The sequence below is a fragment of the Diadema antillarum genome, unplaced genomic scaffold (assembly GCF_040938485.1).
Source record: "Diadema antillarum isolate AM-2024a unplaced genomic scaffold, OU_Dant_1.0 seq00000807_RagTag, whole genome shotgun sequence".
Taxonomy (NCBI): Eukaryota; Metazoa; Echinodermata; class Echinoidea; order Diadematoida; family Diadematidae; genus Diadema; species Diadema antillarum.
The window spans coordinates 1-110,000 of record NW_027271688.1 but is presented as its reverse complement, the minus strand read 5'-3'; the positions used below and the strand labels follow the sequence as shown (position 1 = coordinate 110,000).

The following is a 110,000-nucleotide window of genomic DNA, read 5'->3' as shown; positions in this document are numbered from 1 at the left end:
AAGCGGAGAGGACATGAGTTTACCTATAAGCCTTTGCAATCCTGGCTCTCATGAATAAGGCATTTTTTTTTCGGACTGGCAACTGGTGTATCGAGCATGGGCTGCTTTCAATTTGTTAACATCGTCAAGGCCTAAGATAATACATGCAGACTGATTTTCAAGTGTATTCTTTCTTTGAAGCAGCCCGTTTAGGCCTCCCAAGGTGTGAGGGGGATTACTGGGCAGCAGAAGAGGCTGAGGACAGTGCTCTGCTAATCTCATTTTCTCTTCGAGAGTGTGCCCTCTCAGAAAACCGCCACCTTTTTTCCCCCTTTACACTACGTCATTACAGGACACATTGTGGACTCATAATCTGCTAAGGCAAAATATCATTATACACCTATAATCGGAAGCACCAGAAATTACATGGGATGCCGATTTCTTCAAAAGAGATACTGAGGAACAACATTTATGAGCCTTTTCGCAATTGCTTATGTGCACATTTTGGAAAATGACATTTCTTTTTTTTTTCTCAGTTGATTAAGACACTTCACTCGTTGTCAAGGTGATACATCATCGTGCTTGACGCAACACTTTAGGGCATTCGAATGCTTAAAAAAAAAGAAGAAAAAAATAAAACTATATGTAGACCAGGTTACTATAGAGAGACTTGTCAATTAAAATTTTGGGAAGCATCTACACGTGTATTTCACTGCTTTGCATGAAATGCATTAACAGACCTTTCTATTAGTACTGCCAAATACCAGGATGACCAGGCCGTGATAAACACTTTAATATGTCAGGTGGATGTGCTGACAGGCACCAACAGAACGTGTCTGTAGTCAATTTATTGATGCTTCTTTTCCTTCAACCTAGTATTAAACGAAGCATTCATTCACCTGTTCCCTTCCATTAGGCTCCATAGCAGGAATTCAATTTGTTGTTGCTATGTTGGGCAAGCCGCCTGCAGGCTTTGCAGTTGTTAAGGGCAACTTTTGTGAAGAGATCATGTATAAAGTCTGGATACATTACAAGACGGCACTATCATAAGTATCACGTGAATAATCTTAAATCACATATGCGTATCTCAGTGATTTCAAGAACGTACATATCTGGTATCGCAAATGACCCTTTTCTTCTCATGTGGATTTACGAAGTGGTCTAATTTCTTGATCATTCTTTGTACTGAGTCATGATGTCGAGTAATCCAATAATGAACATAAACACTTGGAAGGTTGTACAGCAAGAAAATAGTTGCTGACAAGACTTAATCCATTCATCTTATGATGTTTGAAGCCGTGTAGACACTATGATGATGGAGATGCACATGACATATGTATATAATATCATAATATGAATACATAGATACACACTTGTGTACATACACCCTTACATACATACATTCATACACACAGACAGACAGACAGACAAACAATACATTCGTCAGGCAAGAGCCATTTAAATCAATGGCAAAATAAAACAATCTCTCATGTTGAACATTCGGAAATTGCGTACACGGACATGCATAAACACCTTTGGTTGGATTCGAACCAACACTCTCCCGATTACTATAGACAGCAGTCGTATCTACTGAACCGCTGAACTTCCCTCCGACAGACAATGGTTTTAATCTTTGTAGCATGCAACGGGTACTGCGTAGTTATTCAAATTAATGAATTCTTGAGTCGACATGTTTTTATAAAGCAACTGATTATAGATGGTATATTCTACTAGTAGTGGCTACAAATAAAATTTGAATCGTTATGATTCAAAAATTGATTAATGTAGTAAAAAAAGGGTATAAGATGGCGTCCACAGCCCGCTCATGCACTAGCTATCAATAAAATCATCCAGCGAAAAAGCGTTTAACAAGCCATCGAAGGAAAAAGCCGCGGCATTTATGCTATCATTGTTCCACATCGTAATATGTGCATACACACACACACACACACACACACACACACACACATATTATTGATATTATTATATTAATAAAGAGAAAGGGAACGTAGGTTATCCTATATATGTATTCAATGAACCAAGTTTCGTCATGCAAAAGGATAAAGTTGAAAGAGGGGTATAGAGTAAGAACGAAGAAGTTCAATTTGTACAGAAGCGTGCATTTAAATCGAATTTGACATCGTATTATGCTTTTCAAAAAACAAAAACAAATCCTCTCTAGTACACTAAATTGCTGCAAATAGGGATATGTATGTGGGCACCAAACTCGGGCCCTTTAAAAGTCAAATGGATTTAAAAATGAGCGATAGAAAACATGAAAAACGTCTTAAGGCCTTTGTTTCTCCCTTTTCCCTTTATTGGCCCTTATCCTTTCCGTCAAAACGATAAATTTAAGAAATGTTGGCCTGGGCTATGAGCTCAGATGGAGATTGTTATAAATGGGAGAAATACATTTGTACTTCAGTCATCAATTTCAAATGTATGCCCATCATAAACTCTATTGGATTATTCTTCTTTCCCCGCTGTCCTTGAGCGGAAGGTATGAACATCATATCGGCGATACAGTTCCACAACAGCCTGCGAGTTTTGCAATGTAGTCAGTCCCTCTAACACGTCTACATAGGCCTCTGCTATAGCAGTATATGTTCACAATCTTTTTTCATATCTACTAATTTTTCTACAGTTGTGTAACTCGCTCCTGCTCCCTCCCCCTAAAACAAACAAACAAACAAAATAAAAACCATGCAAAACCCCACATAAATCAATATTTCTATTATGATTGCTATTATCATTAGTTATTCACGAGGAATGAAACGCCCCCAGGGCTTATCGGTGTCACGTGATCACTACGGACACCAAGACGTCTGATGGTTATCGCAGCGAGTGGCGGGTGTAAACTGCAGCCCCTTTAAAATCCCATCTACGCCTATCAATGCAATTCATCACAGCGCACGGATCGCTCGAGACAGGTTATCTGTTGCGTCGATCGAGCGTGTGAATAATGATCGATGGAGAGAGACCGTGAGAGAAGGTGGAGAAAGAATGAAATACGCATGCGCGCTCTCGTACCCCCCCCCCCCCCCCCCTCACCACCACCACCATCCTTCCGCTTTGCTAGCTGCTCCGCTTGGACCAGCCAGCTTTCTTTGATGTACTACAATGATTAGCGATATGAAATTAGAATTTCAAGATAGATGAATGATAAAGTTTTTTGTGAGACGAGAACTTCAGAAGTTGATATTGAAAATTCTTTTTGTTTTCACTTTATCCATTTCATTTCCATTAACACAAAATATTTACATAATTATATACAATAACAGTATAACATTATAACAGAGTAAAATACAGTGAACCTACAAGTAGCCTACAAAAAAATTATGACTTTTATGATTATACCGAATCAAAATTGTTGATAATGGAGGGGACTGCTAAAAAGCAAGGCTCGTAATCTGCAGTTTCTTCATGAATGATAATTAATTACTGATGCAAATTTCCTTCTACGCACTTCTAGGTGGCATTATTGTCTTGTTGAGACCATGTCACATATTACAAGAATGACAGCGCATTTCAGCATTATGTCTTGACTACTTAACATAACAATAACAGGTTAAGAAAGAAGTGTTACCGTGTTATCACTGCGAAGTCTAGTATTTCAAATATCTCGAAAAGGTAGTTTATCCATGTCTAACTCTCCCCCCCTAGCTCTTTGATAATGTCTTTTCTTGTCTATTCATTACAGGAGAATGAAACTCGTGATATACAATGAATTGATGCAATGCAGCAACATTTAGTAGAATACACCAGAGAGGTTTGAGGAAAATTGGACTATCTGTTGAAAAGTTATGAATTTGTTCAGTTTTGGTGTAGCTATGGCTGGATAAAAAGACCAGAATACTTTGTGAAGTTATGTTTATGGACGATGCAATATGAAGAAAACATATTCTAAAAAAGTTTCACTTTTCTAGCATAATGAAAGAGCACTTTACTTAACTCGTTCAGAAAGTAGGGGGGAATGATATATTACCCGAAACAGAAGTATTTCAGAAACATGTTGGGGGAATGAGCACTTTTCATGAAATATAAAATCTTGTGGAATTCTCTTTATAATTTCTCAATATCACTGTACATGATTTTACGAACTCTAGAAGTGGTCTTCTCATCCAGTGATAGCTGCATCGATATTTTAAAAATTCATAGCTTTTCAACGGATTGTCCGATTTTCTACAAAGTCAGCTGAACAAATAATGATGATGTCACGCATGTGCAGTCCACATGTATATTTGGGTCTAATTTGGAGTTTCATTCCTCTTTAACGTGTTCAAGTTGTACTTTGTATGTGTCAAGTGTGTGTGTTCAAAACTGTGTTGACTTACCCGTATGTTATATATCTTCTCACCTTATTGCTCTTGTACATACGGGTACAGTATGCCTTTTTTGAACGAAATGTCAAAAACTCTATTTAAAAAAAAAAATGGGTGAGATGCAGTCGAGTATATAGCTATAATTAACAAGCGGTGTACACAGGCCTATGACGTCCAAAGCTCACTACCAGTGACAAAAATTCTCGCATACTGTTAGTTCCGATCAATAAGCGCATCAATCTGCATTATGTTCAGTGATTAACATGGGCAAGTTTGACTTTGTGAAAGCCATTTTCCGCCAATTACAATCTGTTTAATGAAAATAATTTGCTTAGTCTCGGGCGTGAAATGTCGTTAAGACATAATTTCAATTTCTGCATGAAACCTTCCCCTTTCGAACTCCGAAAGAGGGTTAATATCTTCTTCGTTTGCGTCATTAGCGAGCTTTAGATCTGCAACGCGAACGCTATAGACGACGCTAATAAGGCAAAAAATGGTTTTCTGCACATGCGCGAGACGGTCGTTTCCGTTGTCCAACCCGAGAGGCTGCGTCCTCTTAGCGTTCGCGTCGCAGATCTAAAGCTCGCTTTTACCGCATCGGGGGTCGCTAACACGCCACCAAAAGGTCGAGCACACTTTCAAGTATTTCATGAAGGAAAATGCCACTGCCCCTTGTTCCAGATCCGCTCATGCCTTCGATTTTACATACATCTAAGTTTTTCACCATATTCTGTTTGGGTCAATAATATCGTATTCCTCCTCTATTTTGTTTTTCTCGGTGATATAGGTTGATAAGCAAGGATTGTGGCGTTTCTTGAACAAGATGTTACAAGCATTAAGGGCGTCGGGATTATTGAATAGTCCTCGTAAGTATTCATCTCGTAAGTCCACTTATTCTGCTCTTCTTCGGTGGCAGAATTAGAAGTATTCCATATCATGTGCATTTCTGTCGTGTCTGTGTGTCTGATCGTGTGTAACTGAAACTGTGCGTGTATGTGTCGTTAGACAATGGGTGAGTGCTTAGTTGTATGTACACGTACTTCTTTGGAAGAAATGTGAATTGTGTGACGTAACAAGAAACTTTCTCCGATTATCATTTCACCTTTGACCCTTACGTGTTTTCTTCATTTTCATGCCAATACAATAGCATCCTCAAGTGGCTCCACCATCTATTGCACATCATTCACGTATACGACCAGACATCCGTTCCGTTCTTTTTCTTCTCTTCTGATTCCTTTTACTTCCTTCATCTCCTGTCAGAGTTACTTCTAAAACGCTGTTCCCTTTCAAAATCCCGTCCCCATTGGAGAGAGAGGGGTGGGGGTGTGGGCGAGAAGGAGAAAAAGACTCGAAACCATCGATTCGATCTTCAAACCACTTCTCTCAAATCTTGCTTCGTATCTTACCCTCCTTGGAGTTCTTATTAGTATAGACACTATACCTATATATATATATACATGTATATACATATATTTATGTACTCGATATATTTTTATATTATTTCACAATATATTGTATTATATTATATCATATTACATATATATATATACACTGTATATATATATATATATATATATATATATATATATATATATATATGTATATATATATATATATATATATATATATATATATATAGGGTACATATCAGCCTAAGGTACGTCTCTTCCAAAACTGTGGACAGGGATGGTATTTTGAACGGGGAATTTTGAAGCTTCAGTCGCTGCTTCCTTCTGTTAAAAATAGATGCCATAGTGCCACGTAATTATTTCAGACTACCGAAGGAAAAAAAAAGACTCACGAGGTTTATTTTTCATCTTCAGCTGCATATTATCGAAAGAAATAAGTACGCTCTGCATCATGTCTTAAAAACAATTCTGAAAACATTTTACATGAGGAATGTGAGATCATGATTAAAAACCTTTAGAATGGCACATAAAAATGGCGTTCTTATTATACAGACACAAAGAACTGCATAACATTTTTGCAACTCACCGACAAATTGCACTACATCGACGTACATGAGCACTGAGTTAATCAGTGGCTTAGTTACTTTTCTACACTTAATTTGGAATGACTATACTACTAAAAGGCTTACCAATCCAGTGCTTATTTACGCTGATGTTTTCTGATAATAAACGATCATAGTTAATAATTTTAGAGTGAATTGATTTTGCTACACTGTATATATCGTACATTGTGAGAAAATCAGGACTCCGTTGAGGAGAATCATATTTCGATTTCAATATCATAACCAATCAATAACGTTTTCTCATCGATTTTGAGGTTTGCATTGAATTCATTATTAATGAAATAACTTCAAATTTGAGTAAACTTATGAGTTATTGAAGTTATTGAAGAATGAGCTCACAGGCTGGCAATACACTATTGCGCAATATACCATTTATCTTTTTTGAAGTACAAATTGTACATATCGATGAAAACATTTTGAAATCACATTGCTTTAGTCATTGATTAAATTATTTTCCACATCTAAATTCAAACGATTCACTCCAACCATATTCATCTGAAAGATCCAGAGCTTCTTGCCAAAATATATACATGTAACACTGCTTGTTGAGAAATTACATGTAAATCAACCAACTAAATGGAACTGTTAATATCTTATTTCATATAGCGATGCCAATGAAATTGCCAATTTTTATCTTACGTAATGTTTCATGTTGTATTTAATCATATGATAAGCGCATTTTACCAAGTGATTGCAGTTCAACTCATTTTACTACAACCTTAGGAAAACTGCTTTTACCTTTATACATACTAAAATATCCATAACTTCCAACTCTTCCATGAGCGGTTTTCAATCAACTGACAAGAACGATATAGAGAAATACTTTTTTTTTTTTAAATAAGAAAATGGATTTCATTTACCATACAGGCATGCTATCATTATGATTACGGTACACCATGTATTTGCATTGTTTGTACAGTATGAATTATGTTGAATTATACTGTAATGGTGCTCCTATAAGAACAAAAAAAAAATGGCATGCAAGGGTGATAGAATAAGCTGCCCACTATTGTGAACGTGTAGAAGAATATTGCAGCAAAATGACATATTATATGCAAATTAAATTTTTCTGTATGATAGAGCTCTGCCGCAGAGACATCCGCGGTGTGGCAAAGAGGATGGCTATAAGCGTGGTTTCTAAATCACTCATTATTATTCAACGGCAAGAATAAAATGTTTCTGGCAGAAGAAGGGCCTGGTATTTCAAGTAAGGATTTAAATAGAATGGGTTCAATGTTCGCGAGTAACAAAGCATCTTGTTTCTCGCATAGCATAGACACACTCACGTCTTTTACGGCTGTTACATTAAACACACTCCGTTCTCATGTGATCACTTTTCATAGTTCTCTATAACACAAATTGGTTTTAACGGCGCCGTAAGAAGAGAAGCGGGTGGTAAAACCAATTATAGGCGTATACGATACGTAAGTCTTCCGTTACCTTTGTAAAGGGTTTCCATACTATTATAGCTTCTATGAATTTTACAAGACAATGTCATTATGCTTGCGAAACTAGGGGCGCTGCAGTGCAGTGGAAACGAACCTACAGTCTTCCATAGCAGCTTATTGATTCGAATCCTGCCCGGCGTGTATCATTAAGGGCAGATGGGTACTCTAATGTATCATAACCATGATAACCATGATTACTGTTAGTCGCCAATAACTAATCTACATACTTATGTGATTATGTTCCGCGAGGCAGACCACTTGAAATCAAGATACATGCCAATTTTGAATCAAAAGAGCTATCACCATAGGCGATAAGCAAAGACAGATTTTACTCAAGTTTACATGCATACATTTCGTCATAAAACGGCTGCGCCCTGAGGCAAAGACGGCGCACGTCTTCCGTGACGTCATCTTCGTCAGTATCTCGGGCCTTCGGTGGAACGAACTGAGTACTTCGAAGGGCTCTTCGGTAAAAATGCTCGTTGTAACGCAAAAGATCATCCCCGGCCGCTTTCCACGTGTATGCCACTTCAGGAGAAGCGTCCCACTTCAATAGCGACTGGCTGTACGGCAAACCAATCACTCGGCAAAACTTCTGCAGCACTGCGTCTGGTTTTGATAACAAGTCGTCTGAGTCAATCACAGGAACACAAGAACGCTTCCTCCTTGGCTCATCAGGAGAGTTTGATTGAACTGTTCTGTTTGCAGAATCACACGCCTCTAAAACGTGCTTCCATGATTCATATAATTGCTGGTGAAAGAGGCCAGCATCAAATAGGAAGTTGTCTTTCTCGATGTCGAAAGTGCGTTCGTCCCGAGATTCTTCCGACAAGTATCCAGAAGCGATAAACGACTCTATCGTCGCCTTTCTGTATGATGCAATGACTGGCGCGGGACGACGAATCAAGAAAGCGTGGCGATACCCATTCGGAAGGTATCGGCGATACTTCGGTTCCGCCATTGCCAGTGTCATGTCTTTGACGAACACGTATTTGATATTGCTCTTTTCCAACCTCGATTTAACTCCTTCGAACCTGTACAACCGAGACAAATTATATACATGTCTATTAAAAGATTAAAACAATGATTGAGAGCAACTCATCGTTCCAAGTTGAATAAATTCATGATGGAGATTAATGATTCAAATGATATTTATTCCAATTACAATTCATCGACCCAAAGAAGTGTCGACAACTTTCCTGTCTCCTTTATTTCAGCGTATATACATGTATTACATTAAGCATACAAGATAACAGCTCTCACGTTATAAAGCATCGTGGAAGCCTCTAAAGATGATAGCCAGGCGGTAGAATTCATCACACATTTCCTTAGAGTGATTGTAGACCAAGAAGTTCATTGGCTTATGTTTTTTAAAGGGACAGTATACAGTATAGTATTAGTTGAGGTGAGGATTTAGCTTTGAATTTTATGCAATATACGTGGAAACCTTTTTTTCGGATGAAATGTTAAAGAGCATACAATTCCAAGAGGATTCAAAATTTACATGATGAAAGTCGGTTTTGAAATGTCTGAGATATCTAAAAACAAAGGAAAACAAAGGCATCCTAATGACAGGTGGGACCCACATTTTATTAGGATCGCTTTATTTTGGATATCTCAGCCATTTTCCAAACCATTTTTTTAACCAAATAAACTTTGAATTCCTCATAGCATTTTATATGCCCTTCCATATTTCATAATGTTTCCCATTATCTAAAAAAAAAACCGTCATCGAAAACGTTGAAAACTTGAACCCCCATCTCAACTGAAATTTAGTGTACCATCCCTGTAACAAGTAAAATAAACAATGCTTTCCCCAAGCAGTTGAATATCACATGTACATGTATTAAATACGATGGGTCACGAACTCCGTACAGTTTAAAGCGAGAGACCGTTCATTTTAAAATCCAAGTACAAGTCTTTACTCCGAACATTGTCAATTACATTTTCATGATACGTAAGAGAGCTAACAGAACACTACAAGGTGATTCTTGAAGTACCGGTACATTCGGAATCATGAAAGCGTAGGTTCATTAATGAATGTATGCATGCATGCATGCATACATGTACATTCATTCATTCATTCATTCATCATTCATTCATCCATTCATTCATTCATGGGGCGATCTTAAAAGAATACTAGTACAGGATTTAAGATTTTTAGACAATCTTGCTGAAAACGTACGCCAGTCTCTTTGGGTCGATAATGCCTTCGGGAGTTACAGCCATTTTCGAGATAAGCTGTGCAGCCTTGGCGAACGCTTCCTCGTGCCCTTCGTAGGCAGTGGGCAGCTCACTTCCATAAACGCGGCGATACTCCATGGCAGCCATGATGCAGAAGCAGTAGGGCTCGAACCAGATTTCGATGCCCTCGATGTGGCTTAGACACTTCGTTAACGCCGTCGAGATCGTGCGCGGGCATGTCCACATGATCACTCGGACCCGATCATCCTCGGATGCCATGATATTGACTGAATTCCCACTCACAATCGATGCAGATTTGACGATCATGTACTGCCTACAGGAAGGATACTTGAGGGTCTACGTACAGGTAGTTCTTTAAGGCCCGCGCGGCGTACAGACTGAACTTTGATCTTTAAACTGTCAGTGTGTGTACGTCCACAGCAACGTACGTTGCGTAGATGAAGTACGAGTCCAAGTACTTGAATTGGTTAGCCCTCTGCGTCACTTCAGTGCAGAACCTTAAATGGATGATATACAATGCATAGTTTTGGTTGAGACCTGGCATCAGCTTTCTAATTTTTTGGGGTGAGATAATGAGAAACCTCTTATGAAAAATGAAACAGCTTGAGGATTGTAATTCCAAGAGGAATTCAACGTTTATTTGATGAAAATCGGCTTTGAATGGCTGATCGAGACATTCAAAACAAAGCGATAGTAATAAAAGGCGTGACGCATCTTTTATTAGGATCGCTTTGTTTTACTTTGTTTTCTGATATCAGCCATTTGGAAACGGAATTTCATCATATAAACTTTGAATTCCTCTTAGAATGGTATGCTCTGTAACATTTCATAAGTGGTTTCTTAGTAACTCGCAAAAAGTTATTAAAAGCTCAGTCCTCATCTCCACCATACAATATCGCATCCCTTTAAGTCAACACCAAGATGAATGAGCCACTTATTATACCCATCATAAAATCTTGATTTTTGGCGCTCAGTTCTAAATTAGAACTATTTTCTATCGACTTGCACAATTATGGAACGGGTGGAACTATTCAGGATTTTGTTTTGTTTGTCTTGTTTGTTTGTTTGTTTGTTTTCCATATGAGAAGATGGCTGGATAGCCCATATTCAGATGCACGTGAGTCGGTTACCCCACTACAATGAGAGAACTGCATATTATTATGTTAAGAATCCGGGAACGAATTGATTTCAAGATTCTTTTGTTAACTTTCAAATGTTTGCGAAATATTGCACCGGTTTATCTTTAACAGTTGATAACTGAGTACCTACCCTCCCGGAACTTGCGGTCAAACAACAAATCGCTTTTAATACCTACTCCTGTCAATACACAATCTTATGGTTCACGAGCTTTTCAGTCAGCATCGTCTCAACTCTGAAACAGTTTACCTGAATGCTGTGACTCGGTAGAGAAATTTAAATCCACGTTAAAAACTTATTTGTTTATTGAGTAGTTCTATTACTATGACTCGTATCTTACCGTCTCTGAAACTGTATCTTCTTCTTCTTTCTTTCTTTCTTCCTTTCTGTCTTCTTCCTTTTTATTTTTTTCCATAGCGCTTAGAGACATTTGAGTATATGAATATAAGAACGACCCAAGTCCATGGAAGACCATTTCGAGTAAACTAAAAAAAACTTCATATCTTTTTTATATGTCCAATAATATTCTATCTAACTGTGATGGGAAGGCAACATTGTATAAACAACCTTAAGCATACATTATTATGACAATTAACATTCACATTAATTGTGGAGAGGCCATTTTGTGTGGTGGACTTGGGTCGTTCTTTGATTCATATACATGATATTCTGCTATAGAGATGAGCGAAGGATGAGAGAGGGCGCTATAATATGAATGTAAGAATGACCCAAGTCCTTCATTCATACATCAATAAAAGATTTAACTCATTCATTTCAGACACTTCCGGGGGTAATTAGGATTTATCATTTATACACAAGATAAGTCCATGCATAAGCTACAATTTCCCATGTCAAACTGAATTTGGCCAAAAATTGGACTTGGGTCGTTCTTATATTCAGGTCTTCATTTCATGTGATAATGCGCTATAAAAATTTTGTGAATTATTATCATACTTGTCTTCGATGTGGTCCAGTTGGATGTAAGGCGGGACCATGCACTTTACCGGTTTACTGGCACACCCTGCTCTTTGCAATGAATACGAAGCGAGATCTTTTTCGTGCATGGGTTGTTATGACTCTCTCACACACGGGATCTCCATTTTATATCCTATCTGAGGGACACACAGTGCTTTTCCTCTTACTGGAGGGGACAATGATTCTGGTTACAAACAACACTAGTGCTCAGTGAGACTAGTACTCGGAATCTATCCCGGGACCTTTGGAATAGGAGACAGACAATACCGACTATAGGCCAACTCACCGCCCATTTAATTTTCCACTACATTTACCCAACTTTTTGTTTGTTTTTAAATGTGTTGATTATTAATGATGTTACATTGCAAGGATGCGAGCTTGTAGGCTTTCAAGAGCTTAAAATATTTTTTTTTAAATTGGATCTTAACGAACACAAGTTACAGCCAGATTTGCTATTTTTGTAAAAGACACGTGATGATATTAACGTCGTGGAGAATTGTCAGGCTAGTATTAGTAACTGCCAAAAAATAAGGCATTTAACTCTGAGGAGCTTGCACTCACAACTATCTAAATAATACGGGTACAATGGTCAAAGGGCACTTTACAGCTAAAAGATATATTTTGTAGGTGTGTGGCCCTGGCATATAAATCTACACGAGAAATTCTGTTGTGAGTGTATTATGGGCAACCGATTATATCAAACCGTAGGTGTTATAACAACAATAATATAAAATCACCAATCTTCACATTTAAAGAAGACTAGAATAAAGATTGTGATTATTACGATGCTGTTTTGATTGTAGGAGGAGCTAATCAAACGCACTGTCAAATAGTTGGAACATGAAGAGAAAAGCATGGCGAAAAAAGTACATGTAGGCCTACTAATACATGTACTATATAGTATATACAGTTGAACCTCTCTTATCCGGCCTCCCTTTATCCGGATCTCTCTATTATACCGACGCAATCTCGCCGTGATTTTTTTTAATAATAATTACGGGAGGAAAGGGGGATTCCCAACTCCTTGAGAACTCCTACACAAACACACATGAATTACATGTACTTGATACATTTCTTAATAATTATTTAGGTAAATCATCCCAAGAATTTATAAAAGAAAATGATTCATTCTTGCAAACACGAACCTGTATTTTGGGGTCTGTTACTGAGTGGAACAATGAAAAGGTTGCAGTATACACATTACTACATGTGGTACTACAATGGGCTACATCAGTACATGTGTATGTATATGTACATGTATAAAGCATTGAGTCTCCTGTATCCGGCCAAATCCCTTATCCGGATGAGCCCTGGTCCCGACTTGTCCGGATACGAGAGTTTCAACTGTACTTGAAAAAGTTTGTATGAAAGAGCGCCCCCTGCATGTTTCGAAAGCTATGCTCGGCGAGCGTCTACACTCCTCTATTGTTTGGGCCGCTGACTTCAGTTTCGCCACACAGGGGTGGAATATGTTTGAACGACACTTGCAAATTGCAAATTGCAATTGCAAACTGATGAAAGATCAGCAAAACAGAGAGAAATCTAACGAAAACTGATAAATTATCAAATGTCAACCTTTTCGTTGTAGAGTCAGAGGAGATTATCAGAAATGAGAACATTAGATTGTTTCCTGTCCATTGATCCTTTGAAAAATGAGTCAGCAGTTAAAACATAAAAAGTAAAACATGTAATTGTTTCGCTAACTGCTTTGTTGACTGCTGTCATCAGTTTACATAAATGACTTCCGTGTTGTGCACAATAGAAATTTCAAGGTGAAACGTAATTTCTCAGAAGATGGAACTACGAGAAACTACAGACAATGGAATCGTACGTGGGGTATGCATAGAGATTTCTTTCTCGCAGGTCGATCTGTTGATCGATGCTCTGATGGTCGGTCATACCATGATGGAGCTATACAAGCTCCACGGTCATACTTTGGCGATAGTGTCTTATTGACTGCAAGAATATGGGCCAGAAACATCCCTGGGGAATGCGTGGAACGTACACATCCCTGTTGGCCGCAGCTATATAGCATTTATGATTAAAAGAACCAACGTGATTTCGAGCGGTTTAAGCCCAGACATGAATGATTATCAAAACAATTGTTTTTTTAAAAACCCTCGGCGGCATCATAATATTCTATCTTTTGCTGAAACGATGTGTTGGCTGCTTGACTTTCTGATGCTTCCAGAAAACACAATTCCCGGATGATCTGTCAATACTGAGCATTCACACTTGTCGTATAACATGGAACATTTTTTAGGTTTTGGTTGAAAATTAAAACTGAAAATGAAAAGAAAGTGAAAAAGAAAAGAAAGAATCATTGATTTTATGACTGAACATCAGAATGAATTTTAAATGTGTAATCGGTATTCTTTGCGGTGTGTGTAATACTAATAGGTGACTCAGAGACAAAACTGTTCATAAAGTGAAAGGCAAAATGTTGAAAATCAAAGGTTACAAGTTTTCACGTTTCAATAAAGTATTCGCTTTAAACAAATTAGTCGACAGCATAATGTACGAATAATTATTTATAGATTACTTAATTTTACTTTACTGAACATCATATTTTTCAAGCTATTATCACAGGCGAAACTCAGGCGAAACTATTCTTTTGATTGTGTTGTTAGTTTGTTTTAGCATCTATATCCTGTTCTGAAATTCAGATGCATGGAAGATTTATACACCCACACACCCAATACACTTTTGTCATAGAATCAGTTGAGTATTATTGTTTGGTTGTCCATTTGTTCGTGTTTCATCAAAGTCTTAGTTAAAATGGACACCGGCTTCTTCCTTAGACGAGCAAAGATGGTCATAGCAAAGACACTGGCAACTGACATGACCTGGTCAAAACCACTTCCCTGAAATGTCCACAGCGGACATCGGCGAGAAAATTAAATCATGATCAATTATCAAATTGATCTTGATCTCCTGCTGTTTCTTTTATGACTCCAGTGATAATAGTAATTATGATGACAATGGTGATAATGATGGTGGCAATTTGAAAGAGATAACAATCGGCGTCATATACTATGAGTATATTGTTATCACTACACTGTAAAAACATCGGTGTTAGATTTAACACCACGGGTGTTAAATCTAACACCGATCAAACTTCAATAAAGGACCACACCCACAGGTGTTAAAAATGCACTGTGATGGTGTTGAAAAGTGTTCACCTGACACTTCGTGGTGTTAATTTGACACTGTACCTGGTGTTATTTTGACACTGTACTGGTGTTAATTCAAAAATGACACCACATGGTGTTGATTTGATATTTGCTGGTGTTAATATCAATGGTTTAACACCCGTCCAGCTTCAATAAGGGACCACACCAGCTGGTGTTACTTTGGTGTAAATTTATTTTCACATTTTTTCAAAAATCTACTATTTTAATGTAAAATTCTTTATCGTCTTGTTTAAATTGAAAATCAACAAGAAGTGCAGTTACAAAGAAACTCTTCAAAAAACAGTATAAAATTAGGAAATGACACCCGTAGGTGTGAATTTAACACCATAAATGAGCACCGAAAATTTAACACCAGCTCAGTGTTCACTATTTAACACCGGACTTTTTGCAGTGTAATAATGTTATTTTTTCGTGTTAATGATGATTATAATAACAATAAAGAAAATATTGATGATTAAAAAGAATAAGAAAAAAATGTCCACGAAGATTCGATCATTAATTTTAAAGGGGCAATCATTTCATGATTTCACATCATGTAGTACATAAATCAACAGCTCCATGTATAGATCCATGGAATTTATTGTGGTCCTTGAGCAGAGAAACCAATAAATTGAAAATCTTAAACAAATTACACTGAACAGTGATGATGACATCAGAGCCTCACATATTTCAGAAATGTCGCAGTGTAATTCAATTACAATACCGCTTGCTCAACAAGTTCACCTGTGAAAAATCCATGCATACATTCTTCTTCTGTTCTGCTTCCTTGAGCCCCAACTCATGCATTCTTATGGTGAGGCTGTCATGTCATCATCCTTGTTCATTGCAATTCATAATAAATTTTTTGCAATTCATAATAAATTTTGAAAACATTCTCATTACTTATCCCAATCACTATAAATTCTGAAACTCTGTACTCAGTTTGACTAATTTACAGTTGTTCAAATGTAAACGTCTGAAAATCATCCGGAGGTCCCCTTTAATCATCATTGACAATAGTATATACAGAAGGTTTTTGTTGTTGTTATCACTTGGGATGGTACAGCGCAAAAAGGCTGTTTGCATTACCGTTGTAGTCAGGAGCGATCATCCACGCATCTCCAACACTGCGTAGGTCACCTGCTATTGTTCGACGTCACATTCTGTTTAGTGAACCGTGACGTGGTAACAGCCCCAAAGAAGAACTAGCGGAAGGAAACAACATTCTGGTATCCGTATTGATTTCTGTCGTCAGGTCGGCCCCGACGAAGTCATGATGTCATGTGTTCATTAGAATCGGTTTCACGACCATCCTGAGCGAGAAGACCTTTAACACTTGCGGTCCGTCCTCGGACTGAGAGTGAACAGAAATAAATAGGTGCGATCAATGTTGGTAAAAACCAAGGGCAGATTGAGTCTAGTGACCGTCAAGAAAGATTCCAATGGAACAGTTACATCAATAACAACACAATACCTTCATAATATCATAATTATATTAACCAACCGCCTTTTCTGTATGGACTCAAAGCGCTTCAACAATGGAAGACAAATAAACAATATCTACTGAACAAAACAAAACAAAACAAACAAACAGACAAACAAACAAACAAACAAACAAAATTGAAAGACAATAAACTTGTCAGATCATTAACCTGGAACTGTACATTGGCACTGTACTATTAAGAGATCCTACTATTGGAACTTGTATGTACAACACACAGTTATTACTCGTAGTTACTCGTTTGGTCATTATCCACTGTTCAGTATCTGAGATTTTCGTCAGTCAGCGGCTTCTTTGTTTTGTCCTGACCGATTCATGTGTAATTGAAAGCATAGATAAAAGTTGTAGATACATTAAGAGACAAACAAAGAGGTAGATTGACCTAATCATTATTACCATCGTGTTCACCACAGAAGTGTGTCTCATAAACTGAATCTTGATATGTGTGTTCTAACCTATATACAACAAAGTGGCGTTTTCTTAAGTTGTGAATGTGTGAAAGAGTGTGTACAAAAACCCAGTTCGATCAGCCCTGTTCGGACATCGTCGCTGCGTCTTGTCTCCCTCTGTGATGGGAGTGTTGATCGGAGGTGGTGGGCCCGTATAGCGACCTGCCAGACCCTTGTTCCCGAATGTCTCACCCCGTCGCTACCCTAAACAAGCGTTTGTCCTTATTCAATTATGCCACGATCAAACATTATAGGCCAAGCACCGCGCGATTGAATACGAATAGAGCAGCGAGAAAGACAGAATAGAGAAGTCGAATCGCTCAAGCAGGGTGAAATCCTTTTGTCCCGTCACCCTCCGTGTCCGCAGGGGGAAGGCGCATTTAAATATGAATACCATCCCGTTGCTAGTGACAACAAACACCCAGGATACGACGTGCTTTGCTTACTGTGTGTATGACAGTCGCGTGTGTGCCCCCTAACGTAGCTACACTGACTTTGGGGCGAATCACAGTGCACTCTTGTCAACACGAAGTATCAACATCGGTAGATATTGAACGGCTTACAGTATTTTCATGACATATTGGACCCTATTTATCGGTAAGTCGGATCATTTTGTGTCGTCTTAACGAATAAAATCCGTTTTCAAGAGAAAACGTTATTCTACGAGTCGATCTGGACTAAAGTAGGATAAGATGCAGGCAGTTATTTCCCGGCCTGCGTCCCAGCCCGGTATGCCGAAGCTACCGGAGATCCAACATCCGCTCTCTCGCCTCGGGAACCCTGACAAACTGAATATCAGAGGACTGTCGAGTCGAGCCGGTGGACGACCAGCGACCGGTCTAGGAGTGGGACCGCGAATGCCGGACGAACTGCCCTTCAGCAACCTGACCCCACGAGTCTCCAAGACCGCCTCAGGAGCCCGTCCGCAGAGTCAAAGCCTGCAACTGCAGCGGGGCGAATTCGGACCAACCCACACCACCAGATCACTGCCAAGGATCCCACAGCTCTACTCCAGCATTCCCGAAGGGGTCGAAGTTTGCCACTCAGATGACCCATCAAAGACAAGGTTACCAATATTTGGTAAGTTGAGAAACATTCAGTCAAAACTGAACATTATTTAGCGCCTAAACCGATAAAAGCCAATCATCAGACACATATTCCATTTATTGTGGCAACCGCAATAACACAAAATGGACCGCAACAGTAAGACAGACAGGAGAAAAAATAAAGACAGGCACAATACAAATATCAATAAAATACGAACAATCATATTGTTATCATGACGTACGAAAAAAAGTAAAAAGTGATTGAATATTGAAATTACCAATAGAACACAGTTCGTACAAATAGGATATGGGAGCATTTCACATCCCAAGAAAACAATGTACATTGTATGTCTTATCACCATGCCAGTGCAGTGAGTAATCTTTTTTTCACTCTCGAATCGCCATTCTTGTAAGGTATAGAAATCTTGCAAATGGTACGCTGCACTATGTAAGAGTGGCTATACATTGTACATTGGAGTCATGATTGTACATGACTGTAAAAGAGTTAGAACAGGCATAATAAAGATGTGCATAAAACTGACACTGCGAGAGACGATTTGCTATAAGTTCTGTAGCTTCAATGCCCGACGAATATACATACTTATTCAATGGTAAGATAGACAAATACAATAATGTAATTATGTTCTTTTGATGATTATTGTGTAGCTCAAGGTAACCAGTTAGTATAGGAAAACCACTTGGACTACATTGGTGTTAAGTTGTTTGCTTCTCAATTGGAGCAATGTAAAATTCGGTAACATGTTATGTGACAATCTCAAATTCGTTTGAAAAGAGTCGATTTCATAATGTATACGTCTGTCTGCTTATTGTAAAAAAGTCCTCCTGTATACGTATATCATTATCACCTAGGAACCTAACAGACTGAAATCAACTGATTACATGGACGTTGACTAAGTAGAATTTGTAGATTCAAAATAATTACCCATTGGTAAATGTGCGTGCCATAATTATATGTCTTGAGCAAACGTGCCGCTTTTCGGCGTCTTGTTACAATGTACAATGCAGTGGCATATTGTTCTTGTTGCTATCGCGTTTCTGAATGTTCGCAGCACACAATGTGCCATGTTCGGGGATACAATAACCACAGTATGTGCTTAGACTTTGATCCTCGTATTAACGTGATTGCTGACTGCCGAAACAGGACTGAAAAAAAAATGTTACATTTTTATATAATCCCTTTAGAGCCTCCGAACTGAATACATTAAATATTCAGATCATATTCACTTCTTCCTTTTAAGATCAATTCTTACATTGTGTTTCTTCTTCTAGTTCCCCTCTTATACATATATTGCACACACACACACACACACACACACACACACACGCACACACACACACACACACACACATAGAAATAGACAATATTTTATAATTACAAAGTATAATGCACATCACAGATATGGTTCATACAATATACACGCAGTGAACAGCAGCAGTTGCTCCAGTTGCCAAGAAAATTCTCGCAAGAATCATTCATATCCCTTTTTTTTAACACAAGCTATAGCCTTAACTCTGCTCACAATATGATCTAGGTCTACAGACATGTACAGCAGAATGTGCCATAATACCTTTATATGATACAAAATGTATGTCAATCTTTTGATACCGTATGTATGAGACGGCGATGTAATGACAACGCGCCGCAGCCCGGCAAACGTTGCTCGGAGAACGCTATCGTCTGATAGTCCTCATGGCAACCCACATATCCTGCGCGATACCCCCTTTGGCATGGCAGCGTAGAGACAGTTTAAACTTGATCTCTGTCCTGTCGCTGCGTATTTGACCTTTGCAGCATGACCCCGCCAAGGGAGCAACTCTTTCGTCTCCATGGAGACGGCACTGATAAGTCGAGAACCTTCCACTTCTGATCATGTCGATGCTTGGAGTGGGAATTCGGTGTATTTTATCCCAAAGACAATTATGGATTGTTTTTAGTCTAAGACGGTCGCATAAGCAGAAAAATAAGAATGCTTGACTTGACAAAAAGAAGTTGATCTCTCCCTCTCGCTCTCTCCTGGCATTCTTTGTGTTATGTACACATATCCAATATCAACCAAAATTGTAACGCCAGTGTTTGTCGTAACTTCTCCTTTTAGTATTGACAAAAATATGACAGGTTGTTCCCAAAATAATCATGACAGTCCGCATTCTTACGGCAAATGGAATATATAGATTCGTCAAGCTACAATTTTGTGATAAGTCAGTCGAGTTTAATCACAAATTCTATGGCTATTTGTGCAAAGAATACACCTTCACAACTCGTTTGACACCGCACCCTTCTTGGCTGTATGCGCAAGTCATCATTATCCCGTTACACAGTCGATACACAACAGTAGATTTACACCAACTTGTGTTATTTAACCACTTGTGAGGCCCGCAGGCTAAGTCCAATATTTATAGGACTGACTGAATACACTCGGAATCTCTGACACGGTGTGCAGAAAAGTATATACAGACTGTATACTTACTCACAGACTTAATAACCAAGTGCAAAAAGGTTGACCTAGGGTTTGATCAAATAAAAGAGAGCCATAAGTCAAACAAAGCCGACACCTTGCAAGACTGAAGAGATTGTTGAGTTTAGACCTAGAGTTTGATGAGTGACACGAGATGAGTTTATTGCTCTGTCATGAGAAGAGAGGAAAAAAAAATCATGACCGACAGTGCTTGCGCGTACAAATCGAGTGTTAACCCACTCACGACTATCATCCCAACCAGCCTTTAATTGCTATTGTGTCGAAACAGCATGCCAAATGGTACGGCAAGGGTTAACGCTGACTCTTGTAACATCCGCCAAAAGTTTGCAGTTAACACGCACAAAGCTGTGGCGTTACATGATAGTATTATATTCAACATATCCAGAACCCTCAAAGACTTAAACAAAGAAACCAACAAACAAATAATGAAAAACGGGATATTTCATTTTGTTCAAATGCTCCCAGAATACCTTCTTTCCTAAATTATAAACATATTTCGTAGCGTGGTAACCAGAAGCAACATTAGAATACAACTACTGAATGTAAAGTTCACTTTGTAAATCTGGCAATGAAATTAAAAGGAGCAACATATGGATAAACAACGTTAACAGTATACATCGAGTGAACACCGATTGCAAAAACTTATTCAAAATGGATACAACGATCGGACTAGTAAGCAGAGATCCGCTTGTTTTTGCACTCCAACAGTTTATTACTCATAAATGTGTTCATTTTCAAGAGAAGAACTGTTCGTTTCCGATGTGATTACTGAACAAAACAAAACGGCGGCGCGACAACAGCATGCTTTATTCCTTTTGCTCAGTTTGCTCAGAGTAAATATCGACTCTGTTCGCTGAACAGACACGGACACGATCTGCGACATGACGAACACTTCTAAGGACGAAGGTGTTATTTGAACAAAGTACGGTTGTATTGATTGCCCTATTTAGAGATAGCGATCTTCTTGAAGTGGGATGGAAAGCTGGTCCGTCATGTATACGGCAAATATGATTTCGCTTTTGACGGCACCCAACCCGACTTTTATGTACACTCGCGATATGTCCTCATTTTTTGCGTACTTCGTGTCAACGCCCCCTCGTTTCTCATTTCCCTTCCCTCTTCCCCTTCTTTTCCTCTAAAGTATCTCTCTCCCAAACTTGACTGTGGGGTTATTCCTCTCAGCTCACTTTGGAGGTGACAGAATCTAGGCTCCATTTTCTCCCTCAGCCGTCTATACATCCCATCATCCCTCGTCTTCACTCTATCCCATCCCTCCTCCCCGCATACTAGTAAGTCAACTCCCTACGAAATAAAAACGAGTTAAGCGCCATAAAAATCTCACATTAAGTCCATCATTAGGTAGAGCAAAAAAAAAAACAAAAAAACTTTCCAATGAAACCTCACTTGCTGCATAAAAAGGAATGTCATTAGATTAGTTAAGATTGAACAAATCATATTCTACTATCATTTTCTTTGTTTTGTTTTTGTTTTTGTTTTTTTTTAAGGAGATTTAGTCACAAATATCTCAAATTGACAAGAATGGAGTTAATTCGTTGTGCGGTCGAAATCTGATGAAGAAGTGCCAAGGGCAAATGGTGGTAGAACCTATATGCCATGACACAATGCATGTTGATAGCATGATTTGTCATTTTATGTTATTTATAGAAATGATTGCATTAGGAATGAGATCATATTATGATCATATGACGTGACTTGAATTCTTGTTGTTACTAAAAAATAGATATAAATTGTAGTTGTTGTTAATGTGTCTGATAAAGATGGTAATGTGGTTGATAATGCTGTAATATTCTTATCACTGTTTTTCCCCATCTTTCAGGAGCACGGGCCGAGCTCGCGAGCAGAGCCGAAAGTCGAGGCCAGGTAGCATCTCGGTCCTCGAACAGACCCGGAACTCAGTCTAGGATAGAAATTGATGAGGTAAGGCACAGCCCCTTATATTTCAATCTTTTCACACATGTCCTCCCCTCAGACGGTCTACTTTCGTTAGCAGTGCTATCTCCTTTTTAACTTAAAGAGGAAGAAGCTATCCTGCCTAAATTAGCACGTGGCGTCAAAAGGTACAAAAAAATGGTGTGGTCGCATCGGTCATGCAGTGGTGAGGCAAACGTCTGCTTGCTTCGTCGGTTTTTTTCTCCCTCAAACACTGCTCCCATATTGTCAAGACAAACAGGAGATTACAGTGTTATTGTTACCAAGCTCTTTTGAAAGAGATTCTGCCCTCCGTGGCAGCACTTTGTGCAATCAATCGACTGAGTTCCCCTCCCCATGACCTCAATTTAAGTCGCATCTCGTGTATATTTTAAGATTGTCTCTTCCCTGTGTGTATACACCTTCTGCAGATAAGAAGCTAACGGTATCTCCGTGGCCCTGTGTCTGGCTTAATGGAAATTTGATAGTCGATAAAACAGCAGATAAGACCCAAATTTTCCATATCCGCATCCGCATCGGTTTTAGTCCTGTGCTTGATTCGCTGCCATTGATCGAGATGATTTGAGTTGATTTCCATGTCACCTTGAACTCCCCGTGAGAGCATAATGCATCTGAAAATCGAAAGTGACACACAAAATATCGATACTGATATGAAAATCTGCTGTAAAGTATATCATAGCCAAAATGAATGAGGTGAATTCACAATGATGATTAAAAAGCTGCCGAGTAGAACACACACACACACACACACACACACACACACACAAACACACTTGAGGTTATATCAGGATGCTTTTTTCAAAAGATTCAGCCGATGATAAGCTCGGGCTAACTGATTTCACATTCGACTCTTGGGGGCGTTGCTGATGGCGAAGACTGCTGCGGTGGCGGCAGTTAGTCGGGTGTCGGTCATAGGAGAAATGGGGATAAAATTGGTGGTCGTCACGAAAAGCGAATGGCAGATCGAGGTTGCTATAACCATGGACCCTGGTCCGTTCTACACTTAGGTCATTTGATGCTATTTGTGGACAGATTTCCATCCAGCGAGATTTTATTGACACAGTAAAATTACAAAAGCCTTGGACATGTAACACTTCATACAAAGCCGACATTTTATGAAGATGACTTTGCTGTAGTTCTTTTTTTTTATTTGTCAGTGAAACATAACAACTTGAATTCTCAAAAGTTGATCAAATCAAATCCAAGGGTTGAACTAAGGTCATGAACTAAGATAAACGGGAGATAGGCATGTACGTATTTCACAATGTGCGTGTCAGCGAGAGTTCGCTATCGGATGTCTATTGGCGTCATGCGTCTTTACGCAATCAAAGTTTACATAATAAATGGACTTGATTTAAGCCATCTCCTTTATTTGATTGTTTGTTTGTCCATTCGAGTGTCTATTCTCTTGTTTGACTGTTTTCAAAAGAGTATATTCTGATAAGAAAATATATAGTGGTCATGCTGGTGTTATCCCCCTTTTCACTTATCTTCTTAGATCGAATTGCTCCTACGTGAGAAGATAAAACGTGGTTATTATGAGCTGAAGAAGCTGTTCGTCTCCAACGACCCCGATGGGCGGGGCATCGTCAGCAGAGAGGCTCTGGCCCGCATTCTCATCACCTTCCTGGGTCGGTTCATCAGTCTCAAACAGTTCAACCTTCTCATGCAGAGGTATGTTGATAATGAAATCACCAGTAACGATCAAAGCAAGAGATGAGTAAGATATCCTCGAAATATCATCTAAGTTCATCTAAATCATTGCTTGCACTCAATTCATCTAAGGAGTGTAACTTGCTTATACAGTAGGCCTATACGAAATCATACATATCATTATGCGGGCAAACTCATGACGACGTGATGTAATGGCACTGCGAAATATGATAAGGGCTTGTCAAAACCGTGTCTTTGTGATACCGAGATTCGCTATCTTGTTTTCTATTCTAAGACATTGACTTTTATTATTTGGTAATCTGTAGCATAATGGTGTCGCTGCAGATGCTTTTGTAAATTACTTCCAATGTTTTGTTGTGAGCTAAGTCACATAAGTCACAGTGTTCCTGATACTTTCATTACATACTAAAAATGATTGCACTGCGGTACTTTTTCTTTTTTCTTCTTTCTTTTTTTCTTTTCTAATACACTTTAATCTGAGGGGGTAGCCTTCCACATCGATGAAATGAAAGAACTGGCCAGAGACATTGTTTTTTTAAACCACACAGCTATAGGGCTGTCAGAAAACAAATTGATGATATTACAAAGTCGATATCACATACAATAAGCAGCAAATTTCACATGTACTTAACTTGGCGGCATCCAGTTTGATAAATGCATTGTGCAGAGTAGTCTTCGTCCTCTGACGAAAATCTTCACTGTGACTCGAAAAAAAGGAAGGACTTGATTTTCACAACGCAGAAATGAGCTTTTACGCGTTCATTAATGCATGATTATGTCCTGAAATCGTGTATGATGTATCTATTGTTATTATTATCATATATTATTATTATTATTGTTATTATTATTATTATTATTATTATTATTATTATTATTATTATTATCAAATCAAAGGATGAGACTGGAAGATAGACAAGCAATCAGACTGGAGGAGTTCTACGCCTTCTTCCGTCACGTGACCAGCAAAGAGATGCCTGCGTGGATGGACCCCATCAACCGGAACCAGCCGGACAAGCTCCAGATGTCGGCTGCCCAGGTGCACGCCCAGCTAAAGGAGCGAGCCAAGCAGAGGTAAGAATAGATGCCCCGCCCTTTACGGCATTGTGGTACCCTAGGCAACGCCAAACATTATCTTTCCTCTGCAGTTAATGCAAAGACGAATATTGGGTGGAATAAGGGAAAAAGGATCAAATAATCATTAATATCATACCCTGTTTTTATGATCATGTAGAGCTCATGAGGAGGTTTACGTGCATCACTAAATGTTTTTTTTTTCTTGCATTTTATTCAGACCAGAAATTTAAAATGCACACAATAACAGATACACGAATTGTAGGCATAGGATTGTTAGATACTTTTCCCATACATATGTATGAGTTTAAATCGATTAAAGAGAACAAGGACACAAAGCATTTATTAATTTCTCTTTTGCCGCACCCGATACAGGTTCCTAGATGTAGCAGACATGATTCCACAGCTCAACCCCGGCGGGACGGGTCGAATCCTGAAGCCAGAATTCAGGAACGCCCTCAACAAAATGCTCTTCTTCTTAGATGATGACGAATTCGAGAAGCTTTGGCTCAGGTACGCTCATCATCTATAGTCATGCAGTAACTATATGGTACATTTCGTACATATGGATATTATTTGTATCTCTATTTTTATGCATGTATATTTGCAAAGAGTAAATGAATTCTAGTTAATCAATAGCACAATTTTTTTCTACCTATTCATGGTAATCAAATACCAAATATCATTCAATACAAGGTAATGATATCATAAATGCATTTGAAGTTATCGTAATCAGAGAAAAAGGAGGGCATGAAAATTCTTTTTATTTTATTAAAAATCGCATTGTTAAAAGCAGACGTCCAACTGCTAGAATATTAATTTCCCCCGTCTTTCTCTCCGTATTTACAAAAGGTACGACGTTGATAACATTGGTGTCATCAACGGTTCCAAACTCCTCAACAAATTGGGTATCAACCTCCGCGCTAGCACAGCCATGGGCGAGGATGTCTACACACCCGATGATACAGGCGCAAAGCGCATGTCACGTAAGTATATGCGATATACTAAGTATGACAATCATAGGAGTATCCTTATATTTTCATCACGCTATTTTGGTCTTTGTAATTGAAAATCAACGATGTGGTAGTTATCGGATTTACCTTAGGAGAATGATAGTCATAAAATGCGTATAATACTGAGGATATTCAATGTTAGTAGAAGACGAAGGTTGTATCTAAACATAGTTGCGAACTTTGTGTATGGAAACAAGAACCGTATTCTGATCTGAAATGAGACATCACTATCTTCATCATCTTTCGAGGACAATCATTATCATGGGCAAGTAGATCACAGAATATAAAGTAATCATCGGGGTAACGGAAAACAATTAGCTGATCTCAATATGACGAATAAGATGGATATTAAATGGGCTAAAATCATTAAGTAAAATAGCATGTGTAACTGAAAAACACCGCTGTTGCAGCAACGACTGAAGTCTGTTTTCTTTGCTTCCTTTAGCGAGGAAAAAGAAGAAGGCGGAAGTCGACAGAATGAGGTCGATCCACGTGGAGAGATGGCTGAAGGACAAGTTCAGGACGGGATGCACGAGGATGAGGAAAGAGTTTGAGGAGTTCGACAAGGACCACAAAGGAGAGGTGAGATAATAATAATTATGACGTAAGCTGACCAAACATAAGACTTCCTCGTGCTTCAGTGCCATTCCGATGCCGAGGTCTTGGGTTATTTAACTGAGCGATATTTTCTCTGCAACTTCCAGAGGATTAAAACATGAGGGTTTCACAACCATGGAGATAAATGGTACCAAAGATAAATGGCTTTAGGGAAGTTTTGACAATCATAGCCTTGAGTGGACTGAACAAAATGTAAGAGTGCATTCATACATACTACTGAAGTACACTTGTGCAGTCTTGTCTAGTGCTGTGCTCTTTCGAGAGACACAGGACCTATCACACAGTTGTTATTTTCAGCATCAAACACTGTTTCGAGTATAATTTCTTGTTCGGCAAGCGTATTTTCCATAGCTATTGTAAAACACATGCTCTTCTATAACACATAAAGAGATAAATATACATTTCTGTTACACTTTGGAGGTGCACAAAATCCGCTCCACAACACACCTATAACACAATATCTTGTGTTCCTTGCAGGTGGACAAGGCCACGTTCACTAAGGTGTTGACGAAGTTCGGTCTGAGTCTGGAGAGTTCATTCCTAGACGACTTCTTGGCGCGCTGCAACCTGTCGCCCAGCCGGACCGGTATGATCTGCTACCGAGACTTCCTTCGCCGATTCCAAGACCGCAGCGAGGGAGGAGTGACGCACAGCATCCTGAACGACCCGAAGCACAGGTGAGTTGTCTGCATCCAAGAAACGACTCGCATCCACAGCAGGTTTTAATCCGATGCTGATGGGCCTCCTTGGAGATGAGAGGCACAAAACATACTAAGAAGCGATATGGGGTGCAAGTCTTACCCCCTTTGTGTGATCTTGGAGCACTGTGGTAAAGAGGATAAAGGTTATGGACTCTTGGACATCCGTAGGCAAGAGGTTTACCCTTAACTTTCCTTTCAAATTCATTCCTTCTCCTCCTCTTTTCCCTCATTTATACATCCTGCTCTTCATTGTTTTCACCACCTTCTTCATGTTAATGTCGTCATGACCATTATATTTGTCTTTATCATCAACTTGCCTGCTTACTTTTTAATGTTTATATTCTCGACAGATATCACAAAGTAGACCTGACACAGAGTCCAAACGAGGGCCAGTCACTGACGGCAATGGAGGCCAGACTTATGGAGCTCTTCCAGGGAGACTTCATCTCACTCTTGGGAACTTTTCAGTGAGTTTCTAGTTCATCCCTCAAAGTTGTTTTTTGAACGTTCGGAATCTAGTGAATTATATCGGTAAATCTAGTCAACTGGACTTACTTGTGTTCTTGGAGTTGCGACCTTTCATCAGGTTATAGTTCCTGATCTACTTTACCTGCCTGGACGACTGAGAATATTCACAGGCATGTTCGGAATCTTAGTTTTTTATCATGGTAGCATTCAAAACTTTTTCGAGTGATGGTGACGACGAAAAGATTCACTACAACCGATTCCAAATGAGAGACATTTTCTGTAGTGAACCGATCCCGTCCTGTAAAGTTAAGTGTCAAAAGATATTAAAATATCATGCATAGTTTATCGATATTATTACAAAATAGATTCATTCGAATACAAGACGTTGTATATTCTACACATCTCGTATCACTCTCTTTATAGTGTTATCGTTAGCTAAGATCTTTTCCCGCATTTTCCCTTGCAAAACAGGAAGGTTGACAAGCTCCGACTGCACGTAGTCAGCCAGCAGGAGTTCCGAGCAGCCATCGAGAGCCGGTTCAACCTTGGCCTCTCCGATAGGGAGTTCGAGGCCTTCCTCGACCGGGTTCCCCTCGACGACGAGGGCAACGTCAAGTACCTCGACTTCATGGGCCAGTTCGACACTAAGTAAGCATCCAAACACTTTTCTTCGAGTGACCTTTACAGCCAATATGCCTAATCTCCCCCGCAATTTCCTGTGCTGACGTCATCTCATTAAGAATATCACGTCTTAAAAAAAGTCAGTGCAAACATATCTTTCCGTTTATTCTGCAATCGATATCACTTTCACATTCGAGGCGGTTTGGTATTAACCGCTACCAGACAATGTTCATGTGCTGAATGCTGTGACGCGTTTAATGTGTCTTTATGTCGACTTTAGAAAACTTTTTTTCTTATGGAGCGAAGACAAAAGACACAACAAAAATCAGGGCATCGTCTATAATCATGTTCCAAATGTACCCATGTACGAGGTAATGATTCATGACGAATGTGTGCATGCAGCAACAGTTGCGAAGCATCTGATATTCAGCCATCAAACCATTGTTATCTGTTTTCAGCAGATGACTCGTTTTGACTTTGTTTGAAATCAAAATGGCGATTTGCACTTTGGCATTGCGATTAACAATTTTCTTCTCCCCTCTATATAGATATGGCCCTGCTCCGAGCCTCTTCGACGCCAAAACGGTCGGGGCTGCCCCGGAGGAGATGGATCTGGGTGCTGTGGAGGAAGAGGAGGAACCGTCGGATCAACCTCTCAGTTTCGAAGAGTTTAATAAGAGTGGCCGGTCCATCAAACAGGTCAGTAACAATCTTGCTTGTCTCTCCTCTTCCTTTTGTGTGGCATAGGTTTAAAGACTGAAACGATTACAACAAAAACTATGTTAAATGTATTGCTATGGCGCTACTTTGAGTCAAATTGAAGCCAATCTTTTTTTTTTATTCCAATTTCTCAATGTTTGAATAATCTTTGGATTGCTTCATACTTCGTTCTTTTCCCCTAGATCCTAAATACCTTGACTAGATACATGAGCGGCTGCCTAGTAAAACGCGATACATTATGAACATATTCGCATTCCCCCAGGCCCTATCACAAGGCGCTTAGAAGAATTGTAGAACAAAGCCGCAAGTGTCTACCTTTTGGTGTTTTAATTTGTCCCTTTCCATCCTGTCCTCTTCCCGTTCGCATTTTCTCATCTTCCTCTTTCTTTCTTTACCTCCTTCTTCTTTTTCTTCTTCTTTATCTTCTTCTCTTTTTTCTTTGTCTTTTTCCGCTTCTCCTCTTATTCGTTCACTGCTTCTTCAAATGCTGAGAAAGTTCTTAAATCCTAACAGGGTTGAAAGCTCCCATGAAATACCTCGATAAAAAGCTGTGTCATCGCCTGTGACATGAAAACGATCCTACCTCACGCAGCCGTTGTGAATTAAGCCCACAAAATACCCGGTCATTTTTATAATCTAATCACTGCGTATGGAAAATACCTCCTACACGCTAATAGAAATAATCGTTGCATGTTTATTCAAGTAAAGTAATGACGGTAAAATTTTGTTATTCATTTTTTCTTACAGCTCTCGAAACTCATCAAGCAGCTGGTGACAAATCGCATGGCGGAGATTGACACGGTTTTCTCCGACATCGACACTACTAATACAAGACGGCTGACTCAGGAGATGATGTATGAAATGTTCAAAAGGTGAGATGAAACGGGTTCACTTCCATTAATTATTAACCCATTCGGCCTTCAAGCGAGGTGCACACTTAAGATTGTATGTCTCATCCTCGTCTGGTAGAACAAAGTCGCAAGTCCATCGTTGATCAAATGAAAATGACTAACATTGGCATTTTTTTTCTCCAAAAAATAGTATTAAGATCCACAAACATGATGTCGATAAAGGAATGAAACCTAACAAATCCCAGTATATTTTCCATCTCGACTTTGATGTTTAGTCTAATCTAATCTAATCTAATCTAATCTAATCTAATCTTACCTTACCTTCGTCTGTACAGACTAAACATCCGACCAGAAGTAACCAGAGGCGAGATCCGCCGTCTGTGGGATACTTTCATCACCACGCAGAATCGCACGCTAAACTTCAACGAATTCGTCCGCCACTTCGGTTATTCACCGAAAGAGGCCTCGTTCCCGAATGCCAAACTAGCCCCGCCGAAGCGAGGAGACTCCGACTTCCTCGTCAGGTCGAGGAAACTCAACTGCGCTGCAGACATGCTGGAAGACAACCTAAGGTCAAAGGTGAGCGAGAAAACTATTCGCGAGCCATAGACAACCTCTGATGTAATCACTTCAGTCATTGTAGTAGTTATGTGTGTCGTTACAGCAGTTGCAGTGCACTTCCGTTGTAATTAACATGGTTATTAAGAAATTCCCTTAAAAACTACGCAAGATTTCATGTCTCGAAGTACAGTATATCTTTAAACACTTTATCTCTTCGGTTATAACGAAATACGAGAAAACTGCCGGTCCTGAGGACTTCGTCGTAAAGGGAGTCGCTGTATTACTTATTGCAACGTAACGTATTAACTTTCCAGAGGGTACCCAGGGTGACACTAAGCACGTATTGTGAAGAAGCCATGGAATCCCTCACATGATTGCTTTCATTCGCTTTCAAAACTTGGGTAAAAGTTTAACTCATCAAATATAATAGCCAATCAATTATACTAGAATACTAACATGCATTTTGATTCGTCCGTCAGGTCGACTACATGTGGGATGACCTCCGAAAAGAATTCCTGCGCCTCGACCCCTACGGAACAGGGTTCGTCAGCGGGGAGGAGTTCCGTGATGTCCTACAGGAGCTCTGCGTTCATCTCAACATGTACGAACTCGACATGCTGAGCAGGAAATTCGACGTGAACAAGGATGGAAGGTGAGTACAAGTAACATGAGAACTCACTGTAGATTTCTAGTGTGGTATCAGGGGCTTCTAGCTTTTTGTCAAGGAGGGGGGGGGGGGGAGGGTTGACCCAATGACAATTCTCTCGCCAAATCGGCTGACAAGAAAAACGAAAAATCCAATTTTCTGCTGCCACTTCTCTCCCTAACTCGACTGACAAGCGAAAAAAAGGTCAGTCCTAGTGGGACTGGGGGGGGGGGGTAAACCCCCTCAACACCCAAATTCTAAGTAGATAATATGTGGTAACGGAGATGAATCATATGAGGGATCCAGAAGCAGAAGTTGAAAAAGAAAATGTTCCTTGTAAGAGGTAATGTATACTGAAAACCATCATGCAAATAATTATTCTCACAGGCAAAAACACACATAGACTCAGGAACAATATTGCATACGGTAATTATTGCACATCTGGCCCTGAAAACTTTTATGGTTGAAAAACACAAACATCATAGCATTCATAACATTAGAATACATTCTGTAAGTGGATGTACTGAATATGTGTTACCGTACTTGTACTCCTGCATTGTATGTAGGCCTATTAAACTGAATTATTGATAATGATAAATTCATACATTAGAACAAGATTGAATAAATAGATACTCACTTCTGTCAGTCATTGGGGGCACTGGCACAATTCAACCGGAAATTATTTTAAAGTTCAACATTTCCGATATCATTCTACCTCGGCAGAGTGAACTACATCGAGTTCCTGCGGCCGTTCGCCCTGCGGAAGGCTACTCACCGGTACGGTAACAACATGACGGGCCTCATGACACACCCCCAGGCCGAGATCCCCATCAACCCTATAGTAGAGGAACCAAATAAGGGTCCGAACGGAATAACAGCGAGGCTACGCCAAATGGTAAGAATCAGATTATCTATCTATTGTCCTTACTGTGATGATAGTTGTCGCTTTCAGGGGAAATTATAGTAAATCCTTCCTAAATATAGTTAAATCTTACAGATATAAGAAGACTTTTGTCTGGATATTTCAGTTTGTTTTTATATCGCTTGACAAACGTGTGCCTGAATTTATTCCATTGTTAATTGTTCTCTTTTAGTTTCGTTTGTTTATACAATTGTAGTTGTGCCGTCGAATTGTTTATCCGTTTCGGGGTTAGTATTTTTCCATTTATTTTTCAGAACCTTTAAGCTTTTTTCCGCGATTACAATTTTTGTGACAAACAGTCGGTCCTTATTCTGACGGCCAAAGACAATGATACCGTTGTAAATAACACATCAGCGAAGACTGAAATATTAATGAATCGTTCTCTTTTCTGTTGCTCCGTGCTTATCTCCAGCTGGTCGGTGACTGGCGGAACCTGAGGCGGGCGTTCAAGAAGATCGACACGGGCCGCACGGGCTACCTCTCCCTGCCCGAGTTCCGCAACGTGCTGAAGCTGTGCAACGCCGTGCTGGACGAGGAAGAAGTGTACCAAGTGATGTCGCTGTTTGACGAGAACCTAGAAGGAAAGATCAACTACAACAAGTTCCTGTCAGAAACGTTCAACGCCGATCCCACCAAGCCGTGAGGGAATTAACAATCGTTCTCGACGGAGCTAAAGAATACTGCTGGACTGAGCGTCACGAAGAACATTTAGCCTTCATTCAAGTGTGAATTGAGGAGCCGTGCATTCCGTCCAAGTTTAGCTGTGTGCTTTATTTTTGGTGTTCATGCTCACGATGCTTTGATGAAACAAAGGTTCATCTGTAAGGGCTCCCAGCTAAACACCAACGTTGTAATAATTCAAAAGAAATCAGGTTTTATTTCAAGGCGTGTAACGAGTTTGATAGTCGTGAATGTCACGCTGTACAAAAAGAAGATAAAATACTTTATTTGTCCAAGTACATATTGCTCTTTATGTAACGAGAGATGCGCGCGCAATCTGATACCTCAAAACAGCTAGCAAGGAACAGGTATTGCATTCTCTTCGTTCCAAAGTATTCCTCTACAAATGTAACTCGTCAAGAACGTTTAAGCTTTTATCTCCCTGTGAGGCATCATTTTTTAAACACATACACATGCACACACACAAACCTACTCCACCATAGGTATTATGTCTTCACACTTACCACACACAAACACACACATTTGTTTTTGCTATTTGTTCCACACAAGCCCTAATCAGGACCTAAGTAACTGCACTCACTATAGTGGTCAGTGTTAATGTGTCAGTATGTAAAGTATCAGTATTAGCTGGACATGAAGGACAATTCATTGTAAATAGAGAATGCTAAATATATATCTATCAAGAGACATATATCTCAGTAGAGCGCTTAGCGATGTAGCAGGCTGGGTAGGTAGTGACGATGCTGTTAGTATTTATGTGGTGCTGATCTTTGTTGCGTAGCTGTTAAGATGTCCATTGATATACTGTATGGGCTTTGGTGGATGTATTCTCTCGATATTAGTGTACCTGAATTTCTACATTACTACCAGGTGTAGAACTGTGTACGATCATGAAATTTCTTATTAATGAAATGCATTTCATCTCATCGTCACAAGACAGGCCATTCAGTCATATCTTTATGTACCTGAAGAACAATCATTACACTTGATAAAAGAACGAACAAACCCATCACACAATCGAGAGCCGTTTGCCGGTTTTTAATACCTTTCATAGGAATTTTATTTTCTTTAAAAAAAAATATGTATACATCAAGTGCCTTCTAAAATGTCGGTCCATTTAAAATTCAGCTTTTCAGCAAGCCCATACATCCCTCTACATACATGAACAATGCTGTATGTGTATTTGGAGAGTTATGTGTGCCTTTTAAACATTTTGTTCTACTGAGCACCAATCCATTCTGATCAATTCATTCTGATCCATAAATTGCCATTGGAGTCTTGTATTTATTTTTGCATCACCCAGACATGTGATGGAACTTTCGCTGAATGTTTAGGATATATTTCACCAATATTCAATCGTGACAGACAAAATGTTCTGCTTTACTGTGTACTCTATCTACATTTCATAATTTGTCCCTGTATTATGTGCTTGCAATGTATGTAACAGACAAACTGACAGGGCTGAAAATGTTTATCATGCTTACCTTGTATATAGCTTGGTCATTGTCAAATGTGTATAGAAAAACACTGTACATTGCATTGAAAATTTAACTCATCTTTCTTGTTTGCATTCTTATTCAACTCACACTCTTGAAAACTGACTGATGTTTTGTTTGAATCACATTTACTTTGTTATTTTTTTTCTTTTCACGCTTTTTGCCGTGCAATCATGCCATGATACACATTATGCGGTGCCATCTTACACAATAACCGATTTGGGAGTTGTAAAATGGAGGTGTTTCCTCTGCAAAAGACATGCTTTGTGCAGAGCTTTTGAGAACAGGCTGAGATACGGAAAAGAGATTATGACTATTCACCTGAAAATACACATTCTTCTACCATTCAACAATAACTAGGCCATACTCATGATTTCTATGTCAGCATCTGTTTGAAATTCAATTTGTCTCGCTCATGAATATGTTACCAGCAAACGACTGTGCACACATGTGTCTGTGTCCGTTGTGGTTGTTGTTTGTGAGATGCAAAATGTGATTTTCCTCAAATAAAATTTGCATGGCAAACTGTAAAACAAAAACCTATCTCCTCTGCATTCATCATTACCATATAAACACATCTGACTTTGCATCAAAGGAACAAAAAAACTTGGTACACTGGTAGATTAAAGAATATGTGATGCACATATTGTCCATAACACAGTTGTAAGCAACATTAGTAGAATCCTTTTCCTGGGAGTAGATTTCAATACGATTTTTCAATCAGATGAAAGATGAAGAAGTATTGACTGGTACATTGCAACTGATATATCACAACAATTTAGGCCATGTGAATGTCATCTGGCAGTTGTAACTCAACGCAACATGTGAGCTGTACAAAATAAACAAAACAAACAACTCAAAACCCTTGGAATCAGTGATTTATAAGACTTTGCAATACATGGCTAGCCGATATATCGGAGTTGAGGAATAGTCATTCTGCTGCCAATGCCACAGGTATCACTTATTTCAAGCCCTGCTTGTCGCAGTGCCTGATCTTAATTGTCTCTAGAATTCAAGGCAATGAATATTAAGCGTAGTACCTGTCAACTATCTTGAATAAGAAATCACACACACAGTGATGGGTACAAGGTACAAATTCAGAATATTATGATTAAGGCTTTCCCTAAACACTTGGTCTTCTGGGATGGTCACTTAAGGTCAATGTTTGGGAATTACAGAAAAGAGTATGCCCAGTTAATGGTGAGGAAGGTTCCTTCTGCATTCAGAGTAAAAAAAAGAAGGAAAAATGAATAGAACCCTTTCACTCACCATTGTTGCAAAAAGGCATACAGCAATTAATTGCCAGCTCATGTCACATTCAAGGGGTATCTATAAATTACAGCAAAACCAGAAACGGATGTAAATTGGAACCGACGGCCTTTTAGCTGCATGAAACTTTCGTGAATCACCACTGACATTCAATGCATTGTGTAGATGAACACTTTCGCATTCATTTTACCTTTGCAAATCTTGACTTCTTGCAAAATTGAAAAAGTCTCATGCACGACAAAATTTCTGGTTTTACAGTAAATCTAATTTCAGGGGTTGCAAAATGTGGCTGCAGTAGCTGGTAACCATATCCAGTATGATATTTTGTTTTGCTGCGATGTCCATCTCTGGAGATGGCATCAAAACCCACCCCTCTGTCCAAACCCACCCCTATGACCCCCTCTACCCCTACCACCAAAGCCACCCCTGCCCCCACCTCCCCCTCTATCTCCCCCGCCCCTCCCACCAAAGCCACCTCGGTCTCCCCCGCCCCTCCCGCCAAAGGCCCCCCTCCCCATGCCGCCGCCCCTGCCTCCTCGTCCTCCACGCCCGCCCCGCCCACCGGGTCCCCCTGGTCCTCCAGGCACCTTGTTCTTTTGGACAGGGGACTTTGGCCGTAACCTCTCGATCTCCTCGGAGCAACCTGTCAGGTAGTCCTCGGACGACTTGTTGAAGTACGACTTGAACGTGTCCTTGTTGAAGTTGCTGTTTGTCAGTTGGGGCCCTATCGTCAGCCAGCCTGAGGGTGGGTGCAAAAAGATACGGCGGACAGTCAGCACTCATTTCTTACACTTACTGCTCACAGTCATGATTTAAATTGGCATTGGTGAGCAATCCAGATGATGATATTCTTCTTGAAGATTATTGGAAAGGAGCATAGACAGGTGATGTGGTTTAATACCATGGTATAGGCACAGCTCGACACTAACGGTAGCCCGGTGGCCCGGGGCCACCAAAAATGAAAGTCAGGCCACCAAATTTCAAAAAAGTTCAAATTTGGTGGCCCGCCTCGGGCCCTCAAAATTTTTTGAAAAGTAGGGGCCTATGTCAATAAATTCGTAACTTTTTGTGCCGGAAGTGCATAAATGCATGCAGTGAGTGTGTGACTCATTAAAAAAAAAAACAGGACTTTTAATGTTTTTTAGTGTTGTTTTTTTTCGGGCCACCAAATTTTTCTCTCGGGCCACCCAAAATTTGAAATTGATAATTTTGGTGGCCCCATTGGGCCACGCAAAAAAAAAAGTTAGTGTGGAGCCCTGGTATAGGGCAATTCATAAGGAAATTCTCAATGACCCATTGAACACAACACTATATATCACTAATTCTGCTATCAGAAGAGGACTTTTATTTTTTTCATAATCATAGTCACAATCATTCCCATTGACAAATGCTGGCGGCTGCCAAGTTTACCCTTCCTAGCATTGGACATGATTTAAAAGACACTGGTTTTTCAGTAAATTTCAGGTATGTCTGATAGTACCATATTGTGTCCAAAGCTTTCCCTGGACAAGAGATGATTCTTTTAAGAAAACAAGTATGAAGGGAAAGAGGTGACAAACTTCACCAATATCACATAACCCACAAATATATACCAAGACAGGATGAGCAGTAATTCTACTGTACTTATTCAGTAGATACATATAAAAGTGAAACAGAAACAGTCACCTCAAGGCTCCTATACACTGATATGGCTACATTAATTACCATTCACACCATATGGTATATATACATGACACAGCATGACAGCATACGAGTATGATAAGACCAGTGAGGTTTTCATTGAACACAGACATGCTTGCATGAAAGCGCCACTGGTGAACAGAGTGGTACAATCACATCAAATGAAATAACAAATTCTTGCAGCGAACAACACCAGAATACAAAACAGGTTCAGTCAGTATCAAAATACAAGATTCTAGAAATGCCACGAAGCAAGAATTTTTAGACAAAAATGTAAAAGAAAAGGGAGAAATATAAAATGAAGAGTGGATTGTTGGCCTTACCTGGTCTGATGGTCTGGTCGTTGCCAAAGATATTGAGTCTCCTGCGACCGAGGCAGAAGTGCTCGATGATGTGGAAAATTTCCTCGGGTTTCTCCAGGCTGCCCGGCTCAGGTTCCTCCGTGATGATGACGTCGAGGTCAATGTTGGCGTGGATGAAGTCGCCATCTGTTGACCTGCGCACGGTGCCCTTTATACCCATAAGGCAGTGCTCCTGGTAGTCAAATTGTGATTATGACACACCTGGTAATCATTGTCATAATGTGTTAGGCACATGTACGTTTCACACATTGATCATAAATACAACCTATCTGCCCCGGAAAGCTTGAATGAAATGGTGGGAACATACAGTGCAAAGAAAAGGGCAAACCTTAGAATTTACAACAGTGACTTCATCCTGCTTATAATGCTTGTGTAAGAAAAAAAATCAAAATCAAAAGCATTTACCATATTTACAATCATATATAAATAAAATGCTGTTGAATTCAGTTACAAATGCTCATTTAAGTGTATTATGTGGTGACCTATGGACAAAACGATAAGTATTACGCTATAACATACTCTGATAATAATAGTTATATTACAACAACGTGCAACATGTATAGCCAAATCACACTTATTTCATGGTACCCTAAAGACAAATGAGGCTGGGCAATATCTCAAGACACAGCACAAACTTTTCCTGTGCATCATCATTTGAAAATGAAAACAAAAATTGAAGTACAAAAATGCACATCTTTGGAGCTGATTTTTTTCCCCCTTTTTTTTTTTGCCACTTACTTTGGTTCTCTGGAGGACAGCACCAGGCTCTAGACTGATGTTTCCAGGAGTTTTGACATTTGTTTTGATCCAGCAGATGTCCTCTGATCTTCTGAATCCCCACTCCTTCAAGCACTGCAAGCAAGATATTCAATCATCCTCCACACAATATATTACTTGTGAAAAGCTTTAGGTAAACAATACTTTAGACACATCATTTTTTTTAATTATTGCACAATTACATAATCAAATTTATCTGACCCAAATCCATTGTGACTCAGGTAAGTAAAAGAGTACATTGACTCTGTGCAGTTAGAATTGGTCAGAGTTTATATTTCAATTGGGTTACTGATACTGATTTTGATCAGGGTTGCATAACATCAGCTTCCTAGTATTCAGAAGCAAGTTGAGTAATCACAAATCCGTGTAACGAAGCCTGTGAGTATAAGTTAAGAATTGTGTACAACTTTATATGGGGCACACATGCAGAATCCCTACTGGAATTCAGTTTTACTGATGAGTGTATGTTTTGGTGCATATATTCGCTGATGGACAATTCCATTCTGGCAGGCCTGCCTTAGACGTGATTTTCAAAGGCACCTCGGTGGGCAGTGGTTGCAGATCGATTCAAATTGGGCCAGCCTTGCCTCCCCAAGTTTCCTGGTTTGAAGTATAAATGCATCCCCCCCCCCACATCTTAGCGAAATATAGCAACAGTCAAGGGGAACAAAACCAAAAGAATCTTACCTCTCTCCCTCTCTCCAGTCCATCCGATGAACCAACCCATAGAAAGATGAAGGAGCGATATGAGGATATGGATGGAACATCTAACCTGAGAATCTGTCAGAATCATAATGACCACACCAAAAATCAAGATGACGATTACTGCATGGGGAGACTTCAGTGAATGGACTCAAGACTACTCTTGCTTCATATAGGTTGTGTTTAACCATAAATTCAGTTGAAGTTACTATCAAAATCTAGGCAAGAAAAGATAGACAGGAGATTTTACATCGTCAAATAGTGGTAAAGTAATGGTAGAATATTGAGTAAATAGGGTGTGATGATATTATATAATTATATCACATTATGACATATAATGTGCAACTATGCGTAGCTGAATTCAGCAACCATAGTCATGTGCATTTTTTTCGAGGTGCAGCCTTTATTCAACATGTTTGCTGTTGTTGCAACATTTGGGTACCATATCCATCGAGGTACCACATCCTTCCATGTCCAAATAAAGTGCATGCATACAAGCTTTCATCATGAATATCAGTTAATTAGTGCATTAGATTCCATTTACTAGGTCGCCTTCAAAAACTCCCAATTGTTCACTGCCAAACCACTTTGTTGAATACAAAAATTGGCTCTTGTATGCTTTCATTCATTCACAATGGAGACACAATCTTCAGTTTCTTGCATCATCACCATCGTATTCATCACTATCATTTCTATCGTTAACATCATTACAATCTTCATCATCTGTACAAATGTTATCTCAGCTCTAACACTTTTGACTGGTCAGGATTGCTAAATGCATTTAAACCACTTTCTTGAATAATATCTCTTGCATACTCTCATGTGTGAAAAATGACAACACAATCTTCAGTATCTTCCTATTAATCTAATTCCTCCTCCTCCTCCTCCTCCTCTGAGTCATCATCATCATCATCATCATCGTCATCATTGTCATCATCGTCATCATTGTCATCATCGTCATCATCATCATCATCTCAGATCTGTACATACGTCATCCCAGCTCCAAAACTTCTGATTGGTCAGGACTCCAGGTCGATGCCTGTACTCCTCCAAGGGTGGGCAAACGTGGATGACATCAAAGACGTTGTCCAGCTCTGAGAGCTCAAAAGTCTCGAGGTCACACTGCAAATACCTACAGGGACAGACCAACAAGAAATTCGCCATTGGAATGGTAACCTTTTGCATGCTTTGAGTGTATTGATGGCAGAAAAAAACAAACAACCGACAGCATCACACACACTGCCAAAGTCCCGGCATAGAAAAGGTTAAGATAAGTGCAACACAGTTTACAGTTCTAATGAAGTTTTTAAAAAAAAATCAAATATATCATATCAATGCTAATAAAAAGATAGTGTCAAGTTATAGCATATTGTGAGTGAAATTATTAAGTATGGAAACCATAACAAAACAAAAGCAAAATACCAAGTCACAAAGAACAGGAAGAATTATGTAGCTTTGGCAAAGAATTTGCATGCACATATGATTATGACAACTCATTTGCACTTACATTGGGGGGATACTGGTTGTGGCAATGAGTTCATCTTTTAGTCTGATTAGTTCCTTCAGTTTGGGATATTCCTCAAACCTGTCAGCAAGACCTACAGGCATAGAGAAAATAGATATCACATACAAAATGGCGAAAAAACACCAAAAAACAAACAAATAAGAAGGCAAATTCACGATTAACAGTGGCACCAGAGGTGTCTAATTATCCATTGCATTATTGTTACTTGCGTGACGCCTGTACAATGAAAATATTTAAATGATCTTTAATGTTAGTAGATGTTGGTAAGAGCAATTTCTGACTAGTTGTACCGTTGGATGGAATAGAAATGGACTGCCTTCAGTTTGCTGCCATAGACAAGCAGGAGGATGTACCAATGGAACAAAACTAAACACCAACAACTACTATACCAGTGTCTAACATAAAGTAATAAAATCATATAAACTAAAACAAAACACTACCACTAATATCTATTGTTACTACTTATGAAAATAATTATTCTTGAATTCATCATTATCATAATAGGAATACTGATTATCATTGTTATTATAAGATATCATGGTCTTATTTTTACCCCAGTGTTGCCAGGTTTCCAATTTTGCACCTGGTTAGAACTTGGTACCTCTGTTTCAAAGTTGAGAGTCTTATCTGCTATACAAGAGAGCCTCCTGGTTACCACTTTTAATACCCATATAATTTTCATCATTATTACAACCGGCTTTGCATTTACATCACAATCATCACTCCAAATATTCTCTTTGGTAAGATCTTCCTAATCCTTTTATCCTGCTTGAAGGACTGAGCGTGCCACCACCTACCTACATCCCTTATGAAGTTCTGTGGTCGCTGACCCGTGTCCACGAAATGCTGGCAGTAGTCATTGTGAGGATTAGCACTCTGTGTACCCTGTAGAAATAGATAGTGCAGAAGGGGTGTCATCAATGTCATCTACTTCCATTCGTCTCTTCCACTCAGTGGCTGTTTCTCCATGGATGGATCAGGGAGAGCCAGGATCACGAGTGCATCATTCTTACTCTTATCAAAAACAGGGTTTTAGGCCCGTTCCCTCTCCATCATCAAGAATTTGGTAGCACATTTATTAAACCTTAGAGGGCAAGTTCCTCTTGACATTAGTTTTTGTGAATAGAAGCAGAAATATTAGAGGAATGGGACAGTGGAAATTTGAGCAAATTCTGATCTTAACTAAGAAAGTTATGATTTTTTGAAGCTGATATCGATCAAACACAAACGCTCACCATGATTGTATTATGGGTACATGTATGATTGGATATCTACTTGATGGTAAAATGAACATTACATTACAGAGGAAGGGGGTGAACTCCTGTGTGACATCATGGAATTGCCAATTTGTGTTTGATTGGTTACAACTTCAAAAAAATCATACCTTTCTCAGTTTTGATTGGAATCTGAACTTCTACTGTCCAATTTGTCTTATTTTTCTGCTTCAAGTCACAGAAACTACATTTAATGTAATTTCTAGAGTGGAATTTCTCTTTAATGATAATAATCAATATGATTTATATTGTGCCAAATCCATTTTGTGGAGTACTGTAGGCACTCTATGTGCAAATAGAATAAAGACAAGAAAGTTATAAGTATACAAAGTACAGATAGACAAAAAACTTTAGATAACATGCCACATTTACCAGGGTATATTTACTGGCAGATGATAGATGGCCATGTTCATGTTTTCCAGCAATTGACATCTTTTATTACACATAGTGTCTATGCCAACTGATCCTGGATTGTATTGGATGCCTGACTGAATCCACTGTTTAGGTAATTGCCCAGCATCCCAATTTCCCTTGTTTGCCTGTATTTAAGAAATCTTTTACTGGAGTTTACGTCTGTCTCCATAAGTAAATCTGGCAGTGGAGGAACAGCATTTTGGCATTGGCTAACTTGCTCAATAATGGTTAATAGAACAAAATTTCCCAAACAATTGGCTCTTATTACAGAAAGAAGTATTCAATGATTGAATAAATGCACATTCATAAATCGAAAGTATTATGAAATGTAGCACACATTCAGCTGACTGAAATAAATATTCAGTGTGAAAGATGCACACACAAGTTGTCTTTCTTTCTCACCTTCAAAAACGTTGAGGAATCTTTGTAGACCTCATCTCGAAGACCTTTATCTGCAGCATCGTCACCTTCCTGTGTAAGGCATGAATAAGCATCAATAAGGATTAGCTGGTATATGAAATTTGTTTCAGGTTGCCATGTTGTCACTCTATGGACAAACACATCCATTGAATGTAACCATTTGTTTGCCTATCTTCCCCCCCCCCTTCCCCCCGTCACAGTCATATCAAAGGCTGTATACAGTTGAATGTTGGGTAAGAGCAAAATTTGCTATGATCCCTCAACTAGATACATGAATATAACTTAATACAGTGAACTTTGGTCTAATCTATTCATATATTTAATACTCAGTTATTACTACTATGTTCCTACTGCATAAATGTGTTGTTCCTTAGACCAGGCGTCCACTAGGGCGCGGACAAGACGCGGACAAGACCCGGAATGCAAATTTGGTATTCCGCACTCCTTCGGGAACCTGTCCGCACGTTCCTGAACGTGTCCGCTCACTGTCCTAAACATGTCCGGGCGTTTCCGCACCTTCGGGAGAGAGAAAAATTTCCGCGTCCAAATTTTGATCGAGACCAAAATTTGGACGCGGAAATGAACTTCCTGACACCTTCAGCGACTTGTCCTGACGATGTCCTGAGGATGTCCCGCTTGTCCGGAACCCTTCCGCTCCTTCCGCACACGCTCCGGAAAGAATCTCGCGGTGTGGGGAAGCTTCCCGAATGAAAGCGGAAGACACCAGGAATGTTTTAGGACAGCGCGGAGCCGATGCGGATCTATATATGCAAGTGTCCGGAACCGATGCGGAAATTTTGTGATCCAGACACGAAAATGTCGACACTTTCCGCGAGCGTCATGCCAATGAAACGCAAAATGAGCAAGAAGGGAGGCGAGGCCCCCATGCAAATATCCCCATCACAGGCACACCTTTCGTCTAGTGATGAAGAACAGGTAAATCTAAGGAATTTCCGGTCCCAGAAGGCAAAGAATAAGGTAGTAGAGACTGTGCCAAACGTGAAGTGCAATCAGCCCCCTAACTTCCTAGTAAGTTTGTTTTGATTTGATCTTTTCAGAAATTATTTTTCATCTGAGTGACTTTCCTGGTTCCTATTACTTACTATAGTACATTTTCCTTTATGTTGTTTTCGTATTTTATTTGCAAACAAACTAGGTTGTCCCATGTGACAGCCCAGCTGAAAAATCACAAAAGTAAGTGGAAGTACACTCAGAAAAAAAAAGCATAGAATTTTTGGCTAAATGTTAATGTATTATAATAAACATGAACAAGTTGTTATTCATACGTAAATGCTTTCTAATGATACAACATATTAGAACAAAAGACAAATTCATCACACTAAAAAGCATGAATTCAATTGCAAAGATATACCTGTGGTCTCATTACAATGTAATATCTTTGAAGCCCAAAATAACAATGAAAGCTAAAGATGATGGAGGAAAATGAAAAATTTTCTGTCACTTCAAAATTCGAGTGAAATGAGAGAAAAAGCAGATTAATCATGAACTCGAACAAGTGTTAAATTTCTGTCTTTCTTTCTTTTTTTTTTTTTTTTTTTTTTTGCTGAGTGTATATATTAAAGTACACATTAAGCATCACAAATCATTTCAGAAATATTCTTTACCTGAATGATTTTCGTAGTTGTTATTACCTAATAATTTTTTCTTCTCTTTTTGTTTTAATTGCAAATAAACTCGATTGTCCAATTTGACAGCCAAGCTGAACCCCCCCCCCCCAAAAAAAAAAGTAAATTAAAGTAGATTAAAAATATTTCCCCATTTTTACACTTCATTGACAATAGGCTGGTAAGCTCTAAGCATGAAAAAAAAATTCTCGGACTTGAAAATGTTCAAAAGTGATCAAAGTAAGAGAGGGTTAGAGATGCACAAGGGTAAAAATGAGAGAAAGAAAAACAAATTTAATGATTAGGATCATTTTGGCATGCTCTACAGAAGTTTCAGACAAAACATGTATATACTTCACGATGGATAAAGCACAGGTCTAAAAAAAGGGAATAAAGAATATATATGTATATATATATATATATATATATATATATATATATATATATATAAGTAACAAAACTGCAACAAAGTTCATGCTGTATTCACCAACGGTTTATTTCTTGTGAAGAAATAAACCGTTGGTGAATACAGCATGAACTTTACAAAGTTCATGCTGTATTCACCAACGGTTTATTTCTTGTGAAGAAATAAATCGTTGGTGAATACAGCATGAACTTTGTTGCAGTTTTGTTACTTATCTTTTTATCTTGCCCGCACGTGGACTACCTTATCCACATGATTATATATAAATATATATATATATGTATATACATTTACATTTTTATGTATATTGTGTATATATATATGGTTCAAAAAGTTTGCGAATATCATCCATGTGACTGTAGGTAGAGAAAAAATTGTTCTCCCAGATGAGACAAAAAAAAAAAAAAATGAGTCGTCAGCCGACATGCAGACAATCCTATTCTTCGACTGTTGGTGGTCACATTTATCAAATAATATTGACCAATCATATTAATATAATATCAGCCGCTACTGCGGAAGCACAACAAGGAGCATCAATGACGGTTAGCAGTCAAATGAGGAAAAGTCAAAGTCAGCGCCAAATTTATACCTTTCCATTTTCCTGGTATTGTCCGCAGTTTGTCCGCATGCTTATCTTGTGTTGTCCGGAAGGCATCCTGATTGTCCGCGTTCATTCCGGGTGTAATCCTAGATGTTTCCGCGCTGCCCGGCTACGATTAACATATTCCGAGGTATTTCGCGCTCTTCCGGAGTGATTCCTAGGGATGTCCGCAGTCAGTCCGCGGACAGTCCGCGGACAGTCCGCGGACAGTCCTAGGAATGTCCCAGGACAAGCCGATTCACAAAGTTATTCGGCGTCTGTCGCGGACAGGATGCCGAAATAACAAAATTTGCTTCCGCAACCCTTCCGGGGCTTGTCCGCGCCCAAGTGGACGTCCGCCCTACGCCAGGCTTATAAAAGGCCTGGAAAGAATGGCAGAATAGACTGACATGCTTGCAGAATGTTGCATCGTTTACATGAGAGCTTCATTCAACTTACATCAGTTGATTTCCTCCTGTCTAGGATTGAGCCAGAGCCCTCCCTTGCTCTTCTCTTGGCAGGGGGAGCCGAACCACCCTGATAATGGGAACCCCTGAGAAGAGAATCAGTGACAGAAAGGATGAGTCATAAGGAAAGCTCAAGATCTCATTTCAAAGGGAAACATTTGAAAACTAGAATGCTTATGATCAAAACATAATGGCAGTCACTAAGAGTAAAGTATTAGACTGCAACATGGCTTCATGAGTCTTTGTATCAGCTGTCTTTGTATATCAAATGGTGGTAATGTAACATATTAATCCTTCGCTAGCTGTCATATCATCAATAACCAACCACTCGTGTTGATGCATATCGTATCACTTCACACTGCACAGGAAGATGTAAGAAAGATTGATTAAGATAGAGAAATAGATACATAGAGGCAAAGAGAGACATAGAGAGGAGGGAGGAAGATATTAGACACATGCATGCATAGATACAAATGCAGATCTACAGATAGATAGATAGATAGCAGATAGATAGATAGACAGAATGATAGATAGACATAGATCTACAAACAATGATTAGGTATGCAATTTGGATAACTACATTGTAATACCATACACACACAAATTACTAAGCCCTTTGACATTTAGCTGGATTTTGAAATAGCTGTTGTATAATGCAATATGCAATGTTTTGACTCACAGACACAGTGCACTAGTGAAAAGATTGCCAATTTGATAATCACTGGTCATGCTTCCACTGCTTGGTGTAACTTTTGGACTTACAGTGAACTTCCTGCTCTGCTGTATGCAGGATCTTCCTCTATCTCCCGAATGTTGTTCAGCACTGATGCGATGTTTTCTGTATCGGGGGCTCCAAGCTGAGTAACCACAAATCACACAAATTCACAGATTGAGATGATCCATGAGCGTTACAATACTAAATGACTTATAAACACACACACTGACATACGGACACATGCACAGTATGTGTTGTGCGTATAGGATAGAAAGGACAGAACTATTAACCAGTGTATGACATGAGATTGGGTTTATGACTACAATCTACTTGTCATGAAATGACCTTTATATATATATACTTTGTTTTGTTTTGTTTTGCTGTTACAAATGAAACGGCTGGTGCAGAGACTAACCAGCAAAAGAATGTGTTCGGGAAGTTTGGCAGTTCGCCAAGAGTGAACCCAGATTTCTTCTTCTTTTTGACCTTTTACAGCTATGAAGGTATGTTGAGATTTGTACCATCTAAGCTTTGTTAGATATAGAACATGTAAGATGACTGGCATTGCATAAATGTGGGTAGTATTCAAGACATTCTTTCCTAAACTGGTATTCACCTACAAGTTTGTACACTGTATCGTTACAGTTTGTGTCACACAGTTTGTGTACGTGAAAATGATTGAGAGTGGTTTGTTTTCACATGGTTTTGTGATCTGTATCGACATTATAACTCATTGTATTCCTTGTTTAACCAAAAAAAGGGGGAAAAGGAATTGTGTAGAAATGTTGAGGAAAGTAATGATATAGTTAGAATGGTTGTTATAGTTCTGAAAGTGACTGAATTATCGATGATTTAACGAACTTGTTTTTTAGTAGTAGCGTATGAATATTGCGTGGAAAGGTTGGGGCCACACATGGGTGCATGTAAAACTTACAGGCGGATGGATATTTTAGTTTGAGTAGTGTGATGGGGCTCTGTTTGTATGTTCGAACACTTTCTCATTACTCCTCTGTAGGGCTTTGTATGGTTGCTCATTATTGTAGGCAGGCTGTTACGTAAGACAAGACTACACACAGTTGTGGTCTGTTGATATATTATGTATGTATAATGTAATGAGAGTTGAAGTGTAAACTAGTGGGAATAGTATAGAGAAATTTCTGCACAGCTTACAGTTAATGCAACAAAGGAGTAAGACATTTGTTTTTGTTATTTGAGGAAAAATTGCAAAACAAAATACAACAAACAAGCTGATCTGTATTATTGTTAGGGATCATTACTCACCTGCATACATGTATTGCATTATAGGGAGTACTATTGCTCTAATTGTTGTTGAGGAAGGAAACAGATCACACATTGTTGTTATAAATGAAAAGTAAGGTTTAGGAAGGATTTTCCGAGAGTTGCGAATTACAACTGAGTTTTTTAATGAAACATTCATTGAAGTTGTGTTTGCTATATCATATTTGTAGAGACACATAACTTCTAGTTCAAGTTTATGGATGATTATTTTCATCCAAGTAAATGTATACATAACAAAATACAAAGTATACACATTGTGTTATTTGATCAGAAAGTATGTGAACTTAATACTGATCATTGTGCTTTATTTTGTTTCAATCGCATACAGAAATCTCAACACTGTTGTTGAATCTACTCATGACTGGCACATCACTGTTATAGTAACCACAGAATAAACAGGAAACAATCAAAGTTTAAATACGCTTCCTTCTCCTGTGTTTCAACGGTGCGTTCGGTCTATTGCAGCAACGTGGAAATTAGTTACACTCCCGATCACACAACATCTTCAACAACAATCTGGCTGACCTGCAGAATTTACCATGGCTGAGAATCCAAAAGGCCTGAGGTTGTCACGACGAAATCTGAAGGGACAGCTCACCAGAACGCTGACAATTTTAGATAGCCTCATAAAGGATGACAGACATGATGTCAGCATGCTGCAGAAGTATATCAGCAAAGCAGAGGAACAGTTTGAAGGCATTGAAAAGAAACATGAAGAGCTGATGCAAGTTATTGAGGATGATGCAGAGTTTGAGACAGAGGAAAAATGGATGAGTGACTGTGAATCCAGATTCATTCAGACATTGGTAGAAGCAAGACGGACTGTTGACTGCTGTTCTCAGTCTTCTGCGTCAGATACACATGGAGCGTCTATGCCCTCAACACCAATGACCCCACGGCAACACACCGCCACAACTGCATCTGATCCTCAGCAAAGTCCGCCTTCAAATGCCTCTCCTGCAACACCACTCCTCACGTCGCGTCCTTCTACTTCCGGAGCCGGGAGTATGCCAAAAATGGCGAGGATGAAATACCCAACTTTCAATGGAAACATCAGAGATTACGAGAGATTCAAAGCTCTGTTCAATCACTGCGCTGCGGGGCTCAATGAAATTGAATGCTTCTACCAGCTGACCGAAGCCATGGTGAACTCAAAGGAACGGAATATGATCAGAGGCTGCATTAACGTCGAGCGGGCATGGGAGATCCTCGACGAGTACTTTGGGGACAGAGACCGTATAGTTGACAGCCTGATGAAGGACCTGGAGAACCTCAAGACGTATGAAAGGAGAGGCAAAATCGACATTCCTGCTATGGGCCGATTTATCCAAACACTGCAGAATTTCGAAACCAAGCTGAATCAGTCGGACTGTCAGGCGAAATGAACAGCAAGATGATGCTTTGTTCCATAAAGCGTAAATTACCAGAGGAACATCGCGTTGGGTTCTACAAGAGCGTCAGAGATGACGAAACTGCTGATTCACTGTCTGGACTCAACAGATGGCTTTTTAGAGAACACATCGTCATTCAGAAAGCTACGCCGGCGGACACCGAAAATACTGGGTCATCGCAGAGGATGACCAAATCATCAAACGCGGCCGTGGACAGTGGGCAGCACCACACAGACAGAAAAGTGCCGACTCTCAAGTGCCCTCTTCATGCCAAGACGACGTCACATTTCCTCAAGAACTGCAACAAGTTCCGGACCTTGACACTGGAAGAGAAACATGAGATCTTGAAGGGGAATGGATTCTGTTCTCGATGTGGCCATAATAACTGTGTTGCTGGCAAGTCCCCATATGATCACAGCCGTTGCAAGTACATCGCTCCATGCCGTATACCGACTTGCGGCAGTGACCAGCATTTTGCCTCGATTTGCCCTGTGGTTTACGGAAGTAATGCAAAGAGCCAGCAAGGGAACCCACAGAGTCGCCCGACCAACAGCACAGCAAAGGTGTCGACAGTGACCTCCACCGAGCACCTTCAGAGTACCCTGCCAACGGTCATGGGTTACCTGCGTTACGGTAACCAGAAACGTCTGGTGCGCATACTACTGGATGGGGGAAGTCAGGCCACACTTCTGAGGGAAGGTGTTTTTCCCAAGTCAGCTAATGACTCATTTCAAGACCATGATTTGATCCTTGTTGGCGGCAGCAAAATCAGCAAGAAGCTAAGAGTCCTAGACTGCCATATCGAGGACCTAGAGGGTAATTGGTCTTGCCCGATTACCACCACAGAGATTGATAAACCTTGCGGTGATGCCCCCATCATACAACCAGACCAGTTACAGCAATATGACTATCTGAGAGATGTCAACGTTGATATTGCCCATTCAGAGATGATCGATGTCCTCCTTGGCGTCGACAATACTCACCTCATGATCTGGGAGGAGTACATCCGTGGTGAGAGATCAGACGAACCGGTAGCTGTCAAATGCCCGCTTGGATGGTTCATCCAAGGGGGGAAATCAGCAGGATCGACATCGTTACTGAACTATGTAAATGTTTCAGCCGTAGGGTCCCTCGAAGAGTACATTGGATTGGAAACAGCTGGTCTAGAACCAAGGAGATGTCGTTGCACTGCCGACTTTGACGAAAAGAGTGCAACAGTCAAAATGGAAGAGAGTGTCACTCGTCTTCCTGATGGTTCGTATGAGGTCGGACTTCCTTGGAAAAGATCCCCAGATGATCTTCCTGACAATTTCCAGTATGCCGTCAAACGACAAATGTGTCTGGAAAAACAATTTGCTGAAAGGCCTGAAGACTGGGAGATCTACTGTCAACAGATGAGAGAGCAACTCAACAGAGGAGTTTCACGGCATGTGACTACCGAAGAACTGCTGCGTGACCGAGAAGTGAACAGAAAGATGTGGTTTCTTCCTCACTTTGCAGTGGTCAAGGACTCAAAAACCACTCCAGTGCGTGTAGTGTATGATGGCAAAGCGAAGTACCAGGGACATTCACTCAACGACTATCTTGCTAAAGGAGAAAATGTCAATTCCAACCTCATTGACGTTGCGCTACGATTCCGTGAAAACGAAGTCGGCGTCATTGCAGACATCAGCAAAATGTTTCAGGCGATCAAAATACAGCCAGAGGATGCGCGGTTCCACAGATTCGTGTTTAGGGAAAACCCAAATCACCCTATCCAAATCTACGAACTCACAACAGTCACCTTCGGGGACAAGCCCTCCCCCACCGCCGCCATCGTCACCCTGAGACACGTAATCCATGAGCACGCACCTAATGATGAGAGACTGAAGCGGGTGGCTGCAGAGCAGTTCTACATGGATGACCTCAATGAGTCCGTCGTTAACCCTGCAGAGGCACTGGAACTAAAGTCAAAGCTGACAGAGACGTTGAAAAAGGGAAACTTCTCCATAAGAAAGTGGCAGTCGAATGTCAAAGAAGTCTGTGATCAGACTGAAGACACCAGTGTCGCAACTGTTCTGGGTACTCGCTGGAATCTGGCAACAGACACCTTGAGTGTTAAGGAAGTGAAGACATCTGACAACGCGATACCAACTAAACGTAAGATCCTAGCTCAAACAGCATCATACTACGACGTTTTTGGTATGTTGTCTGGACTTCTCGTTCGCCCCAAGATTCTGCTGCAGAAGCTTTGGCAATTGGGTGTTGATTGGGATACCCCCTTGAATGACAGATCTGAACTGTGCTCACTCCTGAGTGCCATCAACAGCGATCTACAGGAAGCAGCCACCATTGAAATCCCACGGTGCTTAATTCCCGAGATGTACAGAGGGAGGCGGCCTCTACCGGAAGTGTCCATGCACGGCGCGAATGATGCCTCAGAGGATGCAATGGGCATCGGCGTGTGGTTGAGATGGTCAAATTCCACAGACTCTGAAGCGCAGCTGTCATTTGTTGCAGCAAGAGCCCGCCTCACTCCACTCAAGCAGTCCAGTATTCCACGGAAAGAACTACAAGCAATCCTGTTGCTGTCGAGACTGATGGTCACCCTGAAGAATGTGCTGCGCTTCAATATTGCGTACTCCAGGATCTGGACTGATAGTATGACTGCTATCAGCTGGCTCCGGGGACAGTCCAAGTCCTTTCGCTCGAACGTTGCTTACCGTGTTGGTGAGATTACCTCTGAGTTTGACCCCTACAAGGATATTGCGTATGTTCCTACAGACCAGAACGTCATCGACCTGGTTTCCAGGGGAGGCACTGCAGCAGAAATGAAGAGAGTCATCGAGGGGCCGGAGTATCTGAAGTTGTCTCCTGCATCCTGGCCCAAGACACCAGAGAACATTCCTGTAAATGCTAAGGATCCAGAACAGAAGAAATTTCATGCCAGGAATGCTAAGACTTTAGCAGTCACAATCAACACTGCATCCAGGCCTCCTCCAATGATCGATGCCACTAAGTACTCCACCTGGCCAAAGTTGTTGATGACTACAGCCAGAGTCCTCTCCATGAAGGACGTTCCCAAGAAGCTATGGTTGAAGCAGCTTACTCACCAGATCTCTCAGTGGCCTTCTTTGAAACACATCAAGGAAGCGGAGCTGTACTGGATCCGAGAAGCGCAAAGAGACATTGACTTTCGTGATCCCAACATCCCGAAGTTGGATCCATTCTATGATGAGGATGACCAGGTGTACCGTGTTGGGGGGCGTATTGATCGTGCACCACTGTCCTTTGATGTTCGTCACCCGTACCTTCTCCCTCGGAAGAATCATATCAGTCTGCTGATTGTACGTGACAGACACATTCATGCTCTCCATGGGGGTCATCTCCGAACGGCAACGGAAGTTCGGAAGAAGTACTGGATTGTTGGAGATACGAGCATCTCAAAACATGTTGTTCAAGAATGTGTTGTCTGCAGGAAACACAGAGGAAAGCCAGTCCAGCAGAAGATGTCGGACTTACCGGACTTCAGAGTCAAACCCTGCACACCCCCGTTCCAGACAACACTGGTAGATTACCTCGGACCAGTGAACGTAAAGTTGAGCAGGAACACTACCACAAAGGGTTACTGCGCGGTCTTTACCTGCGCAGTGACTAGGGCCGTGCACCTGACATCCGTACAAGACTTATCCACTCAGGCATTTTTGCAGGCTCTTGAACGCTTTGTCAGCATCAGAGGGGCCCCATCCATGCTTATCAGTGACAACGGTACATGTTTCAGGGGAGCGGACAATGTCATTAATCAGCTGAACCTGAAACTGAACCACGACCAAGTGAGACAATGCTGTCGCAAATACAACGCTGAGTGGAGATTCGGACCACCCGCTGGGCCTCATCATCAAGGAGCCGTAGAACGAATGGTCAGGGAGGTGAAGAAGGGAATGCGGCATCTCGTCACATCTGATCGTCTGACATTTGCGGAGTGGGAGACCGTCTTTACGCAGATATCTGGTGTCATCAATAGTCGTCCCCTCACTGCCATGTCATCATCGCCATTAGACGATCCGCCGCTGACTCCAAATCACTTCCTGATCGGAAGAGGTGACTTGCCTTGCCCAGAGGTCCCTTGCGAAGAGTCCAAAGGCGACTCCAGGAAGCGGAGAGAAATTTGTAACGCCATGGTTGACGGCTTCTGGCAGCGCTGGTTAGCTTGCATCCACAAACTCTCCCCGCGACCCAAGTGGCAACAGTCTGTCGAAAACCTCGCAGTGCACGACGTGGTACTTGTCATCGGTGAAGACAAAGCACGTGGGTCCTGGAAAATGGCTGAAGTTGTGCAACTCTATCCAGGGAAAGACGATCTGGTGAGGGTTGTTGACGTTAAATCTGCGGATGGTGTAGTCGCAAAGAGGCCTGTAACGAAACTCATTCTCCTGATGAAGAAGTCAGAGCGCCTAGATTTATAGAACCTTAGTGCTTCTCAGGACTTGTGGTGTATTTTGTACAAGTGATTGATCAATCCTTCTCTGTTGAAGTAAACTGCGGGAATGCTAGCCTAACTTCACCCATGAAGATAAGATATCTCATTCGGTTTAGAAAAGTTTCACGGACACGGACTTGAACAACAGGCATTTTCCCATTGCCCCTGTGTGTTGTTTGGATGGTGACATTCCGTCACCTTTGGGGGGATGGGATGTCATGAAATGACCTTTATATATATATACTTTGTTTTGTTTTGTTTTGCTGTTACAAATGAAACGGCTGGTGCAGAGACTAACCAGCAAAAGAATGTGTTCGGGAAGTTTGGCAGTTCGCCAAGAGTGAACCCAGATTTCTTCTTCTTTTTGACCTTTTACAGCTATGAAGGTATGTTGAGATTTGTACCATCTAAGCTTTGTTAGATATAGAACATGTAAGATGACTGGCATTGCATAAATGTGGGTAGTATTCAAGACATTCTTTCCTAAACTGGTATTCACCTACAAGTTTGTACACTGTATCGTTACAGTTTGTGTCACACAGTTTGTGTATGTGAAAATGATTGAGAGTGGTTTGTTTTCACATGGTTTTGTGATCTGTATCGACATTATAACTCATTGTATTCCTTGTTTAACCAAAAAAAGGGGGAAAAGGAATTGTGTAGAAATGTTGAGGAAAGTAATGATATAGTTAGAATGGTTGTTATAGTTCTGAAAGTGACTGAATTATCGATGATTTAACGAACTTGTTTTTTAGTAGTAGCGTATGAATATTGCGTGGAAAGGTTGGGGCCACACATGGGTGCATGTAAAACTTACAGGCGGATGGATATTTTAGTTTGAGTAGTGTGATGGGGCTCTGTTTGTATGTTCGAACACTTTCTCATTACTCCTCTGTAGGGCTTTGTATGGTTGCTCATTATTGTAGGCAGGCTGTTACGTAAGACAAGACTACACACAGTTGTGGTCTGTTGATATATTATGTATGTATAATGTAATGAGAGTTGAAGTGTAAACTAGTGGGAATAGTATAGAGAAATTTCTGCACAGCTTACAGTTAATGCAACAAAGGAGTAAGATATTTGTTTTTGTTATTTGAGGAAAAATTGCAAAACAAAATACAACAAACAAGCTGATCTGTATTATTGTTAGGGATCATTACTCACCTGCATACATGTATTGCATTATAGGGAGTACTATTGCTCTAATTGTTGTTGAGGAAGGAAACAGATCACACATTGTTGTTATAAATGAAAAGTAAGGTTTAGGAAGGATTTTCCGAGAGTTGCGAATTACAACTGAGTTTTTTAATGAAACATTCATTGAAGTTGTGTTTGCTATATCATATTTGTAGAGACACATAACTTCTAGTTCAAGTTTATGGATGATTATTTTCATCCAAGTAAATGTATACATAACAAAATACAAAGTATACACATTGTGTTATTTGATCAGAAAGTATGTGAACTTAATACTGATCATTGTGCTTTATTTTGTTTCAATCGCATACAGAAATCTCAACACTGTTGTTGAATCTACTCATGACTGGCACATCACTGTTATAGTAACCACAGAATAAACAGGAAACAATCAAAGTTTAAATACGCTTCCTTCTCCTGTGTTTCAACGGTGCGTTCGGTCTATTGCAGCAACGTGGAAATTAGTTACACTCCCGATCACACAACACTACTTAAATATCAATTCTGAGATAACCAATTAAGTATTGAAATAGGTAGGTTTATAATTCAGAGGCATTTCAAAATCAACACAAAGTACACAACACTGTACTTGCTATAGCCAAGGAGGTTCAACGGAGGGAGTTCCAACTGGCTGTAATTATTCAAACAGCTGTCAGTTTTCTATGAATGTACAAAAGAATTCTAAAAGGTGTGATTGTGCCTTCGATGATCAGGGTTCGATGCCATCGTCTTTCTGGGCAATCTTACCAATCATTTTGAACACTTACATTAAATGTCTGCTATATTTTGCTTGTTTGTTCATTAAATACCATTAAATTTCACCAAATGATAAAGCATGTACTTCACAAAAGTCAGTCCCATCTGGAAGTACAGTAAATGTGCAAAAGTGTAAATCTGAGCTGTTTGGTATGTTGTGAAAGAATTTGAAACATTACCCTCATTAGAAAGTCAAATTTATCATTTTTCTGATCACTTCTGACAAATTAACAAGTTGACTGTAGATCTTTATTCATTTGTATGTCAGATTAGTGTAAAAACATGATATAAAGAAGAGTAATTTTGATTTTCATCACATCAATCTTTTCATATTAAAGACATGAAAGAATTGTCTTCCTATTAGTATTGGCACTGATTGGTGGGACAGCTCTACTCTACCTTGTTTGGCACATCACATTCTTTTTGTTACATATAGGCAACATCAAACATGGGATCCGAGGGAATAAGACTGTTGTGACTTTATCACTTGAACCTTCTTAGTATCCTCTACTTGTTACTATCACAATTGATAGTCCGAGTATAGCTACACAATCAGAAACATAGTGAATTGTAACACCAACAACATCTGATCTGCGGTGCCAGTGGGGCCGAGAACATGCGAGAACTATTGTCTATGGGGGTAATCCTTTATAAAACATGACATTGAACTCAATCTCCCATCAAAAAGATCAATCCTGTCGACACTACATAGAATCTAACTGTTAGTAGGTCGTAGGTCTACTACAAATTTATTTTTAGATATGCAAACTACATAGTACATGTGTATACCACCATAGTCCCATACATTATAATTGATGCTGTACATTGCTCTTGCTTTGCGTTTGACACACGATTACCGGTAAAATGCCTCGACTCTACCACATACAAATTACAATAGACCTTTCATTCTCTCTTACCTGTTTGGCGAGAAGTATTCGGCGCTGCTGAGAGCGTTCTTTGATAGCTTTCAGTCTGTCCGACATTTTTGCTCGGATTTCTCACCTATGCAACGACAACAGTGTGCTCAGCGACTTATCAGTGAATCACAATAACTGTGCAGCTGTCAGTGGGAATACGGTGCGGCGCGCGCTGCATCCACAATGCGGTACGGTACGACACGTACGTTCGGGATAGGATCTAGGACGGGTCTATCTCATGATCTAAAGCAGCGTTTACACTTTGGCGAGTTGACATGGCGAGCTATGGCGAGTTAAGGCGAGTTGCCAAAATGAGGCACTCGCGATAACTCGCGTTAAGCTCACCATGTAACTCGGGATAACTCGCGACAACTCGGCATGGCTCGGCGAAGCTCGTTCAAGCTCGGGACAACTCTCCTTGAAGTCGTGAGCAGTCCCAAAATTTTTGGACATGTTCAAAATTTTTGCTAACTCGCTGTAACTCGTGCTGAACTCAGCTAGACTCGTTATATACTCGCGGTACTCGCAATAACTCGAAAGAAGCTCGAGATAAACTCGTAATAACTCGTAATAACTCGCCATATTTGAGTATACGCGAGTGCATTCCGAGTTTACTAGAGCGAGATACGAGCACTGCGATCGTATTACGAGTGAAGGAGAGGTGCCCGCGAGATTAGCGCGAGTTCAGATCGAGCACCCCGAGTTACAGCGAGTTTCGTATGAGTTTAGTCAGATTGCGTTGCAAGTGCGTATTGACATGCCAGCTGAATAATAAATATCCAGTGTTCTATATTTTTCCATATATGTTTTAAAACGAGAGCACATTTTAATCGACCCACGCATGTACACGTACTTTTAAAACGGCCATTGTCACTGTATTATTACAACTAGCAAAAATAGGAGAGGAATATGCCCCGACCCAAGAGATCCAAGATTTGTGGCCATTCAGGTAGTTAAACACCGAAAGAATAATGTCATTCAAACAAGGGTAGAAGTAGAAGAAGTGCAGGAAGAGAGAATGGAGACGGAAGAGGAGATCAATGACGAGCATGAGAGACAGGTAAAAGAACAAGACACCAAACTAGACCAGGTCCAAGCTCAAACTACTGAGCATCAGGCCTCGCCTGTCGAACTGGTTGGGGAGGAAAATGAACCCATTTTTCTCCACTCGCAAGGTTCTCCGTCTGGCACCCCAGGGAAGACGGGAAAAAAAAGAACAAAGAAGTCCACCCCAAACAAGAAGTCCACCCCGAAGAGACGAAAAACACCTCACTGCATACACATTCACTGAAGAGCAAGAAGTAGAATAAACAGAGTGGTACAGATATCACGATTGTCTGTATAACAGGCGACTAAAGTCGTACAAGGATACTGCAAAGAAGACAAGGCGTAATCGAAGAGAAGGCCAAGGAGTATACGATCCGGTGTGCTCCGGTAAGTGAAGATGAATATTAATATCTATTATTTAGGGGGGGGGGCTGTGGCGGCAAAACGGAGTTTCGCTAAATATATTTTGTTGAATTCATTACCATGATTACTACTATGATTATGATTGCCATAATTATCGAAAATCCTGTAAACAACTGACAACACGACATGCATAATATTTAGTCCTGAAAATTTTGACCCCCACATTTCGTTTATCCCGTTAGCTAGCTATATACGTCACTGTATGAGAAACAAGAATTTAATAAAGTTGTTTGTTTCTTTCCATTAATTTCTGTGATCTAAATTCCCAGTGTTCGATTTTTTTTTCAGTTGAACAGCTGAACAATTTCCTCAAGTCTATGAGGACACAGTACAGCCGTCTGACGAACCCAAAGTCTGGAAAGGGGACCAGAGACACACCTTACAGTGAGAGAGATCAGTGGATTCTCAATACATTCCGCGTCCTGGAGGGACATATTGTGAGGATGAAAGGGAGAACATTGGGAAGGGTAAATATGCATTTGATTTTATTAAGATCTGTAATAAGCTACATTTAAACAAAATATAGAAATCGCCATCGTGCGTCTTTCCTGTAAAAGATGTTGATCGAGTGATTTATTTATTTTTTGCAGACCTCTAAGGGACAAGTAGCATCCCAACCAAGAGAAGACGAATTAAATACTCTTCCCCCGACCAGGATACTGAGACTGATGGGCATGATGACAGCAGTGAGAATGACCAGACCACCCAAGAAGCTGATGACCCCCAGCAGACAATGAAGCTGGTTCCTCTTACACCAACTTATCAATTGTTGGCAAGGGCAAGGGCAAAATGAAAGGGAGGTGCACAACCCCCAAGGTGGCCTCTGAAGAAGCCAAGGACAGAGAACTGCTGGAAAAGGTGAATGTGAATTGTTAAGAAAAGACAGTACGGATCGAGTAATACATGTATTTTATGAACAGTTATTTTTTAATACAAGTACATGCACGAATAACAAAATGACTAATCCACCATATTGTTAGAGGGTAAAACTCCGTTCGTGTGTTTATCATGATAACGCCATGATATAAAACCGGTGAAAAGGATACTCAACACGTACATTAAGGCCACTGCAACATTGTGGTTGATCGATTTTTAAAAATATTCTTAAAATGAGCTGCATGGCCTGTCTAATTATGTTCAGATTGATTAAAACAACCAAGAATATGAAAATAACGAACGACACACATTCACTACCAAGATGTTATATTTTTTTTTAATCATTATCTGCTACAATAATAATTCCAGAACAGTGGGGTGAAGTTTTAGGTTTTCACCTTTTGAAGCACTAAATGATTCCTGTGAAGCATAATTTTTTCAAAGGTTCAAAACATATATTCTGAAAACATGTAAGGACATGCAGCCCAGATTTTTTTAATGAAAATTGTAATTATCATCTGCTAGAATAATAATTCCAGTACAGTTGTCCATGAGGTGAAGTTTTAGGTTTTCACTCTGGAAGGACAGAATGCTTACTGTGAAGCATAATTATGTTTAATGTTAACTTTTACATCCAAACATATATTCTGAAAGCACTTTGACGTGCAGCTCATTTTTTTAACTGAACATAATGTTAAATACATGCATTACCTCTAACATCAAAACAAGAGATTAAACACGTAAATTGCGATTTGGACATTTCATCTCGACCATACAGAAACCTTATTTGTTTGAGTTAACTCCGTCAAAGTAAAATTATATGCATGCTTTCACCATAGGCATTTCTTCAAATTTACATTTTCGTCAACCAGTTGTATCCGAGTAATTGAAAATATTTAATCTCAATGTTATAAAGGAGTTACTTACTTTTAACATGTGAATTTCAAACTGTTCTCAATTTCGCTGATATTGTAGTTTTGTATATATCCACCTACATAATTATGTTTGAATTAATATGGCAGATGTTAAGGAATAAAGGTTCGCAAGTACATTTTAACACTCGATATTAAAACAAGCTTTGAACACTAAGTGTTGCAGTGAACAAAAATTTTGATCAGGCATTGTCCCATACACTAACATGAATTAAAATAACGCACAAAAGTATTACTAAAATTATTCAGTTCTTGGGGTTTTTCTGGGATACATTAATAGGTGATTAAACATTATGATAATGAACATTGTTCTGTATTAAAGAAAAGGAACAGTAAAGTGTGTCATTAATCTCAAGATCTCAAAATATGTTTGAGACTGTGATTATAACTGTGATTTTTTTTCCAGTACTCTCGAGATAATTTCGTGATACCGTATAATTCCTGGTTAACTGCTCAATAACTTAATAGTTTTGTGTAACATGGTGAAATATAAACGATGTACCCTTATGAGTATTGAAGTGACTGGTATCCTTTTATTATGTTGTAGCTCCTCCAGCGAGCAGATGAGGTCAGAGATCTACGAGGGTCTTCTTTCGCCTTGTCATCTCCCCTCGCAAGACCGCCCAGGTCTTCACCAGCTAACTCCGCCATCAGCGTCTCATATAGTGTCCGTACTTTGGCCTCCTCAACAACCAGGGTCTTGTCCAAAACCTCCTTTGAAGCATTTTGGTCCTCTCTTGAGAATCTCTTTTTCTGCGGCGCCTCCTTGACAACAGGGTCGCACCAATCGTGCAGAAGATCAGGGTCTCTTCTTCTTCAAGCAGAGCGAAAATGCTTCTGGCATCCATCTTTGAGCGCCAAAAATGTGCATTTCCCGCCCCTCGATCGTATAAAACTCTTATTACTCGTAATAAAATCTTGACAACTCGTTTAAAGCTCGCTTGAAGTCGTATAAAGGTCACTGCAACTCATACTAAGCTCGGTATGTCTCGTTTCGAGCTCGGTTCACTCGTACAGCGAGCGTAGTGAACTCGGCGTTGAGTCTTATATCATTCATGCAAATTCCAGAAAAAAAATTACATTTCGCGCGAGTTTCTGCGAGTTAACGCGAGTTGGAGCTCGCACAGCTCGCGCACGACTCGCGACTCCAACTCGCCAAAGTGTAAACGTTGCTTAAGGGAACCCGAGGGGTCGACTTCGCAGGGATAATTTATAGAGGAGTGATGTAAGAAAAGATACTGATGGTACATAGGGGCCTGCTGGTTGAGGTGAGAATTCTGCGTTTAATTTTTGCAAGATACTTAGAAAACTCTTTTTGAAATTTTAAAAAGCATACAACTCTGAGAGAAATTCAATATTTGTAAGATGAAAATCCGTTTTGAAATGGTTGAGATATCCCAAAACAAAATAAAACAAAGCAACCCTAATAAAATGTGAGTCCCACTATAAGTTCCAACTGGCTGTAATTTCTATTTCAAACAGTTGTCAGATTTCTATTGATGTGCAAAAGAATTTCACAGGTGCATTCACTGTGCCTTTGATGATCGATGTTCGATGCGGCCGTCTTGCAGAGCAATCTGAAGATTCATTTTGAACGTTAACATAATATTGGCCATATTTTGCTTATCTATTTATTGAATTAAATGGAATTTCCCTTAATGATAAAGCATGAAAAACAAAAGTCAATTCCGTGCAGAAATTTGTGCAAAAGTGTAAATCAGAGCTGTATTATGCGAAGATGTTTAAAACTGTACCATCCTGGAATTCCACTTAATTTCCACAAATAAAACTAACATGAAATAATCTTCAAGTATATTCTTTATTGATAGATATATCAGATTAGTGCCCGGGTATGCCCAGTCGAGTAAATTTCATCTTTATTTCAGCATTTTTTTATTTTTTATTTTTTATTTTTTGCGCAATTTCTATTCGCACATCCTCGTGTCTGTACCACCTACCTTTTATAAGAAGGGATAGCGAAAAGTAATTACCATCACAAAGACATATTTTCCTTAGAAAGTGGTCTTCTTATCTGCGTGGCAGATCCAGGTACCTGTTTGGCACGTGCTTCAAACATTTTTGAGCGGCGGTGTCGAACATTAAAAAAAAACTAGCAAAGGAAATAAGACGGTTGTGACTCCATTCTCTTGACCCTCCTCGATCCTACCTTTTATCAGGATTGCTTTGTTTTGGATACCTCAGCCATTTAAAAACCAATTTTCATCTTAAAAATTCATCTTAGATATAGGATTATATGTTCTTTCATATTTCATAAGAGATTTCTCATCGTCTCAAAAAATAATCATCAAAAAAGGTTGGAAACCTCAACCTCAGCATACTCAACCAAAACTGACGCCATCGCTTTAAGGTTGATCACATGAATCGATGATTTATGTTGGCAACCAATATTTCTCTTATTTTTGTGAATATTATCTATGCTCTGCCACAGACAAAAGTTTGAACTATAATAGGCTACAGTAACAGAACATAGGCCGACAGAAAATAGCAACTGTGTCAAATACTGGCATAAATAATATCATATAAGTGATCTATGGTGTGTGTCCACAACAAAGATATAACATAACACATCAAATATATTTTTTCTTCTTCTTCATATTACAAAATAACCTCTTTTTCCCTGGTAAAAGAATTCACCCCGGAAATTCACCCCGGAATATAGAGAAAATATGGGAACTCAAACAACATTGTTCATTTTGATGGAGGTGAAAAATAAAGTTGAATTGAATTGAATTGAACATCATAATCATGATACATATATAGGATTACTGATTTTCGCCCACTTGGGTTATTTTGTGCACTTACAATTTTTTTTTAAAATAATGTTTCACTCTCGATCACTAATTCACTTCAATTATATCTCCAATGATGAATAGTCCTTACAGCTGCAGGAATCACTTGCTATCAACAGTATTCGTAGTCAAATCAGAAATATGCGTTATTTTCCTTATCGATTGCAATGACGAAGTTTTAAATCTAGTATGAACACAAAGCAATACAAGGAGAACAAAATACACTATACAATATATACAATCATATTAATGATGAGGGACGCTCTTCCCGTAAGGCTTTAGCACTATCAATTGTCAATCTTAGAACTCAAAATATTATGTTGCCTATACACTTTAGGAATGTATGGTGTTTGCGTCATCCTTCATCCATATCTACAATTTTATTGCATATTGTAATCGTTTTCATATTTTCTTTTAAAATGAAATTATTAAATACCCTATTCACTATGATCACATTCATGCTATCAATACTTGAACCAAATTATTCAATATATAAGCGTATTATGTCCAGTATAGATTTAGAACAAAAAAAAAAAACCCACACAAATACGTGAAAAGAAAATTACACATATAGGATATATCGAAAAAAAAACCAACAATTTGGTGCCTTATCTTCAATTCAAGTCCATTCTAAGGTTTTATTTTCACTTCTTTCAACAGAATGTACAACAGTATAAATTCGACATGCATTTTAAGGAACGATGCATATAGGTAGCAAGGAATAACATGACATGTCGGTATAGTCATTACGAAGTGAGGCATTTTTTCATACAAACAAATTTAATACATTCAGTGGAAAAAAATGGAGGTACCCACTCAAAAGACTATACATTCTTTAGATCATGTACATTTACCATTTAATTCCTCTATCATAATGCAAAATAATGTGCCCCGGACAAATTACTATATATAGATCTATGTAGTTATGGACATTGGTGTAGATAGACACAATAATATTGGAAGGAAGGTAATAGATACATAGACAGATACCTATAATTATGGTTAGAAAAGAGATTACTAGAGATGGATGGATGGACGGATAGACAGAATGATGCACAGAAAGATAAATGGATAAATAATTGGTTATATAAGGATTATACACTCTATGATTAAAACAATAAAGCTTCTGTGAAGAGTTGATAATTCCAAAAAGGTGCTAATTTTCATCGAATTTTATTAGCTTTTGTAGAAATGTATTCATCTTCAGCAGTCCCACACAGTGCAACCTCTTCAAAGTATTGACATTCTTATGAGAGTGAGACTGAATCCAGCAATGATTAATGAGTTTTGTTTCAAAAGGTGCTAAATACATTGGGACGTTTAGTTCCAAAGGCAGAGTGGTAAAATCCATCAGCGATCCAATCAGAAACACACTTATAAGCGTTCTCAGAGTAAGGCTAGGCTGGCTGGCTTTCCTGCCTGTGTAACTTTGCAGATGACCCAAATAAGAATATTACTTGAATATTGGCTGACACATCTCTAGAAGTATAAAACCTTGTAACGTATATGAGTATTACATTCCATAGGGCCCTAATATAACTACCTAGAAGGATATAAAACCAAGGTATAAGGACAGAGACGTATAAGACCAAGGCCGGCGCCACGTTTTCAAAAGTGGGAGGAGAGGGGGGCCCTACGGCTCTTTATACATTTGGTGCCACTCAGTCCGAGGTTCTTCTCAGCTGACAAGCAAAGAAACACAACAAAAACAAAAAAAAAAGTCTTCAGTGCCTCCCCCCCCCCCGTTCCGCCGCTCTTATAGACCGTTAATAGAAACAAATACAGGGACATACGGATACTGATAGCAGGGACGGATCCAGGAATTCTGTAAAGGGGGGGGGGGGGCGGCGGCGCAACTAATATATTTGGTGTCACTTCCGGGTTTCAATTTCATTTTTTTTCTTTTTATTTCTTTTGTTTTTAACGGAAAAATAAGGGGGGCGTGCGCCGGTTGCGTCCCCCTCTAGATCCGCCACTGGATAGTGACATGGACATGATCAACTTCGAATACTATACAACAATAACAGGGACATCCATGGGTTACAACAAACGCGCAGTACAGGGTCACGCTAGGATTATCGAGGGTATACAAATGTATGTAGAGAATAGAAAATTCCAGAAATTAAAAAAGACAAAAACCTAAAACTGTAACATTTCGGGCGTGTTATGCATCACCTGAGTGCTAAAAGCTTTGTTGGCCGAATAAGGTGCTAAATTCGCAATATTAAAAAAACAAAATCAAATCTGGAAAAAGCAGTGTAGACACGAATAACCAATTTCCTTTTGCTATCTATGGGTACTTTTATGGGACATAAAGTTTTGCATGAAAATTTAGAAGCATGTGTAATCGAATCAAAATAATTTCTCCTTACCATCATGCAATAGAGAATTTGGCACCTTTTGGAAATGAACTCTTAGTAGGCTTATTGGCCTAGTATGTAGATGATGACTTTAATCTGTCTTCTAGATCTGCAGAAAAAAAAATAGTAACTTTCCCTTTTTGTTGGAATAAATGATGTAACTATGCTGGAAATACTTCCCTTGTACATCTCTTCTTATCATATTTTAGTATTTTAAGTTGTACCAAAAGTGATTTTGTACCAGGTATGATATATCCTGTCATGCACATGCAGAATCGAAGTTGCATACCAAGACAGTGCAGATGCAAAAATTAATGATTAGTGTACCTAGCACCAGTACAGGGAGGTCTCACCTCCCTGCTAGCACTGATGAATTACAATCATCTACACCGTACACGTAGTATGACCAGAGCCCTCTTGTGGCAGGCACGTCCTTTTCAAAGTTCTATGAGGGCAGCAGGTTGCACGTGTTTTGAAAACAGTGTCTGTGTGTGTTTTGTGTGTGGGTGTATGTTGGTGAACCACGTGGGTGTGTGTGATCGCCACACAGTACAGGCACCCTTCCCTCCCTCGCTCGGAGACGCGGAGACGTAGACGAGAAGGCGAAGGGGGCACGGCCGAGATCCAGACGTCAGCCTCAGTTCTGTGTAGTCAGCCCCATCATCCATCTCACACTGCATGCTTTCTGTGTATGCGTGTGTGCCAGCATGCCAGCAGCTACCTCTTGAGTAGTAGATGTGGTGGTCACGTCGAGTCTCGATCTTGTCCACGTACATTTTGAGAAGGCGGTGAAGGAGCGGAAAACTTATCAACTTAGAAGGAAGAACAGCTGAGAAAAAAATCTCCTTTTGCAGCATAAATGGCCAGCAAAGGGAGCATCTATGTTGGGAATCTTCCCAAGACATTTACAGAGGTATGACAATTTCATATTAAGGTTTTTTTTTTTCTTTTACGAAAGTAAATACGATGTAGATTAGTGTAAGTCCTGTAAGTAAACGTAAACGTCCCATAGGATCACTTGCACTGTGTACCGTCCAGAGTTCACGGATAGCTCACTCTCAACTCTCTGGTCATGCAGTGTAGACCATGACCAAGGGCTCCTCAGCTCACCCAGAGACCATTGTCGTTTTACCATTATGGGATTCTATGCTTGCAAGTGAAAGTTTCAAGCAACTCTGGACTCAGATCCAGTCAAGAGGTCAAGTTTGTAATAATTAGTCCTCCAAGAGACCAAGATGGGTATAATATTAATAGTTGATGTGATACCAACAGGCACAGCACAGACTTTTCAAGTGTATCAGTTACTGAGTTGGATGATTGCAAAATAACTGATGTGTTTTGTCTGTCCACACAGAATGACCTTCGCCAGCTGTTTGCTGGAACTGGGGACATAGCATCAGCTGTATGCAAGGAGGGAAAATCCAAGGATGGCTTGCAAATGTTCAGCTATGGGTAGGTTTACTGGGCAGATCTACGTGTATTTGATCTTCTTTACCATATTTATTCCTTCCGCCAAGAAGTAGTGCCAGAGGTATTGTGTTTTCGGGTTGTCTGTCCGTCCGTAATCAAGTTTGTGGACAGCGTAAGTAACTAAAAAAAAAACATTTGAGGTAGGGCCTTGAGCCCTATCCTGATGAAACCTGGCATGTGATGTAAAATGTAGCTAGGCTTATGCATGAGTGGGGGAAGTTGTGCCTATCAACTTTTGGGTGCACATGCTCAAGGTCAAAAGGTCAAGGTAAAATGCTCAAAGTTTCACTATTTCCCCCAAATTTACACCGTATGCAATGTCTGAAGGCATTTTCTTGAAAGTGTAGGCTATATACATGAACTACCAAATGAAGATTCTCCAGAGAGAGTTGAGTCATGAGGTTAAAGGTCAAAGGTCAAGTGAAAATGTTAAAACATCACTTTTTTCTCCATACCTCGTAAATGGTCGAAGTATTTTCATGGAACAATAGTATTTCATGTATGCATATAACAGACTGACAGAGATTATCTAGGGAATTTGGGGTCATGGGTCAAAGGTCAGGGAGGTCAGAAGTCAAAGTCAACTCCTTAAAATTTCACTATTTCCCCTCATATTTATGCAATGCCTGCAGCATTTAAAAAAAAAAAATTGATATATACGTATGTATTACCAAACGGAGATTCTCTGGGAAGTTTCGTGCCAAAATGTCAAAGGTCAAGTGAAAGTGCTGAATTTCACTTCTTCCTCCATATCTCGAAAGTGACTCAAGGTATCATCATAAAACTTAGTACATGTGCATGTTCTACCTGACCGTGATTCTCCTGGGAATTCTAGGGCCATAGGGTCAAGGGTCAAGAGTCAAAGACCAGTTTAAAACATTGCTATTACAGCTTACAATTTAATACTGAAATTACACTTTTTTTTCCATTATACCTTGAAAATTACTCGATGCATGAAACTTATTAAAAAGGGTCAAAATTCAAGTGAAAATTCTCAAATCCCCAAATACAGCACTTGCACTCATAGACAATAAAATAGCCATTCATCCAATTCAAGCTAGTTCAAGGAAAGTGAACATTCAACACATTTGTGACAGACCTGTCGTTTTGATGTTTTACCAATTTTGTTAAATTGTCATCAAACATTGTCAAGATATAGACTTAGGAGATCATTGCATTGTGGCAGCTGATACCAGTCGCCATAGTGACGTTTCTATTTTTTTAATATAAAATGCCTCCACCATGAAGTGTCGCTGGAGGCATTATGATTTTGGGTTGTCCGTCCATCTCTAATTTGATTTTGTGGGCAGCACATAGAACATACTAAAACGATATCCATTGGATGAAACTGGATGAAAATTGGATGTGAAACTGAAAATGAGTTGAATAAGTTATTATGGAAATTTGATATTTTATCAGGGAAAAATCAGGGAAAAATCAGGGAATTTTGTTTTCTTGAAATGCTGGGAACCCTGTAAAATGGAAGGGTTATTGTGTTTTTAGCAGTTTTTCTAGAACACTATTTGTGAGTTTGCAGGTACCCCGATATGTCTAAGAGGCCCCTGTTCATTGCTTAGAACCCTACACACACTCTTCACTTTCAGCTCTTGTAGTACAGGTATAAGTGACTATAACTTTTGGAATAATAATGCGACTGCATTAAAAGTTGGTATAGTCATGAATAGAACATTTTAATAGAGCATGCTCAATTTCAGCTACAAACTGTAAGTCTGATAAACCCTTAGTTATTGTTGCTTTGGAGTTTTACATTTCCCACTTTTTTTTTTCATCCCATTAATTGCACAGAGCACAGCTTGACAAGATTAATCCCTTGAATAGATGCTATTCTTCAGAAGCTCTTTTCTTAACACGCTTTGACAGAATGCGTGCTTTCTCTCCAATTTTTAGATAGGTTAGGAGAGTTGGATGTGAATTGAGTTACACTATATCGGAATCTACCCTTCACTAAAAATCTACGTCTTATGACTTTGGTATCGGATTTGTGCTGCAGGGTCACATATGCATACACTTAATTAAACTCGCTATGTACATGTACATGCATTAACACACAATTCTGTAGGGAAATATCTTGGCCATAGTGTCAAAGGTCACATGAAAATGCTAACATTTTACTAATTCTTCCATATCTTAAAAAAGCTCTTTGAAGTACTGTCGTGAAAAGTGATGTACGTATCTTATACATTACCACTGAGTGAGTATTTGAAGAAAGCTGTTTGCCATCGGGTCAAAGGGCAAGTTTAGAGGTCAAGTGAAAGTCTCAGATTTCCACATACTTGCTCTCAGAAACAATTTTGACATCTTAATGACACTTTGTTCAAGGAATGTCAAAGCTGCTAAGCACATTTTTGGGTGTGCCTGGTGAACTGTGCCATCAAACTTTGAAACTGATGTCATTTCAGTTTCTTGCTAATCATGTGTAACTATCAACTCTCATTGTCAAAATGGACCTTGGGAAATTTAGTGATATGATGGAGGCATGCCAGTTGCCATAGTGACATTTATAGTTGTCACTTGTATGCAAGTTCATACACCATTCTATACAGATTGTAAAAAGATGAAGGGAAATTAGATTGTTAAGTTACACTTTGGGAGTAGACAAATGTTTATTGTTTGTGTTTATTATGTGCATGCCATTTCAAGTTGAGCTACCTTTGTCAGTATTTAGTATGGTAGCCCTTTTATGTCTCCGCCACTAAGTGGTGCCGGAGGCATTATGTTTTCGGGTTGTCCATCCGTCCGTCCATCCTTCTGTCCGTAATCGATTTTGTGGACAGCGTAACTAAAAAACCATTGAGGTATCCCAACGAAACTTGGCATGTATATATGTATGAGTATACAAAGTTGTGCCTATATATCAACTTTTAAGCGCACATGCTCAAGGTCAAAGGTCAAGGTCAAATGCTTAAAATGTCACTGTTTCCCCCATATCCACTCAATGCCTGCAGATATTTTTTTGTTAGATTTAGTGTATACATGTACTACCAAATAAAGATTGTCTAGAGAAAGTTTTGGGTCATGAGGTCAAAGGTCAAGTCGAAATGTTAAAATTTCATATTTTTCTCCATATCTTGCAAATGGTTCATGGTATCTAGTATATATGCATGTACTGACTGACAGTGATTACCAAGGGAATTTGGGGGTCATGGGTCAAAGGTCAGGGGTCAAATGTCAAGGTCAACTACTCAAAATATCACTTCTGTCATATTTATGCAATGCCTGCAGGATTTTTCTTGAAACTTGATGTAAAAATACATACAGTACAGTATTACCCAATAGAGATTCTCTGGAAAATTTCTTGCCAAAAGGTCAAAGGTCAAGAAGTCAAAGGTCAAGTGAAAGTGCTAAATTTCACTTCTTCCTCCGTCTCTCAAATGTGACTCAAGGTACAGTGTATCATCATAAAACTAAATACATTCAGGGAGTGTCCCACCTCCCTGGTATATTGTATTTATGCATATTTTTCCTGACAGTGATTCTCTTGGGATCTTTAGAGTCATAAAGTCAAAGGTCAAGGGTCAAAGGCCAGGTTTAAATGCTAATATTATACTGTTTGATACTGAAATTACACTTTTTTCCATACCTTTAAAGGGCGCATAAACCCAAAGAGCAATTTGGGTTGAGTGAAAGCAGTAACATTAGTAAAACACATCAGTGAAAGTTTGAGGAAAATCAGACAAATCAATGCAGAAGTTATGCATTTTTAAAGTTTTGGTGTTGGAACTGCTGGGTAAGGAGACTACTAGAGGTTATGACGTATGAGTGGACTATAGATAATATAAAGAAAATATAAAGGGAATTTAATAAAAATTCATTTTTCATGAAAATTACACATTCCATCAACTTGATACTGACATATGTTAGGGGTAGCAATTATTCTCCCTGCTTTCTAGAAGCGGTTTGTCAAGATTGTACTCTTTCATTTTTGCTAGAAAAGTAAATTTTTGTGGAATTCCTTTTATATTTTCTTTATATTGTTGTCCACTCATACGTCATAGCCTCTAGTAGTCTCCTCATCCAGCGGTTCCAACACCAAAATTTTAAAAATTCATAACTTTTGCATCGATCATCCGATTTTCCTCAAACTTTCACTGATGTGTTCTACTAATGTTAATGCTTTTACTCAATCCACATTGCTCTTTGAGTTTGCGTTCCCTTTAGAATTATTCAGTGCATAAACTTATAAAAGGGCAAATTAAAAGTCAAGTAAAAATCCTAAAATTGCCAGATACCTGCACTCTTAGACAATTTAGCCATTCATCCAAGTAAACCTAATTGTAGTTCAAGGAAAGTGAACATTTAGCATATTAGTGACAAATCTGTCATTTTAATATTTTGCCACTTATGGAAAACTGTCATCACACATTGTCAGGACATACTATAGACCTATGGGGAGAACCATGCATTATGGTGGAGGCATACCAGTTGCCATAGCGACATTTCTAGTTAAGATCTATTTTGCAAGTCTATTTCTGCTCCCTATATTTCTTAAACAAGCAAGAATCTCATAGAAAGTAGAGCTTTCACAGTTTGAAAAAGTTTTGTGAACCATTACAAATGTACAGTTCGACCTCGATTATCCGGCCATGTCGGGACCGGCGCTCATCCGGATAAACGAATTGGTGGGTTATGGGAGACACAACGTATATACAAAGTAGCTGCCGTCCAAGCTGCCGCCCCAGTGCACTGGCAGCTAGGCAGGTAGCGTACCCCGCAACGGTTGGTGTAATCTATCCTAAATTGTAGTCCCTTCTTTTACGATGATAATGTGGTGTGAATTTATGTTAGTTCTGTCAGGAATATTGTAGGTAAATTGTGTGAGTTTTGTAGAAATTTTTATTTGATTTAGTCACTGTTTTTTCTCAATCTTTGGATTAAAAAAAAGTCCTTCACTGCTTGAACGCGTCCGGATAATAGAGATTTCCGGATAAAAGGAGGCCGGATAATCAAGGTCAAACTGTAATTGTGAGATGATACAAATTATATTTTATTTACATGATATGTTTACCCGGTACTGGTATACAAAAAAAATGTCCTTAACTCTGATGCCTTCACAATAGAGAATGGTATCTGATTGTTGAATCTTAATTTGCAGAGTTTCTGTAAATCATTTTGTTACACAGTGCTTAGTTCAATGACCTCCTTCACTTACCATAACCATCAGATTTGTTAACTACGTGGATGAGGCATCGGTACAGCAAGCAATATCGGCCTTTGCGGGAAAGGTTGTGCAAGGGAGAGTGTTGACAGTCCGGAGGTCAGAACGAGACAAGAAGTAAGTACTCACTGAGGCAGAGCTTGTACGGAATGGTCTTGAAATTGTACATTCTGGTTTACATGATTTCATAATGTGCTTTTAAATAAAATATGAAAAAAAAAATGTCTTCTTTCAGTATGGCATCTGCTGTGAGTTTGTAAAGGGCTATTCAAGTAGCCCTCTCCCTTTATGTCAACCTGTACAGACATATTTTGAGTTTTACAAGAAGTGACCAAAATATACTTTCAAATTTATTTGAGGGTCCAAAGTTTGTATTCTGACAAGGGTGTATTAAAAGAAATTATGTGTGTAATGAGCAGAGATGTGAAAAATATTTGCCTCCTGTAAAAATAGAGACGCTAGAAAAACCAAATTCAGAGTAGAGACGGTTTATACCCAAGGCAGTGAGAAATACACATATACCAGGCCTGCATATACAGTTGTATCTTTATTTGCCTTCAGAGTTGAAAGACAAGATAGATACAACTTGTATCTATAGGACATTGTGGCAGAGACTCCAACTCTCCCGTTTTCAACGGGAGATCTCCCGCCGAAAACCCATTTTTGCAAAATCTCCTGTTCTCCCGCTTGAGATTTGATTTCTCCCGCCCTGGCTCTGTGTCTCCCGGTGGAAAGCATTTCTTACTTATTGCTATCGTATGTTTGAAAAATAAGCCTTAGATAGCACCAGAGAACATCTAGAACCCTATAGGAACTTCGCGTTTCGCACACATCAACTTTGAGTCTCCCGTTTGTAAGGGGTTTCGGGCGGCAGAATCTCCAGATCAGAAGGTGCTTGGGGTTGGAGTCTCTGTTGTGGTGGTCATCTCAATGACAGCAAATGTCCATCCCATGTTCAAGTCAGCAGTAATGAGTAGATTTAAACATGGGAACAGCATGCATGGTTCAAGTTTATTTTGATTAGACTTAAAATGAGAAAGTTCTGATCTTTTAAAGCTCCATGTGTTTTCAGAGAATGTTGATATTGGCAACTACAACACATGCAGGTTAGTGAAGGTGATGATATCAACTCAAAATTGTCCCATCAGTTTCTGCTCTGAAATACCATGTTAAAAAAACAATCATGCCGCAATTGATATTGTGGCAACAAAAACCCATTCACCCATTGAAGACTAGGTGTGAGTGTACTTATGCAGGTGTGTACTATCAGTGCATGTTCTGGCAAAATCAGCTAGTCCTCAATAGGTGAAATCTCATCATTTGTGTATTGTCACATTGCATTGTGAGTGTATAGTGGTACACGGGGTTCTAATAAGGAAGGCATAGCAAAGAGTGCCAGAATCTTAGCTGCCATGTCTTTAAAAGTGGCTTTGCAAAACACCTTAGTCCCCCCTACAAACACATAAGCCTTGTATCAAAGCAAGTGTAATTGAAGGCCTTTCAAAGGCTTACTCCTAATCCCAGTATAGAGAGATAAGCACCTCCCACAACCTCTAAAGAGGAAAGCAAAGATTTCCCACTAATCCCCTATAAAAGAAATGCTACTAATAAACTTGCTTGCTCAACTTTGTACAAAAACTCTCCTGCACTTTTACACAGACCATTTACATACCGTGTTATTTTTTTCTTTACTAATTTTATTGATCTTTCAATCATCATATTGTGCACAGAGAACTTTGCAGTTAGCTAAAGATTACCTACATGTATGGCACAGAGGGAACTGAGAAGTAATGCCGAAAGTAATTCTTGTGTCTCAAATCTATAGATCTGCTAATGCTGGAAATGACAATCGTCAGTGGCACAACAGGAATGGCGACGGGACGCATAATGATGCCAGAGGGAATGATAAAGGTATAACAGATTTTTATATCTTTGCTCAAACTGTTTATCATGTTCCCCCAACAACAGAAACTATTAGACAGGTAAAGTGAGAGACTGATAGACACTACCTATAGATTTGATTAGAATGAAATCACTGAACTGACGTCCTTGGACTCCATTTGAGCGATGTCATTGCAAGACACAAGATTCACATGTAGCAGGTGCTACCATTATTCATACTATTGAAAATAGAAATGTCATTATTTTGCTTCTGCCGCAGATGGAAACACGTGTGTGTATAAAGTAAGTGCAAAATAGTGCTATTTCAAATCTACATGCTGCCAATGAGAATTTCATACTGAAGTTTCATTTTCGTGTCATGACTTTGCTTGTTTTGATATCAGGTTCAGAGGCTGGTCCACAGAAATTGCAGGGACATGAGGTGAGTCAAAGAATGAGAAAGACAGAAACATTCTTTACAGGTTCCGACCCTGATATACGGTGTGTTGTGTTTTGTATTGTCACTTTTAATGCAGTGATCTGTCAAATCAGAGTGAATCCTGGGGGAGAAAGTACCTGTTATACAAGTTGTACAGTTTGTCAAAAAAAAAGAAGAAAATCAACGATAACTTTAAAAATATATCAATCCAAATACAATTTTAAGGTGGGAAACAATAACATATTACCCACATCTTACAGAAAAACCCCATCTGATTTGCTTCAGTGGTTGTCAAAGAGAAATGGGGATCTTTGTGGAGCATATCACAGGCCTCAAAATAGGATTTTGGAGGGGCAAGGCCATTTAGAAAAGGGCACTTTTTCCAAGAGGCCAGGGCACTTAGGTCAGTCAGAGGGGCACCAAGGCCACATTGGAAAGGGCATGTTGGGTGTTTATGAAAAAAGAAAGAAGAAAAAAAAGAACGAGAAAAACAAACAAACACACACAAACACACACACATACACACACACACAAAGTGCAACACACAACAAAAACCTCTTCCCTACAGCTGTAACACATTCCCGATTTCCGCGTTTCTATCAGGTGAAACAACATTTTTTAAAACAGGAATAAAACAACAGTAGGTATTGATTGAAACTCGACACCCTTTCAGGCCAGCCAGGCCAGGCTTCCGTGTAACTTCAAAGCACATTCCGACAGCTGGCTGGCAAAACCACATGGCAAAGGAATTTGCGTGCGCGTGTGAATTGCTGGATGGAGGGCCTGGGGCTTCGACTTGAGCTATAATACTCAGTAATTAAACATTCTTTCCCTGTTCATCTCCAACACCCCAGACAGTTCATGACTTCCAAGAATGCGCCAGTATACGCGCGGTTTCTTCTGTTGATTGGTCTCTCTCTCTCCACCCCTCCCCATTCCCCAGTCTGGCAGGCACTGGCAATCGTGGGATTTTTCTTTTTGCTTGGTGAAGTTGGTGTTCACTCTTTACTACTCTATCTGAATATGCGCTGCCTAGCTAGTATTCTCTACGGCCGCCGCTGCGCTGCGGAGGCAGTCTAGTCGGGACGGTAAAAGCCGGTCGGGCGTACATGTATGTACACGTCGTCTCGTATCTCGGAAAGATACTTTTGAGTTTGAATCAGATATATTGGGACGCGAGTGAACTTAAGGTATGATATTTGAGATCAGGAAAGTTGTTCAAGCTTATTAAAGTGTAGACTTTGAGAAGGGGCATATTATACGTCATAAATAATAACTTTCATTCCCCGTAAAAGGGCACCACGGCCCCAAGAAAAAGGGCACATTTTTTTTGGCCGTAACTTTGATAAAAAACAAAGGGCATTGCGGCCAACGAGAGGGGCACCGACGGCCATGGCCGTCGGTGGCCGTCGGTTAATTCGAGGCCTGATGTCAGGAACCTGTTCCCTCCAAGTTCTGTCCATTGTGTTCACACATTGGTATGTAGTTCCAAGAGCATCCAGGTGCTAAACTTGGAAGAATCACACCCATGACCTGCTTTACAATGATCCACATTTCTCTGTGACCACTTAACTAAGACCTCGTTTAAGCCCAGCTCACACCTTTGCGGTTTTAGCTGCGTAGAGCTGCGTCAGCCGAACACAGCCTTAAAGCAGCCTAATGCAGCACTCCGCGGTAAAATATTTTGTAGCAGTCACATTGTTGCGTTGTAGCTCGTATATTTTTAACAAAATGATTGCCTACGGTTGCCTTAGGTTGCTTTTCACCTTGCTCCAGCTCGCTTTTGCTCGTAACAGTACGATTCAATAAGAAGATTGCTCGCCCCGTAGAGCGTGTACCTCGTTCGCCACTCGTTCGTTGCTCGCTAGCATCTCGCATTAACTTGTTTCTCCTCGTTTCACTGCTCATCCACTCGACTGTTGCTCGTTTCGGCTCGATCCGCTGCGTATCAGTTCGCCCTGCTGCGTATAAGCTCGTAGAGAGTTGCACTGGTAAATAAATTTTTGACATTTCACAGTTACGGGGGGCACAAAGGACTTTTTGGTTCAAATTCTTCCAAAAGCACCAAATTTGGTACACATGTTGCCAAAACCATATATACTATTTCAATTTTTTATGGGCGCCAAGAAGGGCGCCCTCCGGCCATAGTGGCCAAATCCAGTATGGCCGCCATCTGAAATTCAAAAGTCACTTGAATTGTTTGAAAAGGTAAACATTTCACAATCATTTTCAAAATCTGTATTATAGGTTTTCTGGGTCAATGAAATCGACTCTGATGCTGTTTTCATGGTCTGAAGTCAACTTTTCCTTATAGGGTCACCCTAAATGTCGCTTTGGGTCAAGACATTATTTTATTACAGGTTATTACGAAATGGCTTGCCTATAGTCACTATAGCAGGAATGACAACATTGCTAATTACCTGCAGTTGTTGAGGACTAAACAGAGCATATTACTGTGTGTGTGGTTTTTTTTTAAATTACTTTTCAGCGATATACATTGTGTAGTAATACAATTCGAGAAAAAAAAAAGATTTTCCACAAAACCTACAATAACAGCGGGAAACTCAGTTTGAGGTGTTTTTAAAAACTGATATGTTTGGATCTGATGTTGCTGAAAGAACACAATCATTACAAAAGCTTCATGATTTGATAAGCAATTTGTGTTTCTTATGTCAACTAAATGAATATTAATTAAATCTAACTAGATTTTGTTTTCACAGATATATACGCTGTCATAGCGAGCTAAAGCGAGCAGCATCGAACAGGAATGAGGGGGAACGAGGTAAGGTGAGGAGGAACGAGAGGGAGCGAGCGACGGACGAGCTAGATTCGCAATGTAGCGAGCTACATCCGCAATGGTCCTTACTAATGCGAGCAGAGTACCAGGAACAGCGTGTGGTGATGCGAGCTAAAGCGAGGTAATGCGAATGAAAGCGAGGCTATGCGAGGTGAAGCGAGCAGGTATCGCAACCAAACGCAGTGAAACGCAATTCAAAGTAAAGCTGCGTTGGTCTGCGTTAAGCAGCTCGTTGTCACTCGTACCTTGTTCGTCCTTGCTCGCATTTGCTGGTTGCCCCTCGTCTTAGCTTGTATGGATTTTGATCTTGCGTTCAGTTGCGGATGTTTGAAAAAATTTCAAACTAGCGAGCTGGAACGCAAAGCCTCTGCGTTAGTCTCGTTTCATTGCGTAGTGCTGCGTTGGGCTGCGTTAGACTGCGTTTGGGCAATACGCAGCTGAACGCAAGCTCGAAACGCAAAGGTGTGAGCTAGGCTTAACAGTGAGTGAAAAGGCCGGGCTAGGCCGCGGCCGAGCCCGGCCTTCATTTCACTGTAAACGCGCAACAGGCCAAATGCGGTACCAAAATCAGCCGCGCATTTGGCCAAGCTCTGAAGGTAGTCTGGGCCGCGGCCGAGCCGCGGCCGAGCCCGGCCTTTTCTCACTGTAAACGCAAACTGGGCCAAATGCAGTACTGCGGAGTCCAGTTGGCAAAGGGTCTGGAAACCAGACTATACTTCATTGTGACCGGCGCCCTCCCAGTAATAGTGTTTGTATACAAGCAGAGCGCCACTACGACAAAATATTGAAAGGTTTGAATTAAAAGCCCGGGCCGAGCCCGGCACTGTAAACGGACAGAATTGCGGGGCTCGGCCCCGCAATTGAGGCCGGGCTCGGCCCCGGCTCGGCCTGGCCATGCACTGTAAATGGGATCTATATTGAATAGGATTTTCTGTGAAATATAGGTTAGATGTTACAAGTATATTCCAAGACCCTGTAACAGCATTCAGACAGTTCGTAATCATGATTGAAAGTTATCAGTGCGAAAATCTGTTTGTAATTTTTTTCGGGGGACATACTGAACAAAGAGGGCATTTCTGCTGTACAGCTACTTGTATCTTGACAGCATTGTTCGTCATCTGCCCGCTATAGACTGATGAAAGGAAGAATTGCACTCCCTAGTTTTAAGAATGCAATGTTGAATGGATTGCTATGGGGAGTAGATTTTGACCATTATAAGGACTTATATTTTTCTCCTTTTTTTATGTGTGTTTTATTAAAGAGTTCGTGAGTTGGATTTTGTTGTAAAGCAAAAAGTTGGCTGCAGTAGTGAGGTTTGTAGTCTAAAGATGCTCGGCATGATTATTTAACTGTTAATCTTGGGCATACTAGAGTGTTCTGCTTTGCTGTTGGAGTAGAAATATGATGGATATATGATTCATCAGTGATGAATTATGTTGCCTTCAATGTAGTTGCAGAGGACTTAAAGGACAAGTTCACCTTCATAGACATGTGGGTTGAGTGAATGCAGCAATATTAGTAGAACACATCAGTGAGAGTTTGAGCAAAATCGGACTATCCGTTAAAAAGTTATGAATTTTTGAAGTTTCTGCTCAGTCACGGCTGAATGAAAAGACTACTATAGCTTGTGATGTCATATGAGTACAACGATATAAAGAAAGAATAAAGAAAATTCAACATATTTCAATTTTTCTCGCATAACAAAAGAACACTCGACTTCTCTCTTTCAGAAGGCGGGGGGAATAATATTACCCTTAACATACGTCAGTAGCAAGTCGAAGAAATGTGCACTTCATTCAAAAAGTAAAGTTTTGTGAAATTCTCTTTTTATTTTCCTTATATAGTTGTACGCATGTGACATCATACACTGTAGTAGTCTTCTCTTCCAGCAGTGACTGCACAGATACTTAAAATATTCGTAACTTTTGAACGGATTGTCCAATTTTCCTCAAACTTTCACTGATGTGTTCTACTAATATTGCTGCATTCTCTAAATCCTTATGTATATGAAGGTGGACTTGTCCTTTAAAGGGCAGTGAATAGTTGTAATACCTGATATGTATTTGCCGCTCTTGGACAGAATGTCATGTCGTCCCTATCCACGATTGCGTTCAAACGAGCAAGATCATTTGATAATGCGTGCCTCTGTTTTACGTTATGCTTTTGTCTTTGGATGAATTGAGCAGCGCACATCATATTTCTTGTACATTTTGCATTTTTGCCGTGCAGGAGAAGGTGACCATCACCCACGTGATTGATCCCCACACTGTATATGTGCAGATGATAAATCAAGAGGCCCTGGAGAGTTTCTCGGTCATCATGTCCAGTCTCCATGACCACTGCCAGTCTGCGCCAAAGTTGACGGGAGCGCCCGAGAGAAATACGGTAGTGACGGCAACCACTTTTGCCCCGAATGTTGCATCTTGGCTTAAAATCGTTCCCTACAAGGTTTCGAAAGCTTCATAGACTTTGTACAGTCCAGTACAGTACAGTGTCTACAGGATATATCCCTGCATGGTCTTCTGCAGAAAATGCATGGGATGAAAATATTATGGATGATCTAGCCTGGTATGGATTGGTGTATATTAACGTGAGTCTAAGCACGTCACTTGGGATGAAGTCATGTTCAGGTGGTGCTCTTGTCCAGAGCTTTTGTAAAGCCCATTTTCTTACTCCATTCAGATACTTGCAAACCTAGGCTGAAATGCGCTGGGTAGTGGTAATAAGAAGAATGCTAATGGACGAGGTGAGAGAAATTCTTAAATGGGAGTAGTTCAAGTTGTTTTGAATGATTATTGTAGATTGCTAAATGAACAATATAATGAAGTTGCTCCAGGAAGTATTCATTGTAAAAGGGTTTCTAGGATAATTATGAGAAAATATCCAGATTAAAGTGACATGAAAGCATGCTCATGCCTTCAATATTAACTCCGCCATTCTGTGTGTAATTATGCACAAAAGATTTCTCATTGTGTTGCAGTATAATGTGCATTTTGTAATACGATAGTTGGCATGAACGGGACGATTTAAAGAAATAGTATGAGATCTAGACAGAGACTAGTTGTATAGAAATTTCGCGCACATTATTTTCTAGCCCTATACTCAAGGAATGAAATCCATAAGATTTTCTCTGTTTGTGTTTTCTACAATGGCTCACAGATGTATGGTGCCATTTTCGCCGAAGACGGAGCATGGTATCGCTGCTCAGTTTTGAATCACAATGGTGGCAAGGTAAGATGTGACATTTGATAATGTCATAGGACAGTATTAAAGACTTCTCTCATTTCTGGAGTAAAGAGATGGGTGAAGGGATGTACTCCAGCAGGCTAGGGAGGCCTTTTATTATTCAGTAGTGCTCTTTATCTCGACCCTCTTAAGAAGCACTCATGTTTTGCTAAATCATTTGCTCTTTTTTGCATTTTCTTTTAACCGAGCACTGTTTCACACACAGTACTGTGCACGATTACTAGGTCATCCTATTCGAATTGAAATATACTCTGCTGTGTTGACTAATACACGTAGCTACACATTTAACTTCTTGTAGCACAATACCTTAAACTACCTTTTATGCTATCTCCCTTGGATGGTCTGAGAAAAACAGACTGGACTCGGTTGTCATTGCCGGTTCAAGTCCTTACACAAAGTAAAAGACAATGCTGAAATGGGGTTTCAAGCTTTAGAGACAAGACTTTTGCGTAGGTTTAACCCTAACTAGGCTGGGCTATTTAGGTAGATGATAGAGCCGGGGGGCCTCCCAGGCCCCCCGTCCAGATCTCGGCCGTCGACCGCGCGATCGTGACGAAAATTGGCACACACATTGCCTATGATGCAATCTAAAGTACCATGAAGTTCATTTTTTCAAAAATTATCATTTACACTAAATTATGCTAATTTATGCATAATGATGCATGAAATCAGACAATTTGGTATAAATCACTAAATAAAGCTCAAAACAGGCACATCTTTTGTGTAAATATTCTTTTTAGGGTCCTTAGCAAATGTAAGAGAAAAAAATTGCATAATCAGAAAAAATTTCCTAAGTATTTTATTGTTTTTTGAATTTCTTATGTATTTCTGTGTTTTTTCGACTTCATGTTTTTTCATTGTTTTTTCGATGAAATTTGTCCGCGACATTGTTCCAAACAAGAAAATATGTTATTAATTGATTTTAATCAATAAAACCCCAAAATAATCATGCTTTTATGAAATTTGCCTGTAAACATAGTTTGCATTGAAATTGTACACGAATTCACGTTTTTGAGCAATTTTTGGTCTGACATGCACGTGCATATTTATGCGCAACTTCGGAACAACGCGCCCGGGCATTGCAAATTTGGTGTCAAAAGATGCGGGAGACTCGAAAGAAAATAGTCATGAAACGTCGCGGCGATAGCTTCTCGCGATAACGATACATCACGCGAAACGTCGAGGGGGGGGGGGTCTCGGAGGCCCCCCCCCCCCTCCCCCCCCCCCCCCCGGCCTAGTTAGGGTTAATGGGATCTTTGAACTTGAGTAAGTGCATATTATGTCTTAGACTCCCAGACACAGATAATTTTATATGCAGTTCCATCTCTTGTTTATGCTTGACCAAAATTGTGAATGATTGCCATTATTGTGTCTTAAATCTGGCTTTACTTTTTACAGGCTCAGGTGTTGTACATTGATTACGGAAACTCTGCTGAGGTTGATGTAAATGAGATGGTGATGCTGTCACCAGAGTTATCAAGCATCAGTCCCATAGCAAAGAAGATCAGGATCCTTGGGGTCGCCCCACAGCTGACGGTTGCCTCCTCTCCTGCAGCAAAACAGGTTGGAGGAGAAAAAAATAAACAGCAGTGCCATGTCTTCATCCAAATTTTTAATCCACTCTCTCTCCTTTCTCTCTCATTCTCTTTCTCCCTTTCTCTCCTCTCTCGCTTACTTGATAGGATCCTTGTCAAAACTGACTATACAGTAAGTCAGTAGAAGAGAGAATAAACTGGTAGAAACTCTTGACAAATTTCAATAAAAGATGATTGTCAGTAGAGTATTCATTACATGAAAGAATGTACATGCCATTACTTCACAGGCCAAGAAATGTGGTAATTATGGATTCTATGGGTACAGTTTCAGTGTCTTAACTGCCTTTTGCCTTCAAAGGGATGGCCTACCCTCAAGATGATGACTTTTATCATATTTATTGTACAGGTTAGGCTGACAGAGTTAACCCTAAAAAGACTGGGGGGGCTTTTTGGGCCCCCCCTCCCTCGGCATTTTTCGCGATAAATCTGGAACGTAAAAATCTCGCACCGCGACGTTTTATGACTTTTTTCTTTTAAGTCTTACGCAACTTTTGAGACCAAATTTGCGACACCCGGGTACGCAGTTCGGAAGTTGCGCAATATTTTATAAGTGCATGTCAGACCCGAAATTGCTCAAAAACGTGATTTCATGTACAAATTCAATGCAAATTCTGTTTCTGACCAAAATTCATAAATGTATCTTTATTTCTACTTTTACTGATCGAAGTCAATTAATTTCATGTTCTTTATGATCGAAATAGTGTCGCTGATGATTTCCATCGAAAAAAACAATAAAAAAAGAAAAGGTCCAAAACAACGAAAAACATAAGAAATTTTAAAAACAATAAAATACATGAGAAAAATTTTTTGATACCGCCGTATTTTTTGATGCACATTCAATAAGAATCCTACACAGAGTGCCTAAACCAAAGATTAGCAGTTTTGGACCTTTAATTACAGATTTACAGCCATTTTTAAAAATTCATGCATAAATTAGCATAATTAATTTATCAAAAATAAATTTGAATATTTGTGAAATAATTACCTATTCAGTTTTGTAGATTACCTTGTTGGTGACGCGCGTGCCAATTTTCCTTGCGATCACACGGTCAACGGCCAAGATCTTGGGGGGGGGGGCCCAATGAGCCCCCCCCCCCCCCCCAGTCCTACGAGGCATCAAAATAGCCCAGTCTTTTTAGGGTTAAGGGCAGTCACCTGTACCCAAGCAGGGTAACCTGTTTTTTTGTTTTTCCACAGGCTTATCAGTACCTCAGCGCCTTGGATGACGATGGAGGCGTGAGCCAGAAGCTGAAAGTGGTCATCGCTAGGGGCGTGTCCGTCCTGGATGATGGCTCCCTCCCCGTCCAGCTCCTATCAAGCGACTGCGACGTGGCGGAGTCCCTGAACAAGCAGTTTGCCCCCGAATACCGGAGCAGGCCAGAGGGTGCGGTGGAGGGGAGGGATGCGGGAGGCGGGGGAGCAGCTGGTGGAGGTGGTGTCGGTGGAGGAGGAGGAGGAGGAGGAGGAGGGAGATGGACCGGCAGGGAAAACAAGGGCGGAGGAGATCTGAGGGGAAGGAACCATAGGAAAGTGAAGGACAACCAGGCTGCCGGAGACACCAATAGTGAGTCCAGTGTGCAGATTGTCGCAAGATTGCATGGACCATTGCTGAAGGGTAGGGACGTATTCTGGTAAAATGTAGTCACGCTGGTAATGTTAGTTTGAATGAATGGTGAATCTTGTGTTGTTTGTTGATGTGATGGTTATGTCTAGCTCATAATGTATTAATAGTGTGATAAATATCAACGACCTTTCAGTGTGTAGAGTTTCATAAATTGACCATAATACACTGAATTCATTTTTTTTTTCTTTTTTAGTGGAGGGGTGGTAGAAAAAGGAAAATGAACATTTGGTGTTGAAAGGTTAGACTGGATGGTGATTATGAAATGCAGCTCAGTAGTTTTTTGCAAGCTATTGTGACTTATTCTAGTTGTGAACTGAGCTACTTGTAGTTTCTCTGTATGTGTGTGTGTGTGGATGTTTCCATACAAAGAATCTTTAAATGGGAGAGACATGACTAGATCTTAGAGTCAAGCTCTGCACCAGGTAATGTTTGATATCTGTTGACTGCATGCGACACCCAGATCTGGGCCCCGTCTTATAAAGACTTGTGATTGATCAATCACAGGTTGCGATTCATTGCAGCTTTCAAGAGAATTGTGATTGATTGATTTCCATCACAAGTTTCATAAGACAGGGCCCTGATGCTCAGCAGAGCCTCCCTGGTTATGCTGAAGGCTCCCTGAAAACTTGAAAACTCAAAAAGTTCTGACAATAGATATCAAAGGTTTCCTGATTTGAGATTATTTGTATCAATTGAGGTGGCTGTAAAACACTATTACTAGTATCTTCCTGATTGCTATTTGTAACCTCCCTGGGTTTGACAGCTGAATGTTGGCAGGACTGGACACCTTATTTGTATTAACCCGTTAAGGACGAGTCTGGAGTATACTCGGGCAGGGGTCGATGGGAAATGCTTGTTGTAGCAAAATCAGTCCGTATTCAACGGGTTAAGTAAAAGGTGATGCTTTTGCCAACATTAGAAGCAATTCAAGGACTCTAATTCCATTTCATTTTATGATCACAAACTTAAGAATTATGTAGACAAAGAATTGCTCTTTCAGTTAATATGAAACAGTGAACATCAATTCCGTGGATCCATTTCACCTGTTTTGGTCCTCATAGGGAGGACCCAAAACAGGTGAAATCAGGGGCTAGTGTGTGACTTTTTGTTGGTTTTGTGATGCATGGTCACATATTAAAACATAACATGCATATATATGTATTGCCTCCTAAGCACATGAGTTTCCCCTGTCATCTTCAAATCTGAACAGATTACCATGAAAACCGGCTGCAGCATACGAACACCAACCAGATAAGGAAGATCAAGAATCTTGAGGACATCGTGGAGCAGTTGCGGAATGAGAAGATAGTTCTCCAAGAACAGCTTCTCGATGCAAAGGTGAGTTTCACAAATGGGAGAGAGAGAAAGAGAACAAAAAAAAACTTCTGAAAAAAAAAAAAACCTCTGAAAAGTATTCTGTGGTTGAGTCATGAAATTGTCTAACGTTTCTTGTACACTTGTGTTTCTTGGAAATCTGAAATCTCTTCTTCAGGGTGGTTTACAAGGACATTTATTTTTCCACTGGTGAAGACATTTTTGCCCTGTCATCTCAGCATTGGCAAACCAAGGCAAGACATCAATCTATTTAGCCATGTACAGCTGGTAAATGTGATGAAAATCTTGTACATTACAATTCTCAGATTTATTTTTGTCCCTGCAGTCATTCGTCAGGACAGCACAGCTGTTAACCCTGGTGTCCTGATGAGATTACAGTAACCTTTTTATACCTACTGTATAATATACAAATAGTGAATGGTGACGAGTGCGATAATTCAAGATTTCTGAGGCAAAGCCAAGTTAAATAGTGTGCCTCATCTTTCAACAAGTGCGAAATCTTGTTCCATTGCACAAATAAAGACCATACATTATTTGTTTTATGCAACACCTCAGATGTCAACAAATGTGGTCCATGCAGATTCTTGAATTTGATACAGAAATGGCAACCATTTTTCTGTGAAAGGCAAATGAGTAGTGCAGTCACAGTTGGTCGTACGTGAAACGGATTGGTTGAAGTTGTATACAGTGAAATGAGTAACAGGATGCGCACAGCAAGGGTTTGTTTATTGTGATATCAGAGCCATGCAATGGAACAAAATCTGTGAGTTGAGAGTTGGGAGGGTGGGAGATTTTGCAGAAATGGCCTCAAAGTGGAAGAGTTAGTGTCACTGAGAGCGGAGACTGAATGACATCTGACCTGTCAAGATGCTACCTGCATTTAGAAGTCCACATGAGATGAAGTATTTAGAGTATTCGAGAAGCACACAATGGTATTTATGCACGTATTTTTTGACATGCCTCTGTGCATTCAGATTGATTTAGCCTACTCTTTCAATGATTTATCTCTCAGATGTTTTTTGCTTCAATATCTCATTGTTCTTTGATTCTTTTGTTGCACTCGTTGTCTTGTGTGGCAGACCAAAGCGCAGCGTGAGGCAGACTTCATGTCACAAGAGCTAAACCAGGCCCTGGAGGGGAGGTTGGCACCACTTGCCCACAGCCTGCGCAGAGTTAAGGAAGCCAGGTGGGTGCATCATTTAAAAAGGTAAAAGAAATTAGTACAGTCAAGTTTGGGGGCCAAAGGTCAAGCATATTCTGCATTTTCAGTGGCCATGCAATTATTCTTGTTCTCCCTCGATCAAGTGAATTTTGATTATGAAATGTGTTGAATATCAGTGTGGTATTGTAAGTGCATCTCGTAAAAACACAGTGTAGTATGCAGGAAATGGCAATACAAGGACATTTGATTGTGCTAAGCATTCGACCCTTTCTGTGCCAGGGACTTTAGATAGTGTGTGCAACGCTATGGGGTTTTATTGGCCAATAGGCACTCCAAAAACAATGTTCATTTTCTTCCTTTCTAATGTATCCCGCTGGGCCGACCAGGAACGGCTTCAGCACTGATCCAGAACACGAGGACACCATACTGACCGCCATAGATCTGGCCATGACCTCCATGGCGGGCAGCCCAGTCAAGGGCCAGCGGGATGTCATCAGTCTCATCCCGGACTCTGCCCCGGTCGGGGACAGGTTGCAGGAGTTGGAGAGTGCCCAGCAGGTCCTCCAAAACCTTGACTCTCAGGTGATGACCAGATGGAACTTCAGCTGGAAATATAAAGACATAAATATAGACGTAGATTTTTTTTTTTGGGGGGGGGGGGGCATAAGAATAGGGAGACCTTATTATAATGAGCCGGCTTACAGCAAAGTACCGCTTTTGATTTTGAATCTTTCAGTCCCGATTTTCTATTTCTGTAGATAGCTGGTCTCTGTTTTAGCACATTAGTATATTGCAACATTTAAGTAACAGTAATTATGAGGTAAAATTGGTTTTCCTGGTGACCTTGTTATAACATGTTTCCATGTGTTTTCATTTCATTTCATTTCATTTTTTTGTTTGTTTTGTTTATTCATTTAAACAAAAGCATTATCTTAAATGTTAGCATAAATATAAACATAAATGTAAACATAAGCATAAACATAATCATAAACATAACCAGACATTGACACTGTTACAGATACAATTAAATTAAATGAACATAGCTTTAAGCAAAGGTATAAACATGAGCAAAAGCATAAATATACACAAAAGCATGTGATAAAAACAAACCAACTCCGAAAAGGATAACCAGTTAATAGTTTCTGCTAGTGTATATGTGCTGTACTGAGAGCATATGCTGACTTCTGATGAATTCTTAAAGTGCTTGTTTAAAAGGATTTTCACCTAAGCTGTCTTAAAGGGATCGTATAGTTTTGGTTGAGACTTAACTTCAGGTTTCTATCATTTGTGGTGAGATAGTGAGAAACCTCTTGTGAAATATGAAAGAGCATGTAATTCCATGAGGATTTCATGTTTATTTGATGAAAATTGATTTTGAAATGGCTGAGATATCCAAAACACAGTGATCCTAATAAAGTGTGGGACCCACACTTTATTACAATCGTTTTATTTTACTTTGTTTTTGGATGTTTCAGCTATTCCATACCCGATTTTCATCAAATCAACTTTGAATTCCTCTCAAAATGGTATGCTCTGTATTATTTCATAAGTGTTTTCTTGGTATCTCGCAAAAAAGTTAAAGCCCAGTTTTCATCTCCTCCAATACTGTGCTACCCCTTTAAGCAGATAAAAATGTTGAGGGAAGGAACGTCTGCAAGGCTAACACTCTTATTTCTCTTTTTGTCTTTAGCAATGACAGTGGGTCACTTAACCAATTGAGTCCCTAGTATACTTGGGCAGGTGTCTGTGGGAAATGTTTGTTGTAGCAAAATCAGCCCATCCTCAATGGGTTAAACTTTTTAGTGTTTGTAGCAGTATTGGCAAACCCACCTTTGCTCCTTGACAAGTTAAATGTATCGTTAGCCTGTGTATGTATCTGGCATCGTGACATCTACTTGCGTACCTGACCAACCTTTCTGTCATTATGTGATTCGAATAATTTCCAATGTATTTTTTAATGCTCCCACTTCACCTTTATTTTTTCACTTGAAGCTTTTAAATGTATATGATATTAATGGATATAATCTTGCTATTTTTATGTATATGTGTTCAAAAGGTTTATTGCCCTCCAATATTTTTTCTAAATTTTTATTGAATAGTAATGTTTATGCTCATAACACCCGTCGTGCTAATGATTATCATTTATATCATGTGAGAACAAATATTTCTAAGAATACAGTTTTTAATGAAGGTCCATTAATATAGACCGAAATACCATTTAATTTGAAAATGAAACCGTCTTTGAATAGTTTTAAAAGGAATTATAAATTTTTACTCCTGAATTCATATTCTCATTCAGAATGATTATTTTAATTGCACTTATATATGTCTTTCGATTTGTTCTTCAATCCTGTCCCTTTCTTTTCCTCCTTAGTTTTGTTTCTATACTCCCGATATATTTTACACAGTATTTATGTTTTCATGGGGTCAGCGATTTACAAGGCTTATTGCTCTTCTCTGTTGACCCCCCATTCACATGAATTTACGCATCGGCTCTTGTTCTTGTTGTTGTTTTGTGTATGTGTGTGTATTTCTTTTGATATTCATATATTTGTATCTATGTGTTTTCATTGTATGAATTGTTTGATGATTTTATGTCGAATGGAAATAAATTTGAACTTGAACTTGAACTTGACTGTGTGCTTGTGTTTTATATAAAGGAGGAGCTACCTGCAGCACTGTTAAAGCGCAACGATGCAAGACATGCTGCGGTGAAGGCGTTGAATTCCTTCCTGGAAGACGTGAAGAAGCTACCCATAGACAAGAGGATCAGAGATATCCAGGTAACTGCCCACATTAAGTCAGTGGTGGCCAATCTTCCAAGTGCATATAGGCAAGGAAAAAGTTAGTTTGGAGACCAGTTGCTCCAAGCTCATTGACTATAGTGTTCTTTTTTGTTGTTGAATATTTGGAGAAATTAGCCTTGATTATACTTGAAGGTGCCTCTGAACACCATACAGCAGCATAATTGACAGATTTAAAGAATGAAATGTGGAATCAGAAAAGATCGAGGTAGTAGACACACCATGCATCTTTGGTATGGTATGCTAGTTGTAAAGAAACATATTTCTAGAAAAAAAATCTGTATATGAAGTCTTGTCGATCTGTCTGACATAGTTTTAGTGAAGGCCTACATCCACATATGATAATATAGTATTGTGACAAATTTGGTTTTGTCTGAATATGAGTTTCACTGAATATGATTTCTTATCTAAGAGTGTAATGTATATATTTTTTATATATAATGGATGTTGTTGTGCAATCCATGTTTGTATAGAGTACCCCCCCCCCCAATCATGATGATATCCTGTAAGCCAAGGTGTCAAAGGCACTGACATGTTGATGTATTCATCCGTTACCAGGCAATGGTTGGCAAGCTACAGACAGAATACAGCTCCTACCTGGATCCCAGCAAGGTCCTACAACAAGAGGAGGAGTCACTAGGGGACCTGGGGTGCTATGAACAGTACCGGGCGTGGCTGGTAGGCGCTCTCTTTGACTTTGACCTGGCCCCTTTTGCCATCTTCTGTTTATGAGTTCAGGTCACACTGACTGATGTTTTGTGGTTTGAGAACACCTGTCATTAGAGGAATGCATAGTAAGGATTTCTTTGGGCAATGTGTACTTCAGTTTACCTGAAATGGCATTAAATAATCTGCCTTTAGCAAGGTATTTACTTGTATTAATCCATCAAATGGTGAGATGTCTTTTTTTGTTGTTAAGAGATCAATGGACTCTCTAAGTTGGTATAGTTGTTAATTGTAGATTAAAGGTGTGCTCTGTGTTCAGAATATTTTCTTATCATGACAAGCTCAGCCAGTCTGCAGCAGCACATTTTTTATGCCTCCGCCACGAAGTGGTGCCGGAGGCATTATGTTTTCAGGTTGTCCGTCCGTCCGTCCGTCCGTCCTTCCGTCCGTCCGTAATGAATTTTGTGGACAGGGTAACTATCAAAACCTTTTGAGTTATCCTTATGAAACTTGGCATGTATGTGTATTAGGGGGTGAAGTTGTGCCTATCAACTTTTGGGTGCACATGCTCAAGGTCAAAGGTCAAAAGTTCAAGGTCAAATACATAAAATTTCACTATTTCCATCATATCTATGCAATGCCTGAAAATATTTTCTTGAAACTTAGTGTATACATTTATTACCTGATTAAGATTCTCTGGTGAAAGTTTTGGTCATGAGGTCAAAGGTCAAAGGTCAAAAGGTCAATTAAAAATATTAAAACTTCACCTTTTTAGCTCACCTGAGCCGAAGGCTCGAGTGAGCTATTGCGATCGCTCTTTGTCCGGCGTCCGGCGTGCGTCGTGTGTCGTCCGGCGTGCATCGTCCATCATCTTCTTCTTGAAAACCTCATGATGAATTTTGACCAAACTTAGCAGGTAGCATCCCTAGGGGGATAGAATCTCAATTCCTTCAAATGGGCACCATGTCCCTCTTGGGGGCCCCTAGGGGGCCCACCTCCCCCCCCCCCCCCACATTAAGGAATATTTAAAATCTTCTGCTCTAGAACCAGAAATGATAAAGCAAAGTTAATACCATGAGTTTGTACATTGATGACTTTAGTTCAAAGTTTGTTCATTGCAGATCCAGGGCTGCCCCCCCCCCAAACCCGGAGTTGGGGGGGGGGGGGGATCCATATGCAGACCTAAGTTTCCAATGTTCTCAGGTAAGAGTGTGCAAAAATGCATGGAAGGTGAAATTGCGATACTCAGGTGAGCGCGTGACCCCCGGGTCTCTTGTTTCTCTGTACCTTAGAAATTGTTCAAGGTATCTTCATGGAACGTAGTTTATATACATGTACTGACTGGCAGTGATTATCTAGAGAATTTAGGGTTCATGGGGTCAAAGGTCAAGGGCAACACTTCAAAATTTTACTATTTCCCTCATGTTTATGCAATGCCAGCAGGATAATTTTTTTTTTTTTACACTTGGTGTATGCATGTATAACCTAAAAGAGATTCTCTGGAAAGTTTTTTTTTCTTATGTTTTTGCCTCAAAGGTCAAAAGGTCAAAGATCAAGTGAAAGTGCTGAACTAAGTTTTTCCCCATATCTCGGAAGTGACTCAAGTTATCTTGAAACTTTCTACATATTTATGCATGTTCTGCCTGACAGTGATTATCTTATGAATCTTAGGATCAAAGGCCAGATGAAAATGGTAACAATTTACTATTCAATACAGAAATTGCACTTTTTCTCCATACCTTGGAAATTACTCAATGCATAAACGTATGAATAGGTTAAAGTCAAGTTAAAGTCCTTAAATCCCAAATACATGCTCTCCTATTCATCCAATTAAACCAAGGTCAAGGAAGGTGAACATTCAACACATTTGTGACAAACTTGACATTTTAATATTTTGCCAATTTTGTGAAAATGTAATCACACATTTTCCACATGTACTATCTAGACCTATTAGGAGAATCATGCATTATGGCGGAGGTATACCAGTCGCCATAGCGACATTTCTAGTTTTATTTTTTGCATCTATAGAAAACTGACATGGGCATATCACCCCTCTAGTTCTACCTTTGTGGATGATGTGCATGCACTGAGTGTGTAAAGATTGGTACAATGTATGCTATGTAATATGTGTTGAATGTGTGTCCTGAGCTCTCCCACCCATCTTTCCCTAATTGTACAGAGACTAGGAAATTTATCTTGGAATTTCTATGTAACATTTTGTTATTCCCTCATTTTTTTTACAGAAACCTTTTGGTGCTTTTTGAATCTTAAAATTCAATTGTAGATTGTGATGGACTCGAGTCAAATCTAAGAGCTTATCCTTTTGATATGCAGCTATTAAGAAGCCACACGTTTCTTCCATTACCCAACAGGCTGAGAAGCAGGGCCTGGTGGAACCGCTGAGAGAGGCCACCGATGAGCTGAGAGGAAAATGGTGTGAGCTGCTCTCCAGCATGAATGAGGTACAGGGATAGCAAACAAGGAGAATGACATGAATAGTTTCTCTTTTAACTCAAATGTATTAATCCAAAATAACCTGTGCATTTGTTCATCTATTTACAGCAGTCCCAGTGAGTCTAGCTGAGCATTGTTGTTTGGTATCATGCCACCCTGTCTATTAACCCTATTCCAATTGGGGGGGGGGGGGGGGGGGGGGGTCAAATTGACCCCCCCCCCTCTACATTTCGCACCACGATTCCACAACGCGCAAAGATTTTGCCGCGTCGTTTCATGACTTTTTTCATTGAAGTCTCCCACATATTTTGAGACCAAATTTGCGACGTCTGGGTACATTGCTCTGAAGTTACGTAATGTTTTGCATATGCATGTCAACCCGAAAACGGCTCAAATTCATGATATCGTGTGCAAATCCAATGCAAATTGTGTTTTTTTTTTGTTAAATTGATATAAATTAGATTATTATTGAAATTGATCAATTCTAATGTAAATATGCTTGAAAAAGTACCTGCAACACATTTTTGCGAAAAAAGAATAGAATACAAAAAGGTCGAAAAAATAATAAAATACATAAGAAATTAACAAAACAATAAAAACAAACGAAACTGATTTTGATTTTGCTATTTATTTACAAGAAAATTGTTCGATGTGTCATGAGGAACTCTGACACAAAAATTTAGCGATCCTTCAGTCATTTTAATGGAGTTATAGGTGAAAATATGATTTCATGCGTAAATTTGCATAATTAATTTACTAAAAATAGAAAGCCAATATTTTTCTATTGTATGACTATGTAATCTTGTAGTTGACATCCGGCTCTATCTATCTTCAGGCAAAATTTTGCGGCGATCACGCGATCGGCAGCCGAGATCTGAAGGGGGGGGGGGGGGGGGGTCAAATTGACTTGGTCTAAACTTAGTCTCAAATAGCCCAGTTAGAATAGGGTTTTAAGAGGCAATGACACTCTGTTCCTTGGATAGGGCATTAAATGGAGGTCCTGTGTGTGAGAGTCACAATCCATGCATGCATCATATTCCACTTTACACCCTGACGAAGAGCAGGGTGCAAAACTGGTGACGTGCTTTGCCCCAGATGACGATCAAAAAGGAGCGATTAATGGTATCAACCAGACACGTGGTGCCACATGAGAAGAAGATGCTGTTATGTAAAAGGAATATGAGGTGGTCTTTTCTTACGTGTGCAGAGTACATCTCGGTATAGTGTGCATGTCATTATGGAAAGATGGAATTGCCTATGTCAGGATGGAGAGTAAACATTGGGAGGGTTACCATCACCCATGATCTCATTCAGAACGCCCAGAAGTGAAAACTACCTCTCCATATGTTACAATGCTTGTGGTTTCGATTGTTTGACATTGGTGCTAGTCATATGTTTTGCTGTCAAAAAATGGCTTCAAGAGGTGATGACGTGTACTTGAAGCATGATAAAGACACTACCTGACAAAAAGAAAGGAATGATATTTAGTTTATTTGTTTGTTTTTTGCATTTCCTTGTAGATATCAAGTTGACGTGCGGCTTAGATTCTTTTCCCAAATTCCCATCTTGTTAATGTTTTGGCATGAACTGCTAGAATGAAAGTGTCATTAATATTGTATCTATTATAGTAGGATTTTTCTTTTTTTGCCTTTAAAAGAAGATGTAGTTTAGTTTTCAAGATAGATTACTATGTGGGATGATGTTTGACCACTTCAAACTTTGTCCAATTAAACAGAACAGAGTCACTAAATAGAAAACACACTAAAGAGGAGCATACCAAGTTTAAAGAGCTATCCCTGAGGCTAATGTAGGGACAGTGATTTTCCGCGATAGCGGAAAACGGACGGAAAACGCGGAAACGGCCTTTTGAAACGGAAAAAATATTCCACACGGAAAATCACAGAAAATCACTTTTCAACAAAATAAAACACATAAAAGTAAAAATAAATCCAACAGAAGCTGTGAATTAATCATTATTACATGTGTGTCCACGATATTCACAGACTGCGGAAACTGAGTTTCTAAGCCAAGTTGTGTTAGTTGCAAGTTCTAGCGATGTCTAATGGCGTTAGATCTAGCGATGTCACGATTTCAATAACTGTCGAACACTTACTCAATCCAACACCAACAATCATAACCACAGAAGAAAGTCCATTTATATTCCAAAACACAATGTGTGTCTCGCCGAATAATGTGTGATGATCAAGCCAGTATTTTGGCAGTAAAAGTAGCGGCAACAGAAGAAACTGTCTAACTGTCTAACTGTTTTCTGCTCGCGGTAAGCTGTCAGCAGGTGAGTGGAGTGGTGACTTGCTATGCCTGCCTGCTCCACATGTATGTGTCGTGTGTAGAGCACAGCTAAAACTAGCGCACAATGCATGATTCAGGAGAGTAAAGACCACCGCACACTACACGATCAGACTGGTCTTAAAGTCTTGAGCCAAGCTGTGTCTTAAGACCAGTCGTACGACCGGACACCGCACACTATACGACCCGACTGTAAAGCGTGCGCAGTGCGCACTGTGTGCGCTTGCATTTTACTGCATTGTGAATGGCTGAAAGCTCACGACTGGTCGTAGAAATTCCACATGTCAAATCTCTACGACTGGCGCTAAGACCCAGTCGTACAACTGGAAACTGGCAAGACTGTGACGTCACACTTCTAGTCTTAAGGTCTTAAGACCGGTGAATCGGGGCAAAATCGTGTAGTGTGCGGCGGGCTTAAGAGTGAACTCCAAGTTCACGCAGAAAAAAGAAAAATCCCACGATACCAAAGTGCCATGCCAGACTGGGTGGGGTGGAGAGAGAGAGACCAATCAACAGAAGAAACCGCGCGTACTGGCGCATTCTTGGAGGTCATGAACTGTCTGGGGTGTTGGAGATGAACAGGGAAAGGGGCTGTTCCCAGGCCCTCTCTCCAGTCGAGAAACTGACACGCGCGCGCTAATTCTTCTGCCAACCAGCCAGCTGTCGGAATGTGCTTTGAAGTTACATGGCAGCCTGGCCTGGCTGGCATGAATGGGTGTCGAGTTTCAATCAATATCTACTGTTGTTTTATTCTTGTATTTGAACATGTCGTTTCACCTGACAGAAACACGGAAATCGGGAAGATGCAGGGGAGAGGTTTTTGTTGTGTTTCAATGTGTGTGTGTTTTCCTCTGTGTTTTTTTTTTTTTTTGGGGGGGGGGGGGGACCGAGGCCAGAATGGGGAAAGATCAGAGTGAAATGAGTGCTAGTTTCTTGTCTGGATTATTGACTGAAGAAAGATAAATTGATTGTTCCTTTAGTGCTGAAATTTTTTATCTGTTTAGACCTTCTGAAGGAATAAAAAGACTTGACTAGACAGTAGTACACTGTAAGTCACTTGACTAGCAAGTCAAGAAAGAGGACATAATGATAGTTGTTGATACTGCAGGCCAGGCTTTGATAGTGATACACAAATATGTACTGTCCCACGGCATGATTAACTGGATTGCAATGTATTGACTGAAGAAAGATTTAGGTAGATTGATCGTTCTTTTAGTGCTGAAGTTTTTATCAACACTGCTTATTAAACTGATTATCATGTATTCTGTTTGCAGCTTCTAAAGGAATAAAAACACTTGACTAGCATAAAGTCACAGTTGAGACTCAGAGACTTACTTCACTTTGTATATTTTTTTCTAATTTGTAGACAGCAGTGTAAACAGTCGTGTAAACAGCAGTGTAAAGAGCCCTCTTTATCATCGCCATAATTAACCTTGCAGATTTACACATTATGCAATACTCTTCGAACATTATCACTGTGGCAACGAGACCTAAACCGCCATTTGGCAACCTAAAAAACTCTATAAGTTGCCCGGCTGGCAACCAAGGAAAAAAGTTAAGTGAGAGCCCTGTGCATGTTTTGACAGTCGAAATGAATAAATTGTAATACAGATGTTTCATTTCATTTGTCTTCATGGGTGTGTGGTACAGAGGTTGGAAATCATCAGGTATACACTATGCATAACATGTATGAATGCATACACGATTACACAGGTACACAAATTTCAAATAGCAATAATTTAATTTTTGTTCATTTTTGCATGCAAATACATGTAAACGGAATTTGCATTTTTTGTATCTACAATTCATATGGGAAAACGAAATTTCTGTTTTTTCACCATGTTGAAACGGAATTCATGATTTTCTGAAACGGAAAAAGCAATTTTTTGAAACGGAAAATCACTGCCCCTACTAATGATGTCATTGCAAATATGAAATCAACCTTGCTCTTGCAAGGTTTTTAGGCACATTCTGATTATTGTCCTTCTGTCTATAAAAAAACAAAGAAAAGCGTGTGTGTGTGTGTGTGTGTGTGTATGAGAGAGAGAGAGAGAGAATAGATGTCATCTATAGATTTCCCATAGATGATACAATATAGCAGATACTAAGACTTGCATTGCAGGGAGCCTTTAGATATTTTTGCTCTGTTTATAAGTGTTTTCTGTGATTGCACCTCAGTATTTTCAGTTTAGTGATGGCCCTGCCCCATCATTGGTAGACATCGATCAGCTGCGCGCAGACTTTCTCATCGCCATGGAAACCGAGATAACGATGACTTGTCATGGTTACGTGTCCAGCCTTTACCTTGAAAATGGTGCCATAGGACAAGTCAAGCAGGTTTGGTCACAGTCTCTGTATAACCAGGGTCCCATTTCATAAAACTTGTTATCAGTGACAACTGTTACATTTCTGTGACAAATTTGCTCTTAGCCAATCAGATGCAGGGATTTCAGTAGCTTATAACAACTATGACAACTTGTCGTTGATAACAAGTTTTATTAATCGGGGCCCAGATGGTATCATAGAATTAATTCATGGACAGTTGTCAATAATATCATTGGAAGTGCTAGATAAAGTTGCGTTTACACCATGTTTCCGTTGCCCACGGTAGCCCCATTTGACCAAAACGTAGTGCACCTAAGGGCAGATGAGACATTCTCCTGTCCCCCCCCCCCCCCCATCGCATTCTCGTCTTAATCGTTCCAGTCCTCGCCCTGATGAACATATTGCTGTCAGACGCTGTTCTCACGGGGTCTGGTCAGGCTGAACTATCAATATTTTTAGTCCTGTCCTGCTACGGACAACCTCCAAGTTTTGTTTAATACTGCCTATTACGTGCCGCCTCGTTTTGTTTTGTTTACCCCATTTTGTTACTGCATACAAGATTCCTCATTAGCACCAGGACTGTAGTGGTGAATTTTTTGACAGTCTAAAAATCTGACAGGGCATCCATGGCAGTCATGGCCTGTCGCATTTGCCTATCCCGTTTTAAGGCATTGTTTCAAGTCCATCCCATTTTGTCCATGGTGGCCTGAAACAGGGCTGCCGTGGTCGCCGGGAACTTGGCGTAAATGCAGCTTAATGCTTCCTGGATCAATGAAATTTGTTCCTTTATCTATTTATTTTTTTAATATCAGGGTAGAGGGCATTTCTATTGTTTTTGTGTATAGCGTCCTATCCATGCCACGTCACTTGTATCTTGATTCGTTATTAGTCATCTTCCAATATAGCACATTCCATGATGTTATTATGTAGATTCCAGCAAGCAGTTTGTATTGCTCTCAAAACTCAGATGGAATGAAGTGTATTCCATTAAAAACAAATTATGCACTGCATGCTGTCGATAGGTGTATATTATGCCTTTAGTCAGCCAAAGGTTTGTTTGTTGCCAGCAAAGGCAGGTTTTTATTATTTTCTTTCTGTGTGTGGAATGTCCATTTCAGATATAGTGTTTTCCTTTTGTGAAATTTAATGTCTGATGAATTTGCAATATCACATATTCTGTGAGGCTTTAAATTTTTGTTTGATTTTGTTATCCATTTTGGTTGCACAATGGTAGGATAGGGAAGGAAAGTCTGTTGACCATAGTTATTAAATTGACTCGTTTAAAACCAAGGTAGCCCAACTTGGTGTTTTCAAGATTGAGTTATGCCTATTATTCCATATGATCTATATGAAGCATGTGCCTTATGAGTCTGTATGACTAAACTTTATCTCAACGAATATGCCGAGGTCATGTAGTAGGTGGAAACTTCTGCAAAATTATTTTTTTAGTCATTATTTTTTATGTGTGTGTGTGTGCTGGTTCAGTTTCAGTGAAGTTCATGTGTGTGTAGTTCCGTTGTTAAGTGCATTTTTGGACACAGTTTAGTATTCAAAATAAGTGTGCATGTTATTTTTAGGCTTGTTCAGTAGACCATGAAATTTGCTCATATTCCCACACTGCACTCTTCCAATTTTACAATAGTTGATCACAAAGTGAGCTGTCTCCATTCTTGTTTATTCAAGATATATTTGTTGCAATTAGAGCTGTTTAAAAACAAAAGAAAATAGATCAGAAAATATGAGATATTCTTAATCATATCTGTGAGAATATTTCTGGTCATGTAGTGTAAGTGAGGTATCACTGGAAAGATTATATTTAGCTCTATCTGATGATGAAGTTACTTTAAAGTTTATAAAAATGGTGCTTAACTTTTTACTTTCTCCATCATGCTACTTGTCTATCTTCTCTGCTGCTTTCAGGAGCAGGACGTGCGAGAGGTGGAGGTGGTGTCTGCGGTGGTCGAGGCACTGGTCAGGGGACTAAAAGCCGAGGAGGAGACCCTGCACAGCCTCATGGAGCTGTGCACCCAATTCGCTGCCACGGCGGAGCAGCTCAACCCCTGGCTGAACAGCCGTCCGGACGTGTCCGGACTACAGGCCATCAAGAAGGAGATCAAGGCGCTGCGGTCGCAACTCAGACACAAACTGGCCGATCGGCACGACATTGAGGAGGTCAGTGGTTTGCTGCTGTGGTGTAGATTTCCTGGAAGACTACCAGAGACATACCCGTCTTTCTGATCTTATAGGCGTGTAATATTGGACCCTGAATGTAGAGACAAGATTCAAATGAATTTTCTCTGAAAACGTTTTGGTAGAAAACTTTTTTTTTTAAAATGTCAGAATCTCCACATTATGTGACTGTAGCAAATATCTGAAACATGTACACTCTCAAGCCAGTAATTGTATGGGTGAATGGTGAGTTGGAAGCAGTTGATGATCATTTTCTCCAATGTGGCATAAAATTTTACCAGGTATGTCTTGTGCAAATACTTTCACTCACCGTTTCTTGGAATCTGGATTATTGCATTAGATGTGTGACAATAGAATACATATTTTGGCTTAATCCATCTGCATCTATTCATCTGTCTATCAATGTGTTCGTCTCTAGAACTATCTATCTGTATTCATCTAGATATCTATCTATCTGTCTATATCTGCCTGTTTGTCAATCTGGGTGTATGTTTGTTTACCCATGGTATCTGACTATCTATCTATCTATCTATCTATCTATCTATCTATCTATCTATCTACCTACCTACCTACCTATTTATTTAGCTTTGTATCTTTCTAACAACCTATCTATTGATGTGTCTATCTTTGTATTTATCTATCTGTTTATATGTTCATGTATTTATCTATCTGTCTGTATGTGTGTCTATGTGTCCATCCCTCTATTAATCTGTGTTCATGTCTATGTGCCATTTTTTGTTCCTCTCTCAAAGGACCCTGAATGCTATGAAGGGAGGTCTCTAGAGGAGCTGAATAAAGAAATTCAAGCCATCCAGGACAAACTATGGACTTCTTACCAAGAGGAGAATAAACTGTTGGTGAGTAATTCAAAAGTACAGAGAGGAAAGTAGTATGTAGCTTTAATGCATAAAGGAGCAACATGTAAGATTACAATAGAAATTAACAAAAACTAGAATGGTCACTCTGACCATTCCCTGTGACTATTCATAGTTACCGAATACCAAATATGCCAAATACCAAAAGCTGATGATTTTTCCCCTTTCGCTAGTCATTTATAACAGCTTAAGTAGATTGTGTATCTTTTAAATGCACTTTTCCAAATTAGGCTTATTTAGTGAACGTTTTGTACAGTTGACTTTCCATACTCCCATTATTCATCTTGTTAATTTCCATGCATGAAGATTTGGTCTTTGTGCGTTGGGCCATAATGGCCATCACTCCTTGTGATGATTAAATTTGTTTATCATGTAGAGGGAGATGGCGGAGCTCACAACGGACCATTTTCCGGAACTACCCTTCCTTTTTCCTGGAGTGGGCATTTCAAAATTCTTGGTGAGTTTAAATACCATCCATTCCAGAATAGCATTTCTCATGATTTTGTAGTGCTGGTACAGAAAAGTGTAGACATTAATTGTCCTATGTTGTGCCTGCAGCTAGTGGATGTACTCGTAATGTGCAATTGATTTTGAATTGGGAAATTTTAATAGCTGGTGTGAGATTTTGGAAACTAGGATGAAGATGATGATCAGCCGCAGTAACTAGTGCATATAATTTATCCTTGTCACTGCTCTTTAAGTGTTATCTTTTCTGTATTTGTTTTGTTTTGTGCTGTACTGTGCTGTAGTTGCCCAAATGAATAAAATTTGCCTCCATATTTTCATGAAATAGCAAGTCAGTGCATGACAGAGATTCCTAGATACGATGCTCTCACTTGGAGATGAAATATCATGTTTTTTGAGTTGCTGTAGTCACGTGTACATGCAATGTATATTGCAAGTGAAGTTACAAATGGCCCTCATTGATGTAAATAAACACTGATTATTCAGTGTTTGAGTGAATGTCACGATAAAATATCTTGGACGTATGCACTCAGGTAGGACTCAAACCTAAGACCTCTTGAGTACTAGATAGGTGTCATATCCACTAGACTACCAGAATGTGCCCGATAGCCAGTGATGGTTCTAAACTCTTATGGCAGCAGGTGCTGCCTATCTTTATTCAGATTTACCCGTTGAGGACAAGTCCGGAGTATACTTGGGCAAGTGTCTATGGGAAATGAGTGTCGTAGCAAAATCAGCCCGTCCTCAATGGGTTAATTGCAATAAAACCATCTTGACACAGGGATCATGTACATATGATTTGTATTTTTGTTTTTCCCCTAAATGATAAATGTAGGAGACAAATGGTCTTGTAAGAGAAGGTCGTGACCTCAAGCACTTCAACCTCACCCCTGTGCCCAACTGTGACAAGACCACGGTCAAACTCGCCGCTGTGAATGGAGCGCCGGTTGCTTTCTTGAAGGTGTGTGTGCAAAACCTGTACTAGGTTATCTTTGGGTAGGTGACAGGAACTGAAACTTTCTCTGATCATAGAATTGAATTGTCTCAAAATGCATTTTGTAATCGTTGATGGGAGGTGAATGTAAGCTGCAAGAGAAATGACTCAAATATCATATTACCAGATTGAGGTAATTACAGAGCATAAGCTTTCATCCTTGTAAATATATCTGACCATTAAACCCCAGTTCTCTGAGAATTTACTTTGCTGTCATTCGTGTGGTTCTGAGACTGGTCATACTCTTAGTGTATGTTAATTGCCAGACACCTCCAAATTCAAGCAATCTTTGTTAAAAAGGAATTTGCCACAGTTTGCCTCAGATTTTATGTCTTCTGCTTGGCAGCTGTTGTATTGTATTTCATTATGTTACATGTTGGTGGAATTTTTGTTTTCTTACCTTGAAGAGCTCTTAAGGGAAATGTTCCTAGTTCTGTGTAGTTGCATTGTCTCTTGATTAATTATCATTGTTTGCAGCATTTTCAATCAAACATTATTCAATGCCCCTGGCTCCCCACAGAAACAAGAAAGTGGAAAGAGAATGGGAGATATCAACTCATGTCTGAAGTTAAAGGGATTATTGTCCCCGCTGAACGAGTTCAAGGAGGGGACTATGAAATGGGCTCTGTACGTTTGTGTGTCTGTGTGTCCGTGTGTGTGTCCGTCCGTCCGTCCGTGTGTGCATCCGTGTGTAATCGAAATGTTCAATTTGCTACTTCTCTGTCATTTATGAGCCAATTTTGATTCTGTTTGCTTTATATGATAGCACTACATGGGAGCTTTGAAACTTCTACACGGAATTTCAGTTGTGACCTTTGACCTTGACCTTTGACCTATATTGTACATTTTGCTTCAAAATGCTACTCCTTCGCCATTTCTAACCCGATTTCGATTCCGTTTGCTTTATGTGATGGCACTAGGTGAGGGCTTCAAAACTTCTACACAGAATTTTGACCTTTGACCTTGATTTTTGACCTATATTGTACATTTTGCTACAAAATGCTACTCCTTCGCCATTTCTAACCCAATTTCGATTCCGTTTGCTTTATGTGATGGCACTAGATGAGGGCTTCAAAACTTCTACACAGAATTTTGACCTTTGACTTCTTTGAACTTTGACCTTGATTTTTGACCTATATTGTACATTGGCTACAAAATGCTACTCCTTCGCCATTTCTAACCCAATTTCGATTCCGTTTGCTTGATGTGATGGCACTAGGTGAGGGCTTCAGAACTTCTACATAGAATTTTGACCTTTGACTTCTTTGACCTTTGACCTTGATTTTTGACCTATATTGTACATTTTGGTACAAAATGCTACTTCCGGCGGGGACATATATTACGCACCGTGTAATTTCTACTTTTCCTTGTATAGTTTTGGTTGAAATGGGGATTCAGGTTTTAACTTTATTAGATTACAAGATGATTAGAAACCACTCGTGAAATATTAAAGGGCATACAATTCTGAGAGGAATTAAGAGTTTATTTGATGGAAATCAGTTTTGAAATGGTTGATATATAAAAATAGGAGGTCCTAATAAAAGGCCTCACATTTCATTAAGACCACTTTGTTTTACATTGCTTTTGGAGATTTCAACCAAAACTATACAATCCCTTTCAGTAGATCATTGAAGAACATGTTCCTCTAGGCACAGGTTAATTTTAGATTGTAGTTTAGCATGAGTTGATCCTTAAAAGTAGAAAAATATCCATGTACTCGGTGACTTGACCTCCAGATTGTGAATGATATTTTGTGCAGATCATTCACCTTCCGGAGAAGGACACGCTGGACAAAATTGTGGCCTTCTCGGCCATCGACGTGCCAAACTTCATGAGAGTCGACGCCGTCTACACGCAGCCAGATGCCAACCAGCTCTATCTACAGCTGCCGTACATGGAAGTGGGAAACTTAGAATGTGCTCTGCGTGCAGGGAGCATTCATGGGATATCGCAGATTGTCAGTGTATGCAGGTGCGAAATTTTTACTGTGGAATTTTGGAGTATTATATCATGTACACTTTAAATCATTAATAAGTTTAACCAGCTCTAGGGCAATTAACCCCTGGACAATTACCCCAGACCCTTCCCCTTCCCCTAACCCTAATCCTAATCCTGAACTTTATCCTAACCCTAACCCAAACTCTAACCCTTAACCTAAACCTAAACCTAACCCTAACCCTGATATTTACTCTAACTTTATCACTAACCAGTATTTAGCCGGGTGGTAACTGTCCCTGGGGGGGGGGGGGGGGTTATTGCCCTGATATTGTTTAACCTGTTGTAGACTAGTCACGAGTATACTTGGACAGGTGTCCATGGAAAATGTGTGTTCCGGCAAAATCAGCTTGTCCTCAACAAGTTTCAATAATCATCACATTTCATAATACTAGAATTGTCATTCCAAGTACTGTTGGAAAGGTAGCACCTGCATGGTGAGGTGATATAGCTAAAGATTGTCTGCTGTCCCACAGGCAAGTTCCGAGAAAGACTTACTCAAGGAAGAATTAATGCTACGTTGTCATCAGTCCTCACAGATCATGTTGAACCAAAAATCATCACCATGTCGTAAAGCAAGATACCTGGAGGAAAATCACACAAAACAAAAGCATTTCAGATTATCACGAATGATCATACACTGCAGCGTGTTTCTAGGGTTTTGATGTCGCGAGTGGATGAGAAAATAGATTGATCCATTTTGTGGTTCCCTCTGTTCCTTGTGCAGGGATGTGTTGGAGGCCCTTGATGGTCTGCACCGCCTGGGCCTGGTCCACGGTGGGGTGCATCCCAGGAACATCCTCCTCAGTATGAGCAAGGAGGCTGATGGTGAGAAGGCTCACGTTTCTGCCAAGCTGGCCGAGTTCGACTTCACCAGGACAACTGTGAGTATACGTCATACTGTCCATATATCGTCCAGCTCTGGTTCCTTGTTTGTAGCAGAGCTGCCAAGTTATTCCAATTCGGCAGGAGGCTTCCTCGATAGTCACTGGTATATATCTGTCTTGATGATGGACTATAAATATGTCCCCGAGCTTGGAATTATTATGGCCAGTTGAGATGCATGTAACACATACGTATCTCCTTAGAAGCCCTTTGAAACCTTCATGCTTTTGATGTGTTGATACTGTCGGCCCTCAGATAGGGATTCATGCAAATGTCGTTTTCCCCATATTTTATTTGGAGCGTCTGAGTAATACAGTATTCATCGCATAATCGGGCATCTGATAATCGGGATCCTCGCTTAAATGATATACGCTTCCCAGAAACATTTCCAACGCACGTTATTTTCACTGGATAATCGGGCGGGGACCTCTGATAAACGGGACAATTTTTCTTCAAGCGATCTTTGATTTTGTTAATATTTTGCACAAAAAATCTACCAAAATACCACAACAATATTTCAAAGATTCCGTATCAGTTGTCGTTTACAACAAACTTACAAAGCAAGCTTCGGATTGGTGTGTTTTGACCTCCGTCCATCCAGTACATGTACATGCATAGCCACGAAAACGCCGTGTATAAGTATCCATGCCATTGCAAAGCACATGCCTTCGCGAACATTCTTCTCCCCTACATAAGCAAAGCCATGTGCTCGCTTGCAATTCCTACTCGACTCACATCCAATAAAAAACATGCCTCGCTCATACAGCCCAGGCTGTGTGCGTTGTTTAATCTCAGTCATACACACTGAGGGCAAAGTCCATTGTTATCGCGCGCCTTCGTATCTTGTTATCTATTGTCTTTGGTTTCAACTTTCAATACAGCTGTACACTGTGATCTGTGTGTACGTCACAATCTTCCTCAGTTGTGACTGGGCAAAAGTTACATGATTGAAATGAGGGCCATAAACAGTTACGTATTCAGTGAAATGGGGGAGAGAGTGGGAGGAAGAGCGTGAAAGATGAGAAGGGTTCAATGTGTGCGAATACGTAACGTTTTATGAATCTAGACTATGAGCTGACATTGATTACGTGTACACGCGTGTTTGATAGAAGAATCGAACCCAGTTGCGATTACTCGACATCATTGCGAGAATGCAGGGAGAGCTGGAGGGTCGCGCCGAGGGCCTAGGGTAGCGTGTTGTGTATTCATGTACATGTACAGTACGTCAGTATGCGTGTGTGTGTGTGTGTGTGTGTGTGTGTGCACTACATGTACATGTCGTATGCCGTTAGTGTGTGGTGAGTACTCATCGCGAAATCGGGCACCTCGCTTAAAGGGGCCGTGTTTGCTACTCCCAACCTGTCCCGATTATGCGATGAATACTGTATTTTGAATCTGTCTTTATAAATAGCGACCACAAGTGACTGTTCAAAATTAATGGCGTTCTCATCTGTTTTTTTTTGGTCACATGTGTTGGTGTATTTTGTCATTTGTGAATTGGAAACAATGAAATGAAGCATACATGGAGAGAAAGGGACGTGATTGCAGCTTATCATCATGTACTATACACATATGTTATGTATGTAAGAGAAATGCTCAGTTGGTTTGGATCATACATCAAAATATAAGCAGAAAGTTGACGTAAGAATGCTCTTTAGCCACCAACTCAATCAAGTGCTTTTAAAGGGTGTGTACAGTTCTGGTCGAGGTGAAGATTTAGCTTTTAACGTTTTGTGAGATATTCAGAAACCACTCTATGAGATGTCAAAGAGCATGCAGTTCTAAGGGGTATCAAAAGTTTATTCGATGAAAATCGGTTTTGAAATGGCTGAGATATCCAAAAACAAGGTGAAACAAAGAGATACTAATAAAGTTGGGGCATGTCGCCTTTTATTATTAGTACTTTTTTGGATATCTCAGCCATTTGAAAACCAATTTTCATCAAATAAACGTTGAATCCTTCTTAAAATGATATGCTCTTTCATATTTCATAAGAGGCTTTTCATTATCTCACTTAGGAGTGTTCAAAACATGAATCCCTACCTCAACCAGTACTGTACAGTCCCTTTAAGACCTGACATACATGTAGGCTAATACAAAATACGACTCTTTGCCACAGTCACAGCATAATTGTGCCTGTAAATGGCTGGTTCAGTATTTGACTGCCAACAGTCTCGTTGATGAATCTGAAGATGACTTTATACATTGATGAAAAGGTTTATTAACATTCTCCATTGTTGGTGTGTGTCTGCACAAGTTTTGTATGTCTGGTGACAGGGGGCGCCCTCCACAGGGCACTGTTTAAAACATTGATTTAGTGCTTGACTTGGTTTCCAAGGCATGGAAAGATAAGAATTGATACTGGTTTAAATTTTGGGTGGTATTCTTAACACTGTTTTAACTCTGTCAGTTGTAACTTCTGTTGTAAGTTTGTGAGTTACAACATCGCTGAAACAGTAAACTGTTGTAAATCAATATTCTGAGAACTGTGTTAATGGTGATGTAAGTCCTGAAAACCATGCCCACTGCCGTGATCATATCCAATAGGAAATGTTTGTAGAAGTATCATCTAAGGCATTTTAACCAGTAAGATTGTTCCCTTGGGAAAAGTGCTGTGCTTAAGTATACACGCTTTAACCCTAATCAGGCTGGGCTTTTTTGGCTATGCTATATCTGGGGGGGGGGGGCGGATTCCGCCCCCCCTTCAGATCTCGCCTATGGAACGCGTGATCGCGCTGAAAATCGGCACACGCGACGCCCGCGACGTATACTATCAAAATGTATGGTTGCTTTCTCCGAAAAATTTTTCTTTGTTTTTCGACCTTTTGTTTTTGTTTGTTTTTTGGCCAAAATTTGTCACAGACATTATTCGAAGCTTTATTATGCTAAAATAAATTAATTTCGTCCATTCTAAGTCAAGATATGAATTTTTATGTGAATTAATTGAAAAAACACAATTTGCATTGGATTTGTACACAAAATCACGTTTTGGAGCAATTTTGGGGTTGACAAATTTTTTTCGAACGGGTGTCGCGTCAAAATGGTACGCGCGGGCGCAACAAGTTTGGTCTCAAAAGTTGCGCGATACTTGAAAGAAAAAAGTCATGAAACATCGCGGCGGGAGCTTATCGCGCTGCGAAGATATTGCGCGAAATGTCGAGGGGGGGGGGGCGGATTCCGCCCCCCCCCCCCCCCCCCCCCCCCAGCCTGATTAGGGTTAAAGTGCGCGTTCTCTGGCGTACGCACAATTAAGACAATGACATGCACAGGCAAAGAGAGCATGAAATAAAAAATGAGTTACAACAGAAGTTAAAACAGAAGTTACAACAGAGAGAAAATAGTGTTCAGTATACCGTTTTGTTACAACGGACTTAGAACAGAGATAAAACGGGCACAGAATACCACCCCTTGTCTATAAGGACAGAATCATCAAAGTGTCTATTTGTGTGTCCCTGTGTACATGGGGTTTTCATGCAGCCTAACTTTACTTGAATCATGCATGACTTTACACATCAGACTCAGACTGCCCTGAAGGGCTACGCGTCAGAATCTGGCATCAGGTTCACTGCGCCGGAGGTCAACTGCGGTCTCCAAGCCACGTGCCAGTCGGACATCTTTGTGACCGGGTTGTTGCTTCTCTGGGTAAGTCTCCTTACACCCCAACCCTCGTAAAACTAACTGAAGGAGCCTGTCAGAGAACACTCACACTGTCTGTCTGTTGAAGATGTACCTAGCAATCATTGCTGAGCTCAGTAGATATTCGCTTTCGCTAACCCTATTCAGATGCCTCTTTCGTGTAGAACAATAGAGCTTGTGAACCCATCAGTGCACACTCTATTCATACCTCGCATCTGATTCATATTTTGCATTGTTCGACGGCACGTGTAGTTGACCGTCAAAAGGGGATACATGTACCACTTGACTGCTTTGGCACTGGTTGATTACCAACCTGTCTGTTCTCAGTTGACCTGTAAAAACAATCTCATTGTGGGGCATTGGAGGCTCTCGGAGAATTGCAGGAGGAACAAGTTAACCCATTGAGGACGAGTCCCGATTATACTCGGGTAAGTGTCTATAGGAAATGCGTGTTGTAGCAAAATCAGCCCGTCCTCAACAAGTTGATATATTGTATTCTTCGCTTTGTTTGAATATCTTATTTCTATTATGATTGCATAATGTATAATGGATGTATGCATTTTATCATCAGGCACAGACCAGCTGAAGAACAGCCATTGACTGAAGCAGGTCTCATGCAAAAATGAAATAACTGAACTGACCTCTCTGAAGATGGTTTATCTTATGATATACCTTTTTCGTTACAGTGTTCTTGTTTGTCGTTTTAACTTATGGGAGTGGTAAGCAATTTGCCGCACCTCTCTCCTTACTTTTAATTTGCTTTTCTTGTCGGTGAATGTATTCAGCCCCCTGAATGTTGAATACGAAGGCACGTTTACTCAGTTGTCATTAATTTTTCTCACACAATCATGATATGCATGTTTTGTGTCCTTCACTGACGCATTTGGAAAATGGGATCCATGTGTTTACAAATGATCCCTGTGCCATTGATTGCCTGTGAAATTTTTCTCTACCGCATTGTCATTTTTGCCACCTGGGCAGGCCCTCTACCCAAGCACCAAGTTTACGATGGAGCAGGACGGCACTCCGGAGCTGGCCGGAGTCGATCTGCCACCCTCTCTGGCCGAACTCCTGGAGGCCATGCTGAGCTACAGCCCCATGAAGCGCCCCCTCGCTGCCCGCGTCCTCGAGGCACCGTTCTTCGTCAGTCCTCCGGAGTTCAATGACCGGCAGGTGGAGGAGGAGATGGAGGAGAAAGGGGAAGAGGAGAAGGAGAAGGAGGTAGAGGAGGAGGAGAAGGAGAAGAAGGAGGAGGAGGAGGAGGAGGATGTTGTGGCTGATGCTGCAGGGGAGACACAGATGGAGGTAGGAGGGAAGGAGAAGGTGAACGGGTCAAACGATGACAAGGAGCCGGAACAGCAAGAGGTCATTACAGATGCCATGTCTTTGTGCCAAATGTGTAGAGTTACAATACACTTGGTTTTCCTCAGAATTGAACAAAATGTCATCTAGGGCAGGTCTTAGCACACATGCACAATGTTACTCTGTGAAAGTGGCGTCCCTCCTGTACTTAGAAAAATAAATGAATTAATGAAAATGAATGAAAAAGCCATGGGCAGATAGAGAAAAGTTCAAGGAACATTGATAAATGTCACTCTCATTTTTTACTCTGTGCATGTCAACTGTGCTCAATTTATTCTATTCCACATTGTGCAGTCTCACTCTGAATGTCTTTATAGTCAAGTTTTCAAGTGTCAGGGAAAATTTTCAAGTCAGGTCTGCTGTGGAAGAAATAAAGAATGAGAAAAGTTAAGAATAATTGGTGCAGGACAGGTTTGATGATGTGAACTTGGCCATTCATGCAAGCATGCCGTAATTTTTTTTTTTGAATACTCTGTGTAAACATAAGTTACAAAACAGAAGACCATTTGAAAAGTGTAGAAGTAGGGTGAATAAGGTCAGAAACTGTTCTTGCTCAGAAACTGACCAGGTTAAAGGGACCGTACAGTACTGGTTGAAGTAGAGATTCATGTTTTGAACATTCCTAAGTAAGATAATGAAAAGCCTCTTATGAAATATGAAAGAGCATGTAATTTTAAGAAGGATTCAAAGTTTATTTGATGAAAATTGGTTTTCAAATGGCTGAGATATCCCCAAAAAGTACTAATAATAAAAGGCGACATGCCCCAACTTTATCAGTATCTCTTTGTTTCACCTTGTTTTTGGATATCTCAGCCATTTCAAAACCGATTTTCATCAATAACTTAGAACCTTAGATTG

General features: G+C 39.9%; 4 protein-coding genes across 4 annotated transcripts; 2 read left to right on the top strand and 2 right to left on the bottom strand.

Annotated features, from left to right (window-relative positions):
* Positions 1 to 7,776: 7,776 nt before the first annotated feature.
* On the bottom strand, positions 7,777 to 10,467 carry LOC139739557 (uncharacterized). Its single transcript, XM_071650160.1, has 2 exons — positions 9,967 to 10,467; positions 7,777 to 8,815 (listed from the first exon to the last, which is right to left on the bottom strand). Exons 1-2 carry the CDS (start codon positions 10,290 to 10,292, stop codon positions 8,110 to 8,112), a joined length of 1,032 nt encoding a protein of 343 aa, XP_071506261.1. The 5' UTR covers positions 10,293 to 10,467; the 3' UTR covers positions 7,777 to 8,109.
* Positions 10,468 to 17,700: 7,233 nt separating this feature from the next.
* Positions 17,701 to 33,224, top strand: LOC139739555 (EF-hand calcium-binding domain-containing protein 6-like). The gene is made up of 16 exons (XM_071650159.1): positions 17,701 to 18,301; positions 22,603 to 22,703; positions 24,214 to 24,389; positions 25,284 to 25,460; positions 25,836 to 25,973; positions 26,313 to 26,446; positions 26,919 to 27,055; positions 27,569 to 27,768; positions 28,143 to 28,259; positions 28,732 to 28,908; positions 29,430 to 29,580; positions 30,349 to 30,473; positions 30,788 to 31,031; positions 31,493 to 31,665; positions 32,383 to 32,554; positions 32,994 to 33,224. The coding sequence occupies exons 1-16, from the start codon at positions 17,914 to 17,916 to the stop codon at positions 33,222 to 33,224; spliced, it is 2,841 nt and encodes a 946-aa protein (XP_071506260.1). The 5' UTR covers positions 17,701 to 17,913.
* Positions 33,225 to 36,305: 3,081 nt separating this feature from the next.
* LOC139739554 (N(6)-adenosine-methyltransferase non-catalytic subunit METTL14-like) lies at positions 36,306 to 57,114 on the bottom strand. The gene is made up of 11 exons (XM_071650158.1): positions 57,012 to 57,114; positions 47,040 to 47,134; positions 46,270 to 46,363; positions 43,164 to 43,232; positions 41,871 to 41,958; positions 41,056 to 41,146; positions 40,539 to 40,680; positions 39,534 to 39,626; positions 38,808 to 38,921; positions 38,031 to 38,241; positions 36,306 to 36,766 (listed from the first exon to the last, which is right to left on the bottom strand). Exons 1-11 carry the CDS (start codon positions 57,075 to 57,077, stop codon positions 36,387 to 36,389), a joined length of 1,443 nt encoding a protein of 480 aa, XP_071506259.1. The 5' UTR covers positions 57,078 to 57,114; the 3' UTR covers positions 36,306 to 36,386.
* A 9,149-nt stretch (positions 57,115 to 66,263) lies between these two features.
* Positions 66,264 to 109,001, top strand: LOC139739553 (serine/threonine-protein kinase 31-like; the record flags this gene model as incomplete). Its single annotated transcript, XM_071650157.1, has 24 exons — positions 66,264 to 66,372; positions 66,814 to 66,911; positions 72,112 to 72,222; positions 73,931 to 74,016; positions 74,391 to 74,428; positions 79,452 to 79,610; positions 80,382 to 80,453; positions 81,867 to 82,031; positions 83,261 to 83,678; positions 84,898 to 85,025; positions 86,102 to 86,208; positions 86,571 to 86,766; positions 88,845 to 88,967; positions 89,547 to 89,666; positions 92,027 to 92,116; positions 96,594 to 96,752; positions 98,661 to 98,912; positions 99,683 to 99,787; positions 100,182 to 100,262; positions 101,106 to 101,231; positions 103,024 to 103,235; positions 103,987 to 104,143; positions 107,661 to 107,786; positions 108,762 to 109,001. Coding segments are annotated over exons 1-24 (3,423 nt in total), but the record flags the coding sequence as incomplete, so codon positions are not given.
* Positions 109,002 to 110,000: the final 999 nt, after the last annotated feature.

Bases quoted from the DNA above. Each gene is read 5' to 3' on its own strand.
- LOC139739557 (XM_071650160.1), bottom strand. From the start codon at position 10,292: ATGATCGTCAAATCTGCATCGATTGTGAGTGGGAATTCAGTCAATATC. The intron at 8,816-9,966 runs GTACGTTTTCAG...TCGGTTGTACAG, and splicing joins ATCGACCCAAAGAGACTGGC to GTTCGAAGGAGTTAAATCGA.
- LOC139739555 (XM_071650159.1), top strand. From the start codon at position 17,914: ATGCAGGCAGTTATTTCCCGGCCTGCGTCCCAGCCCGGTATGCCGAAG. The intron at 18,302-22,602 runs GTAAGTTGAGAA...CCCATCTTTCAG, and splicing joins GACAAGGTTACCAATATTTG to GAGCACGGGCCGAGCTCGCG. The intron at 31,032-31,492 runs GTGAGCGAGAAA...TTCGTCCGTCAG, and splicing joins AAGACAACCTAAGGTCAAAG to GTCGACTACATGTGGGATGA.
- LOC139739554 (XM_071650158.1), bottom strand. From the start codon at position 57,077: ATGTCGGACAGACTGAAAGCTATCAAAGAACGCTCTCAGCAGCGCCGA. The intron at 41,959-43,163 runs GTGAGAAAGAAA...CTATTTCTACAG, and splicing joins ATTCCTCAACGTTTTTGAAG to GGTACACAGAGTGCTAATCC. The intron at 36,767-38,030 runs GTAAGGCCAACA...ACCCACCCTCAG, and splicing joins CGACCAGACCATCAGACCAG to GCTGGCTGACGATAGGGCCC.